At 35.2% G+C, this 144,179-nt stretch overlaps 1 protein-coding gene and 1 non-coding gene across 3 annotated transcripts; both read right to left on the minus strand.

Annotated features, from left to right (window-relative positions):
- Positions 1–4,059: 4,059 nt before the first annotated feature.
- Positions 4,060–58,125, minus strand: TFPI (tissue factor pathway inhibitor). Of its 2 annotated transcripts, none has more exons than XM_066345372.1 (8): positions 58,085–58,125; positions 34,352–34,473; positions 28,457–28,654; positions 19,495–19,539; positions 17,068–17,244; positions 15,596–15,673; positions 5,777–5,956; positions 4,060–4,725 (listed from the first exon to the last, which is right to left on the minus strand). In XM_066345372.1, the coding sequence occupies exons 2-8, from the start codon at positions 34,458–34,460 to the stop codon at positions 4,640–4,642; spliced, it is 873 nt and encodes a 290-aa protein (XP_066201469.1). In that variant the 5' UTR covers positions 34,461–34,473; positions 58,085–58,125; the 3' UTR covers positions 4,060–4,639. The 2 variants fall into 2 exon arrangements, with proteins under 2 accessions (XP_066201469.1, XP_066201471.1); XM_066345374.1 differs by lacking the exon at positions 58,085–58,125 and adding an exon at positions 57,259–57,543 and having other exon boundaries at positions 4,061–4,725.
- Positions 58,126–118,659: 60,534 nt separating this feature from the next.
- LOC136379242 (small nucleolar RNA SNORA62/SNORA6 family) lies at positions 118,660–118,808 on the minus strand. The gene has a single exon (XR_010746726.1). It is a non-coding gene; the product is annotated as a small nucleolar RNA SNORA62/SNORA6 family (small nucleolar RNA).
- Between the last annotated feature and the right edge of the window lie 25,371 nt (positions 118,809–144,179).

Below are 144,179 nucleotides of genomic sequence, written 5' to 3' on the forward strand. Positions count from 1 at the left end.
TTATGTACTTAGCTATTCCAGATTGGCTCCTTTCATTTAGTAATGTGCATTGAGTTTCCTTCATGTGTTTTGATAGCTTGGTAGCCCATTTCTTTTTGAAACTGAATACTATATTTCACTGTGTAGATATATTACAGTTTATTTAGCCATTCACCCACTAAAGGACATTATGTTTGTGCTGCGAACCAGCCAGCACAGCTAGTAATTCCAGGTCCCTGAGGGAGAATGATACAGAATGAAGAAAATAGACTTAAACAGAAATAGGTTGGGCTCAGGAGGACTCTCTGCAACACAGAAGATAGCTTGCAAAAAGCCAAGAGCCCCTGGCCTGCTTTATTATACAGCCATATGCAAATAAGAAAATCTCCAATACAAAGTCACACATCTCCAAGGCAACCCAAGAATTCTCCTAAGTGCAGAAACCCTCCACCCTGCATAACTGAAATCAACCAACATTAGAACAAAGGGTGAGAGGAAGGGCATGTAAATTGCTTCTTGCAACTTAACCAAGCAAGTGAGGTAGGGTTTTAGGATGAGTGCAAATACTCAGCTTCATAGCCAATATGCAGGTGAAGGGGGGAACTTAACCTTTTGCTAAACCTCAAACTTACAAAGGCTTTGCCACTTGCAGTCTCCCACATGGTTGATTCCAAGTTTTGTTTATAGCAACTTTATTTGTAATCAAATAAAGTTGCTATAAACATCTATGTGCTGGTTTTTGTGTAAACATAAACTTTTAACTCCTTTAGATAAATATCAAGGAGTGTGATTGCAAAGTGGTATAGTAAGGTGTTTAGTTTTATAAGAAACTACCCACCTGTCTCCCGAAGTGGCGGTAGCACTTTGCATTCCTTCCGGCAATGTGTAAGAGTTGCTCTTGCTTCACATTTTCACCAGCACTTGGTAGTGTCAGTGTGCCTGATTTTGACCATTCTAATAGGTGTGTAGTAGTGGCTTATGGTTGTTTTAGTGTGAATTTTCATGATAACTTATGATGTGAAGCATCTTTTCAGATGCTATTTGACATCTTTATATCTTCTTTGGTGAGGTGTCCATTAAGGACTTTGAGCCATTTTTGAAATAGAGTTGTTATGTATTTTGGCTAATAGTCCTATATCAGATGTGTCTTTTGCAAATATTTTCTCTCCATCTATTGCTGTCTTTTAATCCCTTGATATTGTCTTTTTCAGAGCAAACATTTTTAATTTAATGAAATCCAGCTGATCAATTTCTTTCATGTATTGTGCCTGAGTCCAGGACTTTAATTATTTCAGGTAACAAAATCCAAAGTTTTCTGGAGAACATTTTTCTGAAAGACTGTGGGCTCAAATGGCTAAAATTCAGAAAGTATCTTGAAATCCTGTAATATTAGAAAATAAGGGCAAAAAAGTTGGGTTGCAGAATCTGGGGTGAAGATAAACTGAGTTTGATGACAATATGAAGCCTTGAGTCCATCCATACTGACATCAAGTACCTCTGCCCTTCTCAATTTTATGATTAAAGCAGTGTTTTGTTTAAGACTGTTTGGGCCAGAATTTTTGCATCTATGAGCAAATTGATGATAAAATCGTATTACTTGCCCTAATCCTGTATTTTATCATATGATTAAATGCCTGCAAATGCCTCTTTTTTTCCTCTCCCTCATAAAATGAATTACTAGGTATCACTGCTCCCTTTAAAAGTGGTCTGAACAATTCTATCCAAGACACCATCTGTGTGTTTAGACTAGGTCAGAGATTGAACCTGAGGGACTGATAAGATCAAGGTTTCCTGTTCTGCATAGCAGAATGCAGGAAAAGAAATTAAAGTGGGGTGTAAGATAAAGTCTTTGAGAAAGAATTGAAAGCCAAAAGTTGAAAAGGCTAAATATAAAATCTTTACGTTTCATAAAAACCAGACAAGAGCAGGAGCAACTGATAAAAAAATTTAAGAAGTTTCCTAAATAGAGCTACTTTAGTGTCATTTTTTTCCCCTTCTTTTGGTATGGAGATGAGCCAGGATCCCTTCAGTAGTCAGGGTTGGAAGTCATTTATATAAGATATAGTAATATGATGTATATATTTAAATATATGCATCATATTTATAAAATTATATAATTGACAGGATTATGTACAAAATAGAGTAAATGTAGAATATATGGATTGTAAAGCATAGTATACTAATTTATTTGACCAATACTAAATCATAATATATAAATGCACATTTATAATTAAACAGAGATTATTAGCAAATTCCAATTAAAGGAGGTAAAAGTATAATGGAGTTTATGGAATATTTTTTCTTTGTCTTTGGACATTAACTTTGTGATAACTAAAGAATAGTAAATTATTTTTGAAGTATGAGAAATTTCCTGAGTACAGCAATCATACTTTATTATTTAGGATAATATATTTTCTTTCTTATAGTGTAAAAATAAAATTATTAGAGCTGTTTTCAGAATGACCTGTTAATTTTGAACACAGAATAAACAAAGTATGTAAATATAGGTACATGCTGTGTAGTTTATATAAAATTTATAGTTAGATGCCCTTGATTGTGCAAAACAAAACAAAGACAATGCCACCAGATGACTTCTTATTTAAAAACAGTAAAAATAATATTCATATGCAATAAATACTGTAAACTATTTTGCTGTATGTCTTGTTTGACTGTTGTTGGAGAAGACAATTAGTCAATTCACCAATGTACTGTTTATATGTCTTTGGTGGCAACTTGCTACTTAACATAAGGAAACTTTACCCTTTATTCAAAGCTATTGTTATCCCTTTATAAATGACATCAGAACATAGTTCCAAAGGATTTTGATTTCTAAAAGCCTCCAAATCCACAGCAAAGACCCAATTTAAGGCAGATAGTTCTGTAAGGGATATTTGAAATCAAGATATAAAATTTTTAAGTGAACAAATGGACACTACTTTGTAATGATATAATTTGTATGCTGTAAGATAAAGATGATTTATAAACGTATGTTAAGATGTTTTATATTCTGTCTTGAAACAGTGATTTTATAGCTTATATCAGCTGGGCCCTGACTTCAGTTGAATGATCTGGAGAAAATCGGATTTTTCAATTGACCTTGAGCACGAATAAGCTGCATAAAGTTGTATTCAGTGAATAGGGAATACCCTTTAACTAAATTGAAGAAATCATAAAAGAGTAGGCAAGTCTTATATATATCTATATATCAAAATTAAATTGTGGGGAAGAGTTGGGGTTAAGTGTCAAATAGTGAGTCCTTTGAGGATTTTCAGTAATGGAGAAATATACTGAATTAATTTCTAGGAATTATTAATACTGAAGTGAAGAATGCCGTAGAGTTAAAAAACCTGGGAGTTGGATGAACTTTATGAAAAAAGAAGCAATAGTGTTTGAAGATTAATTAGATGTAGAATATGAGGGAAAATAAATCAAAATTGGGTTTAGTCTTTAAGCCCGAGGAACAGGCAGAGTTATGATCCTGTTGCTAGAGAGTGGTCATTAAGCTAAACTAAATGAAGTGATCAGTTGTTTTTAGGTGACAAGTTCAACTTTAAATGTGAAATGAACAGAGAAACTGAAATGCTTAGGAGGCTGCTGAGATGCCAGACTACATGTGGCTCAGCAGAGAAGGAAAGATACAGATCTAAATATAATGAATTAACTCCAAAGAAATGTTTGTGAAAACCCCAGTAGAATCTTCCTTTCTAATAATTTTCTTTTCCTCTTCTACAGAAACAGCATGTGTTTCTTTTTTTTCTTTCTTTCTTTTATGCATGAATTACTGGTCTCATTGTATGCAAAGCCTAATGATAAATGAGTAGGTTTCAGGAGGTTTAAATGTTTTTCCTATTTTTGGAAAAAAAAAAAAATTATCAAACAAAAAAATTAAGAAGTACATAAGCAGAATTATCTTTAGACTGCCATTAAAAACTTCCCTTTCCCACCAAGTTTTTTCTTATAATGATCAGTATTGAACACACACTTATTCAACTATCTTTATAGTTATACCAAATAGCAAACAAAAAGGAAAGCTAAATTTTAAAAAAATCAGGCAGACACATACACAGAACTGATTCTCCTTTATTCAAATATGGTTTTGCTCAAGATCCACTGAGGTACTGGTTAGTGCAAAGGGAGAAAAAGTATGTCTAGAGAGGGAAGAACATGGTAGAATTCTAGTATTACCGCTCTTTCCAAATGTACAAGTGAATAATCTTTATCAGAAGGTGCTTGTCACCATTTCAGATGTGAAACCCCCAAAGTGCTTGTTTTTTAATAGCTGTACTGTATTTTTTCAATCTGGGCCTGGCCTATAGAAGAGATCATAATATATTTGTGTGAGCAAAAAAATAATAATAATAATAAGTGACCATATATTATGAAATAGATGATTACCAAATAGAATTTGATGTGGCCAATGGTCTGATAATTTGTCATTAAATAGTAAACAGAAAGGGATCAAGAAAATAACTAAATTCATAGTAGTCAGTTAATAAATTATAGCCCTAGAATACATAATTTGATCAAATTAGAAAAGAAATACTGATATAAATGTATTAAGAGCAGGTAACATATAGATAGGAAAACAATGAAAATATTAATTAAAATTATTTTGAGAAAGATATCATAGTGAAAATTTTCATCTAAAATATGTAGAATTCTAGTTCTCAAAGCCTACTTGTATTGTCTTCTTCCTTCTCTTTTTCATTTTAAGTATCCGTCGTTTTGTTATTTTTCGAAAGGAACCTACAAAAGGAAAAAAAAATTATGAATGATAAATTGATTTATTGTATTATTTTATCTAAAATCTCCTTAAATTAATTTTTAATGTTTAAAACAAAAAAGTATAATTAGTTTAAAAAGCCTTTAATTAGTCTATTGTCTTAGAAGTCACTTTGCATATGAGTTAGCAAAAATGGATATATTGTTGATTTTTATTTCAGTTAGAAATTCATGAGCATTTTATTAAAAGCATGAACATGTGACTATGTATGATTGGTGGACTATAGATAATTTTATTTATATACTTACACTATTCTATAAACATGCATAATTTTTGTATTCAGAAGAATAATTTTTTTGTGTTATAAGAAAGCTTAAATATATTTCGTATAATTCTTCTTTCTTTTTTTTTTGTATTTTTTTCTGAAGCTAGAAACGGGGAGAGACAGACAGACTCCCGCATGCGCCTGACCGGGATCCACCCGGCACGCCCACCAGGGGGCGATGCTCTGCCCCTCTGGGGCGTCGCTCTGTTGTGACCAGAGCCACTGTAGCGCCTGGGTCAGAGGCCAAGGAGCCATCCCCAGCCCCCCGGGCCATCTTTGCTCCAATGGAGCCTCGGCTGCGGGAGGGGAAGAGAGAGACAGAGAGGAAGGAGAGGGGGAGGGGTGGAGAAGCAGATGGGCGCTTCTCCTGTGTGCCCTGGCCGGAAATCGAACCTGGGACCTCTGCACTCCAGGCCAACGCTCTACCACTGAGCCAACCGGCTAGGGCCTATTTCGTATAATTCTTGAATGTGAAGCTTAGTATATAAATATTAAAAGAATAAAATGATTTTTAAAATACTATTTCTATGAAGATACATTGAGAGGAGTTGCAGTTAATATATCCAGCAATATTATCTTAATGTAGTTGAAAGGGGACATTTCTAAGCTCAATCATAACACTTTGTTTCTTAAAATAAATAGAACTAACTTAATTGATATTTTTTCAGTTTAAAAGTCATTCATAACATCAATACAATTGTTTTCTTAAACACTAGTGAATTAATGCAAATAATTAATGTCTTCTCTACCTTTTTTACAAGCCCTATAACATGCTCTTTCAGAAATGAAATTGTTTTCGTTCCCTCCACATCCACTATAATTAAATGAAAGGCATCTCCCAATATTTGACTTGTAGTAGAATCTCCTCTCATTGGCCTTACACAATCCTCTGTCTGCAGGGGTCTTACACCAGGACGGAGTGTAAACACCTAAGAACAGGAAGAAAACATAGTAAGTCATTATATGATAGTTCATCTGAGACTTTCACATTATTGTTTATAGATGAATTTTGTGGCATTTCTGTGTAAAATAGTATTCTGAATGAATAAAATTAGTATTCAGTAAAATTTGTATATTTTAATTCAACAAAAATGTTTAAGCAATCTCCAAATGTCCGCTGTACTGAGACCTTTCTCCAATAGATGAAAAAGTAGATACATTTGCTAAAGGAAAGTGATATGATTCCTTTATATATAATAGTATATAGTTTATAACAAAAGCAACCACTGTTAAACAATTCAACTTCTGAGAGTTTAACAATAATCATTTAAAAAACTATTAATATATACATATACATATCATTTGTTCATAAATGTTCAACTTTTAAATATAAGTCCTAATGAGCCAAATTCATATTTGTTGTCTGACACAAATACTGAAGCTCAGGGTTTCTTCACTTGACTAAAAAGTTTTGAATGATATAACATGATCACAAGTTAAAGTGCAGACATTCAGGTGTAGAAAATTCTAACTTCAAGCTTCAGAGAAGGAGCCTAGTAGAACTGACGTGGTAATAAAGTTTGCTCATAAATTGAATCATAGGTTCCAGATGAGTGATATGCTTTTGCAAAGAAACAACACTGCTAAAGCCAGTAAAATAAAACACTCACATTTTTTTTTATAAATTTTTATTAATGTTGATGGGATGACATTAATAATTCAGGGTACATATATTCAAAGAAAACATGTCTAGGTTATCTTGTCATTAAATTATGTTGCATACCCCTCACCCAGAGTCAGATTGTCCTCCGTCACCCTCTGTCTAGTTTTCTCTGTGCCCCTCCCCCTCCCCCTAAACACTCACATTTTTAAAGCAGACAGACAAGCTGGTCTGTCAGTGGGACTAAGCACTTTCAAAAACAGAGGGTAAAAGTGAGACCATGATATAAAAGGAACATTCATTTCCTTAAGGTGAAGCAGAGGAAATCATTCAGTTCAATGGTAGCTACTTTGGGAAGTCCCGTCAGTGAGAGGAAATTGGTAGTCATTAGTAGTAGAGCTAAATTGCTTGATGTTACTAGTAAACTGTGGAGAAAACAGCTGTGTTGGGCTTGCTCGCTGGTTTACTGGCTGCAAGCACTTTGCTTGATTAGTGCATGAGCACGTGGCCACATGTGGGCAGTCTATATAAGGCTATGGGTGCTTGGGGGGGTCTAGATTATAATAATTCACAGAAATTTAAGATAGAATAAAAAGATACTAACCTGGCTTCTGTTCATTTTCCAAAGAGACTTTAATTAACAAATGCATTCTGTCTCAATCATGCCATTAATAACAAGTTGGGTAGTTTCCCTCTAAAGAGGGGGTCTATGATAGGTTTCAGAATTCAAGATTGTTTATTTTCTTCCAGGAATGGCCATCCCCTCGTATGACTGCTAAATTGCAAGGTGGCATTTCAGAGTCAGTTTTATGTGACGTGGTTTATGTAAATTTTATTTTAAACTTACACAGTAACTTTGAATCTTAAACTCACTTTGAATCTTTACTGTAATGCCTTTCTTATTGTTCCTGTTGTATATGCCTATTTAGGTTTTACTTTTACCAATCTAGTTAGGTTTTATGAACCACCTCATGACATGTAAATTATTTTTTATCTCCTAGATATTTTTATGAAATTTAATAATTAATCTTTCCTTTCAATACAAAATTCTTTTTTTTCCCCATAATTTTGTGGTGGAGAAAAATATAAAGATATTTTATTTTCTAATTACAAATTATCATTTTAAATTGTTCAAATAATACAAAAGTATAACAAATATAAAACATAAGTTCTTTATCTTTTGACCACTGTCCTTTAACTACTGTGAATGGTTTGGTGTCCATCATCCCCAAAATTGTTTGCTTTTGCAAACATATATTACTGTACAATTATGTCTTATTATTATACTTGATACTATTTTGTGGATATGTTTCCACATTTGTTCACATGCATACCTTATTCTTTTTAATGTATGCACAGTATTTTATTTTTTTAATTAATTACAGTATATTCACTGTAGTATTATTCATTACCCATGTATATAAATGACTTCTATTTTTTTTTAATTCCAGACAATGGTTCATGAACATCCTTGTACATGGGTTCAGATATTTGTAAAGTTAGAATTGTGAAAAGTTATATTCAACTTATTTTTTTGTAGATATAGTTGAATTTTCCATGAAAAGTTTATATACATTTATATCTATAATGGTGTTTAAAAGTGCCTAAACATTATTTAACAAAATGTAGACCCTACTGCAATGCATTTATTTTTTTTTCTTTTTTATTTTCTCATTCCCACAAAAGTAGAAAGGTGCTATGCAGAACTTGTCATTGCTCATAGCTCTTCAAGTGTTATTTTTCCTACTTTTCTAATTTTTGCAGCTGTATGCAATTATAATGCTCAAATTATAGAATAGAATATATTATATAATAAATGTGAGAAATAATATTATATTGAATATAATGAAGATACTTAAGAGTGATGCCATAGTCCTGTTATCATAAAGTATCCTGCAATCATAAAAAAAGGCAAGAAATGGAATCTGTTTCTGATTAGGAATGGAGAATACTTATCACATGTAAATTTACTATTTCCATGCAGTAACTCTGTACAGCAGGAAAAGTGTGTGTCTTCATTTATTAACAAGGAAAAAGTAGCAACTGACATTTCATGGCAAAAGATGGGCAGCAACTGACATTTCATGTGGAGGAGAAGAGAGGGCGGGCAGAGGGAAAATGTGGGCTGTGCAACTTATTTTTTTCCTATATATACTGGACCACTTCGCTGAGTGTGAAATGTAGAAGGTAGGCTATTAGGGCATTTTAAACTGAAAGGTCACAGGGGAATGGACTGTAAGGAACCTTATCTGGACAGGGGAGCCTCCACATATTGAAGAAGAAGAAAAAATAGGTATATATTTATTGGGTTGGATTTTTTTGTCTAGATCGTGATTTTTAACCCACATGCCATGGCACACCAATGTGCCACAGAATTTTTTAAACATGCAATACCTGACTATTTCGTCAGGGGCACTAAATGTCTTTTCCCTTAGATTGTCAAATAAAAATAAATAAATAACAATAGCGAACACAACAATAGCCATCTAGTGTGAATGCCCTGTCTTGAACCATGAATATATAGGTCATAAATAAGAGTTGCATCTTATTGGTCATGTTGCATAACAAAGTTGCATCTGATTGGTTAATTTTTGGTCCCAGAAATTCTTATATACAAGTATAGGTACCTGACTTATTAAAAAAATCATTTGGAGCTAAAAGGGTAGATAATTACTACTATTATTTTCTTGGTAAATCAATCAAAATTAAACCTTTTTTTGTCAGATTGACAAAAAAATATATTTTTGGTGGACTAAAGAATTTTAGTAATTAATTTCTGTGTGCCATAAGATGAAAAAGGTTGAAAATCACTGGTCTAGACACAAGTAATTTAATTATTTGTAATTTTATCATGCTATTCCAGTGTGGCTTTACTTTAGAATTCCCTGAATGAAAAGGAAATTGTGAACTATGCCCATGGTCTAGCTGGCATCTATGCAAACAGGTCCAAGATATTCGATAGAATATAAAGCCCATGTTTTGAGAGTACAGAAAATTTTAGTTTTGACCTCAGTGGAAGTACAATATCATTTTTATGTCTTCCATAATATTGATACTTGTGCCGGAGTCTGACTTAGCATATAAAATAGGCACTGAGGTTTCCTATGCATCTACCTCCTTCCCCACTTCCACAAGCCTGCCTGCCTATAAAGACAAAACCACCGTCTTGTTTGTCATCCTCAGACTGCCAGGCCTCATGACAATTCCAGTCATGGAAGAGGCACACAATATTGTGGAGTTGAACTGAAATAAAAAGTATAAGATTTCAACATCAGGTTATAAGACAAAGTTGGAAACGGGTTTGCAAGTTGTCTGATCATAAATAAGATTCAACGACACAAAACATTTACTGGTATTTTCTAATTATGTTTTAGTTTTATAACTACTTTATGTTGTGTTAGACAATCATAATATTAAGAAATTAAAGAGACTTCAGATCAAGGTCACACAGGCTTTAATTATATTAAAAATTATCATTGATAAATGTATATAAACAATAGCTCTGATTATTTTTTTTCCTGCTATGAACCTCCATTGACACTAGATAATCCTCCTCCTCCTCTTTCTTTTCTCCTTCTCTTCCTCCTCCTCTTGCTCCTTCTTATCATCATCATAGAAAACCTCAAATATTAGTACTTCTGAGCTCTTACTGCGTGCTAAACAGTGAGTTAAAATTTTTATATGTCATCATAATTTTCACAAAATTTTTATGAGAAATTACTGCCCACATGTAACAAATGAGGAACCTCCGGCTATTGTGTGATTTTTTTCAAGGCTTCAGGAGCGTTGGCAAAAAGCAGAACTGGACATAAAACCCACATCTTTCTGCCCATAAAGCCAATACTCTTAACCACTGTTATGTCATCTGAAAACTAACTAGAAAATAAAAGCAATTTAGCAAAGATATTTTAATAATTACAAATAAAATTATCAAAACTTCCCCTTTATATTTGATTCCCAAGTTATCTCTTCTTTGAATCTCAGGTTCAGAATGTCTTAGATACTTCTTCCCTCAGTTAAGTGCAGGAAGTTGTAATTTAACAAGTTTGAACAGGAGAAAGATATCTAATCAAAATAGATCATCAAACAAGAAGTCCGGAGACAAGTCTTGGAGTAACAGTGCTGAGCTACATGGTATTTAGAGAGCTCAAACATTAGAAGGCAAGAATTACTGGGTCATGTTCATCATGGACTGATTCTAGAAGTAACAGACCAAACTTCCTGCCTATAGGATCATGTTTGCATTGACCACTCAGATCCATTTAATAGCATTATAATGTGACAGAAAAGTAGAACTTCATTCTTTTGTTTCCCTAGGAAACAGAGTTGGGATTTTCCTAACCAACACTTTTTTTTAAAGTTTTTATTTTACTTTATTTTATTTTATTTTAGTGAGAGATTGAGACAGGAAGTGAGAGAGATGAGAAGCAACAACTCATAGTTGCAGCACCTTAGTTGTTCATTGATTGCTTTCTCTAATGTGCCTTGACCAGGTAGGCTCCAACTGAGCCAGTGACCCCTTGTTCAAGCCAGCGAACTTGGGTTTTAAGCCAGTGAACTTGGGCTTTAAACCAGAGATTTTTGGGCTCAAGCCAGAGACCATGGGATTATGTTTACGATCTCATGGACAAACTGATGGCTTTAGGCTTAAGCTGGTTAGCCTGTGCTCAAGCCGGCAACCTCAGGGTTTAGAACCCAGGACCTCAGTGTCCCAGGTCAGAAGCTGTACCTACTGCACCACCACTGGTCGGGCCTAATCAACATGTTTTATATCAAGACTTCTCCAATTCATTCCTGAGAAGATTATTTAGTATACAAAAAAGGGCAGTCACTGAATTACACAGAGCATAGTGTAGTGCAGGTTATTCTAATTTAGTCCTACTTCATTCCTAATTCATATCATAATAGGGATAGTTTTTAGAAAAAAATATGTGCCATCAAATTGGTGTTATTATTACTTTTTAGTTTGTATTTTATTCATTTGTGGATTATTTTTGATTTACAATTGTATAATAGTCACAGTCATCAGAAGTTTATTCCTACTCTTATTCTTGCTCATATAAAATTAGTGTCAAAGCAACTTGGTTTACAAATTGAAAGTCTGTGATTTTTCTCTTTTAAAGGTGTATGTATATTTTTTGAGTTTTAGAAACACTTCTCTGGGGAAATAATGACCAGAGGGAAAAAAAAAAAAAAAAAAAGAGATTATCCTTCTTAAAACCAAGCATAGCACAGGAAGAAAGGGATTAGAAAAAGAAGCCAGTGGTCACCTGGGGTGACTGTATTTGATGGCAGCAATCTTGGCAGAGATGAAGTGCTATATTTTTGTTTCTCATCAGCTCTCCAGCCAGGAAGTAGAAGGTCTGATGGTTCCTCTCCACAAGTTTTCGTTTATTTTTGGAAAGCTAGCTTGTCAGAATATCAGCGTCTGAAGCACCAGAGTCACTATGCAGGCTTAGTTAGGTTATGAGGGAAGTTTTAATGCTTCTGGGTTCGAGAATGGATTATGAAAAACGGCCTACTTCTTTGTGATGGTGGTGGAAGTGGGTTGTTGATGAAGTGAGGCTTTTCTATAGTGACAGTGCCAGTGGTTAACTGGGGTGTGCAGCTAACTGTACATGCAAGTGTGGGCCAGGTAGGATTACAGTTGTGAGTATGCAAAATACACTTTATTCTGATATTGCTATTTATTAATTATTGCATCATTATTATTACTGACCTACTTTTGCCCAACCCTGTATATTACGTTTATTATATATATTACATTGATAGTATATCTGAGTTGAGGCAGAACTTGATTATCACACTTTAAATGTTAAGCCATCCTTCAAACCAAACTTGTCATTTAGGTCAATTACATGATTTCATGTAAATAAGAATATTCTTAATAAAATTTCCTTTTAAGTTCATGTGAATTTTAACTATTTCCTTAGTTAATCATTTACTCTTATAATTATTATTTTACTTATTAGACTTTTTAGTGTATATCTACATCAAAAGAGGGAGAGAACATTTATCAGAGAATATTTAAAATTCATTTACTACTACAAGCAGATATACTGTATGACCCAGCAATCCCTCTTGTGGATATTTATTTAAAGAAAATAAAAACACTAATTAAAAAAGATATATGCACCCCTATATTCACTGCAGCATTATATGCAATAGCCAAGATATATGGAAGCAATTGAGATGGACCTAGATGTCCTTTGATAGATAAATGGATAAAGATGCAGTATGCATGTGTGGATATAATTATGCAGCAATAAAAAGGAATGAAATCTTGCTATTTGTGAAAACATAGATAGATCTGGAGGGTATTATGCTAAGTGAAATAAGTCAGGCAGAGAAAGACAAACATTGGTTTCACTTGTATGTGGAATATAAAATTACAACAAACAAAGCAAACAAAACAGAAACAGACTGATAGAAACAGAGACCAAAAGAGGAAGGGCTATATAGTCAATAATATTGTGATGATTTTACACTACAGATGATTACTAAAATTAGTGGGTAATCATATTGTAAGGTAAAAAATGTCAAACACTATACTATACAACTGAAACTAATATAACCAATGTAAGATGTATATACCAACTACACTTAAATAAAAAAATAAATGTAGCCTGACCAGGTGGTGGCACAGTAGATAAAGTGTCAGCCTGGGAAGCTGAAGACCTAGGTTCAAAACTCTGAAGTTGCGGACTTGAGCATGGGCTCATCTGGCTTAAGTGCAGGCTTACAAGCTTGAGCATGGGGTCACTAGCTTGAGCATGGGATCATGAACATGACCCTACCGGCTTGAGCCCAAAGGTCACTGGCTTTAAGCCCACAGTCAAGGGCTTGAGCAAGGGGTTACTGCCTTGGCTGGAGCCCCTCAGTCAGCACACACATGAGACAGCAAGCAATGAACAGCTAAGGTGCCGCAACAGAGAACTGATGCTTCTCATCTCTCTCCCTTGCTGTCTGTCTGTCCCTATCTGTCTCTGTCTCTTTCTGTCTCTCTCTCTCTCTCTCACACACACACACAAATAAGTAAATACATACATATATAAGTTTAAAAACTGATGTACTTTCTCACAATTATTTTATTTTCCCCTTTTTATTTTGGTAGTTTACCTGCCAATAATTACAATTTTCATACAGTTCTTGATAACACTTCAGAGCAAAATCATCCCTTAACCTACTCTACCCATTTTTAGCTCCTTTTCAATGCATAATTTTTAACTGATTTTAAAAAATGTCATTGAAAGACACAGGGCTGGAAGGATACAGAGAAACAACTCAATAAAATTATTTGGTGCTAAAAATAAAAGAATAAGAGCTACAAAGTTACTTATCATTATTACAAGTAGTGTTTAAAGATTTAGGCTCAAATTCATCTGCATTTGAATTCACTGCTCTCATTACCGAATATAAGGATCTCAAGGCATACCATATTGTCTAACTCCCAGTGAAATTTTGCATGCCCTCAATGATATCTCAGTGCTTTTAGAACAATGCTAACATGCCTATAAGTTAGAGAATTTAATCCCAGAGGCACCCATTCATTTTTTAAAACACCACATTAAAAATAAAACACTTTATGGGAAGAAGTTTATAAGGTAGAAGTCATTATATTAATCTTGATTTTTAGTCTGGGTTGGGGGAAATAAGGTCCGGTGGAGACGCGAGGTGGGGGTGGAGCTGGAACAGGGAGGACGGCAGGTAAGGCAGGCACAGAACTAAACTCTCCTTTCCCACGACAATTGTTTAAGTACTAAGAGCATTTATGATGCTTGCTCTTGGATGTCAGGCTCCTTACACTTTCCAGTCCTTCTATAAACATGTTTCCAGTTCTCTATGTGACGTCTAAGTTAGGCATTCAAGGCTGAAGCTAGTCCCCCAGACGTGATGAGGTCAGTGCTGGACTGAGCTGCACATTCACATCCTTCGTTCTAGTTAAGTCATAGTCAACAATTTCTAGTGCTTTAAATCCATCTGGGCGGAAGTTATGTTTGCTTTCTGTTTGCTTACTTACTTGCTTATTTTTTGTTGTTGTTGTAAAAAACGATGCTCAAAGACATTTGGATTCTGAACCTCATCTGATTCTAGTACATGGCCAGGGTGGAGAACACCTGGTCCAGACATCATGTCTCTTTTTAGCTTCAGGGTCCATTTAATAGCCACGGAACACTTTCAACTCATGCCAAGTTTACATTTAACACTTTCACATGGACTACTTCTAAACAAACCTCAATTTCTGAATGATCATCTGTGATTTTTAAAAACTTAGGTAAGAGTAGGACCTTACATTTGTGCTGTTAACTTTCAGCTTTTTAGGTTGTTTTTTAACTGCTTAAATGCTTGTGGTTCCATGGTTATATTTTCCAGTATTTTCACCATTTTCCTAAATTCTGAAATTTTGTGGACACATCTCTTGTATGATAGTTTCAACTTGAGTGACATGTTAACAGGGTAGAGCCCAGAAAATAGTTCTGCAGAAGTCCAAACGAAAATTCCCTTCCAAGTGACATATCCTTTGGGGATGGTTATTCAACAAATTCTTCATCTGGCCTGGGACTAACCCCAGAGACCTTGCCCGAATCCACACTCAATTTAAGAGCATTTTTCACTGTCTTTGACCCACTGCTGCCATTATAATGATTTACCGTCGGACACCGAGGCTGCTAGTTTATAGAATTAGTTTATAAAATAAATTTGGCATAGAGTTAAATATTGCATGAAAGTTTCATGTGATACATAATCAAAGCTCTACTTCAAAGCATACTTTAAAATAGATTAGGAAAATTATTATTTTATGACATTAAATGTCTTCAGTATTTTGAATCTTCATTTCAACACACCTATTAGTAAATAACAAAACAGGTATACTTTTTTTAAACATAGTTCTAATATACATTCCACTTTTATTGTTAACATGATAATATTTTTCTGGCAGCAATTTTCTAAAAAATAAAATTCTTACCTAATCTGTTCACTTTGCGGGGCTTGGGTGTCAAGGCGTTATTGTGCACAGGATCAGGCTGGGTTCTAGAGTCATTCACTGGAAAATACACAGCCAACTAAAATATGAGACATTATCATATAGCCCGTAATAATATATAACAGCAAAGCACAGCAGTTGTGTTAAGAAAAGTAAATTTCTGGCCCTGGCCGGTTGGCTCAGCGGTAGAGTGTTGGCCTGGCGTGCGGGGGACCCGGGTTCGATTCCTGGCCAGGGCACATAGGAGAAGCGCCCATTTACTTCTCCACTCACCCCCCTCCTTCCTTTCTGTCTCTCTCTTCCCCTCCCGCAGCGGAGGCTCCATTAGAGCAAAGACGGCCCGGGCGCTGGGGATGGCTGCTTGGCCTCTGCCCCAGGCGCTAGAGTGGCTCTGGTCTTGGCAGAGCGACGCCCCGGAGGGGCAGAGCATCGCCCCCTGGTGGGCAGAGCGTCGTCCCTGGTGGGCCCGCGGGGTGGATCCCGGTCGGGCGGAAGCGGGAGTCTGTCTGACTGTCTCTCCCCGTTTCCAGCTTCAGAAAAATACAAAAATACAAAAAAAAAAAAAAAAAAAAAAAAGAAAAGTAAATTTCTATAAATTTTATCTACATTTCTATGTTAATATCCAGTTAATCTTTTAAAATTTTTATATATACATATATACATATATAAAATAAGATGATATTTCCATGAACGACTAGTTCTTAGTTTAAAAATGTATAACAGTTCATGTTTAAGTCACTCATTTAATAAATTTTATGGTCACATAAAACAGATTGATTTTAAGTGGAAAGTTCTAAAGAACTATTTGTCCTCAAATTGTTAAAATTTAAGGATTTCAGCAATTCTAATCTTGTGCCTTAATAATAATACAGTATTCTCAGGAATGAAAATTAAGTAATGTAACCAGAAAAAACCATAATGTTGGATACATGGAAACAAATTCCCCTGTAGTTACATTTCTTAAATATTTGTGCTTTAAATAGTTTCTTTAACACTGTGACTAATTTCTATCAGATTTAATGTATACAAATGTATCTTCATTAGTATGGCAAAAACAAGTGCTGGGTAAACTTAAACATCCTGTAAGACACTGGTCTCCAACCTTTTTTGGGCCACGGACTGGTTTAATGTCAGAAAATATTTTCAAGGACCGGCCTTTAGGGTGGGACGGGTAAATGTATCACGTGACCAAGACAAGCGTCAAGAGTGAGTCTTAGATGGATGTAACAGGGGGAATCTAGTCATTTTTTAAAAAGAAAACATCATTCAGACTTAAATATAAAATAAAGCAGAAATAATGTAAGTTATTTATTCTTTCTCTGCAGACCGGTACCAAATGGCCCACGGACCGGTACTGGTACGCGGCCCGGGGGTTGGGGATCACTGCTGTAAGATGCCTAATTTTTGTTTAAATGCTTATAAATAAAGTAAAGTGAGATGCGAAATAAACTTACATGCATCCTCACAGGTATTCTTGCATTCTTCCAGTGATTCAAAGTTGTTTAGGTTGCCAAGGCATCCACCATACTTGAAACTTTCACACTGCTTTGACTGGTTGCTATAAAAATACCTAGTAATGTATCCTCGACAGACTCCAACTTCTTCTCCCAAAAAGCAGAAATCTGGCTTTCCTAGAAGGTATGAAAATATCAGAAAGCAATATTCTTTATTATAAATAAATTATCATAATTTAATATATAAACAACTAGTTGTATAAAGTTATTTAAGGAGTAAACATGAAAAACTAAAGAAGTAAAACTTTCACATTACATCTATACAGTATTAAAATTATCTGTTGTATCTACTGTGAGATTTAGAATAAGGGAGATGCAACTATTATCATACTTTGTTGCTATTGGAATTTCAAGTTTAAATTTCTCATAATAAATTCATAGGGCATTACCTATCAACTGTTTCATAATTTGAGAGAATAAAAGATACTGGGTTATGTCACCCTTGGTTTGGAAGTATAAAATGTTATGATAAAAATTTAATTATTTTAATTTATATATATGTACCAATATTTAGGAAAGATTTAGAAGTATTTCATATTTTTTTTAGGCATGAGGTCTCATTAGGGAAAAAGTACAACTTGTTGCTTCAATAATAAATTTCAGTAAAAAATTTTGGAGAAGCTTTGAGGGGTATGGAAGTTCTCATGGCTATTCTTAGAAGTTCCTGAATTCTTAGGCTGAAATTAATATCAGTATTAGGTATGACATCCTCCACCACTGTGTTTCCTATTTCTCCTCTTTCAGACGTTGGAATGACTCCAGCAGTGCAAAGGCAGAAAGGAAATACATGTTCAGGAATTGTAGAGGCTTTCAAAAAAGTCTAACACCCATTCTTTGTTAGTGCTCCAAACCAGGCTAAAAACAGCTGTCACAGAAGTTGTGCCACTGTGATTCACATTACAAGCTTTGTATACATACTTACTCTGTAAATAAGAAAACTGAACCTATTTTTTAAATTATTATAACCTCAAAATATAGTGAGCTTGGAATTTTCAGTGCAAAACTTCAATTTCCCTATTTCTCCTCACAACTCTACCACTAGAGGGGCAAAATGAACTGTGCTATCCTTTTACACCTTAGAACTGGATCTTCTATCTCAGGAAGCAATACTCATGAGTGTTTTACTATAAAAAGAATATGTATTTAATAATGCTAATAATTTCTGCAGCAGTTTTAAATCAGAAAAAAACAATATCCTATGAAAAAAAATTGTGATATTAAATAAAGCATGCTATTTTAATATAGTGTAAAATATTTACTATAATTTCTCAAGGTACCAATTTGAAAATTATTTTATTATTTATTGACTCTTGTTTCTCAAGATGAATGTTACTTTTATTCCCATAGTAACAATTTATAGTTAAATTTAATATAAGGAAAACAACACCTCAATTTTTAAATTATATAATACTTTTTTATGAGACAGAGAAAATTACATTCAATTATTATAATTTTGATTTGTTTTGTTCTTAGTATATAATTCTTACAAATTTTTCTAATTATCATTGATTTGAGAGTGACTGAGAAAGGAAAGGAGAGAGGGAAAGAGAGAGGATGGAGAAAAAAGAAAAAGAGAAACATCAACTTGTTATTCCACCTAGCTCTTCCACTTAGTTGTGCACTCATTGGTTGCTTCTCATACGTGCCCTGACTGGAGATTGAACCTGTGACTTTGGTGTGCTGGGACAAGGCTATCTACATTGATCCACCTAGCCAGGGCCTTATAAATATCTTAAAGAATATAAGAATTCTGAGTTCAACAGAAAACAGTAACAAATTATTAGTGTGTTATTTCTTATTTATTTATTTATTTATTTAATTTTTATTTTTCATTTTTTGTATTTTTCTGAAGTTGGAAACGGGGAGGTAGTCAGACAGACTCCCACATGCGCCCGACCAGGATCCACGTGGCATGCCCACCAAGGGGCAATGCTCTGCCCATCTGGGGCGTTGCTCTGCCGCAATCAGAGCCATTCTAGCACCTGAGGTAGAGGCCACAGAGCCATCCTCAGCACCCGGGCAAACTTTGCTCCAATGGATCCTTGGCTGCAGGAGGGGAAGAGAGAGACAGAGAGGAAGGAGAGGGGGAGGGGTAGAGAAGCAGATGGACGCTTCTCCTGTGTACCCTGGCTGGGAATTGAACCGGGACTCCCACATGCCAGGCCGACGCTCTACCACTGAGCCAACTGGCCAGGGCCAGTGTGTTATTTCTAATTTTTCATTATATCTAATAAAACAAAACATCACTTCAAAGAACATATGTATTTATAATGAACCTCGTATCAGAGAAAATCAGAGAAACCTAAGAATTGAATTTGTAAGTGCCTTAAGTAAATTATACTAATGAGCACACAAATGAATGTTTACCTTTTTGCAATGTTGTCTTTGCCTTTCCAGTACTCTTATGATAATCTGCAAGAAAAACAATGTATGTATATCAGTTATTACAATTTATAATATCACGTTATAAATTTTAATTTAACAAACTAAGGCAATGTATTTATTATTAAAATTATTCTTATGCAGAATATCAATAAAATTTTAAATTCTCTGAATATTAAATTATTTTAATTGTAACCATGAAGCTATCTCCTTTTATGTCTCAAAATCGATGTTATATTTTCCTAGATTTATGCAAAAATAACATTTATTAATGATGTCTCAAGTAACAATGGTATATATTTTACTAATTTTCATTTTAGTAATTTCTTGATTTCTACTTATGAGTTCACAGTTTAAATATATAATTATGAATATTTAAATGTAATTAATATACAACTAGTTAATAATCACCTGATAAATTTCAGTAATTGTAAATCCCCCCCATTCTTCTTTTTTTTTTCTTTTGTTGTGAGTGGGTAAAATCTGAATGCTAACTTTTAGTGTGTTTTTTTTATTGTTGAAATCAGCCTAGAAAATAATCTAAAGAGTGAGAAATTGACTCTGTGGGAAGAGATCCTTGCTACTAAACAGGTCTTTATCATTCCAAACAAACTATAAAATAACAAAGTTATATGTAAGAAAAATGGAAAATGTATTTACATGCTTTTTAATTACTTGTGGAAAAAAAATACCCATGTAAATCCCCACAAAAAGCTACAATTAGCACAACCAATAAAATGGTTATTAATAGAAATTTCATTCTTTCTAGATCCTTTCAGGATGTTTCATAAATTGAAGCTTCATTTATTTAAATGTAACACTTTTAAACTTACTCTGGAGGGAGATTGGCTAGAAAGCAAAGTGGGAATTTGATATTTTTCATCTAATTCTTTAATTTTTAATTTCGCATACTATATTGTACTGATTTTTCATAATAATAAAAGATCATGTTGTTGTTGGTTAGACTACAAGGAGAAAAGCAACTAAACCAAAAAAAAAAGGAAAAGAAAAAGAAAAAAAAAAAGCTTGACCAGGCAGTGGTGCAGTGGATGGAGCGTCAGACTGGGATGCGGAGGACCCAGGTTTGAAACCCTGAGGTCGCCGGCTTAAGTGCAGGCTCATCTGATTTGGGCAAAGATCATCAGCTTGAGCCCAAGGTCACTGGCTTGAACCAGGGGTCACTCAGTCTGCTTTAGCCCCCTGGTCAGGGCATATATGAGAAGGCAATCAATGAACTAAAGTGCTGCACTGAAGAAGTGATGCTTCTCATCTCTCTCCCTTTCTGTCTGTCCCTATCTGTCCCTCTCTGTCTCTGTCACACACATAAAAAAATAAATAAAAACAAGACAAAAACCCAACAAATATCTGAAGCCTTTTTTTGCAAACTATTATTTTTTAACTTAACTTTGTTGCCATGACTTTATTATTACATAGATAAATACACCAAACAAAATTAAAAATATTTGGAAACCATAAAACTGCTTTACATACAAAAGGGCAACTGAGTATCCATACAACTAAACACATTTGTAGTTTCTATTCTCTGAAATATTTGGCTTGCCTTTATTCTCAGTCCTGGTAGTTTACAAGCAATAGTTCTCACTGGTTTTCCCAAATAAAGCATAACTTCAGCTTCCAAACTTTAATATATGATATAAAATCATTTTTATTTTATGTTTCCTATACTCATACCGTCTTCCCTTTACCTAAGAAAACCACTTAGAAGTGATATGAATGTCTATAATGAAACATTTAATTCATTGTCATTATGTCAACAATTTATCATTAAGTAACAAATATGTATATTAAACAAAACCAACCAAAAATTTCTCAAAATAATCACATTGCTCTTAGTGAACGCCAGAATAATTAGATTCTTTACATAGTGAGGGTCACTTTAAAAAAATGTATTTAATTTTTGGGGTGACATTGGTTAATAAAATTATACAGTTTCAGGTGTACAATTATATAATACGTCATTAAGATATGTATTGTGTGTTCACCACCCCAAGTCAAGTCTCCTTCCATCTCCATCTATCCCCCCCTAGAGAGGATCACTTCTGAGAGAATTCTCTGGGCTGCTTCAATAATATTCATGTTGTATAATAACAACTAAGCAGCAGTTTTTAACAAGTGAATATAAAGCTAAACTAATACTAGCATAATGAAAAGTAGATAATTTAATAGAGACATTACGAAACATGACAAGATAAAACCATAACATGTAGATATTATTTTCTAATATTTCCAAGTTCTTTCAAGACTACAGTCATATTATTTACTTGCAAGAATCTTTCTTTTGACCTGGTAATATAAATACTAGTGTAAATAACATGAATGATTTGGGTCTGGGTTATCATTACATCCTCCATATGCACATAAAGAAATTGAACTTCAGAAAGTCACAAGTAATAGTAAAGATTGAAACAAAATAAAGCCATTTTATCAAGTTTATTATTTTTTTCTTTACTAAATTGTTTTTCTAATTATAAAAACAATGTCTATTTTCATAGAAAATCAATTAACTATGGTTGTGTGATCTATTTCTAGACTGTTTATTCTGCTTTAACTCCTAGCTATCCTTATACAACCATGTCATTCTGCTCAATTTCAGGAGATATAATAAAACTCTTGAAATCAAATAGTATAAAATCATCCAGATTTGCTCATTTCTTCAGAATCCTTTTAGCAATTCTAGGTCCTTTTTATTGCATATCAATTTTAGACTTGTCTTACTAATTAATTAAAAAACACAAATGGGCCCTGGCCGGTTGGCTCAGTGATAGAGCGTTGGCCTGGCATGCAGGAGTCCCGGGTTCAATTCCTGGCCAGGGCACACAGGAGAAGCGCCCATCTGCTTCTCCACCCCTCCCCCTCTCCTTCCTCTTTGTCTCTCTCTTCCCCTCCTGCAGCCAGGGCTCCATTGGAGCAAAGTTGACCCAGAGGATGGCTCTGTGGCCTCTGTCTCAGGCGTTAGAATGGCTCTGGTTGCAACAGAGCAAGGCCCCAGACGGGCGGAGCATCGCCCCCTGGCGGGCATGCCGGGTGGATCCCGGTTGGGCGCATGCGGGAATCTGTCTGCCTCCCCGTTTCCAACTTCAGAAAAATACAAAAACAACAACAACAACAACAAAAAAAAAAACCCCCACAAATGTTTGCTGAGAAATTATTGGTATAGGATAGCTTTCATATCCATTTCGGGGGGATTTTAATTCTGAACAATAACTCTTTCAACCTCTTAATGTTTTATATATGTTTATTAAAGTCTTCTTTATTTACAAATATACTTTAGCAGTTTTACAGATTTTATTGTAAATGTTTTGCACTTATTTAAATTCATCCCTAAGAATCTTATGTTCCATTATTTTAAGTGAAATTGCCTTTTAAAAATATTTTATTTTCTACTGTTTATTGCTAGCATATATAATTCAATATACATTATATATAAACATTAGATATAATATATGCAATATTTTCATCACTTTTTATCCAGTGAAATTTCTAAAGTCATCTTCTAGTTCTTAAAATTTTTCATATTTTTATGGGGTTTTCTCCAAGTAAAAACAGTTATGCATTTTGATTTTCAAGCTATGTGTACCTATTTATTTTTCTTTTTTTGCCTTAAAGAACTAGTTTGGATCTCCTATGCAAGGTGTAAAAGAAGTAGTGAGTGAATATCCTTTATCTGATTTCCAATCATAAATGAAAAGTATTCATTCTTTCATTATTTGTATGAAATTGACAGATGATTTTTAATAGATACCCTTTATCAAGTTGAGGATATTTTACTATTAATTGCCATTTAATTATTTTAGTTGCTTTTTCTACATAGTTTGTTTTTTCTCCCTTAATTGGTGAACATAGAGAATAAATTTTTCTTATTTACTCAATCATACATGTCTTGCATAAATCATACTTTTTTATGTTTATACTGTCTTAAGTTTGATTTGCTATTAATTTTAGACATTTTTGTGATTATATTTATGAGAAAAATTGAGTCTTTGGTTTTCTTTCATGAATTGTCTTTAGTGTGAAATTAAGGTGATGTTGACTTTATATCATAATGTGTAAGTGTCACCTCCTTTTTAATTTTCTGAAAAAGTTTGTATTGGATTTGTGTTATTGCGATCTTAAATGTTCTACAGAATTTACCAATAAAATCATGCAGTATTCTTTGTTGGAAGTTTTTTATTCACTAATTTATGTAATATATAGAGAGGTTTCAGCTATTCTATTTTTTAAATTATATTTTGAAGAATAGCTTTCAAGAATTCACTGATTTATTCAAGTTTTTAAAGGTATTGATACTGATTTGTTAATAATCTCTTATCTTTTTTAAGTTTGTAGGATCCATATCTATGCTTTTATTCTGGTATTGGTCACTTCCGTTCTTTTCTCTCCTTATCTCTATCTTTCAGATCTACCTAGCTTAATCGCTATTGTTGATTTTAAAAGTACATCATTCAGCTGACAATATTTTTTATATTCCAAATATTTGGGGTTTATAAGGTACTTTTCTATTGTTCATTTTAATTTAATTCCCTTTTGTTAGAGAAATACTGTGTATGATTATAGTTTTAAATTTCCTTAAGAAAATCTGGTTCTGCATAAGGTCCATCATGTATGCTCAAAAAGAAGGTATATAACCTACTGCTGTTAGAAAATAATGTTCTGTAATTGTCAATTATGTCAAGTTGTTGGATTTTGTTCAAGTTTTCTGTATCCATATCCATACTGATTTTCTGTATACTTGTTCTATTAATCTAAAAAGTATGTGTTGAAATATCTAACCTAAATTGAGGAATTATTTAATTTTCCTTCAAGTTCTGTCCATTTCATCTTTGAAAATTTTGAAGTTCTGTAGTGAGGCATATACATATAGACATTGAGGATTATTATGCCTTTTTGATTAATTGGCCCACATTCTTTTTTTTATCAAGTGAGAGCTGGGGAAGCCGAGAGGCAGACTCCGCATGAGCCACCACTGGGATCCACCTGGCAAGCCCCCTACCAGGTAATGCTCTGCCCATTTGGGGCCGCTGCTCCATTGCTTGGCAACCGAGCTATTTTTAGTTCTCAAGGAGAGGTCATGGAGCCATCCTCAGCACCCGGTGCCAACTTGCCCAAACCAAGCCATGGCTGCAGGAGGGGGAGGGAAGGAGGAGTGAAAAAACAAATGGTTGCTTTTCTTGTGTGCCCTGACCAGAATTGAACCTGGGACTTCCACACTCTGGCACACACTCTACCGCTGAGCCAACCAGCCAGGGCCCTTATCATTCTTATGGTTAGTGCTTGCATAGTATACCTTTCCTCATCCCTTCACTCTTTATGTTTCCATGTCTTTTAAACTAGCTCCTATAGTTAGTTGATTTATTTTTTATATTGTTTACATATAACTTTTAAACAGGAATGATTACACCATTAAATAGAAATGCTATTAGCATTATGGTTCATTATGAATCCCTAGTTGTTTGTTTTTCACTTTACATCTGTTCTTTGTTCCAGTCTTCCTCTTGCCTGTCTTGAGGACTGAGTACCTTAATGACATTATTTTTTTATTTGAGAAAGACAGGGAGAGAGGAAGGAGAGAGATGAGGAGCATCAATTTGCAGTTGCATCACTTTAGTTGTTCAATGATTTCTTCTCATAAGTGCCTTGGTGATGGTGGGGGGAGGAGGGACTCAAGCTGAGCCAATGACCCCTTGCTCACTGTTGATTTATTTATTGTATCTCCTTGTTTTGTTTTTTAACTAGGTGTTCTAGTGCTTGTAATATTCATCCTTAATTCATGACAGCCAACCTTTAAATGATTAATACCACTTTCACCTAGATTATCCAGAACCTTACACAGTAACTTCCTATTTTCCCTCTCTTTTCTTATGTGCTTGAGTTCCAAATGCTTTAATAGTCCTTACAGTGCAGGTCTGCTAGCAATAAATTTTCTCAGATATTGATGATTTCGACTTTTGGTGATGGGTATACAACACAATCAACAGTTCAATGCTATAGAAATATTTATCCAAAACCTATGTACTTTTATTGATCAATGCCACCCCATTAAATTTAATTTTCTAAATAAAATATAAAAAAATAAAAATTAAAAAATAAAATGTTTATTTCATCTCCATTTTAATGGTATTTTAAATAGATCTATATTGGTTATTGGCAGTTTGTTTTCTCCCTCCAGCATTTAAATGTTTCATTTTCTTCCCCTATGAATTGTTTCTTGATGAGAAATTGGTGATTCTTTGATCTTGGCTTCCTTATATCTAATATATCATTTTCTAGACCCTTTTAAGATTTACTTTTTATCCCTGATTTTCAGTGATTTGATCATTTTATGCATTTGTGTGGTTTTCCTTTGTGTGTGTGTTTAATTTGTCAAGGCTTTTGTTTTTAAAATTACAATTTTCATCAACTGTGGATAAGTTTTTGCCACTATTTGGTCACATATTTCTGCTGCCCCCTCCTCCAGGACACCAATTACACACTGTGATGGATCGTGATATTGTGTCATGTGTTACTGGGCTATATTCTTTTTTGTTTGTTTAGCTTTCATGCCTCATTTTTAAATATATTCTATTGCTCTATCTTTAAGTTTACTGATCTTTTCTTGTTTACTCTGCTCTAAATAGATCTGGTTAATTTCTTATTTTATATATTGTATATTTCAAGTTTATTATTTCCATTTACTTTTCTTTTATATATTCCATTTTCTTATTATGTTCATGTTTTCTTTTAATCCTTTAGCATATTTATAATAGCTATTTTAAAGTTTTTGTCTACTTATTTCATCACTCTGTCATATCTATGCCTGTTTGAACTGAGTGATTTTTTTTTCCCAGTTATGGATCAGAATTTGCTTCTTTTGAATGTTTAGTATTTAGGGGAGATTGTGAATATGTTTTAATATCATGCTGTTGGCTACTGGATTTTATTGTCTTCATTAAAGAATGTGGAAGTGCTTTTTGGCCCATAGTTAAATTACTTGTAGATCAGCTGGATCTTTTTAGGTTTGCTTCAAGGTTTCTTACATCAAGTCCAAAGTAGTCTTTTCGAACAAATTGAGTCCTACTCCAAAATTAAATGCTAAATTTCTCTCAGTCATGTGAGCGCTCCGGAAATTGTTTCACATGGAATTCCTTGATAAAAAGAAAAGACCTTCATGGACACGGACAGCAGTGTGGTGATTGTTGCGTGGTAGGTTGGGAGGAGGTCAGAGAGGGTGTAGGGGAAAATAAATGGTGATGGACAGAGACTTGAGTGGGGGTGGTGAACACACAATACAGTGTACAGATGATGTGTTGTAGAATTGTGCACTTGAAACCTATATCATTTGTTAACCAGTATCACCCAATAAATTCAATAAAAAGGAAATAGAAGTTAAAAATTCTAAAAAGCAAATACAACATCCCTGATAATTATTTTCTCAAATTCATAAAATTTCTAGAGGGATGGAGCTTTATTATTTAGTGAGAAACTCGAAAGGCTTGCTAACCATATTTTTGTAATTCTTCCCTACATAAGTCCATTCTCTCCTACATAATGTTCCTAAAAACCCAGCACCTCAGCATACCAATTTCTAGTCCCCATGTCCTCTACCAGGGATGCCACCGTGCTATGCTTAGGCTTCTCACCCTTAACTGGTTGAAACACACCAGCTAGAACTGTTACTGAAATGCACCAGCATGCCGTTTGGAAGAGAATGGCTTCTAGAAATCTGTAATGAATGGAAAATGCCTGGGCAATCATAAAAACTAAAGGTACCACAGAAGAGCACTGAACTGCCTATTCTGTCTTAGTAACATTTCTAGCACATAAATGAGTAAGAAGTAGCAAAGTAAGTGCTCTGAGGTCAAAGTAAGTGCTTCGAGGTCAAAGAAATGTATTCACATCAATTCTTTTCTGTCAGCTCTGGACTATATATCAAAGCATCTCAACAGAGTCAGAGAGGAGAAAAGTTCTCTTTTTACTTTGTTGAGATTTTCCCACAGGTCAATATCATCAAGATGTCAATACTGTTTTGCAAAAACTGTTTCTGAAAGTGTTATGAGTGTGAAAATGCAGAGCTGCCTGCTTGGCAAAAGCAGGACACCTTGTGTTACTAACTAAGCATACCATCTCAGTAGTACCCTATTCTACCTAGTAGTGGAGCTAGCTCTAAGAACATGCCACGGGGGACTTTGGGCTTAGAAACTGGAGAAGTCAAGACAACTAAGATTATTCCATCTTTCAGAGTTTAGAATTCAAAAAAATAAAGCTGAAATAAAAACATTCTAAATTTTGACCAGTAATTATTTAGAATTTATCTCAATGAAAAGAAATACAACTACATACAATATTGCAATGTGTACAATTTGCAAAAATACATATTTTAATGGGATTAAAGCAGAATAAAGATTCAACAAAATTTAATGACAATATGATGTGCTTTCAAACCTTATTACAGAGTAACAATATGAAAAGTTCGGTTCAGTGAAGTCCACATGGATCAGCATGAATGGTATTTCTTTTCTATAGTATTCTAAGGTTTCAAAGAGAACGATTTAACTTTATACATGTATTTCTGCTCTCCAGTGCATCTCAGAATTTTCTAATTAGTAGCTCGTGACAGCCTCAAAGTGGATTCTCAGATTTATTATCTTAAATGGGGACAGCCATGAGATCACTGTATTGGTAAAGTCTAAGTCAATGTGACTAACAAAGTCTTTCCTGCCAGCTCCTAGCTGCTAAATTACACTCACTTCATGGCAGGTATAAAAACCTTTTCTGCCAACTTCAATGTTTTTCTTCCATCTTTGTTATGGTGGAGATGATAGGACAATAAATGGGACTTACTATATTTTATACTGACGGATATGAAAAAAATATAAAAAGTGAACACAAATGCTGAAAATGTGAAAAAATATAAAAGAAACCCTAAAAAGCTCTGTCCCCAGAAACTTACCTATTGTACACTTTTCTTTGCACTCTTCCAGACTTATAAATCGATTCTCATTTCCTTCACACCCCCCATACATAAATTCTTCACACTGTTGAGTGAGAATGTTGAAGTAAAATCTCCTCAGCATTGCTCTGCATGGGCCATTATCCGCTTTATATGCGCAAAATGGATTTACAAGTTTCAGTGGTGGTAACTCAGCATCTAGGAAGTAAAAATAAAAGCTATAACATATAATCCTTCGTCAACATTGTAGTAATGTATTTGTTTCCTTTTTATTTCCTTTTAAATATATCCTAACTTTAAGGAAAACTACAATAAACCAGGCTGATACAGGAAACCATAAAAAGTTATTCATAGCTATCAAAAAGGTAAAGTTTATAAACCCACCAAATGAGACAGGTTTTATTAATGACTAAACTTTAATAGTTGATTAGTAAAATAATTATAGAATAATTTTTCTAGACTCTTGTTATTGCTTACTTCTATACCAGCTGACTAACATACAATTGAGTAGTAATTGTAAGGTAACTGATGTGTTGAACTTACAAATAAGCAGAGACCTCCTTTTTAATTCAGTCATTTTTAAGGGCAGTTATTAATAGACAATTCTTTGAGTGCTCCTCCCAATCCTCAATTGTATCACTTTTTACACACAAAACAACCCTTTAAAAATAAGCGTGTATTCATATTTATATATATGTATATACCATACCATGCTAGAGTAAACCATTCCCTAATTATGAACATTCAGGTGTTTTATCTATCTCTATCTCTCTATCTATCTATCTATCTATCTATCTATCTATCTATCTACCTACCTGTCTGTCTATCTCAGGGTAAATTCTTTTTACTTATCTTGATTATTTTTTTAACAACATTGAAACAACAATGCTTGTTTTAAAATAGAATGAGTCAATTCTTTTGACCTCGAGTTATAATTATTTTCTCTAAATATTCAGTCACTTTGTCACAGAAAATTTCTTATATTGGAGAGGAGGGATTTGTACATACAGAAAACTCATCTAAAATTCTCAGACTTGATTTTTATCAAGTCTAATAATATTAACAAAGAATTAATTTTAAGTAAAAAAACCTATGTATTATAAATTAATTTATTTGAATTTTGTTCTAATTGATAATACCTCTACTTTTTACTCTTAATATATTTGATAGTCCTTATCATCATCTTTTACTTTAAATTTTCTGTTATGGAAATACTCATCCCAAGTTTAAGCTGCTATTTAGTCACTGTGCCACCAGATAGCAGCAGTGCACCACAAAAAAATGAAAATACAGCCTAATGCTAGTAATAATAAGCTAATATTCTGAATAAATACTATGCTGCACATTTTGTAATGATATCATTTAATTATCACAACAAACTTCTGAGTTGGACATTATCTTCATTTTATAAATTATAAAATAGCACTGAAGAAATTAATTGCTCAATTCATGCCCTATAATTGTTCCCCATGTAGTTTTATAGCAGACATTTCACACATTCTTGATAACTGAGTGATATTGTCATAGATCTGTGTGACTGACATTTATAAATTGGCACATAGGTAAAGCATAAAAACTTAAGTATATAATTTCCACTCAATCATTTTTTTTTTCTAAAATTCATTTTATGGAGACTAAAAAAGGCTTTCCAATGATGAAAGTAGATAATGATTTTATGCTATTTTCCTAAGGAAAACACTAAGAATGAACCTTTATTAACTATTTTATTAATCATTACCTAATTATTCATATGTACATTCACATCTTAATGTATTTTTCTTGCTCAAATCCTGAAACTATGTGCAATGAACTTACTATCCACACTTGAATACAGTGTCCTTGACATGGGGAAGTAGACACAGTACCATGCCATTCCACTCAAAAGAGATGGAAATTGGCCCTAGCCGGTTGGCTCAGTGGTAGAGCGTTGGCCTGGCGTGCAGGAGTCTTGGGTTCGATTCCCGGCCAGGACACACAGGAGAAGTGCCCATCTGCTTCTCCACCCCTACCCCTCTCCTCCCTCTCTGTCTCTCTCTTCCCCTCCCGCAGCCAAGGCTCCATTGGAGCAAAGATGTCCTGGGCACTGAGGATGGCTCTGTGGCCTCTGCCTCAGGCGCTAGAATGGCTCTGGATGCAACAGAGCAACGCCCCAGAGGGGCAGAGCATCGCCCCCTGGTGGGTGTGCCATGTGGATCCCGGTCGGGCACATGCGGGAGGCTGTCTGACTGCCTCCCCATTTCCAACTTCAGAAAAATGCAAAAAATAAATAAATAAATAAAGAGAGAGATGGAAATCCATATTGTTTTCCTTTCTAACTTTGGATAAACTTTTTTGAAAGTCAACAATCTTGTATCGATCATCGATCATGTGTCAGACACTGTGCTGTCCCAGCAGCTACAATAGTGGTAAGTATATTATGTGGCTGCAGTCCTCCTTTTCATGGTCATGCGGACACTAAAGATTTACTTAGATAAATATTCAAGAAGTTCAGAGTGCTGTGCAAGTGTATAATGAGATGCTTACACTTGTCTGAAGAAGTCAGGAATACTTGAGTTGCAAAACTGAGATTTGAAGAAAGTGTTGACAGTACCAAGGATTGATCATAGGCAATGAGACTGGGAAACACATCTAGGGCAATGTCATAGGAATTTAATACAATGCAGCCAGATAAATACAAATATGGTTTATATTTAGCGATTTTTTGTCATCGATTTCTTGTATTTTATGTCTCACCATCGGAGGATTATAATCTTACTCTTCCCTCCCGCTGTCCTGGGATGTTGGATGGAAGTTCATGATAACATTTGGAGACATGTAGCATCTTTGTTGGAATCTTCACTCTCCTGGGACTTGTTTGGGAACCTAGAACTTAAGGCAACCTACTAGGAATCAACATGTTGCTCCACTTCCTGACAAAAAGATTTCTGGAAGGGAAGAATATAGAGTGCTTTGACTTCTCCGTGTTAGATAAAGTCAGATGCTTTTTGCAGTTGGTATTAACAACTACACAAACAAGGTATTTATCACTTATTTGTAGGTTAGGACACTGAGAGTGAGAGTTTGCATAACACGTCTAATTTTACAAAGCTATTTTGAGTTTAGGTCGGTCAGATTCTCCATCTACATCTTATAAGAAAGAGATAACCTGTCTTTCTCTAAATGCTGCCTGCTAATTTTCTCTCTACCAGTCCCAAGGAATTAAAAATAAAAAAACAAAACAAAAACAAAAAACTATCGCCATTGTTTTTATTATTATCATTTTTTTATGTTTGAGAAGTTTATTTTATTTCATCCTCACTGCAGGTTAGACTGATTAAAAATAGTAAACTATTGCCGTACTGACCTGTGACGGCACAGTGGGTGGGGTGCCCCGGAGCGCTGAAGTCACGTGGGTGGGGTGCCACCTGGAGTGCTGAGGTCACGTGGGTGGGGTGCCACGTGGAGTGCTGAGGTCACTGGTTCTAAACCCTGGGCTTGCCCAGGGGCATAGAAGAAGCAATTATGAGCTGATGCTTCCTGCTCCTCTGCCCCCCTCTTTCTCTCTCTCTCTCTCTCCACTCTCTAAAATCAATAAATAAAATCTTTTTAAAAATAGTCTACGACTGCCTTGTGGTAGAAGTAAAATCTTGTATGTTTTTCTATAAAATGAGAGTACACTATTTTAATTAAATAATGTAATTCTATAAAATGATGGCATGGCCTTGGCATAATGTGATAAATGGCGTCTCTAAAATTAAATTGATTCAGGTGTGGGATCGTGCTATCACATGATTAATTAAAAACAAAACAGCTCAAACTGGATAAGACTGCACAGCTAGTCAGCTAAGTGGTCTTTAAGTCTAGCTTTAAAATCAAAGTGTCTTCTTATCCGGCTGGGTTTGGTCTGGGTTTATCCAGAAATTTTAAACTTTGGTTTAATTAGTGATAGGCTAATTCTGGTTTCTTGGCTGACTTTAGAAGCAACAAATTCAGGAACCTTCCGGTTAACAGTCATGTATTTTCTCAATATAACTGAATTATTGATAATATTTGCACCCATTCATCTTCCAATTCTCAAGATGAGGTTGCCTGATTTTTCACTGTGAGGAATTATTTTACTATCCATATTCTTCTCTACCCAACCTCCCAAATATTAGAACTTGAGCCACTCCTTTTTATTTTTATTTATATTCGCACAGATATATATTTGGTGGCGATTACAATACTTTTATTTTTTATTTCTGGGTAGGATGTGACTGACCCTGTTGTCTCTAGCTAGGTTTGTCTTTTACCTACTGGTTAGCCAGATTCATCTAATGTGGGCCAGGGGCCTGCATAGGTGGCCCGGCTGCAAGCTGTTGGTCCAGCTGGCGCAGGTCTTTAGATCCATGAAAAGTGCCTCATTTTTTACTGCAGGCTAGAGTGATGTAGCATGTACCACTTGGTCACTTCCTTCTGCCCAGCCCTCAGATTACCAAGGTTAGGTAAGTTCCCTTCCTCTTTGTAGCAACAACAATACCCTGTGCATGCCTCCATCACTTTATTTAAAATTTTATTTATTTTTGTTTATTAATTTTAGAGGGAGAGAAGGGGAGAGGAAGGGAGAGAGAGAGAGAGAGAATAAGACAGGAGCATAGCTCTGTTCCTCTATGTGCCCTGACTAGAGATCGCACTGGCAACCTCTCTGCTTCGGGACGATGCTCCATTTAATATATTATATTGAAATAACCTGTCTACCCTGTAGTCTCCCATGTGAAACTGAGATTCTTGGGAGCTGGGGTCAGTCGGCACTGCTTCCCTGGACCCTACCACAGTTTCAGGCACATGTATAATTCAATCATTATCCAAGGAATGTACATTAAACAAAGGCACTTGAAACAAGTGTGAAGATATGAAATAAGAATGTATGTATGAAAATATTTTGTATTTTGTAAACATACACCCAAATACAAGCTATCACTTTTTTCATAATCTTTCACTATTACGAATGACTTGAGATTTCTATCAATTTACTAATTTACCACAAAATATTACTTTAAAGAAATCTATAATAATAATCACTGTACAATCTTTTATTTGTTCTATTGTTAATATTCTATTTTTGGACACAGAGCTCTATGGGACTAGAACTGACTTCTACTGGCCAGAGCTCTTGGTGCCCTGACTGATTAGATCAGGGGTCCCCAAACTACGGTCCGCGGGGCCACATGTGGCCCCCTGAGGCCATTTATCCGCCCCCCCACCGCACTTCCAGAAGGGGCACCTCTTTCATTGGTGGTCAGTGAGAGGAGCATAGTTCCCATTGAAATACTGGTCAGTTTGTTGATTTAAATTTACTTGTTCTTTATTTTAAATGTTATATTTGTTCCCGTTTTTTTTTTTACTTTAAAATAAGATATGTGCAGTGTGCATAGGGATTTGTTTATAGTTTTTTTTATAGTCCGGCCCTCCAATGGTCTGAGGGACAGTGAACTGGCCCTCTGTGTAAAAAGTTTGGGGACCCCTGGATTACATGGTCACATTGGACTCATCTGGGAATTTCTTATTTGAGGAATAAAGGCAAAGAGAGAATGGCTGAAACCTCAGTTATCTGTGGTTTCCTTTTCCTTCTCACTTTTCACAGCCAAAGTTCAGAGAGTTGTTTGTAGAGCATATTGCTCCTCACAATTTTCTGGAGATAACTCAGTGTTTAATATTATAACTTGAAAAAAATGCCTTTCTTGCTAATGTGACTTCTTTTTGTGGACTAAGGTTTTGTTTGTTTGATGCATCACATTACAGAGAAGATATAACCTAAGAGAAATGTCAGCTTGATGACAATTTTTCCTACTCAATGGAGAAAAGCGATAGCAAAATTTTGGATTAAAATGGAGAGCTTTGACTAGCTTCAAAAGAAGAATGCTTCTAACATTTTACCTGTAGTGTCTGTGTAGTCCTCATCTTCCTCAAGATCAGCATTGAGAGCAACAGAAGCACAACTAAGAAGCAGGAATACAGAAGCCCAAAAAATCTGTTTCTTCTTCATTGTATAATTATCTCTGAAATACAGAACCCAAATATTTCTAATAAATAACATGTTAATGTGGAATTGTCAATAGACTAGTAAGAATCAGATGCATGCCTCCAAATATAAGTTTTTGACATCTCATGGGTATTCTTATATATCTCTGTCCACAAATTCCATGACACACAAATTCAGTTAATATATCTAATAATATTCAAATCAAGTATACAGGTCATATTTCAACCTTGAAAATACAAATTCAAATGGAAATAATTGAGAGACATGGGTAATTGCTGATCAACATGGCTAAGTATGTCTTAATATCTGTATTCATATGCAATTCTATTTGCCACATCTTTCTCAAAGCTGTTCTTTCTCAGTCAGTAATAATTATATTTTAATTTTCCTTGCATTTTTCTATTACTTTATTAATGCCAATTTCAATTCCTTATCTGCCTTTCTCCTTGCTCTGGTCCTTCTTTAAAAAAAAAACCACACATTTTCATCTTTGTCTTCTTTAAATAATATTTCTGCCCTGGCTGGATAGCTCAATTGGTTATAGGACTGTTCCAAATCACATGGTTGCTGGTTCAATCCCTGGTCAGGGCACATATGGGAATAGATCTATGTTCATGTCTCTGTCTCTCTAAAATCAATCAATAAAATATTTTTAAAAGTACAATATATTTCAGTGTTTATAATCAACTTCTAACTGGCTTTCTATGAAATAGCAAACAGAGCTGCTGAAAAGAGAAATAGCTAACATTCTAGCCAGCCCTTTATCCCAGCTCTCCCACCTTCAGTTTGGGGAGTTCTCTGATTCAGAAGCATTTCACAGAGAAGTGACATTAAGTGATAAACTAACACATTTACACTGTAAGGGAAACAGATTTCAGCAGAAGAGTGATGTTTCCTGTTTCAAAATTATTTCAAGATCCCTAGCAAAAATTAATGAAAAAGCATATTTAATTTATTTTAAAAGGGCCATTTCGTCTTTGGTTTCAAAGGTGAAAGGAAATATGAAATGTTCATGTAGCATTATGGGAAGAGAAAAAGGAAGGATTATGTGCACATGTCAGCCACTGATACTGCCTCAGTCAGGAAGGAAGGAGAACTCTTACCAGCAAACATTCACAAATGCAGGAACAGATATTCCATCAAAAACAAGTTAGAGAATTCTCTGTTTAGTGTATCTTGAATATAGCTACAAGATACACCATTACGGTGTGGGTAGCATTTTATAAGTAATAAATGCCACTTTGCTCTAAGCTTTGTTAAAATCACTAATAAATGTACACCCTATTTTCTCACACTTTGGAAAAGTTAAGACACTTGATTTTTAGTGTAGCAGTGATATATACCCTCTAAGTCACACCATAAACTACTAGACTCCACAAATCTATATATGTGTATATGTCCGTGCACATAAATACTTTTTGAAGAGTCTATCAACTAAACTTCTAATCTTTGTATTATTTTTCAAAATATTTTTCAGTGACTCTTCTGGTTCCATTGGGTTCTTTGAGTTAGACAACCCGGTTACACTTGGAGTGTAAAATCGGGCGCGTTTTTCTACCCCACGACTTAGAGAGCAGGCTGAGATTGGGTGCCCACTGGAGAACATGATGAGAACTTGCGATCTAAATCCATCAAGATACTTTCTTTAAACATGGTCGTCTAGAGTATTGTCCAATTGTTAGTATTTTTAGACTTTCCTTGATTGCAAGAATCAGAAGCTAGCTAGGACAGTTTGGGACAAAAGGTCATTAACTCATTCATTCTAGAGAAAGTGGAACAAGAGGACTGGAAAGGCAGGCTTGAAGCTTGATCTCAGGAGTGGCTGGAGTCAGGGAGCTGAATACCGTCGGGAACCGGTGGTTACTCTTGCACTAGACAGTGATGGGGATGATTCACAGCACACCTGGGTATTTTTGTTCTTGTTCTTTTGGTGTTACATCACATCATGATGATCCGCTTGAAAATATGCTGACTTGGGGGCCCTGGCCGGTTGGCTCAGCGGTAGAGCGTCGGCCTGGCGTGCGGGGGACCTGGGTTCGATTCCCGGCCAGGGCACATAGGAGAAGCGCCCATTTGCTTCTCCACCCGCCCCCTCCTTCCTCTCTGTCTCTCTCTTCCCCTCCCGCAGCCAAGGCTCCATTGGAGCAAAGATGGCCCGGGCGCTGGGGATGGCTCCTTGGCCTCCGCCCCAGGCGCTAGAGTGGCTCTGGTCGCGGCAGAGCGATGCCCCGGAGGGGCAGAGCATCGCTCCTGGTGGGCGTGCCGGGTGGATCCCGGTCGGGCGCATGCGGGAGTCTGACTGTCTCTTCCCATTTCCAGCTTCAGAAAAATACAAAAAAATAAAAAATACAAAGAAAATATGCTAGTGTGTAACCAGTAGGTCAATATCTCAGCATCCATCAGTTTAAAAGTATAATTCAAATATTTTCGTCCTTGTTTGACTTACATTTTCCTGCTTTCAAAGTTATTTACCACAGTTTTTTTTAACCAACAGAATCATAATTTTTTACTCAACTTCCATTTGATTGTCCCCCTCCACGAGATAACTATAGCATCATTTGTGAAGGTACTTGCAAAAATATTATTTTGCATTTTTTCTTCTAAATTTATTTACTGTTCAACGATCCAATTGTTATCATTTATTTAAACTTTTCTAACACTGAAGCGAGCCTAATGAAGTTTATGGACAGCATGAGACTGGCAATAAATCAGTGGTCAGGCACATGAATAATGCCAGGGATCTTAATTAGTTAAACTTGCAGTGGGTGCAATTTTGCACCTGGTTTCTTTCAAACATCTCCTTCAAAAGCCATTTATGCCCCGACCAGTTGGCTCAGCTGGAGCATCAGCCCAGCGTATGGAAGACCCAGGTTTGATTCCTGATCAGGGCACACACGAAAGCGACCATTTACTCCTCCCCCTTATATCTCTCTTTCTTCCCCTCCTGCAGCCATGGCTCAAATTGTTCAAGCAAAGTTGGCCCAGGCACTGAGGATGGCTCTATGGCCTTGCCTCAGGTGCTAAAATAGCTCAGTTGCTGAGCAACAGAGCAGTGGCCCCAGATGGGTAGAGCATCACCTTGTATGGGGCTTGCTGGGTAGATCCTGGTTGGAGCACATGTGGGAGTCTGTCTCTGCCTCTCCACCTCTCTCTCTTAGTAGTTTTAAAAAGCCATTTGTTATGTGTGAACTATCAAGCAAGGTATATTGTGACAGTTCAGTCAAAAATGCTCTAGGCATTTATTTAAATTTATCTCCTCCAGAGAACCAGTTAGACTTGTTAATATCTTCTTCAAACATCTAAGTAAAAATAGATTTTCCCATTATTTTCTTTTTAAAACCAAGAGTAATTTTGTGCCATGGTAAGTAGGTGGTCATAGTGGTTCTTGGGTTGCTTCAAAGTTTCTGGCTAAGTCCCCTTTGACTCATAATTTTTCACCAGAAGTTATGTAAGCAAGAGTATATTATATGGATGTATTATGTTAGTAACTTGGTTGTGCATAATAATATGTCAGATACTAAGGGAGATTTAATTATCTGAACAAAGCCTGACCCTTAAGAATTTTACACTCAACCTATTGAGTTAAATAAAAATGCAATTTTAAGTGCCTAGATAAATTATCAAGATAGTTTTATAAATATCTGACATATAGTAGTGAACAACAAATATACATTAAATTATTTAACTTGAATAAAATTCTATTTATATATTGGAAAAATAAGTGGAAAAATCTAAGCTTACACTGTCATCAACCTGTTAAATAACTTTTGGAAATAAATTTGTTTCTGAACCAGTTTTATAAAATGTGTGACTTGGGCTAAATTTTTCTTAAATTCTTTTCTGATTCTAAAAATGTATGCATGTGAACATTTTACACCCTTTGCAGAATAATTTATAGTTCTGTTGTATAATTTACATTTTTTATTTACTTTAATGCTAATTTGCAGATCAATTTTTAACCTTTAGATAAAATATATCCAAAATGAATCATTGTGCTAGTCATACAACTAGATAAATTAATATAAGTACTGATTATTGTGCATACTAGGGATAAATTCAGTTCTGGACCAAGTGCAGTAGCCATTATAAGTGGACCTGTGAAAGAGCAGTGAAAGTGATACGCAGGAGCTGGGAGACATTTTTGGTGTATCACCATCATCACAAGGCAAGATTATTTCACCAAGGAAAGGGGGGTCCATTAAGTTATTCATAGCTCTCCTTTCAACTTGACTACCTGTCAGTCTTTTCCAAAATTACTCAGCTTTCTGAGCACTTCCTCCTGATTTGTAGCTCCATTAAAACTGCTAACTCTTGAAGAAACCATACCCATTCTAGATTTAGTACTTTGAAATTTATATTTCCTGTTGTGGGAACACTCTTCTACAAGCTATTAGAATGGCAGACTCCTCATTTTTGTCAGAACCCTTGTCAGATATCCTCTCTTCTGAAAGATCTTTGAGGACCATGTTTTTTAAAAAATCACCACCAGTTAGTTCCTCTGTCATTCTCCATCCCAGTAACCTGGCATTTCCCCCAAAGGTTTTAAAATCTTTTCATTATTGAGTTATAGGAGGTCTTTATATATTATGAATTAGTTCTTTGACAAACACATATCATAAAGATTTTTATCTAGTTCTTTGGCTTACCTTTTTATTTTTATATAAGTATCTTTTGATGAGCACAAATTTTTAATTTTGAGTTTTCAATAATTCAATAGCTATTAGTATGGCCATCACAGAGCTATACAAACATTGCCACAATCAATTTGTAGAACATTTTATTACTCATAAGGAAATACCCCACCCTTTACACATTCCTGCCTCCCACACAATTTCCCAATGTTGACATCCCTAGGAAACCATTAATTTACTTTCTGTCTCTCTATATTGCCAAATTATAGACATTTCATATAAGTAGAATACTATAATATATGACCTTTTGTGTCAGGCTTCTTTCACTTGGTATACTGTTTTCAAGGTATATCTATGCTGCAGCATATATAGTACCTCATTTCCTTTTATTGCTCAAAAGTTCTATTGTATAGATATACAATTTATCCATTTTTTTAGTTTATGAACCAATGTACTTTTTCTATTTTCTTTTTAATATTATGAGTAATGAATAATGCTGCTATAAACATCTGTGCTAAAAATATGTTTTTGTGTGAACATATGTTTTTATTACTCTTGGGATATATTCCTAGGAATCGAATTGTTAGGTCAGATGATAATTCTGTGTAATCATTTCAGGAGCTGCCAGACTGTTTTCTAAAGCAGCTGCATAATTTTACATTTCTACCAGCAATGCGTTGTTTTGTTTTTTGAATAGCACTTATTATCACTTATATATTTTCTTATATGTTTATTTTCTCTATAACTAAAGCATTTTCCATTTTCAGTGTTGACTTTTTGTATAATATTCAGAATTCTACTGTCAATACTAAAATAATTACTGAGAAGTAATACTTGATAAATAAATTAGGATAAGCTTTGTAAACTAAAATTAGATTGCTGTGTGGACCTCTGGATATAGCCATGCGTTTTATTTATTTCTACAAATCCCACCAAAATTGAGTTGATTAGAAACAAAGGTGATGGAATGGCCATCCCTCCATATATTATTTTCTAATTGTATCCTTTGTTTTGCTTATTCCACTTTTCTTGAGGTATAAAATATTTCAATTAAAAATTTGTCTAGACAAAAATTTGAAAAAAAAATAACATGAATGGAGTATGTTTCATATTTATAAAATTTTGTTTAAGTGACAGGTCTTTTCCAAATCAAAGGAGGAAGACAAGGGTAACTGCTGAAATCCAATCAAAAGAGATATCAAGAGTGTAGGAGAAATGACTAAAGAAAGGTGGGATAAGAAAATAAGTATTGATAATTAGGTAAAATAAATGTATTTCCTTTGTGATTACCATGAAATTTCCATATAGCAATATATACCTATAGCAAAGCAAAAACCTATACTGAAAACACCAAAGATAAAGACAAAGAAATAAAAATATACCACTAAAAATGTCATCAAACCACAAAAAGCAACAGAAAAAAAAAGAAACTACAAAAACAGCTAGTAAACAATTAACAAAATGGTAATAAGCACATACCTATCAATAAATACTTTAAATGGGCTAAATGTTTCAATCAAAAGAAAAGGTGACCGAGTGGATGAAAAAGCCAGTCCCATCTACAAGCTGCCTACAAAAGACTCACTTTAGATGTAAGGACACAAAGAGACTGAAAGTAAAAAACAAAAAACGAGATTTTATGAAAAAAAAAATAGGCTGGAGTAGCCATATTTACCATATTTACCCATGTATAAGACGTACCCCTTTTCGAAAAATTTGAGCTCTAAAAACTGGCTGCATCTTATACAGTGGTTGTAGATTTTTTTACATGCAGTTACTGCATTTTCGCGCTTGTTTTTGCTCTCATTGTTGAAGACAATGATTCGTCATCAGACACAGATGAGGACAAGCTTAATGGATGAGAATTTTGACAGTGATGAGTTGTATGAATTTTATGATGAATAAAGCTTGAGTTCCATAACTTTATGTAATACATTTTTTTTTTCAAATTCGGGCCCCCAAATTAAGGTGTGTCTTATACATGAGGACGTCTCATACATGGGGAAATACAGTATATCATACACAATAAACTTTAAAACAAAACCTGTAATAAGAGACAAAGATAGGTGTTTCATACTGACAAAGATGATATAACATTTACAAATATTTATATACCCAACAAACAAAATACGTAAAGCAAATATTAATAGACCTAAAAGGAGAAATAGGCAGTATATACAAAAATGATATTGGGCTTTAATATCCTGCTTACATCAATGACTATATCATCCAAACAGAAAACCAATAAGGAAACCTCGCAATAAACGACACATTAGAACAGAGACGTTAACAGTTCATCTGCACATTCTTCTCAAGTGTACATGAAACATGGAACATTTACCAGGACAGATCATATGTTAGGCCACAAAATATGTCTCATGTTTTATTTGCTTTTATTTAAATTTAAGAGGACTGAAATCATATCAAGCATCTTTTCCAGCTACAATAGTATGATATGAAATGAGAAATTAATTACATGAAGGAAACTGAAAAATTCACAAATAGGTAGATATTAAACAACATACCACTGGACAAACAATGAGTCAAAGAAGAAATCAAAGATAAAAAATACATTGATTTAAATGAAAATGGAAATGGAACATCCCAAAAGCTGCAGAATATAGCAAAGGCAGTGCTAAAAGGGAAGTTCATAGCAATAAAAGCCTACATCAAGAAACAAGAAAAGTCTCAAATAAACAACTTAACTTTACACCTTAAGGAACTAGAAAAAGCGGTGGCGCAGTGGATAGAGCGTCGGACTGGGATGTGGAGGACCCAGGTTCGAGACCCCAAGGCCACTGGCTTGAGCGCAGGCTCATCTGGCTTGAGCAAAAAGCTCACCAGCTTGGACCCAAGGTCGCTGGCTCCAGAAAGGGGTTACTCGGTCTGCTGTAGGCCCGCAGTCAAGGCATATATGAGAAAGCAATCAATGAACAACTAAGGTGTCGCAACGAAAAACTGATGATTGATGCTTCTCATCTCTCTCCGTTCTTGTTTGTCTGTCCCTATCTATCTCTCTCTCTGTCCCTGTAAAAAAAAAAAAAAAAAAAAAAAAACTAGAAAAAGAAAAACAAAACCTAAAATTAATAGAAGGAAGGAAATAACAAAGATTAGAGCAGAAATTAATGAAATAGAGATAAAAGACAATACCGAAATGAGACAAAGAGCTGGTTCTTTGAAGAGGTAAATAAGATTGACAAGCCTTTAGTGAGATTCACCAAGAAAAAAAAGAGAGAAGACTCAAATAAATACAGAAATGAAAGAGGAGATGTTACAACTGATATCACAGAAATACAAAAGATCTTAAGATTATTATGAACGATTATATGCCAACAAATTGGATAACCTAGAAGAAATGGATAAATTCCTACTAAAACTGAATCATGGTGAAATAGAATACCTGAATAGAACAATTCTAGTAAAGAGGTGGTATTACTGTTTATGGAAAAACCAATAGTAGGCTATAATTATAGCATTAGATTTCTAGTACATCATCTTGGAAAAGGTATGACACAAATAGTAGACAGTTATGATCTATTATCACTTTGGGGTATACTCTCATTATTTTTATCATTTTTAAGTTAATCTGGAAAATCAAATATTGCATTTATGTATAATATATATGATCAGTATGGTGCATATATAATTTAAACTTCTTAATTCAGATTTTCTTTATCACATATTGTTGAACATTTTCTTCCTAAAAGCTTTACTATTAATCTCTAAGCAAAAGGAGTATTTTGCCAGGTCTAAAAGAAAGAAATTACATTTTGGCTGCTTCTTTATTCATGGTGTAACAATGAAAGACAGGAGAGACAAAAACCTGACAACCAGGAAAAGGGAAAATACATAACTTGAAGAATAACTCCGATTTTCTGCTCAGCAGTGGCTAATGTGATTCTCGTGGCGTTTATTACTTTCATCCACTCAATTTGGCTGATCCTTAGGGGGCCTACCTTCTGCCCAAATTCCTGGAACACAGAGTCATTGCTATATTTTGGCATCAGGATTATTTATTTATGACGCTAAATTTTTTAAAAATAATTTAATTAAAAATAGGCAAAGGACCTGAATAGATACTTCTACATAGAGCACATACTGATGGCCAATAGATACATGAAAGGAAGCTGCTCAACATCACTAATCATTAGAAAAATGCAAATTAAAACTAGAATGAGATATCACCTCACACCTGTCAGAATGGCTATCATCAATAAATCCACAAACAACAGGTGTTGATGAAGATGTGGAGAAAAAGGAACCCCTGCGCACTGTTGGTGGGAATGCAGATTTGGTGCAGTCACTGTGGAAAACAGTATGAAGTTACCCCCCCAAAATTAAAACTGGAACTGCCTTATGATCCAACAATTCCAATTCTGGGAATATATCTGAAGAAACCTGACATACTAATTTAAAAGAATATATGCACCCCTAAGTTCATTGCAGAAATATTTATAATAGCCAAGATTTGGAAACAGCCCAAGTGACCATCAGTAGATGGATGGATAAAAAATCTGTGCTGTATTTACAAATGGAAGACTAATTGACTTTAAAAAAAGAAGGAAATCAGGCCCTGGCCGATTGGCTCAGTGGTAGAGCGTCGGCCTGGCGTGCAGAAGTCCCAGGTTCGATTCCCGGCCAGGGCACATAGGAGAAGCACCCATCTGCTTCTCCACCCCTCCCCCTCTCTTTCCTCTCTGTCTCTCTCTTCCCCTCCTGCAGCTGAGGCTCCATTGGAGCAAAGATGGCCCGGGCGCTGGGGATGGCTCCTCGACCTCTGCCCCAGGTGCTACAGTGGCTGTGGTCACAACAGAGCGACGCCCTGGAGGGGCAGAGCATCGCCCCCTGGTGGGCAGAGCGTCGCCCCTGGTGGGCGTGCAGGGTGGATCCTGGTCGGGAGCATGTGGGAGTCTGTCTGACTGTCTCTCCCCGTTTCTAGCTTCAGAAAAATACAAAAAAAAAAAAAAAAAAAGAAGGAAATCTTACCTTTTGTGACAGTCTGAATGGGCCGGGATATAATTATGCTAAGTGAAATAAACCAGTCAGAGAAAGACAAGTACTATACGATTTCTCTCATATGTGGAATCTCTAATAAACACAATAAACTAATGGACTCATAGATTCAGAGAATAGACTGACCACTGTCAGAGGGGAGTGGGGTTATGTAGCTGGGTGAAAAAGGGATTAAGCAAAAAAAAAAACCTCAAACAAACAAACAAACAAACAAAAAACCTTATAGAGAGACAACAGTATGGTCATTACCAGAGGGAAAATGGGGGCAGGAGGAGGTAAAAGAAGGGAAAGGAGGGACAAATGTGATGTGAGGAGACTTGACTTGGGCTGGTGAATACACAGTAAAACATGCAGATGATTTCTTATAGAATTGCGCACCTAAAACTGATATAATTGCATTAACCAATGTCACCCCAATAAATTCAATAAAAAATGGTATCTCATCTATTAGGTTTCCATATCTTGACCATATTGGGCCGCCACTGGAGCAGATATACAGAATTGATGTTGGAAATAACATGATTTATTAAGTGACAGGCAGGACTAGCTCTTGGATTTTTCCAAAGCATCCTTAAATTAAATAAGATTTATGGACTAGAGACCAAATCCAATTCAGGAAGATATAATTAAATATGTTAATTATGTCTTTTTAATTCATTTCTCTTTGAAAGATTACCTTTATTGTTACTTAAAGAAGATGATTAGGCAATATTAAAAGAGGTTCAGGATAAATATTGGATTTTTATGGTAGGCTAATACTGCAGGTACAACCCAATAACTATTATACTTTTTAATATGGTCATTATGATGTTATTTTTTAGAGAGAGAGAAGCACCAGCTTGCTGTTCTACTTAGTTGTTCCATTTAACTGTGCACTCATTGATTGCTTCTTGTGTGCTCCCTGACTGAGAATGGAGGTGTGACCTTGGGGTGCCAGAATGATGTTTTATCCGTTAAGCCACCAGCCAGGGCTCATTATTATCATTTTTTATTCATTGAGTTGCCTAAATACTTTCTATTCCTGGCTTAAACTCTATACTTCATTCGTGATTATATTACTACTGTGTAAATACTTTCACATCATTCTAGCCATATATATATATATGAAGTTAGGTTTTGGCCCAAGCCTAAGATATTAGAGAAGAGCACCTGGGTATAAGACACAGAAGTTCACCCAGTACTCAACTCCTGAATGAATAAATTAAACAAGCCTACACAAGGGAACATCTTTTTTTTTTTTTTTTTCTTTTTCTTTTTCTGAAGCTGGAAACGGGGAGAGACAGACAGACTCCCGCATGCGCCCGACCGGGATCCACCCGGCACGCCCACCAGGGGCAATGCTCTGCCCCTCTGGGGCGTCGCTCTGCCAAGACCAGAGCCACTCTAGCGCCTGGGGCAGAGGCCAAGGAGCCATCCCCAGCACCCGGGCCATCTTTGCTCCAATGGAGCCTTGGCTGTGGGAGGGAAAGAGAGAGACAGAGAGGGGGGGGGGGTGGAGAAGCAAATGGGCGCTTCTCCTATGTGCCCTGGCCGGGAATCGAATCCGGGTCCCACCGCACACCAGGCCGACGCTCTACCGCTGAGCCAACCAGCCAGGGCAAGGGAACATCTTTAAAAGAGGTACTTGAAAATATGTTAAGTATCATATTTTCTTTTCCCCCCAAAGTTTAGAGGAAATAGAAACAACACATACATCTTGGCTAAAAATCGAGATGAAAAGAAGAAATTCTTATTTTATCAAAGCCCGATTTCAAACATGTCATTATAGTCAGCTCTTGAACTATCTGGGATCAATTTTCATGTTGTAGATTAAATCTTTTAGATTTTCTCTCTAGATACCTACTTTGAAACTATTTTTTTTTTACCATAGGGAGGTTAATTACAGTTTGTTATTTTAATAATAATAAATCATAATGCAAATAAGTTTCCCTTAATGAACCTTTATTATTATTATTTTTTCTTTTGTTTCTTGCACTCGCCCTAAGATATGTTGTTAACCTCATTTGATAGAAGAAATAAACAGTGATTTTAAATGACAAAATGACTTTTCCAAGAAAACAGCTTCTAAGTGACAATTTAGGTATAACTGACTCTGAAGCAAATGTCTTTGATAATTGTTTTATACTGTTAGATTAAAAAAGTATTGGTGAAAGAAAATTTAAATATTAGTAAAAATTGTATCTATACATTAATTCATGTATTAATTAGTGTGGTTTATTGTCATAAAAATGGTAAGTAAAGATTTTTAAACGGTATTACAGAATTGATTAAATCAGTTGTCATCTTACAATGGAATTGTGTTCTCGACCATATTGGTAGGGTAAATCTTCTTGAACTCTGAGCATCCAATGCTATAAATGAAGTTTATGTTTATAGGCCAGCTAGTTAAAAAAAGTAAAATAAAATGAACAAAAGAGCCTTAATGCTAAAGATGGGCAACTTTCAATGATCTTCTTCAGGTTTAAGGTTTGGCAAGAAGGCTGAATTAGACCTAGCTAAGGTGGCTTTTCTTCGCTTTCACTTCCAACCAGCCAAAAAGCCTTAAAATGGAGCTACACTAGGGAAGGATAGAAGTTATTGTGTGTATATAGCTCACAGGAGCTGTGTTAGTCTACTGGGGCTACCATAACAAGATACAACAGGCTGACTGGCTTAAACAACAGAAATTTATTTCTCAGTCTTGGAGTTCGGGAACTCCAAGATCAAGGTGTTGGCTGATCAAGTTCCTGGTGAGAGCTCTCTTCTTGGCTTCCCTCTATCTTCATAAGGCTTTTCCTTGGCACGACCCCTATATAGTTTTCTCTCTTCCTCTTAAAAGGCCACCCATCCTATTCGATCACCCTTATGACCTTATTTAACCTTAACTACTTCCTAAAAGCCCTGTCCAAATACAATTATACTGAGGGGTATGGTTTCTACAAAGGAATTTTAGGGAAGAAATGTTTTAGTGCTTAGTGGGACCTATTTTTTTAATAAAGTGGCTCTAAACTTGGTTAGTAAATTTATCTAAGAACAGAGGTCACTTCCCTTTTATCGTTAGGCTGTGGGAAGAGGAGATGTATGAGCTCCAAAGAGTATTTTTTAATATGTAAGCCAATTATTTCCTTCTGCAAAGCTAGACTTCAATGTTCTACTTCTTGCTGCACTATTAAGCCTGAGACAGGACTGGCTATGGCCTACCACATTCTTACAGGAAATGATAAATCACTTATATAAGAAGCACACTTAAGATGCAGTTCTCCCAAGTATTTCTTCTGTTTTTTGTTGTTGCTTCCTGAGAGAACATCTGTTCTGAGAAAATAATTGTTCTCTGTAAATCTCTTCTAAGAAGAAAGGGTCTTTTTAAGCTCACAAGAAGGGAAAGACTTGGCAGTTAAAATAAACCCTCACTGCCTAACACCTTTTCTACTGTCAGCTGTAATCACAAGTCTTACGTTAGAGAGCAGATGGTACTGCAATTCTTATCCACTGAAATTCAGGGATAATTTTCTCTCAGCTAGCATGTTGTGTGGGCTAATTATGAAATAACTCAAAAGTTTTATTTCAAAATTGGAGATTTTTTTTCATAATTTTGAATAATAAATTTTGTAAAAAATGATTCTAAGTGCCTGGATGCTAACTATGTAACATTTGCTACAAGATTTTAGGAAAACAGGCGGTCATTATCACTATTACTGAAAAGCTGTAGAAACATTCTCAACTGAAGCACAGAATCATGCGCTGACTCAATCTTATGAATTCTATGGAAATATTGCTTTTATATCAAACCTCTGCCCAAATGATGTCTTCTCATCATCCTTCCTTTTGCACCTGAGACAAAATGGCTCCATGGTTATGTTCGATCTTCTCATGCCTTTGTTTTTAACTACTGAACGTATTGGTATACGTTTATCTGCTTACTATCTGTCTTTTCTGTCCTTAAATGTGTAAATTATGTCTGTTCTGCCTGGTACCTAACAGGAGCTCAATAAACGTTTGTAGAACAAATCAATGCTCATGTCTTTTCAGGTGAGTGAATGCCTGTGAAGAAAGATAGCTATCACTTATATCTCTCTGGCCTCTGAATAAGAAGATAATAATATGAAGTGCAGGTAAGTGGCAGTGGAGTAACGTTGGCATAATAGTGATATGGTAAACACTGGTAACTCAGAAACTTTTTATTTTTTTACGGACTAAAATTAATAAATACAAACTTAAAATGGCTTAAAGGAGTTTCATCCAGAGCTGACCACATAAAAATCCCTTGCCATGTGAACTGAGACTAATCTAAACTTTCCTGACTAAACATCTTTCCTCAGTTGGTACATTCTTTGGGTATTTCTTAATAGAAAAACATACAAAAAGAGAGAAGCGTAAAGCTAGAATGAAATAATTGGCACTAAAAGGAGAGCCTGGGTGTTTTTAAGATAAATTCCTTTCCTCACAATTTTTTGATAGTCCACCCTAGCACCAGACTGTGGATGCCATAATGATTTCTTTGTTGTATACCTGTTTCCTCAAGGACTATACAACTGACCTTAAAACCACAGAGCTCAAATAAGATACATGGCGTACACACTGTCACATAATTCTAAAACCACATTCTAATGCTAAATATAAATTTTGTTTACTGCCCTGGTCAGATAGCTCAGTTGCTTAAGAGTGTCATCCTGGAGCACAGAGGTTGCCAGTTTGATCCCTGGTCAGGGCACCTACAGGAACTCATTGATAGTCCTCTCTCTCTCTCTCTCTCCCTCTCTCCCTGCTTCTCTCACTAAACTTAATTTAAAAAAAATTGTCTACCATATTTGTCATTTGAGATTATCCGTTTGACTCAATTGTTCTAAATAATTGAGCAGAAAGCACCTGACACTAATCTTCCTTTTATAAAAAGAGAAAACTTGAATTTGTGCTATCAATTAACATTTCCTAGCTTTCAATATGTGGAAATAGCCAGGAAGCAGGAGAGGAAAGATAATTATAAGAAGTGATAAATTATATCAGGGGCCCTGGCTAGATGACTCGGTTGGTTAGAGCTTCTTCCTGAAGTACAGAGGTTGCGGGTTCAATCCCTGGTCAGGACACATACAGGAAAAGATTGATGTTCCTCTGTCTTTCCCTCTCTCTCCAAAGTCAAAAATAAATAAGAAAAATTTTAGAAAAGAATTAGGAAAGCCAATCTTTTACTTCCTTATAACCTCTATGGGCACTAGGGAAATAACACTAAATACTCATATTTTTGAAAATGCCTGTTGAATAAGTGGCAACTTGATTGGTTTTCAGCTTGTAGTTCGTCATCTAACATATAGGACAGTAAGATATTAGTTGCCCAAACAAGTACTGTTATCAGAAATACATAAAGAAACAAACTGTTTATCTGAGATAAAATAATTATCATATTTTGTAGAAATAGTGAATTTATGATTTTCATTGTGTAAACATGTATAAGTAAATGTATTTACTTATCTAACATAGTTCCTAGAATATAGCAGGCAAAAATGTGTTTGTCCAGGCAAACTATGAATTACAGCTTATATCAGGGGTCCCCAAACTTTTTACACAGGGGGCCAGTTCACTGTCCCTCAGACCGTTGGAGGGCCGGACTATAAAAAAAACTATGAACAAATCCCTATGCACACTGCACATATTTTAAAGTAAAAAAACAAAACGGGAACAAATACAATATTTAAAATAAAGAACAAGTAAATTTAAATCAACAAACTGACCAGTATTTCAATGGGAACTACGGGCCTGCTTTTGGCTAATGATATGGTCAATGTGCTCCTCTCACTGACCACCAATGAAAGAGGTGCCCCTTCTGGAAGTGCGGTGGGGGCCGGATAAATGGCCTCAGGGGGCCGCATGTGGCCCGCGGGCCGTAGTTTGGGGACCCCTGGCTTATATGCTCTTAAAATTTCTCTTTCTATATGGTCAGTTTTTACTTTTTATGATATCATTAAAATATTATTTTAAAACATAACCATTTCATTTTCAGTCAAATGGATTAATAGAAAATAGATTTATCCTCCTGAAACAACTTAAAATATAAAAGTCAAAAATATATGAAATGATGGTTTTCAACTAATTAAATAATGGTCAGTGAAAAACAGTGATCCCAAAAGTTGGGAAATAAGAGTTCAGCCCTGCATGCTGACATTTGTTCAATGTACTGACTGAAAACAGTTTTCACACGGAAGTTCAGGAAGGGGAGCTCTGGAATTTCTCAGTGGTCTCCCTAGATTGAGGAGACAAAGCAGGGACTCAAGGCAGCTAGAGTTTGCAGGGCAGAGTACTAAACAGTAAAGAGATCTATGTATAGCAAGAGAGAGGCAGAGGTGGTTAGAAGACCCTTAAGTCTTTTTAACTTAATACTGATCAGTGCATGCATGATAGAAAAACACTCGTTTGCATAATTAACCACCTGAAAGGACTAGAGTGGATAACATGTATAACAGATGGAAAGTTGGAAATAATTTTTGTCTTAAATTGCAAAAATCTCACATAGACTATCAAGTAGAGTAGTCAGAAGGTCGTTTTCCTCGGTACTGGGGGAAAATTAACCACAAAATAAACATTTCTCTGATTTGTTTAGCTCAGCTTACCAGCAAGGTAAAATAATAACAAACTCTTTCCAAGTAATTAAACTGCATCCCAGAATAGAGCTCAGGAATACATACAATATTCCAGTACCCAAGAGAATGAAATTCATAACATCAGGCATTCCAATAAAATTACAAGTAATGTAAATAACAATAAAATATAACAATGAAAAGAGTCAAATTTGACACAGAAATGACAGAAAATAGAAGTAGTAGGCAAAGATATTAAAACTGTAACTTTAACTACATTCCATATGTTCAAGAAGCAGGGGGGAAAAGTGCATTAAGTAAAGAAAGGGTATGGAAACCCCAACCAAATATCTAGAAATGAAAATGGTAATATCTGAGATGAAAAAAATCCCTAGATGGAATTATAAACAGTTGAGACATAACAGGAAAAATAGACATAATGATAGAAACTATGTAAATTGAAACAGGATTAAAAAAAAAAAAGGACTAAACTATCACAGAACATTAAAAGGGAGATCCTACTCAGGACCATAAAATAATCTCAATAAGTTAGAAATTATTTCATCCATATAAAATATTTACTCAGACACTAATGAAATGAAGGTGAAAATAAGTATAATAAAGATATTTTAAAAATCCCCAAATTTTTGGAAAGTAAATAACATTCTTCTAAAAAACTCATGGATCAATGAAGAAATTATAAAAAAAAAAATTACAGAATATTTTGAATTGAATAAAAATGAAAACACAGCCACAGTAATATTTAGAGAGAAATTTATAGCAAGAAAAAGAAAAATATTAGAGTGAATATCAATGATATAAAAATGGAAAAGCAATAAAGAAAATAAAACCAAAGACTGGGTCTTTTACAAAATGCATAAAATTGATTAACTTTGACATAGAGAGATAAGGAAAAGAGAAGAGGCACAAATTACTAATGTTAAGAACTATAGTTTTCACATTACAAATTCTAGTATAGGAAATATTATGAAGAACTTTATACCAACAAATTTGACAACTTAGATGAATGGGCCAGTTTCTTGAAACTACCAAAACTCAGTCAAGAAGAAATAGATAACCTAAATAGTTCTATACATTTTTATATTGAATTTTGTAATTTATAACCTCACAAAGAAAACTTCAATTACAGATAGTTTCACAGGCATGTTACCAAACATTTAAAGAAGAAATAATACCAATTTTACATTAACTTTTCTAGAAAATTTAACAGAAGGAAGTGATTACTTGTAATTTCATTCTGTCAAGTCTGAATTACACTGATACCACCCCCTCCCCCAAAAAGATGTTATGAATAAAAAACATTAACCCCCAGTACATCAAAAAACTAGGTAAAAATTCATTTCAATTTGTATCATGAATGAAAATAGGATTATCCTGTTTTCCTTTTTTTAAAATATAGATATGCCAGTATTATAATATTTGTACTTTTTATTCTATTAATTAAAAAAATATAAAGAGATCACTGTGGTTTTAGAGTTCTTCAAGCTAAATTCTTATTTATTTTTATCTTTTAATTATGGTACAATAGATATAGAACAAAACTTGTTATTTTAACCATTTTTTTTATCTTTTTTTTTTTTTTTTGGTATTTTTCTGAAGCTGGAAATGGGGAGAGACAGTCAGACAGACTCCAGCATGCGCCCGACCGGTATCCACCCGGCATGCCCACCAGGGGGCGATGCTCTGCCCCTCCAGGGCGTCACTCTGTTGCGACCAGAGCCACTCTAGCGCCTGGGGCAGAGGCCAAGGAGCCATCCCCAGCGCCCGGGCCATCTTTGCTCCAATGGAGCCTTGGCTGCGGGAGGGGAAGAGAGAGACAGAGAGGAAGGAGAGGGGGAGGGGTGGAGAAGCAGATGGGCGCTTCTCCTGTGTGCCCTGGCCGGGAATCGAACCCGGGACTTCTGCACGCCAGGCCGACGCTCTACCACTGAGCCAACCGGCCAGGGCTTATTTTTAACCATTTTTAAGTGTACAACTCCATGGTGTTAATTACATTCACAATGTTGTGCAGTCATTACCACTATTCCCCAAATTTTTCATCACCCAAACAGTAACTCTGTATTTGTTAAACAGTAACTCACTGTTCATTCCTTTCTCCAGACTTTGGTAACCTCTCGTCTACTTTCTTTTTAAATTTTATTTATTAATTTGAAAGAGAGAGAGAAAGAAAGGAGGGGAAGAAGCAGTATGCACCAACTTGTAGCAGCTGGTTCTCACATGTGTCTTGACACAACAGGCCTGGATTTTGAACTGGCAACCTCAGCATTCCAGGTCAACACTGCGCCACCATAGGTCAGTCTTATCTCTTTTCTGTCTCTATAAATTTGCTTATTCTAGATATTCTATATAAGTGAAATCACACACTATTTTTTCTTTTGTGTCTGGCTTATTTCACTTAGAATAATATTTTCAAGATTCATTCATATGGCATAAATAAAGAATTCGTTCATCTTGTATTTTTGTATATTTTAAATCAGTTGCACAAAAAAGAGCAAGAATACATATCATAGCTTTATATAATCATTTTGATTCATTTCCTGGGATACCTAGAAGTTTTCTAAATAAATTTTAAACATATTAACAAAATTTAGCACTAAATGCTATTATTCTATATTTACCCCATTGCTGAGATTTGCCCCATTTCTAAACCTTGGAAAATGAGGAATGATGCTTAGAAATGGGTTATTATTAAATTAAGGATGTGATAGATGCTGAAAAAATCACAAATTAGCCTGACCTGTGGTGGCACAGTGGATAAAGTGTCGACCTGGAAATGCTGAGGTCGCTGTTTCGAAACCCTGGGCTTGCCTGGTCAAGGCACATATGGGAGTTGATGCTTCCAGCTCCTCCCCCCCTTCTCTCTCTCTGTCTCTCCTCTCTCTCTCTCTCTCTCTCTCTCTCTCTGTCTCTCCCTCTCCTCTCCAAAATGAATAAATTTAAAAAAAAATTTTAAAAAAAGAATCACAAATTGGAGAGCTAGATTGAGGTTGGTAGCAGAGTGATGGTGTAGACCAAATGAACGTCAGTGGCACATTATCCTTGCTAAAAAGAACACTACATTTTATCTGTGCCATATTAAGTGATACATTCACATTCCTCATGTTGAAATAATCTAATCAGCATCATATGATATTTATTCAGGGTAGAGGGGATGCTATCATCACATTTTGTTTTGGAATTCCTTGCATGGATCCATGTTTCCTCAGGGACCTGTGGTCCACCAGATGGAACAACTGGAACAGAAGTAATCCAGCATTGGGACTTCTATTATAGACCACGGTGTCCTTTTACTTCTGTATTTAAAGTAACTTGTAAAGTGCTTATTCCAACTTAGATAGAACATTGAATCCCAAAGGAAGGCTTGAAGAGAGATTAACATAGTAAATTTAACATGGGTCCAGTGATTTTTGTTATTGTTTCTGGAAAGAAGAAAAGTAGAAATGATTAGGTCACCCTCACTCAGCCTTGTGGTAGTTGAATCATAGGCTCTGGTTCTATCAATACATGGCACCTGACACTTAAGAGAAATAAAGACACAGAAAGAAAAAGTGGGAAGACTGGGCTTCTGGAGATGATGTATCACACCAAGAAAGCAATTATTGAGGATCTCAGAGATCCACGAAAGATGTCTAGCATAAAAAGGACTCTCTGGAGTAACCTGAACCTTTCTAATTTGTGGTGAGATTAATATTCAGAAACAAGAACTTCAATAGTCACTCCATGTCTTAAATTCAGATTTCTCCTAATATATAGACTAACAATCAAAAAATTATAGTATTGGTATATTTGTATAAAAGCTATAATGAATTTAAAAATGGCAACCCTGCAAATTAAATTTTCCAAGTTAAGTATTTTAGATAGTAAACAACAGAAAAAGGAGACAGCCTTTATTGAGATAGATAAATTGGATTGTAGTATAGTTCTTAAATCATGTTTACATAGCAAGAATAAATTAATGATTTAATTTATACTAAAAAAAGATTAAAAAACTGTATTCTGAGTACTTCCGTTCCCCCTTCATATTCTTATCCCTTATTTATTTATTTATTTTTGGCTGTTTACTTTGCTTTCTTTTCTTCTACTACATAGAGATATCAGTTGAAGTCTGTCTTAAGTTTGTGACTATGAATTTAATTAACTATTTCTAAAGAACCTACAGCACATCTACAATTTTGTTAAATTGCTAGAAAATAAATAAAGCCTTTGAGGTTGGCCTTTTTCCTCCAGTAGTTTGTCATCCTGTGTAATTATCTTGTGAATTGGAATAAGGGAGATATAACTCAGATCAGGAAGTTAATTCTTAAGGATGAAATAAATTAGTATTATAAAAACCATGGTTGAATACATAAATAATATTCTATTTCATAGATTATTTTTTTAAAGATTTTATCTATTAATTTTAGAGAGAGAGAGTGCTGGAGGCGAAGGTGAGGAGCAGGAAGCACCAACTTGTCATTTCTTTTTGTGCGCTTTGATTGAGCAAGCCGTAATTTCAAACTATTGACCTCAGCATTCCATGTCGACACATTTCATGACACCACAGGTCAGGTTATTATTATTTTTAAATTGAGCAACAGTAGATAATTTCAATTGAAATTGTTATACTACCAATAAACAAATAAAGGCTAGAGTTTTGAACGATCAATTAGGTCAGCAAGCACCAACTAATGGTATAATTCAGTTGAACAAGAGTCATATTCCCCCAAAGGATTTTGATCTAGTCATTAGACAAAAAAACAAATGTTTAAAGATATCAGACAACACCTTTAAAAAAAATTGTCCAAGTCAGCATATCTAGTAGAGGGTAACCAATTAGTAGTATAAAGGTCATAAAGGGCCTTGTTCAGTTGGCTCAACAGTAGAACGTCAGCCCAGTATGTGAAAGTCCTGGGTTCTATATCATGTCAGGGCACACAAGAGAAGCGACCATCTGCTTCTCCACCCCTCTACTCCCCTCTCTCTCTCTTCCCCTCTTGTATCATGGCTCAAATGGTCAAGCAAGTTGGCCCCGGGTATTGAGGATGGCTCCATGGCCTTGCCTCAAGCACTAAAATAGCTCGTTTGCTGAGCAACAGAGCAGTGGCTCTAGATGGGCAGAGCATTACCCAGTAGGAGGTTTGCCAGATGGATCCAGGTTGGAGCACATGCAGGAGTCTGTCTCTGCCTCCCTACCTACCAGTTAATAAAAAAAAGAAAAGTCATAAAGTTCTCCAACAAGAGTCTATGGTCACCTGAAGACAAATTTGGTTTTTACTTTAGTATTTTAAAGTTTCATTTTTACATCTCTAATGTTAATTATCTGTATTTACATCAATACTTTTTAATCTCTATAGATCACTATGAATATTTTATATCACTTTATTAGCCAATAGATTCCAAATTAAAATTTTCATACTCCAATACATTTTCAAAGAGATTATTCACCCTTTAGTTTAAGAACTAGGTGAAATATGGATAGCATGTCTTGCAATGGTCGGGCACTAGTATGGTGATTTAAAAGAATCTTAAAAATGTTTTATGAAAGAATTTTGTTAGTTTTTACAACTTTGCAATAAATCAAAATTGATGCAACTTGTCCCCTCTGATGTAAATATTATACTTTTACACTTAAAATTATCACTATCTGTACTGTATGTTTTCTGCTTGGGTTTTGCCCTTTGTGTGTACGTTATCATATATTACAAAGTCCTTCTGTGCTTAATTTCCAGAGCTCTGAGTCACAGGATGGTTGTTGCTGACCTTTTCTATTTATCTACATGAAACTGCTGTTGGCCTCATTTTTGGTAATACTCTCGTACGAATGATCTTTTTCCATAATTAATAATTTTTGTCATAGATCTGTGGTCATGTATTTCTATATTATGTGCTTTCCTTTGCTACCATAAGCAAAGTTTCATAACCAATGAGAACATGACAGTACATAATGTAGGTAGGTATATAATCTATTGCTTTAATTTACATAATTGTTTTACATGTTGACTTGATCATATACATTCTTATTTAAGTACCTTAGAATATGAACTTTGGTATTTGGAGACTTGTAAGATATTTCCATAAGATATTTGTTAATGTTGGCATAAAATAATTTAGATTACAAGACTTCTAATGTTTATATCTGATTTTAAATATTAATTAATGGCGATGAAAGAAGTTTCTTTAAACATAAGGCTATCCGGTAGTCTCTATTATATTTGTTTACACATTACTGAATAAGAGTTAAAGGTAAACCATACCTTCAGAAAATTTCAATTAAATAGACATAATTGGTGAAGAATTGCCACTACACACTTAAAATGATAGAAAAGGCTACATCTGACCAAATCCTTACAAAACTGTTTATAATTTTAAAAATATATATTACATATATATTTGCTTAAGAACTTAGTGCTGAGTAATTAGAACTTCATTTTGCATTGCAATATAAAATTACTTTGCTTATAGAAAGGAGTCAATTTTCATTTTAGGGTTACTGATAGTGGCCCTCCTCTACCCCTCTTTACTTCTCAGTAAGTACCTTGCTTTCTCCCACACAAAAGAGAAATAAACATTATTTCTCATGGGCTAGAAAGTATATTTCCAAGTACTCACGTGTAAAATCTCTGAAGAAGGTTCTTGGAAAGATGTTTTTTCAAAGTGGAGTCGAGGTTATCTTGTGTTCCCCTCAAAGCATTGAAGAGATGATTTGCTTTTTGCACTTCTCCTTTTAAACAGACCAAGAAACGGGGTTGGAGGGTGGAGAATAATGAGGGAATGAAATCTGATCCTGCTAACCAGCAGTGAAAGAGCGAGGTAGGAATCCGAAGATTATCCAGCCCCAAGTCCCTCCTGTCTGCTGGAGCAGAGGAAGCCTCAGGCCTTTCGGAGATCACCCGCAGCTAGGGATGGCCAGCTTCCTGTTTAGGTTACTCCAGCTCTGTTTTGGCTAATTTCGCCAAACTCCTCAAAAGCCTTTTCTATCACAGAGGAAACAGCCAAAGGAAACAGTTTATGCTAAGATTTCAAATTATTGTTTTTGAATAACTACTTGTTTTGCTTTCCAGGATTCCTTTTGTAATCAGTTAAAAAGACAAACAAAAAACACTTATTTTGCCTGACCTGTGGTGGCCAGTGGATAAAGCATCAATTTGGAGTGCTGAGTTGCTGGTTTAAAATGCCAGACTTGCCTGGACAAGGCACATATGAGAAGCAGCTACTATAAGTTGATGTTTCCTGTTCCTCTCTCCCACCTTTTTCTCTCTACCCTTTCTCTAAAATTAATAAATACAATCTTAAAATACAAAACAAAACACCTTTTTATCTATTGCAAAATGTCAGGCTGTGAACCCTGCCTCAGTTAGTTGCTACCTTTGCTACTTTAATCAATTATTTAAACTCTGTACCTCATGGGCTAGAAAGTATATTTCCAAGTACTCACGTGTAAAATCTCTGAAGAAAGTTCTTGGAAAGATGTTTTTTCAAAGTAGAGTCGAGGTTATCTTGTGTTCCCCTCAAAGCATTATAATTATAACCTAAATAATGATAATAAAAGCTTCTAGGTTTGAACTAAATAGTAAATGGAATAATATATATAAATATATGTAAAACACTTGAGATAGGCCCACACACATAGAAAATCTTCAATAAATGCTATCATGTTTATTGCTATTGTTTATATTTTATATAATGTGTAAATATTGAAAAATGTCACTCGCCATTGTTCTGAGTAGGTTGCTGTCATTGAGGTTAACCTTTAGTATTTTCATATAGAATTGCAGAGGTTCCTCGGCTTACTACCCAGTTCCTACCACAGTAATTGTTAGAAAAATAAGTTTGTAAATATGATATATATGTTTGCTCACTTATAGTTTGCGTTGGGTGTGGGAAACGGGCTGTAGGTTGGCAAGGTCCTTATAGCCTAAAGCTTGGTTTTAAGATTAAGCCTTTCTCACCCTTTTAATACTAAGATCTGCTCAAAACTGAGCTTTTTCCCACACCCTTGACTGTTGCATGATGTGGGGTGGTGCAGCCTCATGAGGAATCCCATTTCTGCGTCAGATAAGTGGCTTTGTATCAGAGACTTCCTTATTTGTATATTGGCTTAAAGGCTTTAATTTTCTACACTATAAAATGAAACAGACCCGGGCTCTCGCTCGCTCCGTTCCTGCCATCAGCCCTGCAGAGGAGAAGCAGCCAAGTTGGAGGAGTGCTGAAGGAGAAGCCAGTTTATGCAGAGTTTATGCAAAGAGAAGGAGATGGGAAACAGAGGCGAATAAGCTGGTGGGGCTTTTAATTATAGGAATACTCGGATGAGTCAGTGGCTTTGGGAGCCCTGAATGGAAAGGGAAGTATTTTCCCACTGTGTGTATTTTCTCTCCCACGGAGTAGAAGCTAAGATTAAAGGTAATGGCCCGCCAGTTCTTGGCTCTGTTGTTTCATTACCATCTGTCCGAATCAAATGCGAACCTGTATGGGCCAGGCGGCGGTGTTGGTGGCCGAGGTTATTGGCCTTACAGTGACATAACCTGAATTTTGTTGTAAATTGAAACACACCCTAGCCTGTCCTAACAGTGTCGTAAAATCATAATCTAGGACATAAAAACACAACTAAGCCACAGAAAAAGGAAAAGGACATAAAAATACTTGACTGTACTGCGCATTCTTCTGCCATGCGCAACCAAACTAGTTTCCCATGTAGTCTATAAGTACAATGCTAACTATGTAAGCCAAAACACTCACATCTCAATTCTTTAAAGTTTTTATGGAAATGAGCATCTTAAACTCGAAACATTGTATGTTGAAACTGTCATAATCCGAGGACCCTGTGTGTGGTCATATCAGACTAAGATCACTAGAGATTGCTTCAGATGACAGTCTACTTAGCCATGAAGGTTGAAGTCTTTATAAGAAAAAGCCATTTTCTTATTTCTCCTTTCTCGAATTCTCATTGTGACTTCAATTTTTCTTCTTTCCTCTGACTTCTGTGTAAGCGGTGACCTTTTCCTCTTGTTGGTTTTTAATATTTATTGAATAATTATTAGGTATCTGCCACATAAATTATCTAACTTTAGTCTTGTAACTAATTTATGAAGATCCTCTCTATCTACCCATTTGACAGGTTTAAGAAGGATGAGTGAGGTTTGAAGAGCTGTGATTTAAATCTGTAGTCTGACTTCATAGTACAGATGCTCAAATACTCCTCTGTGCTTCTATCTCAGCCATATTCTGGATTTCATTTTAACCAGAAAACTTTGCTATATATTACTCCCACATACCCTGCCATTCAAGCACATTCAGTGTTCCCTTCTTGCTCCAGTTGTTGAAAAATGCTGCCTGTTTATGGACTAAAATGGACATTGATTTCATGTTTGGCCAATCTACAAACTGTCCTCAGATAGAAGTAAGCTCAGCCAGCCTTCCTTTTTTGGAAACTTAAACTAAGAGTTATAAAAACAATTATATATAGTAAATGCCAGGCTTTTAACTAAAAAGCCAAGATAAAGGTCTGGCAGCCATATGGTATGTAAAAGATGATTATGTGAAGAAAGCTGTTGAGAGAGAATGATGAAAAGAATAAACAAAAGAGAATCTATAACCCCTGAGAGAGGAAAGAAGAAAAGTAAGAGCAAGATTGAAGGAAGAGAGATGAAAGAGTGATGTTTGAGCTCTGTAGTGACAGCCCTTCCTCAGGCCTAGTTCAATATTTTTTAACTACTCAAGAAGAGATACTCTTGTAATAAACCCTCTTTTCCCCTAAAGTCATTAAAGAAATATCTTTTTCTTATCATATAAAGAACCCTATGTGAAAGAGCCACAGCTAAACTGAAATTATTTTCCTAAAGATTATTGATTCATATTTAAGCTGCACTTGACATTATTGAAAAATTTTCACCATTGTGTTTCCATGTAACTTATACACACTTGGGTATGCTTATGAAGAAGGGATCATGAGACTTATGGTAAACTATTATTAAGATAAGATAGCCTGACACTCATGTACTGACTCAGCTTTTCTCTCCCTGAGGCTTGCATAAGCTCCTTTTTGAGGTCTTATTACTAGCTTGCCATTTCATTGTGTACAACTCAATCTAAACTATATATAGATAAAAAAAATTCTCACCAACAATTTGCCTACATGCCATTGTATTTTAAACTTCTGGTCCTGGCTGGTTAGCTCAGTGGTAGAGCATCGGCCCAGCATGTAGATGTCCTGGGTTCAATTCCTGGTCAGGGCACACGGGAGAAGTGTCCATCTGCTTTTCTCACTTCTCCCTCTCACTTCTCTCTCTCTCTCTCTCATCCCCTCTTACAGCCATGGCTCAATTAGAGTGAGCTGGCCCTGAGCACTGAGGATGGCTCCATGACCTCCACCTGAGGCACTAAGAAGAGCTCTGTTACTGAGCAATGGAGCAACACTCCAGATGGCCAAGCACCGCCCCCTACTGGGCTTGCAGGGTGGATCCCATTCAGGGTGCATGCGGGATTATGGTTTCCTCCCCTCCTCTCACTTAATAAAAAAAAAAGAAATCTTTGTAGTAATCAATATTTGGATATTTCAAATATTCAGCTATTACTAGATCAGGGGTCCCCAAACTTTTTACACAGGGGGCCAGTTCACTGTCCCTCAGACCGTTGGAGGGCCGGACTATAAAAAAACTATGAACAAATCCCTATGCACACTGCACAAATCTTATTTTAAAGTAAAAAAACAAAACGGGAACAAATACAATATTTAAAATAAAGAACAAATAAATTTAAATCAACAAATTGACCAGTATTTCAATGGGAACTATGCTCCTCTCACTGACCACCAATGAAAGAGGTGCCCCTTCCAGAAGTGCAGCGGGGGCTGGATAAATGGCCTTGGGGGGCCGCATGCGGCCCACGGGCCATAGTTTGGGGACCCCTGTACTAGATAGTGTCCTTTTCATTCAACACCACTCTGTTAATTTTTTCATTTCATTGCTCACACAATTTGAATAATATGCTGAACTCTTACTCCAAGCTTGATTATTTCTTGTCCAAGAATTAAAGTCTTTTTTTCCTTGACTTTTTTTTTTATACGAGGAAATATTTCCTAATTTTATCCTTTAAGAATCTGTCTATTAAAATATATCAAGTATTTCAACAAGTTCAGGTAACTCTATACAAGTAAGACAAGTTGGTTTCTTAATGGAATTATGAGAGGAGTATGCTCTGTTGCAGGATAGAGAACAACAAAATTAGAAAGGATGTTAAAAACCAAATTATACAGAAGTTTTGATAAACATCCAAAACAAAATTGAATTTATTTAAATTTAATTTTTATTTATAAAAATAATTTTATTTAGACAATTAATTTTAACAGGGTGACATTGGTCAACTAGAGCACATAGATTTAAAGAAAACATTTCCAGATCATTTTGACATTTGGTTATGTTGTATACTCATCACTCAAAGTCAAATCGTCCTCCTTCACCTTTCATTTGGTTTTCTTTATGCTCCTCCCATCCCCCACCTCCCTCTCTTTCCTCCCTTCCCCTCACCCTGGTAACCACTGCATTCTTATCTATGTCCATGAGTCTCAATACAAAATTAAATTGTATGCTATCAAACACGCTTCATTCATTTCTGTCTATTCTAAAGTATGTGAGAGATTAAGTATTTCATTATTTCATATTTTGACCAATTACCTTTCTCACAAAGTAAGTCCTTGAGCTTCACTCTTTGTCTCCATCTTCATACTTTTATCCAGAATCTAATCTATCTACTGCTTCTGGTTAACATTTCCATATTTCAGATGTAAAAAAAAAAAAATTGTTTAAAAAAAGGTATTAGGCCTTATCAAATTGTATGCTTAAAATTTGGTGTAATAGGTATGACATATACAAACATGGGTGCAAACTTTCTTCTGTACTTACTTCATCATTAACAATATCAATTTAACTCTCGAGCCCTTATATTTGCTGATGCGACCTTTCCTATTCTAAGTAGTTTACTACTGACTAAATAGCTAATTGAAATTTGATCACCCAGGTAATTTATTTTTATTTTTTTAATTGAACATTTTGCTTATTTTTTAAGTTACCTTTTCTTAAAATTTTATTTAAAAAGTTAAATTTAATGAGGTAACCCAGGTAATTTCTCTATCTTCGGTCCCTACTACTTCCCTTATCCATACATAGGGCTCCTGATCCCTTGAAAGTATTTGTGAAGGCCATCTGGCCCGCTTGCTGTCCTCTGTCTTCACCATTGTCTGCTGAGAGCTCATTCAGCCTGCTTGTGTGTATTACAGTTTAGCCAAGATTTGTGAATTAAAAATAGGTTCTTGCTTTAGATTCTAGTTCTTGCAAAGTTAAAGCCATAGCTTTTGAAAATATCTTCTATCCTGTGGGTTGAGACATCTGTTCAGCTAGTTAAATGAAGCCTCTGCTCTTTGCCTTTAACTCTATCTGCCCAGAGTAAAGAGTAAGGACAAAAATAAATAGAAAAAAATATATATGATGTAGTTGTAAATCAAGATACTGCCAGCTGCAGTCCAGTTGCCTCATTTTAAGCCAGATTTAGTATCATACTCATTTTAACAATGTTGAGATGCTTATATACAGTACTAAGTATGAGTTTGAAGTTAGGATGTGATTGATTTTATACTTGGACAGCTTTTATTAACCATTAAGTAGCTCAATTTTCTTAATGTCTAAATAAATATTTCCAAAAGCAATCTAGTTCATAAGGAAGAAGGGACAATTAGATATATCTTGGAAAGAAAATATTTTGCTTCTTTTCATAATCCTCCTGTAGTAGATTATATTATTTGTTCCAACAGATTTGCTGCTCCTCCCTCTGGGACCCTCTTTGGTAACCAGTGAGAGTATATTTCTCTCTAAATTAACATCAGGTTTTGCTACATTACTAGCTTCAACTAATAGAATGATCAGATTTAAAAAATAAGTAACAGATAAGTAGATTTTTATTAGCTTTATGGAAAATTTATTCATTTTATGGTTGTACAACATTTCTCTATTTTCTCTGCCAGATGACTCTCATGTCCCAGATAGGGTTGTTCTTTCAAACTGGATCACAATAAAGAAGAAATGGAGCATCAACACAGATGACCCACAAAGATAACTGAAAATAAACTCTCTTTTAGTAAAACAAAACCCTTAGTTTGATATTAAGCATAATTTAGAAAGAAATTAATAATATACTCCCTACTCACAGAGGTTCTTACCTTGAAGATATGTTATCTTGACTGCATCATCTTATTGCATTGTCTAACACTGGACACTGGACTAAATTGGACCCTTGGACCCCATGCCGACTGTTGCCCTGTGTACTTCATTGCAAGATATGAAGTAATTTGAAGGAAGGGGTTACTTTGAAGACATTTAGTAACCATAAGCAAAAGTATAAACAAAATTAAATAATAATCAATTTGAAATATGTTGTAAATTAAAGTAAGGTCTTGTTAAGCAATATAGCAAAAAAATAGGGTTTTCAGAAATTTTATTGTAACAAGCAAGCTGATTTCATCTGTAGGAAAACAAGTTCTTTTCAAATTATGTTAACTAAAAACACATTCATGCAGACTTACCTACTGGTATCATTGATATTTTTGTTTATCTGCTTCATCTTTCTTATTAGTAAGATGGTTCTTGGTAATTTTAAAATGAGAATGGTTCTTGAGAAGGAGTGTTAACAGGTGAAACCATGAAGTTCTAGTCATGGTTGAGGATAATTTAGCCCTCTCATGAGACTCTCCACAGACATCTTAGTCATAACTTGCATTCGTGACAAGCAGACACATCTTGAGCAGGTAATTTTCCTTCAGCAAACACAACATATTAACTAAGAAAAGAGAGAAATCTAACCTTTGCATCATCTGTGCTTAAGCAATGCATTTCAAAACACAGTCATGTATCACGTAGCAATGAGGATATGTTCTGAAAAATGTGTCATGACATGATTTTATCATACAAACATCAGATAGTGCACGTACACAAACCTAGATGATATAACTTAATATACACCTAAGCTTTATGATGTAGACTATTGCTTCTAGGCTACAAAACTGTACAGAATATTACTATACTGTATACTCTTTGTAGTGAGTATTAGTGTATCTAAACATAGAAAAGATGCAGTAAAAAATTGATACAAAAGTGAAAAATGGTATACTTGTATAGAATGTTTACCATAAATGGAGCTTGCAGGATTGGAAGTTGCTCTGGGTAAATCAGTGAAGGAAATGTGAGTGAGTGTGAAGATGTATGATATTACCATGTGTTACTGTAGATCTTAGATCTTATACTACTGTACATTAGCATCACCACAAACATGATTAATGCATTGTGCTATGATGTTATGAGGGCTACGATGTCACTAGGTAATAGGAATTTTTCAGCTCTGTTATAATCGTATGGGACCACCATGCTATGTGCAGTCCATCATTGACTGAAATGTTATGAGGCACATGACTATAAATTATTGCTACTTACTGATATATTTTTAAATGTAATGTCCAAGAGGAAAAATGAAGAAAATTGAATCTCTAGCTTTTATTTCTTTCTGGATTTCTAGAATTAGATATTCTATTAGATATTATGGTGAGATTACTTAGAACCTTCACTTTCACTAATGTGTTGTCTCTAATTTTATTTTGTTTATTTGTGTAACACCCGTGAGGATAGCGAAAAATATGTCTGTATCTTTTTTTATCTTATTTTTATTAATTTTAAAAATAAGTGACATTGATAAATCAGGGTACATATGTTCCGAGAAAACATCTCCAGATTATTTTGACATTTGATTATGCTGCATACCCCTCATCCAAAGTCAAATTGTCTTCCGTCACCTTCTAATATGTCTGCATCTTTAAAACATAAATAAAGAAGTAAATCCTTTGCTTTTCATTGATGAATAATAGGGGTTTCTTATATATCTACCTCTGTGAAATAAGTCCTATGCTAGTAACACATCTGTTAAAAAAAAGGATCAGACACTCTTAGATGACAATAATTGATCAGCATTTTCTTAGCATAATGAAAATAATGTTCTTACTGCACTTTGTATTATTTTGCTTTCATATCTGGACCAAATTTTAGAACAAAGTCAAAGCAGAAACTGTAAAGAGTAGTGTGTTAAAACCATATTATCTGAAACATATACATTTAGACATCTTAAAAATACATGTCTCAAAAATGTGTTGAAGCAACCCAGGATATTTAATTTTTGGAAGAAGAATCTGAGAGGGTGGAGAGGCATAGTATATGTTAACTTAAAGTACTTTGTGGACAGTCATGTGCAAAAGAGAGTAAAGATAATCTATTTTGTTTTAGAGAGAATAATTACGAGAATGAAAATATAGGGGACACAGATGTTTATCTTAAAATCAGGATAACTTTCCTATTAATTATAGTTTTAAAATATAGAATGAGCTGTTCTACGATAAAAAAATGTCTATTCCTACAAGTAACGAGGGAAGGAAGACTGATAATGTACTGAAACTGTTCAAAAAAACGTCATGACATTGGATGAGAAAATGAGACTAAAAGGCCTGGAGAATGACCTCCAGTGTTCAAAACCTTTTGATTCCTTCTCACCCCCTGATTAACAGTAAAGATAATGTAGTTACACATAAAGAAACAATAACATGAGTAATGAGTATAACAACAGTAGTTAATGTTTATCCAAGGCTTACTTTGTGCCAGGCATTATTCTAAGTGTGTTATATTTGTAATCATCATGAGATAGGTAGTATTGTTTTCACATTTAGAGATGAACATAAATAGTTCAGTCATTGTGCAAATTTGAACAGCTAATAAATAAGAGTGAGATTTGAATTAGAATAGTTTTAATTTTGAGCATATATCTTAACTATTATGCACACTACCTCTCTGTTTTAGGTATTATGTGTTCCCATTCCCATAATAATAATATTTATTGTCTTTCTTAGTGAAATAAAAATATTTTAAGGTTACCTTTAGTAATTTTGAAATTATGTCTAATATAACCTAGATATTCTGCTTTAATTATTCTTTTTAAAAGTACACATTTTATTTGTGTACCAATAGATGTAGTAATGATAACAACTGCAATATTTTTTAAAAAATATAAACCTGAAAACAATTGAAAAATGAATCAACATGGAATATATAAATACATTATAGTATCATTTGGCAGAATACAATTAGCAAAAGTAGGTATTCATGATATGTATGAACATGGCTAGAACTAAAAAATAAATCAGTTAGTAAAAAAATTAAAAATCAAGAACAATGTCATTTATTTAAGTTTGTAAAAACAAAAAAATTACTGTATATGAAGTAAACTATATGTAGTAAAAGGATACACATTTATGTTAATTTATGTTAGTTGGTTGATCTGAAAGGAAGAGTAATAAAACTGTGAAAGTCTATAAGAATAGTATGACTTTTATATTTATAATATTATATATAAAAATACTATAAAATACTATATTTTATTTAAAATGCTATGAAGCACAATATGAATATTTTTATAAAAATACATAGAGCCTGACCAGGCGGTGGCGCAGTGGTTGGAGCATTGGACTGGAATGCGGAGGACCCAGGTTCGAAACCCTGAGGTCGCCAGCTTGAGCACAGGCTCATCTGGTTTGAGCAAGGCTCACCAGCTTGAGCCCAAGGTTGCTGGCTCGAGCAAAAGGTCCCTCAGTCTGCTGTAGCCTCCAGTCAGGGCACATATGAGAGAGCAATCAATGAACAACTGAGGTGCCACAGTGAAGAGTTGATGCTTCTCATCTCTCTCCCTTTCTATCTGTCTCTCTCTCTGATTCTCTCTCTGTCACAAAATAAGTAAATAAGTAAATTAATTAAATAAAATACATAGAAAATACTGAAATGCTAGCATTTATTAGTCATAGATAATCATTACTTGAATTTTGGTATTGTAGTTCTCATACTTTTTCTTGATTCCAAATATTTAAATGAAAAAAATTAGAAACTAAACAACAACAAAAATTAGAGAAAGAATATATTCACTGTTTATTTTCTCCATAATGTTTAATATTTTTTAAGTGAGAAAGAGAGAGAGACGACAAAAAGGAAGAGAGGTAAGTATGAACTTGTAGTTGTGGCACTTAGTTGTTCATTGATTGCTTTCTCATATGTGCCTTGATTGGGGACTCCAGCTAAGCCAGTGATTCCTTGCTCAAGCCAGTGACCTTGGGCTCAAGCCAGCAACCTTGGGCTTTAAGCTAGTGACCACAGGATACTGTCCATGATCTCATGCTTCAAGCCCGTGACCTTGCTGTTTCAAACCTGGGTCCTAAGCATCCCAGGTTAATGCTGTATCCACTGTATCCCGGCTAAATTCTGTCTGAATAAAAGCAAAATGACAGTTTGGCATCAAGGTGATATCAAGAAAGAGGTAATTTCTGGAACATTATCATTGTGATAAAAATGATCTCCAGCACAACATGAGTAAAGAGAAAGTAGTCTCTTATGAAACGAGGCTGTTCTCTTTTATAACATAGTTTCAAAGTCAATGTGCATGAAGGCAAAAAATGCCTTTTCTGGCTAACTGCACTACCAGCTTTATAGAATCAATAACTAATAAGTGTGAATGTAATAACTGTGTGAAACTAAAGACACTGTTCATCTAAATATGCTGATTTTTCTTTCCTTTAGGCTTTCTCGTTAAAGGAATGACCATTCTTTGCAAGATATGTGAATGTTAACACATAACTCTCTTTAGTTGTTTGTTCCAGGTGTGTATGGCAACATGTTTTCAGAATTCCACTCTCAGAGGGAGCTGCTTTTTGCCTCCATTTTCTTTTTCTCATGAGAAAGACAGACAAATACATTTTATTTGAGGTAGATCTACCTTACTCTTTCTAGACAGAAACATCAACTCTGTTGAATATACACTGTGGGACTAAATAAACTGAAAGCAATGATAGCACTCTTGACACCATTTTAAGCCTTACGGCATCAAATGTAGATCTTTGAACAATATTTTGTAGCACAAGAGAAAGCACGCACAGAAATTTAATTTTTAAAAAACATTTTGTGTGTGCTTTTCCCTCTTTTGTGAGGAATTAATGTACATTTGAGGTTTCTAGGAGTCAAAAATCTCTTGTTTGTTTCTGTCTGTCCCAAACTCTGGTGGAAGATCAACATCTGGACAGGCTCCTCTTGCCCTGCTTGCTTTCCTAGGCTTTCGGCGGACTTTGTTGAGAAAAAGGTTTAGGTAGAAAAAGACAGCTTTCAGTGAGATGAAATTTGATCAGTAGTGAGAAAAGTCTCTAACATTTGCCCCATCTCTCATTCCAGGTTCTGCCATGTGTGGAATGGACCCAAAAATGAGGAACGCATGTGTCTGTTCACCATGTATTCTTTGAAAATTCAAGTATTATTAGAAGTAGCATTTCATTTAACACAGAGTGATAAACCCATGATGAACAACAATTATTCTGTAATTTAAGGATTTTTAACTAAATGAACTTCTTTGATTTTTATAACAACTCTGTGACAACACACATGGAGTTTAAATAACTTACAAGTAGAAAATCCCGCTTCAGAATACTTGCGTTTTACAATTTTGCCATGTATAATTGCAGTCCTATTACATTATTTCAAAGACAAAGATGGATCCCTTTTTCATTACAGTGTGAATGGGGTCATTATAGATATATATCTAAACTTTGGCTGAATAAATGCAGGCAAAGAGAGAAAAGGCCATGGGAAGGAGAAGCAAAAATACTGAGAGTGAATGAATAGTCCTGATCCTGAGAGAGATGAACCAGACCTGAGCTCACCTGAGTTTTAGTCAATACTCTTTCTTCAGATTATCTGCCTACGTACCCTTTCAAAGAATGCCAGTTCTCAGAAAACAATGGAAAGGAATGTTGACATGTAGGGTTTTCATATCATTCATGACTCTGCTTGCTTCTGCATTGGAATGTTAGTTTAAGCTTTGACCGTAACAAACTTATGGTTTTATTCTTTAATCACCTAGGCTTTATTTGTTGTGTTTATATATTTTTTCTTACTTCAAACTGGTTTTAGGCTTTTAATTTTGTAGTCCTATCATGTTCATTATTTTGTAACAATGTTTTTATTAAGATAGTAGTAGTACTATATTAAGGCCTACATAATGTATCATGACCATGTATGTGAAGATGGTGTGGTGTATACCAGGAAACTTGGGTCTTTATTTGCTTCAAGTTGATATAGCAGCAAGCCCTCTAGTCCCCCAGTATAGACTATCATTCTCAGTAACTATAAGATCATCACATTGAATAATTGATAGGCTCACAGCCAATAGTTATTTTCAACTTCAGGCTTCTCTGTACTACTAGAACAGACACTGGCAAATTGTGTGATTCACACCACAATATTTCATTCTGAACCTTCCTGGAATATTGTGTGTATGTCTACCTATTTTTATTCCAGTCTCTACTACCATATTAATTTGTATCTCTTTATTGATTAGGTTTGCAGGGTAATTACTTATATTATAACTCATCTCTTTTACTAACAATGCTAAGGAAGTTTGGCCTCAGAGAGCACAATCCTTGTATCTCCATTCCTGTTGTTTTAGATTATAGGGAGCTAATCCCTTGATAGATCTTGTCCTCAGACAGCCTGATAGAGAATGTGATCCTTCCCAGAATTTTAGAGTATTAGAGACCAGTCACCATTCTCATTATTTTCTTGATTACAATCACAGCAGCCTGGATAATAATTTTTCATTTAAAATATTTATTTTATTCTTACATCTCTTTATTAAATATATGTTAATGTTTTTATTACTCCCTTTTAAGGGAAAACAATATTCAATATCAGTTGAAATCAGAAAGAAAATGGCTCACTAACTGAAGGTTTTATGATTATCTATCCCCCTTTTTCTCATGATACAAGACAAGATACAACAGCAAGAATGGCAGCAAACTTGACTAGATTCATGGTAAGAATTATAAAAATATTACTAATAGATAAACTTTGTTTTAGAATTTAAGAAGTTGGTTCTCATAAATTTATATATTTTTATTAAAATATTTTTACTCATCAATTTCTTGTGAAAAATTTCACAGTGCAATATTGTTCTAAAGTAACATTTTTCTGGCTTTATGTAGAGACACCAAGTCCAAATGAATTTTTAAGGAGTTTTATTAAAATGAAGAGCTTTATTAATATGCCAGCCGCATATGACAAACATGGGGCATAGCTGACCCAAATCGTGCTGAGCAGAATATATCCCTGAGGCAGTAGCAAGCTTATAACATTTGTCTATAGAATTTATAAAAAAAAATATTTCTACATATTAAAACTTATAAGGTAACACAATAGTGAAAAATGTTGTTTTATATATTAAAATATATTCCCAAATCTTTCAGTGTTCATTTGCCATTCCTTTGTCTAGAGGTATATACATTAATTATATGCTTCAGGATGGGAAGGGGAGCCTACATGGCTCCAGGGGATAAGTGTTTGTGAATGGCCCATTAAGGAGAGGAAAAGGGCTCGCTTAATCTTTCTTCTGTCCCCACCCCCCAAATCTGGCTAGGTGTTTATTCTCTTCCTCACAGGTGCAGGGAAAGGGAGGGAATCCAAGTTTCCTCTCCACTTCCACTCAAAACCTAGCACAAAATCTCTCTATTTACAACATAATGCCGTTGTCCATCCTGAGTTGGTGTGAATCACACACAAGTATAAAAATTATATTTAAAAAATCTTTCTGGGCCCTGGCTGGTTGGCTCAGTGGTAGAGCGTTGGCCTGGCATGCAGGAGTCCCAGGTTTGATTCCTGGCCAGGGCACACAGGAGAAGCGCCCATCTGCTTCTCCACCCCTCCCCCTCTCCTTCCTCTCTGTCTCTCTCTTCCCCTCCTGCAGCCAAGGCTCCATTGGAGCAAAGTTGGCCTGGGTGCTGAGGATGGCTCTATGGCCTCTGCCTCAGGCGCTAGAATGGCTCTGGTTGCAACAGAGCAATGCTCCAGATGGGCAGGGCATCACCCCCTGGTGGGCATGGTGGGTGGATCCCGGTCGGGCGCATGCGGGAGTCTGACTACCTCCCCGTTTCCAACTTCAGAAAAATACACACAAAAAAAATCTTTCTGTATGCTTAGCCCAAATTATAAAATGCCCTTTAAACTTCCTAGTAAAAGGGGGTGTCCTACACAGTATGTCTCTGCAAGCCAGGAAACTTTCACTTCCTCTCCCCTTACTCCCTACAGAAAGGAGAGGACAAGAAACCTGACTCTTCCTCCTTAAATATTAATTTTTGAAATTCTTTGGTACCTTAACACCATATAAAATACCATATAAACATATCACATGCAAATATTTATTGGACACCAGCTATATGACAACATGTTCTAGGGCCTATGGAAACAGCACAAACAAGACAGCTCAAACTCCTGTCTTCTTGGAGCTTTCATTTTAATGCCATAAACTAAATGCCACTAATGATGACAATTTTTGCTCAGTGACTGAGGATGATAGCAAAAAAGAAAGAATGTCTCACCCTTCAAAACATTTCATTTTTTAAAAATATTAATATTTTAATTAATATATTAATATTTTTATTAATATTTTCCCACCCACCTTTTAAATTCTAGTAGGCCATAATCGAATTAATGGAGATAGATTATTTATAAGAGCAAGTCAAAGTTTTAATATATGTGCATGGAGAATTCATATAGGTGTAAAAATTCCAAAGAAATTGAGGCAAGACAGTTTGGACAAAGGACAAAAAGGTGAGAAGACAGGGTATTAGATTTCAGAAGTAAAAATGGTCATTTACAGGTTTGAAGAAAAGCAGAACATATAGGGCACAAAAATTCTTGCTAGGCAGCTCAGAAACAATGGGACAAAGGGTTATCTAGTCAACAGGCTGGATGGAGTCTTCTTGTCTGATAATAGGAGGGAGAGGGTATGTAAGGTCATTAAGCCAAGGCTCTTTTCCTCAAGCAACTGCCTCTGTCCCAATCTCCTGGGCAGAAGTGGGTGTGAGGTCAAAGGTTCCTTTTGAGACTAGTTTTTTAATAAACACCTTAAAATCAGTATTCCAAAAAGCAGCTTCAGGGCAGCAAAACTTTGGTTCCCTTCAGCTCTTTGGAATAAAAGTGATTTAGAAGCTTCATGTGAAAGTCTGTTTCTTCTCGCTAAATCATAAAAAAAATGTTTTATCTAATGGAGGTTTTCTCTGATTATTCAGTGTCTGAAATGTGAAGATAAATTTTTATTCATTTCATATCTTGATTATTATTTTCTTAATATTTTTAGAATACATTTTATACTTAAAAGGTATAATTTTACATCAGTTTCTAACTACTTGAACTTCACAGTTTATGATGGTAATCCCTCAATGACTCATTTTAAGTTTTTTCTCAGTTTGTTTTGTATGACAAAATGTTAATTTGCTGTTCATTGAGTAACAGTAAGTTAAATGTTCATTTTCTTATTAAACATTCATTATTTTTCTTTTGTGAATTGCTATATATGTGTTTTATATTATGGTGTGTGTAATTTTTGTTGACTTGAAAAAGTTCTCATTTAGTATTCCAGATTTTTCTTCTTTAAAAAGCTTGAAGTTAGATAAAAGATAAACTAATGTTTATTTTTAATTAATTAAAACATGTATAATATTTCCAAAATTTGGTTCAGGAAAACAAATTGTTAGTCAATTTTTTATTTAAAAAATGTATATATATATATATGTATTATGTGTGTATGTGCATATACACACATATGTGTATATGTTTAAGGATAAAATACAATATGTCTTTTATTACTAAACTCAGATGTATGAAAACAAGGAAATATATATGATAAAAGTAACAGTAATAATGACAATGACAATAATAAAAATGATTAAGTACCTATTTGCATAGCTACTTTGCCATCCTGAAGCAGCCCTTTTGGGATATTGATTTAAACTGTTTAGTAAGAAACAAAACTCAGAAAGAATCTTTTACCCTTCTCCTTTTTCCTAAGAGATTCAGACAGAGAAACCTGCTTTAGAAAAGGAGTCTTTGCTTAATCACTTGAAGAATCTTCACCCTAGTAGGAGGACTACAAGCCTGTTAGGTAAATAATCCTTGTGTCCCATTGTTTCTGAGTCACCAAGCAAAAATCTTTCATTGATGTATGTTCTGCTCTTCTTCAACTACTTGTAAATCACTCATTCTCAGTTATGGAATCTAATACTCCATTTTCTCCTTTTCTCTTTTGTCCCAAAATGTCTCACTGTCTTTGGAATTTTCATGCCCATATGAACTCTCCATGTGCTTGTATTAAAAACTCGATATTCTCTTGTTAATCTGTCTCTGTTAATTGAAGAGTAGCACAGCTAGAAGAACATGGAAGGTGGGAGGAAAAGTATTAATATATATTTTTTAGCACCCAAAATTTGGTGAGTCAGGGAACAGAATTCACTGGCTTTGGACCTTCCTAACTCCCTGGACTGCTGCAGCTCAGAGATCATGGACATTTGACCACAGCTGCAGAGAGGATAAGCATTTTACCCTGTGAAACTCTGTGATCCCTTGTCTGTGGAATTAGGTGGAAGCTGGAAGTGGTAAATTCTTTTCTTTCTCCTAAATTTAGATTGGTAGTATAAAATATTTGCTAAACTGTAACCAGGTAAAAACAACCAGCAGGTTCTGCTGCCTGCTGTGATACAAACCCCCAATATTCATGACATAGGTGCTGGTGAAAAGGAAAGAAGTTTATTAAAGTGACAGCCGCCTGAGCAGACGGGGGGCGGGGGGGGGGGGGGGGACGACGACGACTCCTGCCTTCAAAAACCTATGCTATGAGTTTAGATACCTTGGCCAGATTACCTAAGGGATGTGAGGAATGTAGGAAGTAGAGAATTCCTGGGAAGAAGGTGGACGTGCAGTTTCTCTTGTGGGAGAGAAATTCTTATCTTCATGGCTGGCTGTACTTCTGTGGTCCTCTTGGACTTATCAGAGAATCAGCACTGTAAGCCTCAGCCTGGTGGGAGAGAGAAGAGTGGGCCAAAGGGTTCATTCTTCTCACTCTGATGTTAACTCTAATGTACGTCAGCTGGAGGTCTGTGATTCATGGCCAGAATTGGTGTTCCTTATTCAAGGAGAGCAAGCTGTTGAACTATAACACAAATTTAGCCAGAGCTGAAAGCATAGAATAGATTATATACTTTTGATTTGTTATAGACTATATAACTTTGATTACTAGATTGGTAATTGTTGGTCAAATAAGGTTGTAAAATATGATTTTTATGTTTGCTTGCTTATAGTTTGCATTGGAGGCTGGGCAGCGCCAGGTATATGTGATCTGAGAAATTGCAGATTACCTTCCTGCTTGGGAAGGGCCATTATTTTGCTAATGTTTTCTGGAGGAGAGGTTTTCATGCCAGAAAGTTTTGAAAAAAGAGGAGAAGGAAAAGAGGCAGAAGGAAGCCATGTTTGCAGAGTGAGAGTGTAGAGAGAATTCAGAGTGCTGAAGAAGAAGCCATGTTGGCAGAGAAGGGAGAAGGTGTGCAGATGGGGAGCCAGAGGTGAGGGGCTTTGGGAGCCCTACTGAGACTGGTGACGCTTTTGATTCTAGGAGAAACCGGAGAAGAGTCTCCTGATTGTGGAACCAGAGAATGTGTCAGAGCTTTGGGAGCTCTGAATGAGTGAAAGGGAAGTGCTTTTCCTGTGTGTTTGCTCATTAGCCGGTGCGAGACTTTAATAAAGGAATGGCCCACCATTTCTTGGCTCCCCTGTTTCTTTACCATCTGCCTGAATCCAGTGAGAACCTGCATGTGCATGGCCGCGATGGCCGCAACTACTGACCATACAGTAATATTAAGCCATAGTTAAGTAAGAGTGACAAGCTGGATTGAATATTTACTAAGATTAACAGAGGTGGCTTTATATAAATTCTTTTATAGGCTTACTTCATTAGTATATTTTATTTTATTATTTATTTATTTATTTATTTATTTAGTGTGTGTGTGACAGAGACAGAGAGAGACAGAGAAAGGGACAGACAGGAACAGACAGACTGGAAGGGAGAGAGATGAGAAGCACCAATTCTTCATTGCGGCACCTTAGTTTCCCATTTGATTGTTTTCTCACATGTGCCTTGACCGGGGGGCCACATCAGACCGAGTGACCCCTTGCTCAAGGCAGCAACCTTGGGCTCAAGCTGGCGAGCCTTGCTCAAACCAGATGAGCCCTTGCTCAAACAGCGACCTCGGTGTCTTGAACCTTGGTCCTCTGCGTCCCAGTCCAGCACCCCATCCACTGGGCCACCACCTGGTCAGGCTATTTTATTTTAATTATATTTTATGGTTATTCATACTAATATTGGTAATATAAGATATTCATTCCCTATTACAAAACTAGTGTCATATTTTCTTAGGTACTTGATTACTTATGGAAACAATCTCTCAATCCTAAGAACTAAACTTTTGATAATGTATATATTTGATATATTCTTTGGTTATTTTGGATAAATATATAATTAAATATTGTTTCATAATAATATATGATCATTTTGGTTCAGCATATTTGAAAACCTTCCCATAGTTTGCATTTTAGAAAGAGACTTTTTTTTGACCTAGTAATAGCTTTGGCTCATTCCAATGGACCCCTGGAATAGCTCAAAGATTGTTCTCTCTCTCTTATTGAAAGAGATTTTCTTTTTTATTTAGAAATTAAATTTAATGGAGTGACATTAGTTTATAAGAACACATGGGTTCCAGGTAAACATCTCAATAGCATTTAAACTGTTGATTGCATTGTGTGCTCATCAGCCGAAGTCAAATCATTTTTCATCATTGTATATTTGTCCCACTGTTCTCCTCACTCTCACCCTTTTCCCTGTGGTAATCACTTCGCTTTTGCCTATGACCATGAATCTCAGTTTTATATCCCACCTGTAAGGTCGGTGGATAGAGGGCTGGTCACGTGGGAACTTAGGCTCGGGGAACTTTGGCTAGGACCGCCCACAGTCAAGCGCGCCAAAAAGAAACTTCCTAGGACTCCTTGGAAACAAAGGCGATTGACTGTCAGCCAGTAAGATTTCTCTATGTCATATTAGCCCGACTGCCCTAGAGGGACCCCTTTTTAAATATACGTGCGTGGTCTCTCCACGTGCGATTTTTTCCTAACCTCCATCTTGCACGCCAGTGAGTCTCGTCCGGGAACGCTTTGTACTGAATAAAGCCTTTTGAACTTACCACACTTGGTGGCTCCGAGACCTGTTCCTTCCTTCTCGGTGGGGAAAAATACCTTACACCACCTGTGTGTGAAATCATATAGTTATAAAAGAGAAATTTTAAACTAATTAAACCTATTTGATATGGTTAAATTCTATGGAAAGCTTTTTCAAATAAAGAAATAATAATAATGTTGTATTTGTATGCATATATTAACACTAAAATAAATATTCTAGTGATTACATGAAAATCTTCAAGAGTCTACACAGTTCTGATATAATTTTTTCATTTGTAATTAGAATTGTTATTTTAAAATTTTGTTACAGAAAAGCAAATTTTTTGTCAATTGCATTATAATCATATCTATAATCATGTCATTTAAAATATTTTGTTATTTACAGACAGTCATTGTTTTACTCTGATACAAATATGTTTTATCTTCAGAAAAGTCCATGGGTAGGACTGAGTCTATAATACAAGTTTCTTGGAATCTATTTTTAAATCATACTTTTTGAATATTTATAGAATGCTGTTGAATAACTGGATTCATAAAATACCTGCTTGATCAAGATAAATAGAAATTAATCATATGGGACTGAGTAAACAGAATAATTAAAATTTTAATAACTTTTTGTTTGAAATAATGCTGATTTTCATATCCTTTTCTTGTTTGCCAGATATAAGGAAATTTGTTTTTCTAAGAGCAATTAGGTAAATTATACCTTTGTAACCATATTGAAACATTTAATTTTTTTCTCCCTATCTGATTCTTCCAGAATTTAGAAACTCAATGAGTATTACTATTTTTATGGTGATTGCAAAATTCAAAAAGAAATAAGTAAATCAGAAAAAGCTAAGAGGCAGATTTCCCACTTTGGTGGGATATAATACTAAGACTCGACTCATGGACATAGACAAAAGTGAAGTGGTTGCCAAAAGGAGGCAATGGGGGTGAGGGGAGTAAACGGAGCCAAATATATGGTGATGGAAAATGATTTGACTTCGGGTGATGGGCACACAACATGATAAATAGTTCACATGTTCTGGAGATGTATACTTGAAACCTATGTGTTTCTGTGGACCAGTGTCACCCCATTAAATTCAGTTTCTAAAATAAAACAGGAACTATTCTCTTTATAAGCAGACACAATTGGTAACTGGCTTTTTTTTTTTTTTTTTTTTTTTTTTTTTTTTTTTTTTTTTTTTCATTTTTCTGAAGCTGGAAACAGGGAGAGACAGTCAAGACAGACTCCCGCATGCGCCCGACCGGGATCCACCCGGCACGCCCACCATGGGGCGATGCTCTGCCCACCAGGGGGCGATGCTCTGCCCATCCTGGGCGTCGCCATATTGCGACCAGAGCCACTCTAGCGCCTGAGGCAGAGGCCACAGAGCCATCCCCAGCGCCCGGGCCATCTTTGCTCCAATGGAGCCTCGGCTGCGGGAGGGGAAGAGAGAGACAGAGAGGAAGGCGCGGCGGAGGGGTGGAGAAGCAAATGGGCGCTTCTCCTATGTGCCCTGGCCGGGAATCGAACCCGGGTCCTCCGCACGCTAGGCCGACGCTCTACCGCTGAGCCAACCGGCCAGGGCGGTAACTGGCTTTAAACCAAGTCTTTGACTGAAATGTCATGTTTGAAAGAGACTTGCACAGACCTGCATGTCACCAGAAAGCTCTAGGGAATTAAGACTGATTTTGGAAACCAATAAAGCCCCTTGTAAAAACAGTCTGTACTGTGTTTACATGGTTCACAGCAATCTTTCCAGGTAAGGAACAAAGGTTGCTTTCCTGAGAGATGTCAGAGAAAGAAGCCCAAGACATTTTGGGGCTCATTGTGAACCTGAGGAGTTCACTCATATTTATAGATATTGTAGGAAAAATATGATGGGATCTATGAGGTTTGCCTTCTTAGCCCTGAGAGGCTAAAGTTCAGTCTGGACCCTGAGTGGTGGCTCAGTGGACAGAGTGTTGCCTAGTGTATGGAAGTCCTGGGTTCGATTCCTGGTCAGGGCATGCAGGAAAAGCAACCATCTGCTTCTGCCCACCTCCCTCTCCACTTTTCTCCCTCTTACCCTCCTGAATCCAGTGGCTTGATTGGTTTGAGCATGGCCCCAGGCCCTAAGAATAGCTGGGTTGGTCTGAGCCATTGGCTTCAGGTGGTAAAAATAGCTTGGTACTAGAACATTGGCCCCAGATGGGGTTGCTGGGTGAAACCTGGTCAGGGTGCATGCATGAGTCTACCTCACTATCTTCCCCTCCTTTCACCTAAAAAAAAAAAAAAAAAGAAAGAAAAAAAAAGAAACACTAAAAAAATGTTTAATATGAAGATTCCTTATAAATTCCAGCAAAGCAAATTTTTAACAAAGTCTCTATGATCAATTGTTATTCTTGTTGTGTTTATGCAAATAAGCAGGCCAAATTTATTAAATCTAGACTTTACAGTAAATAATTAGCCTTAAGTTGACTATCTTTGATAATAATGAGGGTGATTTTAGGAAGAGAAATTGTATTTCAATAAAACTATTACATGCAGTTAGGGATATTAGATTCTAGTAGTTGATTGCCTTTAAAGTTTTATTATTCACCTATAAACTGGACTGGATCCTAAATTTTTCTAGTTTTCTTAACTATTTTGCTAAAACCCTTTACCTTAATTTTTTTCCATCCTGTGTCTGGAAATTATTAAGAACTAAAACTGTTCTTTTCTGAGATGATGTGACATAAATTTCAGATAAATGATTACAACAGCTCAGGTTTAAACAAGCACAGTGACTTGATGGTATGTAAGCCACACAGAAAATTTACCTTAGAGCCTGATGCCATCATCAGAGACCTTCAAACTGAAGGCCAAGATTAGTATCAGATTGTCACTGCCTGCCTTCATTCCAGCAAAGGAAACTGAGCCTTTTTCTTATAAATCTTCTCAATTGACAGCCTTACAGATTCCAAAACTTGTTTATAATTTGCTTTGTTCATGAAGCTTTGATTTTCCTTTTGTTTCCATAGACATGTCCCTTATTAAATAGCTGTTTGCTTACACAATAGAGTCCTCACTTTTGGAGCCCGATATCATCACCACCTCCTGAAATGTGACTCAACAATTTATCTGAACTGAATTACTCTCAGGACTGAATAATTGCATTAACAAAATGTGCAGCAATTTTACCACATAGCTTCTGAAATGTGAAACTTATTTAAAGTTTCAAAGACAGGACTGAAGGGAACCCAAGTTTTGCCACCCTGAAGCTGTGTTTTTGGGATTTGATTTTAAGCTGTTTATTAAGATACAAGATTCAGAAGGAGCATTGGACAGTTACCCCTTTCCTGCCCTGGAGACTGAAACAGAGAAATCTATGTTAGGAAGGGAATCTTTGCTTAATCACCTTAAGAATACTCACCCTAGGAGGAAGACGTTGTTGGCTAGATACCTCTGTGTCCCATTGCTTCTGAGTTGCCAACAACAATTTTCCTACCATCAATGTTCTGCTATTCTTCAATACTTGTCAATCACCTGTTCTCATTTCTGAAATCTAATACTGTTTCCCCCTTTTATCCTTTATTCAAATATATACTCGTTGTTGTTACCTCACTGTCTTTGAAATTTTCATACCTATGTGAGTTCTCCTTGAGCATCTAATTAAGAACAGAATATTCTCTGTGAATCTGTCTCTGTCCATTCATGTCTAGCCCAGCTAATAAGAACTTGGAAAGGGGAGAAAAAGTATTCATTTTTTTAGTCCCCACACTACTATTCTGTTATATCTTTTAAGAATAATTATTTTAATCCTTAAACAATAATCTAAATTAACTATTGTTACTATTTTAAATTTGAAGGAATGTGAACACTGGGCAGCTTAATTAAATTAGGTAGAATTTAGCACTTACAGATAGTAAATTGTAGTTCATTGTGTACTGCCCAAATTGGCACTAATCCCTTGTCTGTCATCTTTCTAGTGGACACCCTGCATTAATATTTGCCATGCAAGTGATTAAAAGTAAGAGAGGCAATGGCATTCTGATTCCCATTGACAAGACCTGTCATCATGTATCTCACCTCACATTCTCCACTCTTTCATCATGTTCCATCTTACTTACTCAAAGGACTGAAGTAAGAAGCATTTGGTTTTTTGAAATGCTTCTTTGAATGGGATAAAACTGGAATATAAACAAAATTGTCAGGAATTACAGGAAATGAAAGTACTCTGAATACTGTCTTCCTTCAAATTCTGTAAAAATAATTCCTTTCAGGCTCATAGAGAACATGGAGCTATTCAGCAGCGTGGCTGATTAGTGCCCTCTCTTGGTGACAAGTTATATAAGTCTTAATTTATGTTCCAGGAGTATTTAATGTAAGAGTTACAAGAAATCTCATCTAATCTATAAAGATGAATAATAAAATCAGAGAGAATTGAAGTGCCTTGCTCAAGCCGCCAGAACTGGTTAATAAGAGAACAGAATGATGACCTACCATCACTCCTGTGATAACTAAATTAATAACAGAATATATATATATGTATTTTTGTCTAACAATATTTTCCATTTTATGAGTTGCAATAACAAAGTTTATGATAGTCAAAGGTCAGAGGAATTAAAAATTATTTTATATTTTAAAAGATTAAATTAAATATTTTTCACGTTCAAAATTTAATTAATCATACAGTACAGAAAAGTGAGATAATGAAAAGAAACATCTTTCTCTCACTCTCCTCCTGATTCCACTCCCAGAGGTGGCCACTTCACTTGTTTCTTTGTCATCCTAAAAATTATGAATATACATATATATTGATATATATATACACACACACATACATATTTTTCAAAATTAAATACTGTGTTCTAACATTTAAAAATTTTTAAATATATATTTTAGAGTTTATTCCATATTGTCATACAGAGCTATAACTTATTTTTTAATATAGCTTCCTTTCCTTGACTCGTCAAGATTACAGGCCAGTTTAGAATGTCCTTAGTTTAAGTTTGCCTAGTATTTCCTCTTAATTAATTTAGGTTGTGTATCTTTTCTTGAACTGGTCTAGTGTAAGATTGTTTTGTTCTCATTTTATTTGATTGAAGGAGCATGATTTGGGTTTGCCTCATGACTGCTGAAGGGTATTAATTTTAATCACTTGATCAAGGTGTTGTCTGTTAGCTTCTCTATCATAAGCTACACTATTTTTCTGCTTCTGAACACAGAGAGAATTTGAGTGGCAGAAGTGCTCAACTAAGATTAAAAATTACAATAATTACCTTGTTAAATTCTTTCTCTTAGGAAGCAGTAATGGAATAGATTTTAGAAGCTAATTATTACTTTTCCAATAGTACTACTGATCATTTCCTGGCTTCTCATTTAATTCCAATTTTTTTTGTAGGGGAGCACACAAATTAGTAAGGTATGTTCAATAGCTGCACATGAACAGTTGGTTTTAGTATATTAAACAATTCAGGTAACTCAGAAATTTGTTATAGGTAGGTCTATACATAACATGTTAAATGTAATAATAATTCTTTTCATAGGCAACTAGATGAACAGAAAACACCAGAACTATTGACAGTTTTATTTTTCTTAGAACATTTAATGAGACAGTCAGATTTTCAAAAATTATATTAAAATTTCAGTCATATATTTAAATTTGATATTCATTAAAAATTTGCACTTTATATTTTAATAAATAATTATGAATACTTTAGAAGAAAAGACTTTTTAAAAATATGAGCTTTCTAAATATTAAGATTTATTTTACTTTTGGACAAAATATTATAAATTGCATACACTTAAAGCAGAACAAAATTATGTGACAATTCTGATTATCACATTATAACATTACTTATTATTTTTTATTATTTAGTATCATTAATTTGCTGAAATGAAGGCAAGAAAGATCAATGGTATAAAATAAATATATAAATACCTATGAATTATGTATATATTAAGTTTATTATTCAACCAAGCATCACTGGTCAATTGACCAAATACCCAAATATGCACAATAAAAATTCAATTGAGATGCTTGGCATTTTGTCAACTTTCAGCCATATAAAACTTATGGCTTTAAAACATATTATCCAATTTTATTTTTGTTAAATATATTGGACTAAATAAAATAAAAAGTATTTTATGTAATAATTTGCTAATTTTATAACTTTCAATATTTGACAAAGATCATCATGAAGCTTTGTTGCCTCTTACTTTACTATATATACAGCAGAATTCTGTGAGTCATCCACTTACCACTAATGACCATGTATTTCATGCCACTACTGGTACAATAGCAGATAAGCATTCCTGTTTCCTTTGATTTACATTTTAGTACATGTTTTATGAAAGAGGTCAGGAGACATATTTTGGAATATGACATAGCCATTGGCCAAGTTATGGCACACACAAACCATCCCAATATTCCTCATTGGCATGGCCAATTTTAACTGAATTAATACTTGGTTTTGGTAGTATGTAGTTATAATGGCAGGCAGATTTATCCTAAGACTTGGAGAAAGGTCTGGCCATGGGAAAAATCTTTAGGGAGCAAAAGAAAGCAGAAGAATAATAGGTAAATGTCAGTGCAGCTGATAGTATTCTCAAAATTTAATAAGTAGAATTGAAAGACAAAAGAAACAAGGATATATAAATTTAAACTGAGTTTTGGGTCAGATTAGAGTGGCATTCTATAAAGTAAGCTGGATAAGCTTGATTAATTGATACCATAACATGTAGTAAGCAAATCATAAAACCACATTTTCTATATACCCATAGAAACAGTGATAAACAGCTGCTGTCTGTTTTGCACACACAGAAAGGCAAGGTTAATTAAAAGTACTGTAGTTTCAAATTCAGTTCCAGTAACAGCGAAACCAATTCAGGAAAGGGTATTTTTATGGCATGATTTTTTCTGAGTTCTATTAGGATTGTGTCAGATCCACATATTAGTTGATTCACAAGACAGCTTAGAAAGTGGGGTGCCTGCCAACAACCCATGAGGATGAATATATATTTCTACCTTTTCAACAACAGCTATTTTTCTCTCTTGATGTAGAAGTCATTCAGAATCTAGGTGACATTCATTATAACCAGAGTCAGACTAAACACAGAAAGCAGAAAGACAGTACTAGTTTTCATTCTTTCACAAAAGATTCAGTAATGAGATGCATAAAGGACAAGAACAATGAAAATTTTTTCATGCATATCTTCAAGTCACAGAATGTGCCTTTCTTTTCACAAAAATGGATGGCCACTGAGTGATGTATTTATATTAATATAATATTTCAGGCCCTGTAACCTATATGCCACTAAGCATAGAAGTAATCTTTTGTATTAACATTCCTTTATGACACATGGGTTAAGGCACTGTTTCTACCTTGGAACATTTCTCCTGATATTTGTTCTATTCATGTGTGTGGACAGCATTTACCACTCCTAATCAATAAGGACCCAAATTTATTTTGTTCTGTTTGAAGCAACCTTAACCCCACTCCATTCCACAGTCTCTCTTCCTCATTAGAAGTAATCAATATCCATAGGTTGAGATAAAATTTTTCCATTTAGGATGTTGTACATGATATTTAAACATGTCATTTATACAACTGTTTTTAAATTGTGCATAAATAATATTAGACTCTACTCATTCTTTTGTAACTTTCTTTTTTCACACATCACTATACTTCTGAGATGCATATATTATTATATATGTGTGGATCTATTTCCTTCATTTTAGCTATGGTATATATAGTATTCCATTTATTTAAAAAATACAATTAATATTTTCCACTCCTCAACTGAGGAAGTTAGTTTAGCTAGCTTGCACTTGTTTTTACTTCAGTGGACATTTTTACACATGGCACCTTGTATAAATGTAAGTGTATCTTCAGGAAAGGTATGTAAGAATGGAATTGCCAAGCTGTAGAATAAGCAGTCCCTTAATTATACAAGGTGTTGCTAAACTGCTCTACAAAGTAGTCTCACCACAGCACTATATGAGTATTTATTTCTTCACGTCCTTCCCTCAACAATAGCCTTAGTTCTGATTCAAGTTTCATGAGTGCATTTGATAACAGAGTCTAATATACATTTGGTATTTTAGTTATGAAGTAATCTGGAATTTGTCTTAAGATTTCCTGTCACTACAGTGGAGAAAGCAATACTAAAGGGAACCTAGATTAAATATTGAATGAATAAATCTTCAATATCTTCTCCAGAAGATTTTATTTGGATTTGGTGTCTATTTCCTTTCACATCCCACAAATATAGTTCATTAATTACTTCTATTCCTTCCTCTTAATGTATGCTCTTTCTGTACCTCAATAACATAATCAAGTTTCACTCATCTTAAAGGAAAAAGCAAACTCTTCCTTAGACCTGCATTCTGTTTAGAATTTTACATCTCTCCTGGCATTTAAAGACTCCTGAAAGTTAATAAATGTTTTCTGTACTGCATCTCACAGTCTCTAGTCCAGTCACAGCAAACTTTTTTTATCCACACTGTCCTAGTGAAGCTACTCTTTCTAAGGAGTGCAGTGACCCTCTATTTGTTAAGCCAAATGGACACTTTTCAATGACCATCTTGACCTCCATCTCTTTACCTCTTTACACAGCTTGAGACTCACTGTTTCTTTCTAGAAACTTCCAAATGGCTTTCTAAGTCTCTGCCTCAGTTCTATTCTGTAGCTTCTCTTTCATTAATTGCTGATTTTTTCCAAGTTCATATATACATATTCTAATCTAAGGACTTGATCTCGGTTATCACCCTCATATCCTTGGTATCAAATATACCATATATGTTTTGAATCCCAAATATTTTTCTTTGTATATATTCCACTTCTAGACATAATTGTTATATATATATAATTATCTACTAAATATATCCACTTGGATATACCAGAGAGATTTTTAGAACATTATGTATAAAGCAGAATTATATCATTGTTTCCTAAACCTATACTTCTTGAAACCCTAGAAATTTTTCTTACCTCTTCCTTCTCCCTAAGTCCTGTGAGATATAGCTCCTAAATAATGTTTTGTTTTTTCATCTCTTCCATTCCCACAGCTACCACCTTTGTTCATTACTTCTTATTTAATTATTGCCATATTGGTTTCCCTTATTGCAGTCTAACCTCCTCTAATATAGTTTCCAAATTGATATCAGTGTGTTCCTTTACAAATAAAAACTAATCATGTCATGTAAATATTTGATGCATTAATGCATAATTTACATAATTCTTATGTTAATATTTGAGGCATTAATTTTACAAATTTTCATTAAACACTATGTTTTGAGTATAATGCAAGACAGGTATGATTCTAATTGTTTCATATTTCATAATTTAAAATAATCATTCCCACTACTATATGACTCCAAAATGAAGTATTTAGTATTTCCCTTTCTTCTATGATACAATTATTTCAAAATGATCAAGTTAAATTATACATAACACTGGAGACATTAGCTATCTTAAAATAGATTCCGACATTGCTGCAATTGTTTCCTAGTGTTCTTAATTTTTTTTTTCTTTGTTGAGCTCTACTGGATGAATTAGAAGAGAGAAATTTGGTGGGAGTGACAGTAATCAACTATGAAGAGGAGAGGAAAGTACCAGAAAGAGGTCAGGCTAGACAGAGCTCACCAATTCTCCCATGGATGAGAGGACTGTAAAAGGATGACTAAGTCACTGAAGATTTCATGGAGAATAAAGAAAGGAACTTTCAACTCCCTGACTCTCTAACACTTATTTTGGTATAAAAGGGTTTCCCCACTTATTTCCAGTATGATATAATGGTTAGAAGGGAAACATTTCAAGTAAAATCTCAATTTAACTGTTCTATGTTGGCACAGGTGTCACATTTAATTTCCTTTCTGAAATTTAGAATAATTATAAAAATATAGTTGCTGGTTTAACTGCGAAATACTATTATACAGTTGTTTTTATATTTACTAAACATATTGGTGCACCATCCTTTGGTACAATCATTTTTTTGAGGGGGGGGAGAGATGAGAGGAGGGGAGATAGTGAGGCACACTCCTGCATGTGCCTGGACCAGGATCCACTGGGCAACCCTACCTGGGGCCAATGCTGAGTACTGAGCTATTTTTAATACCTAAGGCTGATGCGCTCGGACCAACTAAGCCACTGGCTGCAGGAGGGGAAGAAGGAGAGAAGGGGGAGGAAGAAGAAGCAGATGGTCATTTACCTGTGTGCCTTGACCAGGAATCAAACCTGGAACATCCATGTGCTGGACTAACATTCTATCCACTAAGCCACAGGCCAGGACCTGGTACAGTCTTATAAAATAAGTTTTTATCCATATATTTGTGTCTAATAATTAATAAATGATTTTAATACAACAGAAATATTTGTAAAACAACTTAAATAACTGGTACCTTATAACTCTGATGTAATTTTTTATTTCTGTGATCTGTTCTTTAGGTTTCCAATATTTAATCAGCAGTCCAAAAGAGGAATGCATTTTAGTTTTATTATTTACATTTAGTAAAAATTTTATGCATGGGATAAAATTTCATTTTCCAACAAATATTATTCTTCTGAATTCATACTCTATTTTAATATTTAAATTCTTAATCACAATCACATAAAAACTCCAAGTGGTCACATAAAATAATAAAACTAAAATAATTAAGTTATATTTCTTCTTTTTTATAATCACTATGTTGTTATCATTTATTTTGAATCTGTTCTTTAAATACAGAAATATGTGGTTCCCTTATGATCAGAGAACCAAATGGCATGGAAAGTGAGTTGAAATTATTCTGGACAGTTGTATACTGGCATTCTGTGTTATTGGGAATAATCAGAATTAAATTCCATCTGAAAAAAAAGTGTTTATATAAGAGTTACTAGCAAAATATTTCTAATTTGAAGCTTACTATTTGATTGTTTATTGATACATAACCAACTTCCCTAATTCTCAGTACCTTAAAACAATGACAATAATGTGTTTAGTTTGTACATCTGTAACATTGGCAGGCTCAGTGAAGACAATTTGTATCTGTTCCAAGTGGCACCAGCTGGGGCAGTAACAGGCAGTTGGGTGCTAGAATCTGAAGATTCATTCACTCAACTGTCGAATAGTTGATGTTTGCTTTAATCTGGAACTTCACCTGAGAGAGTAAATCGAAGAAAAATTGCATCAGATGAAGTTTAACAGGCAAGGAAGATTTTATTCAGAAATATTGCAACTGAGGTGAAGACTGGTGGAATAGGGCAAGAGACTGTTAAACTCCACTGAAGCAAAGAGCAGGAGAGGTTTTAAGTGCTAGGGGAGCCAGTGGAGCAGTATTACAGAACATTAAGGGAGAATTTGGTCCATGGGAACTTAAGAAAATTATGCTCCTCCCTCCCACAGATACTGGGAAATAGGAATGCTATGTGTCTTATGATTGTATTTCAAGGGAATGGCTCCCAGGACCTCGAGAATGATTTTCCTGGGTTATGAAACTGACAAGAGGATGGGAGAAAATATACATCTCAAATGGGCGGAGGAGAATTGACAACTGCAAGTTTTCTGAAGTAAGTGCTCTAAAAAGAGGATTGTCAGGGGTTTATAGTCAGGAAGATGTCTATCTACAATTTAGTCAGCTGAGGGGAACATCGTGGCCATCTTGGTCAGGTGTCACCAGGAATATAAACATGCAACCTCTGCAATTACTGCTTGGCTTCCTCACAGGCTGGGTTCCAAAAGGACGCTTTACCAGAAAGAGTTACTTATGACCTAACCTCAAAAGTCTCAAATAGCATCCCTTGTTCTGCGTTGTTTTGTATTCAACAAAGAAGTTACAAAAGTCCACACAGAGGCAAGCAGGGGGTAAAAGTTTTCCCTACTATGGGTAAGTGACAAAATTTTGAAGAGCATATGGAACTAGAAATATTGTTACAGCTTTTTTTTAAAAATACTGTCTGCCACAGCGGCATATATGTTATTAAAATTCAGCAATGACTGCAGAAATTGTTTCGAATTAGGCCAACAAAATATTTTTTTCTGAAAGGAGCATTTTATCACTGACATAGTTTAAAATTGCTAGTGCATAATAAAAAAAAAAAGACTAAGTTGATTTTATTATTGTTTTTTAAATTCTGCAGAGAAAATGCATTCAATTACTGCTTATGCCCAGTCTCCTTGTCTTGACCTTGTTAAAACTTTAGCCCAAATCTTTTCAGAATTAAATAGATTCCCAATATTTCCTTGAAGTACTTCGTAAACCAACAATTGCTTTTTCTTTAGAGATATTGTCTCATAATCCCCAACTGTGCCCTATATTCTTGGCATGCAATTTTATAGCTCACAGAAGAAAAAAGGAGTAAGACTTATATCCCCCTTTTTTGCATATATTTTCCTTCTGCATAATATAAAGACTGCTTCAGCTATTGTCTATTAACTCAGGTTTTACTCTTCAGGGAGACTTCTTAAACCACTCTCTGAGACCTCGGACCATCCATTCTCAGATATTGATGCCTCTCACCTGTTAGGGAGTTAAGTTATGACTCAGTTCACTCAGTCCAAGGCCTAAGCCCAAGCGCCTATGCAGGCTTCTCACTTTAGAAGGCCTTATTTTACTCTATGATAAAAAATTGAAATTAGATTCATGCCCACTAAGATTCACATTATGACCAAGTAGTTCTTGGCTTGTACATTAGCCAATTTGTGTATTTGCTCTATGGCATCAAATGGAAAATGTAACTGTATAATTCACAGCATTTTGTCTAACACTAACCCAAATATTTATATATTAATTTACTTTAGATATACAGTCACCTATCCTTTATGGAACAACTGTAGATAAAAGGAAATCATCAATGCATTATTATGGTTATCAATTTTGCCAGGAAAATACTCCTCAAGTATAACATAAATCCTTTCAGCTGTGTTTTCTATTCTCTTTAGAAGTAACACAGTCACCATTCTATTTGAAAGAAGCTTTCATGTACTTCAAACCATTATCCAATCTTATTCAGGGTCTTTAACAGAGAGAATAAATCCAGATTACTTTACCTTTCATCACAGGTCTAATTGTCTAGTATTATAGATACTACTTAATCAATTTCCTTCATGTTTAACTGATTATCTTTTTTTTCATTATTTTTCACAGATCAAAATTGTATATAGAATGTGTGCTTTGTATAATAAAATGATTATTTCATGGTTCCTACTTTCAATAGTCCTGGTTATATGCTTATTAAGTAACTTGTTCACTTGTGAAATTCCTGTGATACATCACTGAATGAAGCTTTGCCTTTCATTTCTTCTTGCTTCTATTATTTTTTCCTGTCCTTGCACATAACTAAGAATTTGTTATCTGTGACCTGCACAGTTTCTTTTCAAGTTATTACTAAATTTCCTTTTTTGTTTCTCATTTCTGATTCAGAGAACCAGACTCCTTACAAGGTAAGAGAACTTATCACTCAGCAATCTGAATATACATCTTTTAGTTACTGATTTGACAGAGATCAGGTAATAGTGACAGTACATTCATAAATAGTCTATCCTATATACAAATTTTTACACACCAATATATCATATAAATTAAAGTCATAAATCTAAGTCTCTAAATTATACTTGATACTCATAAATGAGTTTGTTTTCCAAGAATAGACATACAAAAAACTCACTGAAGATCACACCAGTGAAAAATATGTGGAAGGCAGATAGGAAGGCAAGGAGAGCATTCAGACCATAATGCAGGTCTAATGCCTGTGGAAGGAGAGAACGTAGGAAGAACTGGGTAATGCAGAGCTTCAGACTACAGCACAGTTCTGAGAAAATTATCCATTAGTCTGATGCGGAATGCCTGAGCAAAGATGCCTGTTTAAAAACTCCTGATTGGGCTGAAATGTCTGTTCTAGGGTTCTAGACCCCCAGCATGATTACTGTCTAAAAGCAGCCTGGAATGCCCCATGAATCAATTACAGCAGCTGAAGGATTTCAGTCAGTTTTATTGAATACATTCATGCTGTAGATTAGTGGTTCTCAACCTTTCTTTTTTTTTTTTTTCTGTATTTTTCTGAAGCCGGAAACAGGGAGAGACAGTCAGACAGACTCCCGCATGCGCCCGACCGGGATCCACCCGGCACGCCCACCAGGGGGCGACGCTCTGCCCACCAGGGGGCGATGCTCTGGCCCTCTGGGGCCTCGCTCTGTTGCGACCAGAGCCACTCTAGCGCCTGGGGCAGAGGCCACAGAGCCATCCCCAGCGCCCGGGCCATCTTTGCTCCAGTGGAGCCTTGGCTGCGGGAAGGGAAGAGAGAGACAGAGAGGAAGGAGAGGGGGGAGGGGTGGAGAAGCAGATGGGCGCTTCTCCTGTGTGCCCTGGCCGGGAATCAAACCCGGGACTTCTGCATGCCAGGCCGACGCTCTACCACTGAGCCAACCAGCCAGGGCCTCAACCTTTCTAATGCCGGGACCCCGCAATACAGTTCCTCATGTTGCAGTGACCCCAAACCAAAAAATAATTTTGGTGGCTACTTCATAACTATAATTTTGCTACAGTTATGATTCGGAATGTAAATACCTGATATGCATTATGTATTTTCCGATGGCTTTAGGCGACCCTGCCGGGGTCGCGACCCACAGGTTGAGAACCGCTGCTGTAGATAAATATGTGTAAGGTAATTCCTAGTCTGCCAGAACCTACAAACCCATATAAATTTCTTAAGTAAATAAAATAATTTTAAAGTTGATTAAATATTGATCCAAAGAGGAAACCTTAATTTTTTTCAAAACTAGAAGCTCTATTAGCCACATTTTCTGATTTATATTTTTATAAAATTGGAAATAAATAAGAAAAATTGATACATAATAAAAATTTAATAACAGAAACATTAGGGCAATTATTCTAAAACAAAAAATCAAACCATAACAAGACTTTGACTAGACTAGAAAAATAAAAATTATTAGACAATTTTATTACAAGACTGATCTAACTATGCTAATGCATAGTTAAGAAAAAAGTAAGCTTGCTCTCTCTCTCTCTCTCTCTCTCTCTCTCCCCCTCCTCCTCTCTAAAATGAATAAATAAAAAAAATAAATAAAATTTTAAAAAGCCTGACCTGTGGTGGCGCAGTGGATAAAGCGTCAACCTGGGAACACTGAGGTTGCCGATTCAAAACTCTGCACTTGTCTGGTCAAGGCATATATGGAAGCATATTGATGCTTCCTGCTCCTCCCCCCTTTCTCTCTCTCTCTCTCTCTCTCTCTCTCTCTCTCTCTCCCTCCCTCCCTCCCTCCCTCCCTCCCTCCCTCCTCACTAAAATGAAGAAATAAAGAAAAAATAAAATAAAAAAATAGAAAAAAGTAAGACCGATAAATTGACTTAAGAGGTCTTTGTATATTTTGGATACATGTCCTTTATCAGATGTTTGCTTTGCAAATATTATTACTCAGGCTTATCTTTTCACTCTCCAAGTGACTGAGTGGTTTTTATTTCCATCCAATGATGTTCTTATATAAATACATCTTTAGAACATTTAAAACTAACAAAAAAGTATCCAGTTTAATATTTAAAACTTTTTTTTCCTCGTACAACAAATCTAAAAAGTATTTCTTGAATAAATCTGAGCTGTCACTGGATGTCACTGTTGTTTTACCAAATATGGCTGTTTTGTTCATCAAGACAATAACTTAGTATATTTTCTAAATAAGCACTTAATTAAAAGAAGTAAATCCACATCTTATGTACCTTTCAATTAGATTTAAATCCAAACTACATAAGACATCCAGAATTAAGAAAACATTTTGCTTTTTAATTTACAAGATACCAAATTCTTTCCAAACTTGTAGGCATGCTTCAAATAATACCAAAGATTCATTTGAAATGTACGAGCTCATTGCTATACTTCCTTTATCATAAAAGTGCCTTCCTGGAAGAAATAGTTTAGGGATATTACTCATTAATATTTTAACTATGATATAAATATAGTGTATATTTGTGTGAATATGAGAGATAGAGAGAAATAGAATGATTTAAAGGGTTCCTAAGGCCTGATAAAAAATTTCAAGTGTTACAGCTGCTGTTTCATATCAATCTAATTGTTGGATTGATATATTCTAAAATGTCCTGTTTATCTCATGTACAAACCCATTGCACAAGAATATAAAGGAATGTCATGCTCCTATCACACTTTCCTCTAACTATTCAAATTACATAAAATTTTCAAAGAGTACACTCTGTGGAAAATAAGTTTACTGAAACTATTCCATTCCTAATGGTCTCAGTATAAACTACTTTTTTCTTTATGTTCTTCAAGGAGGGGGCATCAATTTTTTCTTAATTTACATATCCAATTATATACAAGGAAATAGGATGTTCTATGGAGAATTATAGTTAAGGAATCAAACAAATGAGCAATTTTTTAAATTCTAAAGTTAGAACAAAAGTTGTCTGTATCTTCAAAGAATAAGTTATATTTATTATGATAGGTTTTTATCTTAAAACTCAGAAAGCCTTAGGTTGAAAAATATTTTTTTAAGATTTTATTTATTTATTTTAGAGAGGGGAGAGAGAGAGAGAGAGAAGGAGAAGGGGAGAGAAGCAAGAAGCATCAACTCCCATATGTGCCTTGACCAGGTAAACCCGGGATTTCAAACTGTTAACCTCAGCGTTTCACATCAACGCTTTATCCACTGTGCCACCACAGGTCAGGCAGGATAAAAATCTATTTGAAACTTTTAGTTTGGAAATATGAAATGCTCTATCACATAATAAATGACTGGAATATATAAAACTGTTGCCCATGGGAGCTATAAAGATTCCTGATTTAAAACATATCAAAATAATCCCTGCTCATGTGCCCTCAGAATATAGCAGTCTCTTTTTTGAAATTAGCATTATTTCCTTCTGGATACCTCATTTTTTTTGATTCTCTAATCAAAATCAATAAAAATGTGGCAAAATATATTCAGTATCTTGTTAAATGCATTACAATTGGCATCAAATCTTAGTGTAGAGAGTATTGTCTTTAGAGTTTGACATATTTGAGTTTTAATCTTCCCTCCACTGTTCAATAATTCTGAGACCTCTGACAATTCATTGAAGTTGAGGTTTCTCATTTATAAAATGAACATACACAATCAGGTTTGATGCCTTGTCCTAACATTCACCTGCTGTATGATTTTGGTCATGTTATCTCAACTCTCTGTGGGTCAGTTTTCTTATCTATGCAATGCTGATATTAATAGTACTTCCTCCTAGAGGCAGACTAACCAAGTGGTTAATGAAGGAGCCTTCCAAGTTCTTACACTTAATTATATATTCATAATTGTATATTATTTTTTGGCATTCCAAATTAAAATCTTCAGGTCCCCAAATATATAGATTCTGTTTGCCTACTTCCTTGGGCAATGTTAGTATTGTCATTGTTTTTCATAATTACTATTATCTTTCATGATTAGATGGCATTATGCATTGTGCTTGGCTCCAACTAGGTGCTCAATTAAAGGTGGCTTGAATATTAATATTAGCAGGTATTTTTGTTACTCTATGAAGAAAAAGTCATATCATCCACCTTGATTGTACAGTTATTGAATGTTCAGCTTAATGGTATTTAAGTTGTTATTTACCAAAAAAACTTCTTAGTCAAGTTAATTCATTTGCAAAACTATCCTTTGGATGTACCAGTATATATTTTGTTGGCTAATAAAAATAATAATTATTATTCACATTGTCATAATAGCTGACACCTATTGAGTGCTTACTTAGTGCCAAGCACTAAACAGTTAATAGTGGTAATAGTAATTAGTCCTTGCTACTTTTAAAATTATAAATATATATATGTAATATATATAAATATATATATAATATATATAAATATATATTCAATATATTTAGTGAGAGAGACGAAAAGAGAGAGAGGAACAGACAAGGATGGACAGATAGAAACAAACAGACAGGAAGGGAGAGAGATGATAAACATCAACTTGTTGTGGCATCTTAGTTGTTCATTGATTGCTTTCTCATATATGCCTTGACCAGGGGCTCTAGCTGAGCCAGTGACCCCTTGCTCAAGCCAGCAACCTTAGGCTGCAAGCCAGCAACCCTTGGGTTCAAGCCAGAGACCATGGGCTTGAACTGTTATCCCAGGATCAAGCCAGCGATCCCTCACTTGAGCCAATGAGCCCATGCTCAAGCTGGCAACCTCAGGGTTTTGAACCTGGCTCCTCAGCATTCCAGGCCAACATTTTATTTATTGCACAACTGCCTGGTTAGGCAAAATTAAATATTTTTAAAGTCTTCATGATGATCTCTTTGAAATTAACATGGAGTAAATATGGAGTAAAAAGGCATAAATTATTAAGTAGTCTCAAAGTTCTACAGTTTTAACAAGTAGAGTGAGGCTATGAATGCAGGTCTGTCTCACTCTAGAGTCTAAATTATTAAAACTCTAATCTATAATGGCTCTTTATATTTATTTATGGGGAACCTAAAAGTATAACCAAATCTGACAGAAGGATCAAATTATTTAGTTACAAAATGATGATTATCTTTTGCTATTTTGCCTATTTAGCATTTATTTTTTTTACCTTCTTTGGCAATCCTGATTTCTTTTCTTGGGTGTTACTATATTTTCAATTTGGATGATCTTAATGGAACTGTCAATCAAGATGCTCTGACTTCCTCTAGAGTCTATATTAAAACCTAGTAAGTCAGTGGAAACTTACTTTCTCATGGGAAAGACTCTGTCCAGTTGAATCTAAACCATGGCCTTTAGCTTCTAATAATCAGTTTTGTCAAGGAGATCAAATTTGCAAACCCAGTACCAACTCAATAATCAGAAAGTCTTTATAATAGCTTGAAATCTGCATGAATAATAATAACTTTAAAAGACACTGTAATCATAAATTATCTGTGGCATAAAAGGTAGTGGAAAGTGAAACTCATAACTATTTCTGGTAAAATAGTTTCTTAGAAAAGTTAATCTGATTTAGATGAATGAAAAACGTCATGGTTTTTCCTTATAGTCAAAAATTGAAAAACCAAGACTCTAGAACGAGGTTCAATCAGAAGGTAAAAGATATCTTATACTGAAGTGAAGGCTGTCTTCTATGATGTTAAGTAGTGCATTTAAATAATCCTAAATTTATGAATACTCAAGTTTGTTTAGATCCCCAAATTGTTAATATAATATATAGCATCAACACTGTACAATAATCTTATGTCTGGCTGATTTAAATGAGTACCAAAAGGATCGTTAATAAAACTGTGTGAGATGTGAGCTTTGTAATTGATGTAGTCAAATTCTTTAAATCATTGTAAGGTTTCTAAAGGAAGATCCAAATGTGTCAGATTAAAGGAGGCATGCTTCAGCAAATCTGCAGGGAACATTCATTTGTGTGGTACTGCATAGCCATTCATGAGTTATCTTACAGCACATTGTGTAAAATATTTAGGTAGAATTTCTGTTAATAATAGAATTTCTGTTAATAAAGGGAATTTCAGTGGTAGCATACAGGATTGACTTGGGAGATATTAGCACTTTTCATTCCTCCCCCTTTTTTTAACCTATAAATATGAATTCATGCAAGAATTATCTGCAGAGTAGTAGAATAGAGCAATTGTTCTATTTTTTAATTTTCATGTTCAACAGTTAGATTTATCCTCCACATCCTGACTTTAATGAAATATAGAATAATACAATCTTATAACATTGTATCAACATTTATCCAAATATAAGTTAAAAAAACTGCTTTTAGTCTTCAAATCAATAATCAGTATGTCTGATGGAATAAACCTAACAGGCCTATTAAGGGGAAGAAAAAAGTCTATTTCATGTTTGGTCTCAAACATTTCCTGGGGTTCTAGAGATTACTCTTTTCTTTTGGTAAATGGCATTTTGGGAGATATAAGTCAATAAATAAAAATCAAGTGCAAAACAAGCATTAATACATAAATTTAAAATTTGTCTGAAAATTAGCTGCAGCTTATATTTGTTCACCTTCTTTGTGCCTTTTATTTATATGATTTATATATGTATTATGCATATATATTTGTAAGACAATATAACATATGAACATATAAGACATATAATTAGTGAGCATAAAATTAATTTTTGGTTTGTATAATAAATTAATGGATCAAAACTGAAAATTATCATGTTAGTATATTTTTGAACATGATAATAAATAATATAAAAATATATCCCCTAAGGAATTATTATATCTTTCTATATCTACATGTGTATTAATATCAATATATTAATATAAACATTTATATAAATATAACAAAAAATAGGTGTTTAGAATTTTAAAGTAGCATTTTGTTTTTAGTAATTTCTGGTATAAGAATTTAATTTGTGAGCCTTAATATTACACAGAAATCATTCAAGATTCATCTTTTTGTTTGTTTACTTATGTTTCTAGTATATCCAGTTGTTCTGGGATTCTGCATGTAACACTACACTTAAGATTTCTGGATAACCTTCATATCTCTGTTTGTCACAGATCTTGAATAGCTATCCTTTTTATTCATTTTGTGTCAGTGTTATGTCTTCTCAGTATACAAATGATTTAAAAAGAAAAACAGAAAATCTTATAATTCATCTGAGAGAATAGATATAGCTTTCGTGAATTATTATGCAAAAGAAAAGATTAAGTTGTTTTCCAGAAGTCGCAGGTATTAGCTATGATTATGTTTGATATTTTTTACTTAGTCAGTAAATTCTTGTCAAATGGTTCCAGTAAGTGACATATTTTAGAGTTAATTTTTTAATTGTATAGATACCTCTAGGATTACAAAAAAGATTAAATAAGTTTATATGCATTTAGATAGATGACCAACCTATTTCTCTAATGTTAAGTGTTTACAAGAAACTTTGGTACATTAACATCTTGCTAGCTAGCAAACTATTGATTAAAAAAAAAGTACTAAAAACTTTCTAAGTTATTGTTATACCAACTGAGAACTAAATTTTCTGAATATTATGTGGGACAGCAGTCAGAAGCTAAAAGGCTTCAGTAGTATTTATCCACACAATATCCAAAATACTTAACCTACAAGTAATAACTTTTATCAGGAAGATCCTTCTAGTTTCCTGAGGCAACTTACCAGAGTAAGTGAAGTGTCTCTTGGCTTTGCATTGCGGTAAACACAAATACATTTTCACATCAATAAGAATAATGACTATTTGGGAATAATGAGATAAACCAATGAAATATTTGTGAGAATTAGTGGAGTAGCCCTCATGTTAATATTGAATGATTATCATGTTTATTTTTCTTTTCCCTTGTCTGATATTCCTAGTTTAGGGTATTTATTCTATTTTTCTAAACACATAAAAGTGTGATTTTTAAAAAATTGTTTTTATATGTATTTGGCAAGTATCTTTAAATTAAAATTGCAAAATTCTTATTTTTCAAAGGCTTGGCAAACATTTTGGAAATAGCCAACAACAAATTTTACTCTAAGAAACAAGTAAACACTTAAAACTAAGTAAGTTGAAGAACACTTTAGTACTGTAAATTTTCATATCTGAGATCCTCTCATGAAAGTACTTAGTGATTTAGAAAGCTATGATGTCATGGAGTTTAGACACTGTGCTCTTTTTCATAATGGATTCTTTAGCATCGTACATAGTACCTGGCAGATACTGTAGTACACAGTCACCACTTAATAAATTTTTGTTGTTGCTGTTATCATCACCGTCATCGTTACTCTCCACAACATATAAGAAAATTTATGTAACTTTAGAGATAGTTTTCTATAGTTATATTTTCTTCCCCCCACTTTCTAATATTATTAGAAACACCATATTGATCAAATAAGTTTGTAAAATATGATTTTTATGTTTGCTCCCTTATAGTTTGCATTGGGGGCTGAGCAGTGCCAGGTATATGTGATCTGTGAAATTGCAGATTACCTTCCTGCTTGGGAAGGGCCATTGTCTCACTAATGTTTGCTGGAGAAGAGGTTTTCTTGCGGGAAAGTTTTGAGAAAGAGCAGAGAAGGGGAAAGAGAGAAAGAAGCCATGTTTGCAGAGAGACAGAGCGGAGAGAATGCAGTGTGCTAAGGAAGAAGCAAGTTGTGCAGAAAGAGAAGGTGTGCAGATGGGGAGCCAGAGGTGAGGGGCTTTTGTGAGCTCTGCTGAGACCGGTGGGGCCTTGACTCTTAGAGGAACTGGAGAAGATTCTCCTGATTGTGGAACCAGAGAATGTGTCAGGGCTTTGTGAGCTCTGAATGAATGAAGAGGGAAGTGTTTTCCCTGTGTGTTTGCTCGTCGGCTGGTGTGAGACTTTAATAAAGGATGGCCCACCATTTTTTGGCTCCACTATTTCTTTATCGTCTGCCTGAATCTAATGATAACCTGCATGTGCATGGCCAGGATGGCGGCAACTGCCGGCCATACACACCACTAGAGAAGAAGATGTTATTTATGTTTCTATATAATTTACTTTTTCCTTGAACTGCTGGGCATACTCAGAGAGAATTTGAGTTGTTACTTGGTGCAGAGAATTTCCAAAATGACCAAAGCAAGCATTAATTTGTAATGCAGGGGCTGATTCTCAGGACATTAGAAAATATGGCCTCAACACTCTGGGTCTGTGCACCAGAATAGAATAAAAATATGTTGTTTGAAGTAATAAGTCTTTCATTTGTCTGAAAAGTTAAATTTATTGTTTTTGAAGTTCAGTTGAAAACATAATAAGTAATGTATTTATATGGTGACAACATCTAGGAATGCTATATTTTACTAAAACTGCTGAGAGAAAATTAAAATTTCTATATTATAATATTTGTGATTTGAGAACCCCTTCTAGAGATTTATGATGTAGTCATGGGAATAAAGCCCTTGAAAATTTAATAAAAGCAAGATTTTAACAAGTTGGAGACGTAATCAACTACACAGTTTTTCTTTGCTTGTTTAGATATGTATTGATTATTGCTGATTCAATCACTAATATTCTGTCATATATTGATGTATTCTCTCATCTAGTGAAGAATGTATTTTGCCATTAAAAGTTCTTAAGGAACCCTAAATTGTTCTCATGTGTTCAAGATCATATTCCTTAACTATTAGGACTAATTTTTGATCTATCAATTCTTTTATTTCTACGTCTCCATATTTCTTCTTGTGGAAATATTAAGTGAAGTGGACTGTATTGACAAGATCAGGAAGGATAGCATCTTGAAGGGGAGGCTCCCCTTGCAAAGTAAACAGATGTTAATCAAGCATAACAAAGATGACTGAATAGTTCAAGTGATGCGAACAGCAAGAATAAAGGCAGTATAGTGTGAAATTAAAAGTTAAGCTGAGTAACTAAGACGGGAGAAATGGACTTCTTTTTAAATGGAAGTGAGACCAATTAAGGCCATCTTTTTGTTAACAATAAACATTTTTTACATACTGCTTGTGATGTTTTTCAGACTCTCCCCCTAAATCCTGAGGATACAACTCTGATGTTTTTGTATCTGTTCCTGGAGCAAACATCCAAAGCAAGAGGGTGTTACAATATAAATTAAATTATAGTTTTCTCTCATTTTAAGGGAAAGTTGACTCTCACAAAGTCATGAAGTCAAGGACAGGATTGGGAAAAGAGTAGACACCCATCCCTCTGGGCTTAGGTGTGTTGGAGTCTCACGCACATGGTGCCAGGAGGGCAGAGTTGGAAAGTAGGTGGCACGACCATAACTTGAACATGTTGGAATAGGTACTTTCTGTGTGACTTCTGCATTCAAGTGTGACAATCTCCTGTGGGAATTCTGTCATTCATACTGCAAGTACTCCAATGGCACTCTGATTTTGATTGTAAAATGACAGTGGTGGAGATCATTAATTGACTTTACATAAACTACTAGTGACTAAAGAGCAGAGTAGTACATAGTGGTTATAAAAGTTCAATAACTAAATAGGTTTATTATTAATAACTTTTCTGAGTCTCATTCTTCCTTTTTTGGAAAGTGAGGTTCATAACATGCTTACCTCTCAGGGTTCTGTGTGGGTAAAATAAAACAAGATAGCAAAAGTAATCTTTTAACTACTGTTTAGCATTTAGGGGCCTTTGTTAAAATACACATACCTTTGGGATCTACAAGATATATTTGCATTTTGGATTGATCACATTCATATGCATTTTGAAAAAGATTTCTGGGCCATTTTGAGTATAAGCATAAGGAAAAGCATAAAGGAGAGGGAGGCACAAATGTAAACTCTTTTCACATGTCCTTTAAAAGGTGTGTTATTGGCCCTGGACGGTTGGCTCAGCGGTAGAGCGTCGGCCTGGCGTGCGGGGGACCGGAGTTCGATTCCCGGCCAGGGCACATAGGAGAAGCGCCCATTTGCTTCTCCACCTGGTGGGCAGAGCGTCGCCCCTGGTGGGCGTGCCGGGTGGATCCCTGTGGGGCGCATGCGGGAGTCTGACTGTCTCTCCCCGTTTCCAGCTTCAGAAAAAAAAAAAAAAAAGAAAAAAAAAGGTGTGTTATTAAGACCTTCATGTACCAAAGGAAAACATTGATTTTGATCACTGAGCCTTTTTATTTGAAGCCATTTTTTCACCTTGCATGTTGTTGCTGGTGCAATCCTGACTTTGTAGCATTACTCTGCACTACTCTTAATTCATTCATCATCATCTATCAATGTGATGGTTATTGGTATGTAACTATTGGTCATTTCTCCACTCTATAATTTTAGTTTTGGCTCTCATTGCTTTTGTATCCTTTAACATTCACAGAGAAGAATGAATTCTTTAATATCTTATGACAAATTAATGGTATGCAGCTCTTAATTAAAGACCAACAGCAATATCCAAATCTGCAAAGAATTCCAAATTTTAACTTTATGCATAATAAGTAAATAATGATTAAATATTAGATCACAATGTTTTTATAGAAATAGAATTACTGACTATATAATACATACTGGGTATATTACAAACAATAAGAATATGCTTAACCAACAGCCTAAGAAAAAGATAGAGAAAATTAAGAGATGAGTTTTTAAGAGATTATGTATTATTTAGTTTTATGGCTCTCTAGGTTTACTGATTAAAATATGAGGAGCTATATATTTCATTAGTAATACTTGATGACTGTGAACATTATAAATTTCTCTCAAAAACATCCTAACAATGAAATATATGAAAGCAGTGAAAGGCATAATGTGTAAAAGCAGTGTGAAGACAAAGTACCTTAGTGCAGGATACATTCTAAAACCAGAAGTTACTGAAAATAAATCTAACAAAAGATGTGCAAGGCTTCTAAACTGAACAATAAAACAATGCTGAGAGAATTAAAAAGTCCTAGGTAAATGGAGAAATACATCAAATTTAGGGCTAAAAGTCTTAATGTTGTTAAGATGTCAATTCTTCTCCAAAATAATGTATAGATTAAATGTGAAAAGCAGAAACCACGGGCCAAACAAAAACATGAGGCTAGTGTGTTCCAAAAGGGAAATTTATTTTAAAAACACCTGGATGCAGGTGGGCTGAGACCAACAAAGGGTATCAGCCCTGAACTGCATGAGGGAGCCTTAGATATAGGAGCTGGGGGTGGCTGCCACGCTGAAATGAGCATATCCTGGTTTATGGCCTTGGTCACTCACTGACTTGAAGATGAGCAGGAGGAGGGGGATTCAGCTGCAGAAACACCTCCTCTGCAAGTTCTTCTGATGTAGCACAGGCCCAGTCAGCATGGTCCTATCTGGTGTCCTTGGTAAATCTTTAAGACAGCCGGGGTCAGGTGCCTCCCAGGACCAGCCAGGTCCTGGTGCCCCTTGGAATTATCTGTGAAATTTCTCACATGGACACCGTGTTTATTTGGAGTAGGAGATGAGAATGTTCTGTGTTGAGCCCTTCTTCCTCCTTAGGGCCTGCTTTGTTCTCAGGATGGTAGCTAAGTAGCCATTTTATCTATCAAAATGCAATTCCAATAAGAATTCCAGCAAGCTTGTGTGTAGAAATTTATAAGCTAACATTTTATTTTATGGAAAAGCTAAAAACCTATAAATAGCCAAAATAACTTTCAAAATGAACAACTCTGGACAACTTGCTCTATCTTATTTAAGACTTAGTAAAAGCTATAGCAATCAAGACAGCTAAATATTGGCAACAGTAAATCAATGGTACAGAATAGAGACTTTAGGTGAGGACACATGCATACATTATCAAGAGATATACAATGCAGGTGCTAATAAAATTTGATGGGAAAAGAAAACTCCTTTCAACAAATGATGTTGAATACATAATAGCACCTATCTTTCAGAGTTGTTGTGGATATACTATTTATTTATTGGGTAACAAATTACTCCAAAATTTAGTAGCTTAAATACAAAAACATAGTATCTGGTCCTCTGGCTCAGGGTTGCTCACAAAGTTATAGTCAAGTTATTATCAAGGCTATGATCATCTCACAGCTCACCCAGGGCTGGAGGACCCACTTTTAATATAACTGACATTGATTGTTGGGAGGGCCCTGCCTTTCTGCTGTTGACTGGAAGCTTTAGTTCTTTTCCTTTTAGGCCTCCCCATAAGGAAGTTCATAACACTGAAGCTTGTTTGCCCAGATTGTCACTGAGAAAGAGAGAAAGAGAGAGAGAGAGAAAGAGAGAGAGAGGGAGAGAGAGGAAAAAGGAGAGGAAAGAAGGGAAGGAGTGAAGAAGGGGGAAAAGAAAGTGAGGGAGAAAGAGAGAGATAGAGGCCAAAATGGTAACCGTTTTTATAATCTAATTGTATAAATCATATACTGTCACTTCTTCTGCATGCTACTGGTCACACAAAACAAACTTAGGACAATATGGGAGGGCATTGAAGAAAAAAAAATGTGAATACCAGGGATGTGAGTACCTTTGACAACCATCTAGGAGGCTGGATACCACATGGAAATATAGGTAATTTAATGCATAAAGCATTAAGAATAGTTCTTGACACAGCAGAAGCACTATAAAAATATTATTTATTCCTAGTATGATTATACCAGTTATTTTTATTATTTGGTGACAATAATCAGATAACACATTCAGGGTCTCTTACATCATTTAAGCTTTAATTAGTAGGTAGATGTTGCTTCAAAGTTTTAATTTCAATAAATTGATGTTATTAATGCAAAGATATCATTTTTCCTTTTACCATAAAATTCTTAGAGTGTGCTTATTGAATTAATACAGAGACTGTCATTTCAGTGTCAGTGTGAATTTGATAGATAATGCCATGTGGCAGTTTCCAATTTCAGTGTCAGCAAGTAGAGCCAAAGTGCCAGGTGCAAGCTGAGGTGATGTTTCAATACATAACAATTTGGATGCCAATGTTAGTGTTTTGCTTCCTCTGGGTTAGCTCATCTTTCTGACATTGAGCTGTTATTGGCTCAGTGCTCTGGTGGTATGAGGTCAAAATAAATAGAAGACACTTGGATGATTTTTGCTGCACACACATATCTTTGTACAAAAATGTTGTTAATTTTATGGCTACTTAATCTTTCTTTACAATGTCAGAATCATAACCTCCTGGATTTTTTTATTATAGGTTAACTGAGTATATTTAAAATATCTCTGAATGGAATAGGTCTCCTAATGAAGGATCATAAAACTTTAGATTTTAAATAGACACTTGATCCAAAGTGAAGTGAAGTGCATTCTTGGCATTTGTAATTTCTTGATTTTGATTTTTTCACAATAATCTCCTAATTCTTTTCAGTCAATAATCTTTCTTTCTCAAGGTGCATTAGCCTAGAAAACAGAACCCTGAGGTGAACTGTCATGTTAATTGGTAAATATCATTCAAATGAAGAAAACCTGGGGGGAAAGGAAATGAAGCAACAGGAGGAAAATTAAATACAAGCATTTCCAACTCCCAAGAAAACTCAGATGTTGTCTCATTTAAAGAATACCTTGAGAGAAGCAGTTTGAAACCACCGTTCACTGAGCATCTAATTTCCTACTTCTCATTAGATGAAGTCCATCCTCAATGGTATGTCCTCCATATTTCTGAGTTGTGTGGACTCTCCTTTTGACAATATCTGAGGGATAACAGAGCCTCCATTGGTTTTGTCTCCTTGGCACTGGATTGTCAATGATGTTTTTAATGGAAACCGTGGGAATTGGTTCCTCATACCCAATATGGGCTGAGACAATGGTATGTGTCATTAAACTGTGGCCTTAAGCATATGGAGACTGTAAGGATTACATTGTGAGGCTACTGGCTGGGAAACAGATCAATAAGAAGCCTAAAGGCAGGTGGCATTTAGCTATTCTGTAGAAGGCATAAATCAGGTCCAGTTGTAATAGGGAATGAATATGCTATATTGTTAACTAGTCATAGAATAGAATTAAAATGAAAATATACTAATGAAGTAAGTTTATAAAAGAATTTCTGTAAAGCTACCCACGTTAATTTTAGTAAATATGAAATCAAGGTTGTTACTCTAACTGTAACTATGATTTAATATTACCAATTTAGTAATCAAAGTTATGCATTCTGTAACAAATCAAAAGTATATACTCAATCTTATGCTTTAACCTCTGGCTGAGTTCTCATTGTAGTTTAACAGCGTGTTCCCCTCCTGGAATAAGGAACCTAACGATCTGGCTGATGCACATCAAGACTGAACATCAGAAAAAACAATGACCCCTGTTTATAAGTTACTTACTAACTTCAGTTCCAGGTACAAGGCCAAGAGGGCCACAGAAGCTCGGCCAGCCATGAAAATAAGAAAAAGCCTCTTTCTCAAGAGAAACTGCACATCTGCCCTCTCCCTAGGAATTCTCCCCATCCTGAATTCCCCCAACCCCCTTTATAATCTGGCCAAGGTGTCTGAACTGTTAAAACAGGTTTTTGAGGACAGGAGTCCCCCCCCAGCTTCTCAGGTAGCCAGCACTTGAATAAACCACTTTCCTTTGCACCAATACCTGTGTCATAGATATTGGCTTTTCGTGTTGCAGCAAGCAGCTGAACCTGCATTCAGTGATACATACACAGTACTTTTATTTTAGGAGAGAAGGAGAAACTTCTGCTGAAGTCAAAGGAACCCTATCATCCTATTCCTAATATTTAGTCAGTCAGAAATACTAAAATATAATATTACTGACTATATCCCCTATGCTGTCCTTTAGATCCCAATTACTGTTCTGTCATCACCAATCTGTATTTCTCAATCCCTTCACCTTTTCATCCAGTCCCCCAACCTCCCTCCCCTCCGGCAATCAAAAATGTGTTCCCTGTATCTATGAATCTGTTTCTGTTTTGTTAGGTTTTTTTTAGATTATTCTTTAGATTCCACATAAAAGTGAAAATGTATGTGAATAATATTGTAATAACTACGTATGGTGCCGGTTGGGTACTAGAAATGTCAGGAGGAATACTTCATAAAGTGTGTGATTGTCTAACCAATATGCTGTATAGCTGAAAGTAATACAAAATAATATTGAATGTCAACTGTACTTGAAAAAAAATTTTAAGAAGTAAATAAAGTATAAGAAAACATAACTCAGAAAAAAAAGGAAATACTAGAATAAATGAGATGCTGTTCACTTATCAGGATTTGCAAGTGTTTTCAAAAAACTGTATTTGCCACCTGTGTCTTCTCTATTACCTGAGGATGTAAAAGCTATCAAGTGAAAATGACTTTAAAGACAGAAGTGTAAATTTGCTGTGAGGGTATCATGCTTCCTGCTTACCTGAGATATAGCAACAAAGGCTTACATAAGACTCCTTAGAGAATTTGATAAGTGTTGCTAAAGTTTGGGAGACAAAATGGACTTTTATTTCTTTGCTTAGGAAAAATAGAAGTTTGTGGTTTCGGGTGATTTGGCAAAAGACTCACACTAATGACTAGTCAAAGGGCTAGGATTATCAAGGACTATCGGGGCCCAATTAAGAGAGTCAGTTTGGTCCCAAAGTTGAAGGAGGAGTCAGAAAAGTCCAGCCAGTTTTTCTATTTCCTTTACATTGATTGGAACTGCTGGTGAAAGAACTTACCTTAAGGAAACCCCTTTTGTTACTTACACCTTCCTTCCATATCTCTCCAACCCTGGAGTTGTTAGATAGGTTGGGAGGAGAAGCTGCTCTAGCTGGAATATGGAATAATTTTAACTTTAATTTATGTGAAAGTGTTGACGAGTATACGTGTTTGGATATATTATAGAGTGAGACTGTGCTAAAGTGAATGGGGAAGTTTTGTTAACTGAAAGTGAACAGCAAAGGGGGCTATCCAGAGAGAGATAAAAATGGTCTCGTACAGTGAGTTTTCAGGAAAGTCTTAAGAAAAAAATAACCTGAAGTTGTTTTTATATTGTTTCATGACTGTTTTCTGTAACTTGCTCTCTTAATGTGCTGGTAATGTATATTAGCTTTCTTCTTTTCTATTTACAAAAATGGGCTAAGGAGCTTTCCCTGTTATTATCCCTTAATAGTAAGCTACCATTCCCATCATGGTTTACATTTTCATGTTTTTTTTCTCCACTATTTTCATTAAAGTCTTTGTTCAAGTACCTATTTTTTATTATAAAGTAATTTATTATTTATTATAAAGGAAGTTTGAAAATCTAAAGTCTATGAAAACTATGTAAAAAATAAACCACAAATGCACTACCCAGGCAGAATCATTATTATCATCCCGTTTTATCTTTCAGTAGATATGTTTTTATACACTATATGTGTTTTTATACATACCATATATTAGCATCACTGTGGTCATTTCCCCAATCATTCACTTAAAATAGTGTATTTCATTGTATGAACATCTCAGTTTACTTTATATTTTCATATTTTAGGGCATTTTAGTTGCTTCCATTTTAAAAAATAACACTGAATATTTTTAGAAAAAAAATTGAATTTATACAGTAATGCTTTTTCAAAATTCTATATATATTTTTACTTCTTGTATTTGATATTCATTTTTTTTTGTTTTTATCTTATGTTCGTCTCTTGTGCATATTCTCTAATTACACCATTCAATCAACATTTCCCTCTTTACTCATTCTTGGATAAGGAGAACTCTATCTGGTGTGAAGGACCATTTCCTTGAGCACTTTAGAATCATCTTAGGGCATCAGCTTTGGGTTCTATTTTTCTTCCAGAGAGCCAGGAAAAGAAGCTGCAAGGAAGAAGCTGGAACTACAGTGTTCCTAAAAAGAAAACTTAAAATATTTTTGTATCTGAACTTTAAAATTATAAGCCAAAGGTCTATACCCAACTTATCTTTGCCTCTCCTCAAAGTACATGTTTATGGCCTTTTTGTTACTCTACTATGAATAACAGAAGCTAAATCAATTCATATTGTAGTAACTTATCCAAATTGACAATGATTATTTTAATTATATTTTAATTGTTTGCTTGTCTGACAAAAAACTTGCAAATATTTAGAGATAATATTTTAAGATTTGTTGCTTAGTTTTTTTATTCCTACCAGTACATATTATTGTCAAATATGCTGTTTTTAGAATAGGCTATCTATTTTTAAAATAATAAATTACCTTAAATAGTTTTAATGAACGCTTCTTAGATTATACATATAGTGATTTAGTTATTTGCATATTCAGGATTTGTTTCTCATTTCTATCTCTCCCAAAGATAGTTCTGTACTAAAACATTGTAAATTATAAATTGTCCTTTAGAATCTTAATGGCTATATTATTCTGAAAGATGCTTGTCCAACAGTGATCTTAATTTCATAGCTAATGTCTGAATTCAGTTCACACAAATTATGATTGAAAATTCCTTTCTGACAGGAGAGATTTTGATCTCCTGACTTCATACACAGATATTATATATGGACCATGTGACATGATAAATAGAATTTTGGCTTTAATTAATCATTTATATTATATTTAAAATACAAATTTGTATTACATTTATAATCTATTTATACTTAAACAATATTTTCCAAAAGATGCTTTATTAAAATAATAATAAAAATATAATTTTTTTTAGAAAAAATTTTGTAGAAAAATTTTTGTAGAAAATAATTTCAGCAGCTTGTTTAAATGAGAATAAATGAAAATGCATCAAGTAAATGCATTAGGATAAAACATTATTGTAAAGACATATTTCTTTAGTTTTACAGATCTACAAACTTAATAATTTGTTTTTCTTATAAGGTGTCATTGATATTGCCATATGAGCAATTCATATAATAGAAAAGGAATTACTATAATTTATGTATAAATCATGTTTTTGTAAGTTTTATTACTTCTTGGTGGAAGACAAATGGAACTCTAACCCAGGAAAACCATATTTAAAAATAAAGGTTTATAATTATATCTTAATATAGAAAGTCTTTGGAGTTTTTCATAGAGTTTCAGAGAGAAAAAATTATCTTTAATGTAAACAATATAGATGGCTTTATTGAAGCAAATGCTAGATGACCTAAAGGAGTATAATAGCTAAGTCTTTTTTTCCATCTTTTTTTAAAAATATTTTATTTATTCATTTGAGAGAAGGGGATAGAGAGAGAGAGAGAGAGAGAAGGGGAGAGGAGCAAGAAGCATCAACTCCCATATGTGCCTTGACCAGGCAAGCCCAGGGTTTTGAACCAGAGACTTCAGCATTCCAGGTCGACACTTTATCCACTGTGCCACCCCAGGTCAGGCAATAGCTAAATCTTTATGACTGTAAAGATAAACATTTTTTAAAAATTTAGATTGCCCAGATTTGGGAAGAAGAACTGTTCTGTTTTTGCAATAAAGATTATATAGATGAGCAACATATAATTTAAACTAAAAAAGAATATTGAAAATATACATAGAGCTAAAATGATTAAAACACATTGATTTATTGAGATGATATTTAACTTTGATTTATAAATAGTTGACAGTAGAGATAAATATTGACATCATAAATTTGGTATATTGCCATTTTTAAGATATTACAACTTTTTTCCATGCTATAAAAAATTATTTCATAAATGAGGTATACTTCTAAACTGCCAAAAGTTCACCATTTATGTTATAAGGTATCAGTGTATAATGGACTGTGATTTGGAAGTCTTCGGTTTTATTGATAATTTTGTAAGTAATTCACTATGTAAAGTAAAAACAACAGGAACAAAATCAAAAAAGAAACCTAAGCAATTTATATATTTTAGTTTTGAGGTCCCACATATATAAAATAATAACTTTTGTCTTTATAAGTCATCTCTAAGATATATTATACTTTTAATAATCTATGAGTTAAAGAGTAGGAAAGGAAAACCAGTTCATTGTACATACATGCTGTACTTGATGATGTGAAGCCAATGTAATTGGGAAGATTTATAGAATGAGTCTTTATTAAAGGAACAGAATGTGAAAAACACCAAACTAAAGCATAATTTCAGCAATTTCTTACTGTTAATGTGGTAGGTGATGGGAAACAAGTTCTACCCAATTATTTAAATTATGTAGTATTTTAGTTTAATTTATTTTACATATACATATATAATATATTAAATATTGAATCTTTAACATGATTTGGAGAATCATGTAAAACTGTACTTTCTGGATGAGAAAATACATTTAATCATATTGGAATTATTTACATAATGAAGGAATCATAAGAAATCTAATGTAAAAGTCTAGTGTTAAAGCAGATTTTTCAAAAAAAGCTTTTATTTCTCTGCAAAGACATTCAGCAAGTGTTCTATGAGTCATATTCTGACTCATTGACTCTGTTGGAGAAATGCTTATCTCCCAACATTATATTTTTCAGGTAATAAAGGGAACTTGCTGCTACAAAGTGTAAAATGTTTGAAAATAAGATGACAAGTTCCCTCTTATTTCTCCACATCTCCACACTCACTTCTCATAAAGTTGTTGTATTTAAATAGTGATCTGGGGTTTAGGATGGGGCATTTATAAATTAACCCTTCTGGATTTTTATCTTTAGAAAATCCCTGTTTTCGGAAGCATATGTTCTCTGCTCATAGATGTAAAAAAAAAATGATCTGGACCAACTCCCACCCTGTAAGGAGAGAACACAATTATAAGGTTGAATTTGGGAAGAAGAGTATTAAGAAAGCCCACTTAGCCTAGGAATAAAAATTCTGTCAGTTCTATTTTTTATTTCTAATAATCTGACCTCTACTTCCATATTTCAGATGGTTCCAAACTGCTTACTTATGACTGGTTACAACAAATAAAATTGTATTTTTTTTGTAGTGTGGTATCCTGAGATTTCTTGTGCTCAGTTAGCACCCATGTACAAAAGTGTTCACACTCCTAGCTCTTAAAAAAAAAAAAAGGCCGCCTGACCAGGCGATGGCACAGTGGATAGAGCATCGGACTGGGATGCGGAGGACCCAGGTTCAAGACCCCGAGGTTGTCAGCTTGAGCACAGGCTCATCTGGCTTGAGCAAAAAAAAAAAAAAAAAAAAAAAAAAAAAAATCTCACCAACTTGGACCCAAGGTCGCTGGTTCTAGCAAGGGGTTACTCGATCTGCCAAAGGCCCACAGTCAAGGCATATGAGAAAGCAATCAATGAACAACTAAGTTGTCGCAACAAAAAACTGATGATTGATGCTTCTCATCTCTGTTCCTATCTGTCTGTCCCTATCTATCCCTCTCTCTGACTCTCTCTCTCTGTCCCTGTAAAACAAAAAAAAAAGGCCAACTAAAGAATAATTCAAGGAACTTTAAATAAATAACTTAATATCAAGATTGTGAGACAGATTTAAATTTGATTCTTTTTTTTCCTACCCCCTATTTGAAGAATTTGTTCTTATTCCCTGCTTAACAGACATACCTAATACCTTGGGGGGAGATTTATGTTTTTGTCCCCATACTCATTTTTTGCAAATTTTTTTTTTTTTTTACTATTTAGCATCTTTGTCTCTGTAAGATGGGTTCTTGACACCTATCATGAGTTCTCTATTTCTGATGTTCTATCTTCTATTTACTAGTTTGCACTATTATAATACTGGTACTTCATGTATGTGTGTGTGTGTATATATATATATATATATATATATATATATATATATATATATATATACTGTAAAGGTGATATGCTGATGCTGATATTGATTATCATGAATATATAAGATAGGTTTAAAGTAGCATGTGGTTTGGAAATACTATATTACGGGCACTCCAAAATGTCTGGTTTTCCAATCTTAACTAAGGTAAGGCCAATTGGGATTTGTGATGATGTATTTATATTTCTAACACTCTCCTCTAAAAATCCGCCTAAGTTAATTTCATTACTGATGGTTTGCAACCAGCCTAATCAGTTAAGCAAGCTTGGCTGATTATGTTGCCAGAGAGGCATCAAAGCCCTGCTTGGATCTTCTACTTGGAGGTTTCTCTCAACTAAGATTCTTCTCACAGATTTTGGTGGTTTAAGCTGTACACAGAGCAATGTCACCATGAGTGAATATAGATTCCTGGGGAGCTTGCTCATGGGATGTTTCTTGGAACCTTAATGCTTGCTTGTATTTTCTTTCTCTTTCATTTGCCTTTAAATCGAATCTTACATGAGTATGATGTGTGGAATATGGTAAATCTCTTCAAATTCTTAATTTGGAAAATCTTTGCAATATGTACTGGGAGACTGAATTAAAGCCCTTTTAGGAAGTCATTGCATGGAGGAGAATTGGCCTAAGAAGACTTAGATTTATTAGTACTAGATTGTTAGTCATTTAGCAGACATGCACCATGAAATACAGACAAGTACATACCATGGAGGTGAACAATTCTAGTTAGTTCAAAAATTAAAAAAAGTTTATGGTGGTATTATTGGAGGTTTAGTTGTCTGTTTTAATACCATAACAGACCCAAAATGTGGGTATTAGAAATGTTGCAATCTGTATGTAATTTTGATTACCTGTCTGACTATATGATGTTATAAGGCAAGTCTTGTTGACAAACTAAGAATGAGTATTTTGTCATAAGAATGACTTGAATATTAGTTTGCAGGTGGACTGTGCTGTGTGAAATAATTTCAGAAGGTCTGGAATTAGACAATTCTCCTACTGTAAGAGGAAATACACATGTGTGACACTGTGCTCTCTTCAAGGTATGAAACATATTAATAGCGCTGCTTTGTGATCATGAGTGTAGGAGATTTGTGGGGGTTTGTACTAGCTTGTCAGCATTTTTTATTGATTACAGTGAGATTGATGATTTGAATTTGGGCTTGGTGAGACCCCTGGAGAACTCTACTGTCAAGGCTGCTTACTTGGCAGGATATGACTACAGGACCAGCATTTGCTGAGTATATATCAGACTTCTTGGTTTTGAGGGATTTTATGCTTATCTTCCCTTTATTGTGTGATGATGGTTTCCTTTTGCTGTTATTCTCTATCTACAGGAACAGTACATTTAGCATCTATTACGATACTTTCTTCCTGCCAAGTTCCTACCCACTTGACCCCTTTGTGTTGCCTTTTCTAAACCTACGCCTCCAACTAATTTTGAGATGTTAACTTTTATTAGATGAACTTTACTAGGATTAATTCTATGGAAAACAAAGTCATGTTTTTCTGAAAACTTTTTAGAAAATAAAAAACTAAACAAAATACTTTGTTCTTTACAGTCCATTACTGTGCAATACATTATTTCTCAAAGGTACCTAGAACGAATCACCTTTGCTATACAGGTATTGATCAACTTACGACCTATGAAACTTATGATCATTCGATTTACGACCACAATCACTAGCCATGACTGCTCCGCATCTGGCAGCGTAAGCGTTGCCCAGCTGGGCGTATGACAGTGCGGACTAGCTTCCGGCAGCACTACCATCTCCGCGTGCACCATTTCAACTGTTATCCCAGACTTGGTACAATAATGAAAGAAAATTATGATAAAATATGACTTAAAGATTTTTATAACATCATTTCACAGTACTGTACATATAGCCTACTCAACTTACAACCAAATCGTGTTACGACAGATCTGTTGGAACCAATCGTGGTCATAAGTCAAGCACTAGCTGTACTAAGGCATTTATATTAATATCAGAAAGGAGAAATATGTTTTTGGTTGAAGAATCTAGAATTTTGAATCATATAATCTTAAAACTAGAAGATTCAGTTGTATTGATGAATTCTAAAATAACTCTTAAGAGTAAATTCATTCAGGATATAGTTAAAAAGTCTGTGTAAAAGTTGATACAGTTGAATTGCCAATATGAGGAAAAAAGAGGGACTTCACAAAACTTCAACAAAAAACTCAAATAAAATTTTGTCCTATTAATGAATTGAATAGAGAACATACTTAGTGCTCTAAAATTGGTTCACATCTCATCTGCTAATTTAATTTTATTCTACCATCTTAAGAATAATAACTGCAGTGAACTAAACACATAAACATTTCAATTCATGAATTTATAATTCTGGTTTGTTTGTTTTGCTCTTTTATTGCCTTCTTATTGCATTTTTATATGAACTGTGCTTTAGGGCAATTTATTAGAGAATAGTTCTTTTTTTATAAATATAATTCAGCTAATAAAAAAAGTAATTATAGCATTATATCTTATATCCTCTCATAGATTTAGAAACAAAACCAAAGTAAGTTATGATAGTCTCCTGGTCCACAAAGTTATTCAAGGCTCTATATTCTCTTTATGATTTATCCCGTATCTGATGTTTCATCAATTGGCTCTGCTTTACTTTTATAAAAGTTATTACATGCAAGTTGTATTAATGCTACATTATTTTCCTTATTTTATTATGCTTTACTCTGTTGCTCTAGAGCTATACCTGATCTATCTTTATATCTCCTACAGTGGTAAAGAACTATTGATAATACTCAGCAGATATTTAATTATTTTAAGTTAAAAATTAAAATTACATTTTATTTCAGGTCTTTTGTCGAGAGAATGATATAATTTTTTTTTAAGATCATATGATTTCTCTTGGCCCTGACTGGTTTGCTCGGTGGTAGAGCATTTGCCCAGTGTGCGGATGGCCTGGGTTTGATTTCTGGTCAGGGCACACAGGAGTGGTACGCATCTGCTTCTCCACCCTTCCCCCTCTCCTTTCTCTATATCTCTCTCTTCCCCTCCCACGGCCAAGGCTCCATTTGAGCAAAGACGGCTTGGGTGCTGAGGATGGCTCCATGACCTTTGCCTCAGGTGCTAGAATGGCTTGGGTTGCAACAGAGCAATGCCCCAGATGGGCAGAGCATTGCCCCAGATGGGCAGAGCATTGCTCCCTAGTGGCTATGCTGGGTGGATCCTGGTGGGGTGCATGCGGGAGTCTATCTCTCTGCCTTCCTGCTTCTCACTTCAGAAAAATACAAAAAAGAAAAAAGAAAAAAGAAAAAAAAAGATCATGTGATTACTTTTATATCATATTTTTATTGATTTAAATTTATTTTGTTTACATAGATTCAAGTGTTCCACTGAATTCATTCCACCCTAACCCCTGTTCCCCACAACATCCCCCTTGCCTCCCTCCCCCCAAAGTCTTCCCCCTTCCCTCTAGGATTTGCTTTTCTGCTCTCTATAATGCTGTTATGTATATATAATTTCGCCAATCTCTTTCCCTTTTCTGATCCCATCCTCTTATCCCCTTTCCCTTTGGCCCTTTCCCTCTGGTCCCTTAGATCCCACCTCTGCCTCTATTCTGTTCCTCAGTTCATATTGTTCATTGGATTTCTCAAACAAGTGAGGTCATATGATAATTTTTTTTCTCTACCTGGCTTATTTCACTTAAAATAATAGTTTCCAGGTCCATCCATGTTGTTGCAAAAGGTAAGATTGCCTTCTTTTTCATGGCCCCATAGTATTCTATTGTGTATATTTACCACTGCTTTTTAATCCACTCATCTACTGACTGACACCTAGGCTGTTTCCAGATCTTGGCTATTGTAAACAATGCTGCCATAAACATGGGGGTGCATTTCTTCTTTTGAATCAGTGATTTGGTATTCTTAGAATATATTCCTAAAAGTGGACAGCTGGGTCAAAAGGCAGATCCATTTTTAATTTTTTGAGAAATCTCCATACTGTTTTCCGCAAAAGCTGCACCAGTCTGCATTCCTACCAGCAGTGCAGGAGGGTTCCCTTTTCTCCACACCCTCTCCAGCACTTATTATGTGTTGTTTTGTTAATAAGCACCATCCTGACAGGTGTGAGGTGATATCTCATTGTCGTTTTAATTTGCATTTCTCTAATGATTAGTGATGTTGAACATTTTTTCATCTGCCTATTGGCCATCTGTATGTCCTCTTTGGAGAAGTGTCTATTCAGTTCCTTTGCCCATTTTTTGATTGGATTGTTTACCTTCCTGGTGTGGAGTTTTACAAGTTCTTTTAAAATTTTGGTTATTTACCCTTAACAGACTATGTTCTCCCATTGTGTGGTTTGTCTTTTAATTTTGTTAATGGTGTCTTCTGCTGTGCAAAAGCTTTTTAGTTTGATACAGTCCCTTTTGTTCATCCTGTCCTTTATTTCACTTGACCCTGGAGATAAATGCACAAATATATTGCTGCGAGTGATGTCGCAGAGCATACTGACTGTGTTTTGTTCTAAGATACTTATGGTTTCCCAACTTATATTTAAGTCTTTCATCCATTTTGAGTTTATTTTTGTGAATGGTGTGAGTTAGTGGTATAGTTTTATTTTTTTGCAGGTAGCTGTCCAATTTTTCCAACACCATTTGTTAAAGAGATTGTCTTTACTCCATTGTATGCTCTTACCTCCTTTGTCAAATACCAATTGTCCATAAGGTTTGGGTTTATTTCTGGGTTCTCTGATCTGTTCCATTAATCTATATGCCTGTTCTTATGCCAGTACCAAGCTGTTTTGAGTACAATGGCCTTGTAGTATAACTTGATATCAGGGGTGTGATACCACCCACTTTATTCTTTTTTTTTAGGATTGCTGAGGCTATTCATGCTCTTTTTTGGTTCCATATAAATTTTTGAAATAATTGTTCTATATTTGAAGTATGTCATTGGTATTTTAATTAGTATTGCATTGAATTTATAAATTGCATTGGGTAATGTAGACATTTTAATGATGTTTATTGTTCCTATCCATGAACATGGTATATGCTTTTATTTGTTTGTATCTTCCTTGATTTTTTATCAATGTTTTATAATTTTCTGAGTGTAAGTCTTTAACCAGCTTGGTTAAATTTACTCCTATGGTACTTTATTTCTTTTGTTGCAATACTGAAGGGGATTGTTTTCTTAATTTCTCTTTTAGACAGTTCATTGTTGGTGAATAAAAATGCCTGTTTTCTGAATATTAATTTTATAATCTGCCACCTGAATTCATATATCAGTTCCTGTAAATTTTTGACTGAGACTTTAGGGTTTTCTATGTACAGTAACAAGTCATCATTAGCAAATAATGATAATTTTACTTCTTCTTTTCCAATCTGAATGCCTTTTATTTCTTCTTGTTGTCTGATTGCTGTGGTTAGGACTACTAGAATTGTGTTGAATAAAAGTGGTAAAAGGAGGCACCCCAGCCTTGTTTCTGATCTTAAGGACATTGCTTTTAATTTTTGTCCATTGAGTATGATGTTGGCTGTGGTTTTGTCAGAGATGGCCTTTATCATGTTGAGGTATGTTCCCTGTATCCCCACTTTGCTGAGAGTTTTGATCATAAATGGATGCTGGATTTTATCAAATGCTTTTTCTGCATCTGTTGATATAATCATATGATTATTCTCTTTCCTTTTGTTTATGTGATGAATCACATTGATTGTGAATTTTGTACCAGCCTTGCCTCCCCAAAATAAATTCCACTTGATCATGATGTATGATTTTTTTCACGTATTGCTGGATCTGGTTTGCTAATATTTTTTTTTTGAGAATTTTAGCATCTAAATTCATCAGAGATATTGGCCTATAGTTTTCTTTCTTTGTATTATCTTTGCCTGGTTTTGGAATCAGAATTATGCTCGCTTCATAAAAAAAGTTTGTAAGTCTTCCCTCCTCTTGAATTTTTTGAAATAGCTTATGAAAGATAAGAGTTAGTTCTTCTTAGAATATTTGGTAGAATTCTCCTGTAAAGCCATCGGGCCCCGGGCTTTTGTTTGTTGGGAGTTTTTTGATAACTCTTTCTATCCAATTTGTTGTAATCAGTCTGTATAGGTTTTCTGATTCTTCCAGATAGATTTTTGAAAGATTATATGTTTCAAGAAATTTGTCCATATCACCTAGGTTGTCTAATTTTTTGGCGTACAGTTCTTCATAGTATTTTCTTACAATATTTTGTATTTCTGCTGTGTCAGTTGTTACTTCTCCACTCTTATTTCCTATTTTATTTATTTGAGTCCTCTCTATCTTTTTCTTGGTGAGTCTGGTTAAAGGTTCATCAATTTTGCTTACCTTTTCAAAGAACCAGCTCTTGGTTTTATTGATCCTCTGTATTGTTTTTTTAGCTTCTATGTCATTTATTTCTGCTCTGATATTTATTATTTCCTTCCTTCTACTTCCTCTGGGCTTTACTTGTGGGTTTTTTTTCTAGTTATTTAAATGCAGGGTCAAGTTGTTTATTTGAGCTTTTTCTAGCTTCTTAAGGTATGCCTCTAATGCTATGAACTTCTCTCTCAGGACTGCTTATGCTGTGTCCTTTAAATTTTGAGTTGTATGTTCATTTTCACTTGTTCCAAGGAAATTTTTTATTTCTTTCATGATCTCATTGTTAACCAATTCGTTATTTAATAACATGCTATTTAGTGTCCAAGTGTTTGAATGTTTTTTAGTTTTTCTATTGTAGTTGATTTCTAGTTTCATGCCATTGTGATCTGAGAAGAAGCTTGATATAATTTCAATTTTAAATTTATTGAGACTCATTTTATGTTCTAACATGTGGTCTATCCTAGAGAATGTCCCATGAGCACTTGAAAAGAATGTATATTCTGCTGCTTTAGGGTGAAAGGTTCTAAAGATATCTATTAAATTCAGTTGATCTAGTGCAGGAGTTGAGAACCTAAGTTGATCTAGTGCAGGAGTTGAGAACCTAAGGCTCGCGAGCCAGATGTAGCTCTTATTTTTTTTAACAGCTGAATGTGGCAGAAAGTACTATCAAACTCCAGTCACAGAGGCAAGCTCTACTGGTGCTAGCAAAAGTCCTGCCATCAATGTAGCACACTTCCGACACTCAGAAGTTCACTGGCCAAGACTGGCCTCCCCTGAGCTTTAATAGGATGGAGCTCTTTTGATGGCTGCATCTGGCTCGCAGACAAATCTTTACTAAAAAAAATAATAATGTTTAAAATATAAAACATTCTCATATATTACAATCCATTCATTTCCTACTGCTCATGTTCATGGTTGTGGGTGGCTGGAGCCAATCATTGGTATCCTCCTGGAAAACACCAAATTTTTATTGGATAATGCGTAAGGTACACCGGTCGTTCTGAGGTCAGGAAATAAACTTATCTCTATTTAATCAAGTTGTCAGCTAGCTACGCAGAAACCCTTTTGACAAAGAAGATATCTAAAGGAAAAAAAGATGAGGAGTATCATATTTTTCAGCAGGAATGGACAGAGGAATTTGCCTTTGTGGAGAGAGCAGGTTCTGCAGTGTATCTAATATACAATGACAAAATTACATCAATGAAATGGTCAAATATAAAGCACACTTCAACACACACCATACTACATTTGCATCAAAATAACCAGTGGGGGTCAGCAGGAAGAAAGCATGTCAAGAGCTACTGTGCAGAGCAAGCTAGTCAGCAGCAATTCCGTGTTTGGAATCAACAAGGTGACTGGAATTCAGTTAGCTTTGCTGGTGCTTTAGCAATTGTGAGAAATGGAAAGCCATTCACAGATGGGGAGCATGCCAAAACATTCATGCTTGATGTTGCCAATGAAATTTTGACGACTTTTCAGATAAAGACAAGATAATCAAACGAATAAAAGACATGCCTCTGTCGGCAAGAACTGTTCACGATTGTACCATTATGATGACAAATCAAATTGAGGCAACACAGTGAAGGACATAAATGCAGCACCATTCTTTTCTCTCGCTTTGGATGAGTCAACAGTCATAAGCCATTTATCCTAGTTCAGCGTGATTGCAAGGTATGCTGTCAGTAACACACAATGTGAGGAAAGTCTTGCTGTTGTGCCTATAAAAGAGACAACAAGAGGGGAGGATTTATTCAAGTCTTTCACTGAATTCGCTAAAAAAAAAATCTACCAATGGATAAACTTATTTCATTGTGTACTGATGGTGCTTCGTGCATGGTGGGGAAAAACAGAGGATTCGTAGTGCTTCTTTGTGAACATGAAAAGAGACCCATCCTAAGTTTTCACTGCATCCTACATGAGGAGGTGCCTTGTGCTCAGATGTGTGGCGTACAGCTTGGTGAGGTGATGTTGCTGGTCATTTGGGTGGTCAACTTTATTGTTGCCCGAGCTTTAAATGATTGCCAGTTTAAAACACTGCTGAATGAAGTTGGGAATAATTATCCTGGTCTGCTTCTGCACAGCAGTGTGCGTTGGTTGTCAAGAGGGAAGGTGCTCAGCCATTTCATGGCTTCTCTGAGCAAAATATGGACTTTGCTTAAAATGAAAAATGCTGAGCATCCTGAGTTAGCTAACACTGAGTGGCTCCTGAAGTTCTACCATCTTGTGGATATGACTGAACATCTGAACCAGCTCAATGTGAAAATGCAAGGTGTTGGAAATACAGTCTTATCCCTTCAACAAGCAGTGTTTGCATTTGAAAACAAGCTGGAACTCTTCATCACCGACATTGAAACAGGTCGTTTACTACACTTTGAAAAACTGGGAGAGTTTAAAGATGTGTGCACAGCAAGTGACCCTCTTCAACATCTTGATCTCCATCAGCTAGCAGGCTTCACATCTAATCTCCTGCAGTCATTCAAAGTGCTCCTTGGATAATTTCGTGAGTGCACTCGTCTTTTTAAGTTCATCACCCATCCACACAAGTGTGCAGTGGACAGCACCGACCTGAGTTACATCTCCAGTGTCTCCGTCAGAGATTTTGAGCTACAAGCTGCTGACCTGAAGGCCTGAGACATGTGGGTGAATAAGTTCAAGTCACTGAATGAAGATTTGGAAAGACTTGCACAGCAGCAAGCAGAGTTAGTAAGTAAACACAAGTGGGGAGAAATGAAAAAACTTCAACCCGCGGACCAACTGATTGTCAAAACTTGGAACACACTTTCTATCACATACCACACACTGCAGCATGTGGGTATTGCTGTACTGATAATGTTTGGCTGTATGTATGCATATGAGCAGTCTTTCTAACATCTAAACAATGTTAAGACCAACCTACAATCACGTTTAATGAATGGAAGTCTCAACACCTGCATGAAGCTTAACCTCACGATGTATCAACCAGACTAAAAAGACATCAGGAAAACCATGCAGCACCAGAAGTTGCATTAATGGTAAGAAGTACTTTATTCATCATTGGTTAGCAACAGCATAACAATGTTATTACAAAGAATTCAGAGACTTATTGTACTTTAAAAGTGTTGGTCATACAGAAAATGCACACATTTACTTGTATTTAGTGTTAAACATATTGTATGGCTCTCACGGAATTACATTTTAAAATATGTGGCATTCATGGCTCTCTCAGCCAAAAAAGTTTCTGACCCCTGATCTAGTGTATTCTTTAAGTCTGCTGTTTTTTTGTTAATGTTCTTTTTTGATGATCTATTCAGTGATGTTAGTGGGGTATCGAAATCCCCTACTATTACAGTATTGCTGTTGATCTCGCCCTTTATGTCCATCAAAATCTGCTTTAAATATTTAAGTGCTCCTATGTTAGGTGAATAAATATTTACAATGGTTTTATCTTCCTGTTGGATTGCTCATTTTATCATTGTGTAGTGACCTTCTTTATTCCTTACTATATTGCCTTTGTTTTAAAGTCTATTTTGTCAGTTATAAGTATTGCTACTGCAGCTTTTTTTCCTTTCCATTGCATGAAATATTTTTTTCCATCTCTTTACTTTCAGTCTATGTGTATTTTTTGTTTTGAGGTGGGTTTCTTGTAGACAGTATATTTACGGGTCCTGTTTTCTTATCAATGCAGCTATGCTATGTCTTTTGATTGGAGCATTTAATCCATTTACATTTAAGATTATTATTGATATGTAGTCATTTATTGCCATTTTATTCTTTAAATATATGTTCCTCTTTTACTAGATTTCCCCTCCCCTTTTGTTTTGTTTACAACAGGCTCCTTAACATTTCTTGTAGCATTGGTTTAGTTGTAATGAATTCCTTGAGGTTTTTTTTTTCTGGGAAGCTTTTTATTTCTTCTTCTGTTTTAAATGATAGTCTTGCTGTATAAAGAAGTTTTGGTTGTAGGCCCTTGTTCTGCATTACTTTGAATATTTCTTGCCATTCCCTTCTGTCCTCAAGTGTTTCTGTTGAGAAGTCAGATGTCATCCTTATGGAGGCTCCTTTGTAGGTGACAGACTGCTTTTCTTTTGCAGCTTTTAGTACTCTCTCTTTATCTCTTAGCTTTGGTATTTTAATTATGATGTGTCTTGATGTAGGTTTCTTTGGGTTCCTTTTTAATGAATTCTCTGTGCTTCTTGAACTTGTGTGACTTTTTTCTGTATCAATTTAGTTTTCAGCTATAATTTCTTCCATCAAGTTCTCTATGCCTTGTTCTTTCTCTTCTCCTTCAGGAACCCCTATTATGCAGATGTTGTTTCTCTTCATGTTGTCACAGAGCTTTCTTAGAGATTCCTCAGACTGTGATTCTCTTTTCTTTTTGTTGTTCTGCTTCTGTGCTTTTGTTTATCTTGTCCTCTAAATTGCTAATTCAATCTCTGCTTTATTCAGCCTGCTTTTAATTTCTTCTAGTGTATAGCCTTCATTTCTGATATTGTGTTTGTCACTTCTGTGTGATTCTTTTTATGATTTCAGTGTCCTTTTTGATGCCAGCTATCTCTTTGTTTAGGTGCTCACTTTGTCCATCTATTGTTGCTCTATGATCCTTGAACATCCTAACAGTCATTATTCTAAACTCTGCATCCAGTATCTTGGTTATTTCCATTTCATTCACTTCTTTTTGGGGGGATTTCTCTTGTTATTCATTTGAGTTACACTTCTCTGTCTTCCCATTTTGTCTCTGTATGGACTGCTCCTTTGAATGTGTTGTTTGTGTAGCTAGCTGAGTATAGGCTTGTTGTTGTCTGCCTCCAACTTTCAGTTGTGTTATTTCTAAATCTTATTGGGATGACTTCAGCTGTTTGTAATGGGCTACTTGTTTGCTGCTACTGCTCTTTTTGCTGTTTGTGACTATGTTTTCTATGCCTTAGCTGAGTAAGGTGTGAGGACCTTTTCCTTAAGATACCACTCTAACTATATGGTTGTTAGGTCCTGAGCTGATGCTCTCCATATCTGGCCACTGTATATGGCAGCCCTGGACCTCCCTGGTCAGAACCTGGCACAGACCAGTGGGAGGTTCTGCTTTTGACTGGCTGTTAGCAACCTTCTTTGAGCTACAGGTGATCCAGATTTTGTGTTTGCCTTTTCTGGGCCCTGATGCTGTTGTAACTATCAGATGCACTTCTAGGTTGGCTTTAATCCACTCCTGGCCAGTGTGTGTGGCCTCTCTATTCCTGAAGTGAGGTTTGACCACCAGCCCTCCTCTGCCTCCGCCTCCTTAGGCACTTGGGGCACCAGCGCAGTCTCGCTCGCAGGCTGCAGTTTGGGTTGCTCCATGGATGTGGGGACTCCTTGCCTCACTGGGCTTTTCCCCCCATGGTTGCATGGGTTGCCTCTCTGGGCTCCACCCCCATGGGCAGGAGGGATGCTTCTTAGGGCTCTAACCCTCTCCTTCACAGCACTGGCTGCTGGGCTCCACCCTTTGTGGGTGCAGGGACTGCCTCTCTGGGCTCCACCCCCTGCAGGCACATGGGATGCCTCACCCCACTAGGGTCCGCCCCCGCTGACATGCGTGAGCCAGGCTCTGCTCCTCACTGCTGCCATGCGGGTTGCCTCACTATGTTTTGCACCCATCTGCGGCACAGGCCAAGCACCATGGCCACCACTGCAGCTGGGCGCTCCCACCCTTTGGAAGGTACTCAGCAAGTGTAAGGGCTATGTAGCTCAGACCTCAGCACTCAAATCCTGTGTCCCTGATGCTTCTATGTGTCTCTCTGCACTGACTGGAGCAGGAGAGCCTCTGTTGGGTGGGGTAATTGCTTGCCTTTGTTGGCTTGGTTCTCCCAGAAAAAATGGGCACTTTAGGTTTGGGGAGTGACCTAGTACAGGGGTCAGGGTGGCTGTCCCCCACAGTCTCTCCTTTGTCCCCAAGACTACTCTCTCCTCTTGTAACTTTAGTCCTCTCAGTGCTCCCCGCTCCCGGAGCCCCAGGTAGTGGCTGTGAAAGAGGTTTTCTGTGTGGTATCTTTAAGAAGGAGACTGAGTCTGAGAGTTCTGTCTCCCTCTTGCAAATAGTAACTCGGCTCTTCTTTCACCTAAATACTATCTGTACACCTCTTCTAGTCTCTGGGACTGCAGGCTGGGGTTCCAGTCCTGTGGCTGAGGGCCCACAACTCTCTGGGAAACCCACACCACCATGAGAGACCCTCTGGACCGCCTCTCGCTCCTGGGAGTAGGGCAGCCCTTTCCGCATCTCCACCTTTCCACCAGCTCAGTGTGGTTCCTTCAGTGTTGCCTGGTTATAGATTCCTCTTAGTTTAGTCCAAAGTTGGTTTTTCACTATGATTGTTTCTTAGTTAGGTTGTAATTCACTTTGGTTGTGGGAGGTGGGAGTTGTAACGTCCGCCTACTTTGTTGCCATTTTCCCTCTTCCAAGAACAAGGCCTTTTAAAAATGAATTTCTGGTAGAGTTATCTAGAGTTGTGCTTAATATTACAGATATCTAAATTTGTAGATAATATTGTAGAACCTAATTGCACTACCTCACAATGTCTTCTTGTCTCCCAGCCTACAGTTAATGAGAGGAGAGGCACAACAAGAAAAGGATTCTTCTATGAGCTAGGTACAGCCCTAGAGTGTTTTTTTTTAACCATATATACTGCAGTTGAAGATAACCTACTTTCATATCTTAACAGCATCTTTACCCCAACCTAAATACCTCCCGTTTTCCATGTGTGAAAAATACTAAGCATTAGCTAGACATACGCTTAATGAAGTAATGGCAATTTATTCTTGTTTAAATGAAAAAATTATTCAGTGATTCTTAAGATGACCAAAACAATTTCATGATAATTATAAGTCATGTCATTTGTACAAAGTGGATATTAAAAGAGGAAATGATTTGTGGAAGCAATTATAACAAAGATAATACTGATCCTACTGATCATTAAAAGTTCAACTAAGTTTCTTGATTTTAATACCATTATGTAAAGTTAGCTTCTATTTTACAGCATATATGCATAATTTTATTAATGAGGCAAAATTCTTTTTTTAAATAAAATACATAGTTAAAATACCATTTGAGGAAATTTCACAGTAGATTGCTTGGTGGAAAATTAACAATCTGTCTGATAAATATCAATACCTTTCTCTTATCAGAAAAACCAAACATTTTAGTATTTTGCAATGCAGTCTACTCAATTTTCCCTCACTTTTAGCAATAAAAAATGTAAAACAAATCTACTCTTGGGAACCATAAATCAAGATATCAAACATAGCCCCTTAAAACCATCAGTTATTGTAATTAAACATACACCTTCAAAAACAGAGTTTATTAAATACAAACAGCATAGTCTTTCATGTTTTTCTCTTATTTATCATTATATTATTATATCAATACAGATTTATGACCATATTTATTAAATGTAATAAATTTTTAGAGCATAAAGCAAAAGAACAAAATGATTTTAAAAAGTTAAACTACATGATAAGAATAACTACAATTAAAAAGTTAACACCTATTCTTTCATTTTTTGCTGAAAAAAGAGCTGATTCTGAACACTGACTTATTTGACCTATTTATAACTCTGGCAAGGTCCATTATGTGTACACTGATTCCTTGTAAAGAAGCCAAATTTGAAATCTAAAAAGATAAAATCACCTTAACAATACAGTTTTTTCTTATACATGTTAGGATTTTAAAAAAATGATTTCAAACAATGAAAAGTTGCACATGCCATAAAAGGATTTTCCCCCTAAACAATTTTAGACTAAATTTCAAAGCCAAAGTTTCATCAGCCAGAAATATTTTCTTGCAAACAAGAGCATTTTCATAACTAACCATATTACAACCATCAGAAGCAGGAAGTTAATATTAACACACTACTATTACTGAAAACTCATCCTATTCAGGTTTCACCAAAACACTGTAATACCTTTTAAAGCAAAAGCTTCAGTTCAGGATCACAAATTGATTTTAGCCATGCCTCTATTCTCTCTCAGTCTCTTGATTCCTCAATCTTTCCTTGAATTCTTTGACCCTGACATATTGGAAGATTAGAAGGCATTTCCGATGTAGAAGGTCCCTCTCTTGGTGTTTGTCTGATGTATTCTCATATTAAATTTAAGTTTTTTATCTCTGCTAGACTGTTATAAAAGTGATGCTGTGTTCTCATTGCATCTTATTAGTTGGCAATAATATTAATTTTTCCTATTGTTAATTATTGTATTTTGATAAAAGCATGAACTCTTGCTTATTGACAGGGAAAATTTTCTATATTTCATTATTATGTAAGATATTTGCTCTAGGATATTTGGACCTATATAATTTGATAACTTTATAGATTATAACATTTTCATTCAATTTGTAGCATGCTAAGCATTTTTATCATGAAAAAATATTGGAGTTTTCAAATACTTTGAATATGTTGAGTTCATGATTTTTTTCATTCTATTAATTTGGTGAATAATATTGATGGAGTTCACAAATGCTTAACTAGTATATAAATATATTACTGCGATACTCCCAGAGGGTTGTGATTCATTTTCCTCTTATATGTATTACTAAATTCAGTTTGCTAACATTTGGTTTAGATTTTTCACATGTATATTGGTAAGAGAGACTGGCCTACTTTTTCTTTTAATCTCTTTGTCAGAATTTGATGTCAGGGTTACATTTGACTTAAAAATGAGTTTGGAATTTTTCCATCTTTTCCTATCCTCTCGGAGAATTTGATTCATAGCATTCACTTACAAAACTATATGGCCTGTGGATTTTGTGAGAAGTTTTAAATTACTGGCCCATAGTACTTGAAAACACATTGGATAGTTTTCCCCTCTGTTGAAATAAATAAAAGCATATAGGTGGGATATAAAACTGAGACTCATGGACATAGATAAAAGTGAAATGGTTACCAGGGGGAGGGGTATATATAGGAAAGGGATGGAGGAAAGGTATAGAGAGGGACAAATATAAGGTGCTGGAAAATTATTTGACTTTGGGTGATGAGTATACAACATAATCAACAGTTCAAATGCTATAGAAATGTTTACCTGAAACCTATGCACTCTTATGGATCAATGTCACCCTGTTAAATTTAATTTTCTAAATAAATAAATAAATAAATAAATAAATAAATAAATAAATAAATAAATAAATGCAGTAACTGAGATAAATGCTTAGATGAAAATTATTTAATGAATAAGATATCTCATAAAACAGGAGTGAGGAAATGAGAGAGGAAGAAAGTCAATGTAGATTTGTATAATCAAGCTGATAACTAATATGAGTACCTGGAGTTTGAGTCTCTGGTATCTAATAAGTAGGTGTGAGGAATGTACCTTGTCTGCCTTAATTCTGAATGTGAAAAATATTCCTTCATTAACCATATGCAGCATTGGCCAAGGGTACCCCATGAAGTGTTAATTTCCTCAAGTTTGCACTTCTAAGTTGTATATATTCATATATGGGAGCCTATAAAATGTCAACCATGGTGGAGGTGAAGCAGAACCAGAATGTTTGAACAAAATATTTTTCAGATTTTCTATTTTATCTCGTGTCAGTTTTGCTATAGCACAAACAAAAAAACAACTTTTGGTATTGTTAATTTTCTCTTTTGTATATTTACTCAGGATTTCAATAATTTTGTACTTTATTTTTGCCTCTCTTCTATTTCATAATGTTTAATTTTTGTTTTTCTCAGTATTTACACAGATAATTATATCTGCTTCTCAGTTGTCTTTGTTATTATATAGTCTCTAAAAGTTACATAATTCCCTTAAGTTCTACATTAGTGCTGACCCTTCAGTTTTAATATTGCATTTTAACTACTATTCTCTTCAAAACACATTCTATTTTCCATCATGATTTCCTTGTTGACCCATGGCTTTTTATTTCAAAGTATATAGCAAGTTAGAGTACTTTGGGTTTATTCTTGTTATATTTTATTTCTGAGTTCAAGCTTAATATCATTTTGATAAGAATACATACTCTGTATGATTTATTGAACATTATCTGAGTCTTATATTCTAACCAGCATTTGGTCAATTTTTGATAAATGTTCCAGTGCTCTTGAAAAGAGTAAGCCTTCTGTAGTTGCTTGGTATGATGCTCTATCTATGTCAATTAGGGCAGTGTGATTAATTTTTCCCTCAAATCTTCTACATCTTAATTAATTTTTGTCTGTTTGTTCCCTCAATTCCAGAAATAAAAAATGTTGTTTTTCAATATGATTGTAGATTTGTCTTCTTCTTGTAAACCTTGTCAATTTGTCTGCATTATACATTTAATATTGTGTTATTAAGGCACATAATATTTTATGACCCTTTGTCATGATCACAAATACCTCTTTATCACTATTAGTTTTGTTTAAAGCCTATTTTTTCCTGATATTAATGTACCTATATAATCTTTCAGTTAATGTTTCCAGGCTTTTTAAAAAAGCTTTTAACTTTCTATATTCTTGTATTTTTGTATTTAAGGTGTGTCTATCATAAGTAGCAAGTGGTTGAATCTTTAAAATCTGATAATATTTGGCTTCTATTTGAAATATTTTGTTTACTAGCAGTTCTTGTAGCTGTTAGTATAGATATTTAAATTGAACATCTTACTATTCTTTTGATGTTTTATCCATCTAATTTTTATTCCACTTGACCTCTTTTATTGCCTTTGTTATATGAACTAAATTAGTGTTTCCATCATCTTATTTTTTAAAATATTTTCACAATTTTTAATAATTATACTAGAGATTATATGTCACATCTTTATTCAGATTTAGTATTTTAATATACAATTTGGTATTTCATCACTTCTCAGACAGAGCATGAATATCATATTTTACTTCAACACATCCTTTCATCTTATTTAAATTACTTTATGTTTTTAAAATTTTTAATAATCAGTAAAGAGCTGAAATAAGCTATTTCAAGTTTTTTTTACTTGAATTTCTGAATCTCAAAATTGTAATAAAAATATTTTTGAGTTCTGTTTTCTTTTGTTTTTAATGCAGTAATACTTAACTGGCACAGATTTTTTTTTTTTTGACAGAGACAGAGAGGGACAGACAAACAGGAACGAAGAGAGATGAAAAGCATCAATTTTTCACTGCCACTTTAATTGTTCATTGATTGCTTTCTCATATATACCTTGACCAGGGGAGGAGGGCTACAGCAGACCAAGTAACCCCTTGCTCAAGTCAGCGACCTTGAGCCCAAGCTGGTGAGCCTTGCTCAAACCAGATGAACTCGCGCCCAATCTGGCAACCTCGGGGTCTCATACCTGGGTCCTTGGCATCCCAGTCTGACACTCTTTCCATAGTGCCACCTCCTGGCCAGGCATGGCACAGATTTTTTGTTACCAAAGTGAGATGTTGCCATAACAGAAATATAAAACATGGGACATGGAATTTGAGACTCAATGCAAAAGAGAAGCTGAAAGGGCCCCAGGAGAATTAGTGAATGCTGGAAGGTTCTCAAAGAATTTCTTGGTAAACTCGAATGCAGTATGGAAATTATTATGAATAATATGATATATGGAATTGTGACAAAAATCTCCATACCTTTGTTCTATTGGTGTCTATAGAATTATCTTATAATTTCATTTAATTAATATATCTACATGAACTGAACTAATTTTCAGTACCAAATCAGATATGGGGATGGGGCAAAAGTAGGTTTTTCAGTTCATATGGAAATAATACAATAATTAATAAAATAATAATATAGGAATAAACTCTGTGTTTCGCGTACACATGACTCTAAACCAAGTTTTGCACCACCCTCTCCATTGGACCTTAATCAGAATGATGAGAACATACCCTGAATCATCCATTTGCCTTCTGGCATAATTTCAAGTTGAACAATAATCTTCTCAAACTTATAATTATTTACATTACATCTTATCTGCATTTCAAGTTTTTAGTTTTCCCTTAAATAACTGAGGGCAACTAATGCCATGCAATCAATGAAAAAAATGAAAGACATTACTTAAATAAATGGCCCTTAAAATCACTTTTATTTATGAATTCATTGGTTGAGTCTCATATGTCCAGGGATCTCATACATTAGATAAAATAATTCTTAGAAAGTGGAACCTGAAACTCCTTTTATATTAGATAAATATTTTAAAATTATTCTCTTGCAGACATAAGGTGAACACTTTTTAATTGTTTGCTAAAATAGTTTTTTTTAGAGAACTGCATAGATTCAGATATATATTAATAAGATAATGAAAATACAGACAACTACTATACTGACTCCTAATTGAATGGTGAAAACGTGGTGCTTGATAAGATCAAACAATTATAAAAGTAATAGCATTATTTTAAAGAATGAAAAAGAAATTAGTGCTTCAAAAATGCAAGCAATATCACAAAATTTTAAGTGGAGAGTCTATTAAAAATTTAGAGGATCAGCCTTGGCCGGCTAGCTCAGCAGTAGAGCGCCGGCCGGCATGTGGAAGTCCCAGGTTCGATTCCCGGCCAGGGCACACAAGAGAAGCGCCCACCTGCTTCTCCACCCCTCCCTCTACTTTCTCTCTGTCTCTCTCTTCCCCTCCTGCAGCCAAGGCTCCATTAGAGCAAAGTTGGCCCGGGCCCTGGGATAGCTCCATGGCCTCCTCCTCAGGCGCTAGAATGGCTCCACTGCAACAGAGCAGTGGCCCAGGTGGGCAGAGCATCGCTCCCTGATGGGCATGCCCGGTGGATCCCAGTCGAGCACATGCGGGAGTCTCTCTGCTTCTCCACATCTCACTTCAGAAAAATACACAAAAAAAATTTTTTTAGAGGAAAGACGTATTCTTTAGGAAAGAAGTAATGCTTTAAAAATTAGTTATCTTCCACTCTCTGAACAAATTTTGTATATTCTATATTGAATAACTGAGTGGTAAGGTAAATCTTTGACCTCTTTCGAATCCTTCAGGGTTTTTTTGTTTGTTTGTTTGTTTTTTATGTTTAGTGACAGTGAAGCAGAAATTTTAATTAAACTAAACAAAAGGCAGTTTAGAATGATGAATTTTGTTTACAGAAAAACTAGTGAGGTTGCACTGGTTAGAAAATGAGTAAGAAAAAGCTAAAAACTATATGATTTCATACATAGGTGGGATATAAAACTGAGACTCGTGGACATAGATAAAAGTGAGGTGGTTACCAGAGGAAGGGGGATGTGTGGGTGAGGTTGGAGGGAAGGGAGTAAAGAGGGACAAATATAAGGTGCTGGAAAATTATTTGACTTTGGGTGATGGGTATACAACATAATCAACAGTTCAAATGCTATAGAAAGGTTTACCTGAAACCTATGCACTCTTAGATCAATGTCACCCTATTAAACTTAATTTTCTAAATAAAATAAAAAAATGAATCATTTTTTAGTAAAAAAAGTCAAGACAAATTTCTCAGTCCATAATATGCAGAACATATTTCAGTAATTAAAGTTTCTTTCTTCCATTTCACAGATTTTACATTTCTGCCATCTGTTTGGAGTAGACATAACTGTTGATGTCTAATCAGCTCATGCACAACATTTTTCACATGCGGATTTTCCTGAGTCATAAAGTGTCCCTAGCTGACAGCTAAATAGTTCACTGATGCAGTTTAGTCACAGGCTTCAGAAGCAAAATAAATAAATAAATAAATAAATAAATAAATAAATAGCTTGTTATAATTGAAATTTCTATTCACCAAATATTCCCATTTTCCCCACTTCCTCTTTTAGACCCATAGTAGGAATGCTCTCCTCTCTCTTTGTGTTTAAAACAGTTTGGTGCCTAGTTTGGACCAATAAGTCATGAGCATTTAATTACTGAAACAAAAACCTTCGTTTACTTGTAAAAGCACCAACTCTTACAGCCTTCCCTTTTTTCCGACATAGAAGCCAATATCATGTGCATCAAGCAGTCACCCCGTCATCCTGAATCCCTGAGTGACTGCGATAGCAAAGGTCCATGCTGGACACTGAGTAGAAACAAGAAGTAAATTTCTGTTGTTTTATGCCTCTCAGACTCTAGGGGTTGTTTGCTACTGCAGTAATCCTCAGTTTAAGCCATATTACTCACAATTTTCAAACTGGGTTTTTACCCCTGAGAGTATAGCACTGTGTTTTACAAAGACACAGTAACATATAGTTTGATGGAGAGATATTTTGTGTCTAGGGCTCTAAATTCAGGTGAATTTATTGAATTTATTGTCCAAATAGCATATTACTTCAACTTCTTGTTTCCTTGCACTATGAAAAATTAAATTTTTGAATACTAACTTTATCAGAGTCTTGTTTTAAGTGCGGTCTACTATCAATAGAATCACAATTATTGTGTTTGTTTATTAAAATGCAGATTACCCCAAACCTGAGCCATAACTTTTGAGTCTGAATTACAGAAGAATTGTGACTGTACAGAAAACCAAAATTTTAAACAAGTCCTCCAGGTATATATCACTGTTTTAGAATCACAGCATCACAGTATATTTTTATATATTAAAAAAGATCATATTTATTTAGAACACTAATGTATCAGCCAACTTGTGTAATCTCTAGTTTTAAGAGGACTGGTAATGGATAAACTTGTAAAACTTGGTCAATAAACAGTACTGTGGACACCAAATGGGGTACTAAATATTTTACAATAGTATTAAAAACTAGGAATAGTTGTTATATCTGATTTAAATTTTTGCTTACAAATTCTTAAATTGTGCTTCAGTGTCTTCTTGTATCCAAAGAATTTGAAATGGTGTCTGTGCAGAATTTACATAAAAATATAATCAGATTTGTAGAGTGATGATTCAAATTTTCTTCACCTGTGAGTTGCCAAAAGATAGCCTATTGTTTTCTTTGTATGGGATACAGCATGGTAAGTTGACCCTCATGCTCCCATTTTCAGAGGTATTTATAGATTGCATTATGATAGCATTATCCATATTATTCATATGATAGACCATATCTGTAAATATTAGTCTGCCATTATAAAGTCTGAAAAATTATTTTGTTTCTTATAGAAATCAGGTTATGTTTTTTTCATAATTGTATTTGCAAACAGAATCTACATTACTGGCATTCCTGACATCTGTTGGCATGAGGTTGACTTGTGAAATTTTTTTGTGGGGAAAACAAATATTTGTGAAAATACATTTTTGGACTTTGATTAGGATGCTGTGATGGACAGACAAAGTTTATGTACATACATCATAAATTGCCATTCTAAGACATTTTAAGGAGAAGTAATCAATAGCTAAAGAAATCTATTTATGCCAATATGAAAAAAAAACAACATAGAAGTATCTTAGATTCCCTAACATATGGTTATATGAATCCAATTCATGTGCTACAAAATAGCACAGCTGTTGGGTAAAGAAGCTTTGGAGCTAGATTCAAGGATTAGAATAGTAGCTCAGTTGTTTACTGTGTGGTTACTGCCAAGTTATTTAACTACTCTGTTATTTAACTACTACTTTTTTTATTAAAAAGAAGATAATAATAGTACTTATATAACAATGTTGTGAGAACTACACTGTGTATATCTATAAGCCCTTTAACATCTTTGGCATATAGTTAGGACGTTACAAGTGCCGACAGTGTTTACAAATCCTAATAACCCTGAAAAATAAAATCTTGTACCCAGAAAATTAGAATTAGATTAATGATCTTCCTGATAATAGTTTCACTAAGACTGAAATATTATTTTATATAATTATCTTTCACTGCTTTAGGAAATATAAAGAGAGAATTATTATTTGCTATAATTATTTTGTAATTTTATGTATTATAATTTGTCTTTAGTACTTTTATTTAAAGTTTTATATCCATGAAGCTACCTTAAATTGATTGTTTCTTGAGGAGACTATTTGGTTGATTTCATCTATGGCCTGAAGGGTATAAATGTTTAATGATGGTAGTATTTGTGGGAATAAAATATTTTATAATTGGAAAATAAATACCTAGCTGAATATATATTATGATATTAAAATCACTACAAAAGTATCTGAGACAAGATATTAAGAATAAGTAAGCCATTGAACTTTTTTTGATAACCTAAATGCTAAAATATTTCTTTTAAATAATTCAACCTAAATTATATAAAGCAATTAAAATAAATCAAAGAGGTTTCTGAGTTTCTTGTTTCTGTAAGTATGTTCCATATTTGTTTTTTAATTTGTTTTTTGTGACAGAGACAGAGAGACAGAGAGAGAGACAGATAGAGACAGACAGATAAGAAGGGAGAGAGATGAGAAGCATCAATTTCTTGTTGCGGCACCTTAGTTGTTCATTGATTGCTTTCTCATAAGTGTCACAACTGGGGGGGGGGGGGTCACAGCAGACTGAGTGACCCCTTGCTCAAGCCAGAGACCTTGGGTTCAAGCTGGTGAACCTTGCTTAAACCAGATGAGCCCGTGGTCAAGCTGGAGACTTCGAGGTTTCGAACCTGGGTCCTCCGTGTCCCAGTCCAACACTCTATCCACTGTGCCACTGCCTGGTCGAGCTATCTTCCATATTTGTGATTCTAAAAAGGCATTAATCACCTGGTCAGTGTTGACAGGCATTCCATGAGAAGCCTTAATATTTAAAATAGGTATTTTTATTTAGATTTTTAAAAAAAATCTGTGACAAGAAAAATAGTATTTGCATTAGAACATGCCTGTTTAATGAACCACTCTGTATTTTATTTAATCATACAACTTATATTTATTTACTTATTTGGGTGGGTGACATCACAGAAATTGAGAAATGACTTAGTTATATTAAAGGAAATTAAGTATTCCTCTTGGGAAATTTGCAGGCTTTATACTAAAATAATACTATAATATACTATAAACTAATACCATACTCTGAGTAAGATTATAATATAATATTTTATATATTTCAAATAAATATAACTTTATTTGTGATCTCAAGTTCAGAAAAGATATTTGAAGCAAAAATGGTTATTTTTAATTATAAGTATTAATATGTATCTTTGACTAATTGTGAAAATATTGTTTTATTTCTTTAACACTTAGGGTAGAAATTTATGAGCTAGAGAATAAAAATAAAAGGCAACTGGTAGCCAAAATCAATAGTGAATGCAAAATGCTTAAAATGCTTCTGATTTTTAAATATTTCCAGGAACTGATGCTGCCAACACGACTTGAGCAATAATGGACAACTGCATTAGTCAGAATGGCTTGCATTATTTCTTAAATTAATCACAGTGCAATATCTCTGACAACTCATAAAGTAGATTAAAAAATAAAAGTCTCATAGTGATGTGTTAGTACTGATGCTGTTGTAGTGATGTGTCTCCTTCCTTATACTGCCCACACAAAGCGCCTTGAATTATTCTCATAAAACAATGCAAGTACTCTTTGTATATCTAATTTATCTCAGTTTATGAAAATGTGATTGGAAAATTACTAACTTGCCATCATCCCGTGGTTTGGGGCAGGCAAGGGGGGAGAAACTGTTCTAGAAAACACAACCCCAATACTAAAATAAGCTGATGCTCAAGTCTTATATAAAGTGTTACAGTATTTGCCTATACCTATGCATGTCCTCTTGTCCAATCATCTTTAGATTACTTATAATGCCTGATACAATAAAAATGTTCCTTAAATAGCTGTCATACTGTATCATTTAGGAAATAATGACAAGAAGCAAATGTCTGTACATGTTTGAATGCAGGCACAACCATCCTCAGACTACCTACATAATACACCTCAGCAATAACATAACTGTTTCTTCTCGAGCATTTTCGTTTTTTTTTTGTTTTTTTTTCATTTTTCTGAAGCTGGAAACGGGGAGAGACAGTCAGACAGACTCCCGCATGCGCCCGACCGGGATCTACCCGGCACGCCCACCAGGGGCGAGGCTCTGCCCACCAGGGGGCGATGCTCTGCCCATCCTGGGCGTCGCCATGTTGCGACCAGAACCACTCTAGCGCCTGAGGCAGAGGCCACAGAGCCATCCCCAGTGCCCAGGCCATCTTTGCTCCAATGGAGCCTTGGCTGCAGGAGGGGAAGAGAGAGACAGAGAGGAAAGCGCGGGGGAGGGGTGGAGAAGCAAATGGGCGCTTCTCCTGTGTGCCCTGGCCGGGAATCAAACCCGGGTCCTCCGCACGCTAGGCCGACGCTCTACCGCTGAGCCAACCGGCCAGGGCCGAGCATTTTCAATCTGTAGTTGGTTGAATTAGTGGATGTGGATGAGGATGTGGATGTCCAACTATAAACTTAATTTTTGAAAGGATCCATCACATATTTTCCATAAGTAGACAAATTTCTATTTCAGCATTTAAATTAGATTTTAAAATTCACTTCCACCCCCCTAGTCAATTTCATGTAACTGTTCAGGGGTTAACTGGATTTTATCAACCAATACAGATTCCAGCAGCTAATGCATGCAGATATAAAACTTAGGAGTTGATTGAGATAAATTAGAGTTGAGCTGTTTTGTGTGGTACACCTCACTTATAACAACAAAATGAACATTGACCGAGGATTTGGGATGTGCAGATCTAGAATATATGTCCAATGCACTGATCTGACAGACATCTTGGACATGAAGATCTAACTGGTACATGGGGATGTGACAGTGTCGTACATGCTGTAGATCAAAGCATAGTCTTGCCATAAAGTTGTCTATGGGTTCAAAAAACTGAATGATAGACCACCTTGATGAATCAGGCACTTAGGGCAGAGACACAAGGTCAAGATGAGGAATAAAAAATTAAAACATCACAAAAAGTGAGGGCATAATGCCTGACCAGGCAGTGGCGCAGTGGATAGAGCATCAGACTGGGATGCAGAAGGACCCAGGTTCGAGACGCTGAGGTTGCCAACTTGAGTGTGGGCTCATCTGGCTTGGAAAAAAAAAAAAAAAAGCTCACCAGCTTGGACCCAAGGTCGCTGGCTCGAGCAAGGGGTTACTCAGTCTGTTGAAGGCCTGTGGTCAGGGCACATGTGAGAAAGCAGTCAATGAACAACTAAGGTGGTGCAATGAAAAACTGATGATTGATGCTTCTCATCTCTCTCTGTTCCTGTCTGTCCCTATCTATTTCTCTCTCTGACTCTCTCTCTGTCCCTGTAAAAATTAATTAATTAATTAATTAATTAAAGTGAGGTTATATTAATTACATAAAGAAAGGAAAATGATAGATATGAAAACAGAGCAGCAACAGAGGAAAATGTATTGGAAAAATAGACTAAACAACATGAACTTTAAGAAGAATTAAAGGGAAAATAATTTATATGGAAACAACAGAAGGTAAAAGGTGTCCATAGTTTGTATCCCTGAAGAAGAGAAAAAAGAAACAAAGTCAAATATCCAAAGATGCAATTTAGGTGAGCATTTTTCTGAAATCAAAAGAAGGGCTGATTCCACAGATCAAAAGAGCGTACTTTATTCCAGGTTAAATCAATGTGGGTTTATCAACCCTATCATATATTCTAATTTCATAAGACTTCAAAGAAGAAAATAAAACCTCTAAGTTTCAGACAACAATAATAAATGCAAATATTAAGGGAAAATATTAAGGGAAAAATTCAGACTTCTTCAGACCTTTGAAATGCAGGCATTTTGTCTGAAGAATGGTAAGTTTAAGAAAGAAGGAGGAGCCTGACCAGGTGTAGGTGCAGTGGATACAATGGACTGGGACACAGAGGACCCAGGTTCAAAACCCCAAGTTTGCCAGCTTGAGTGTGGGCTCTTCTGGTTTGAGCAAGACTCACCAGCTTGAGCCTAAGGTTGTTGCCTTGAGCAAGGGGTCATTCACTCTGCTGTAGCCCCCTGGTCAAGGCACATATGAGAAAGCAATCAATGAACAACTAAAGTGCTGCAATGAGGAATTGATGCTTCTCATCTCTCTCTCTTTCTGTCTGTCTGTCCTTGTCTGTCTCTCTCTGTCTCTGTCACAAAAAAAAAAGAAAAAAGAAAAGAAAGAGGGAGATTTGTACAATAAATTCAAAGAGGAGCAGGTCATAAATCATATTGAGATTTTAAGTTGCAATAAGAAATTTATATTTTAATTCTAAATGCAATGACTAGTATTTGGGACATGCTGTTGCTGTGGTTCAGGTGCAGAATGGTAGTGATGGGGATGCAGTTGATAGCAAGGGATGTGGGTAAAAGTGGGTGAATCCAGGACTGGTTTTGGAAGTAAAGGCCACAGAACTTGGTGACATACTATGCATGGGTGATAACAGGAAGAGCAGGTTAAGAGAAAGTATGGGAGTGAGCAGGTTTTTGAACTGAGCAACTGGTTTGTGCTAGTGTCATTTAACTGAGATACAGAGATGAGAGCAGGAACAGTTTTGAGGGTATAAACTTTGGTTTCAGACATGTTACAATTGAGAAGTTAGGGGTGATATTAAAATAATTAGCTGACATTCTCATAGGAACCTGTCATATTGAGTAGGCACTATATTGTAGGAGTGGGAAACTCAAGAAACAGATGAGGATTGAAACAAAACAAATGTAAGGTATGGGTCATTAGAGGAAAACTGTTGGTTTGGTAACATGGAGGTACCTGGTGGCTTTGACAAGAGTAGTTTCAATAGTGAAGTAAGGTTTAGGGATTTGCCTGAAGAAGGTATCAGTGACTATAGGAGATAAGGATGTGGAGACAGTCACTATAGACAATTTAATCAAGAAGTTTTAAGAAGTGTGGTGGGAGATGGAGACAAATGAGAGATTGCACTGGGGGAATTTTTTTTCATTTTCTGTTGCATGAGGTTTTAGAACTGTTTCTATATATTTCTGCATTGCTGATTCCAAATCTGAAGTCCGTTTTTTTGGCACATGCTCTAGTTTTTATGCGATTTTAATTTCTTTTTGTTACAGTTAATGGCATGCTTTGGTTTTTAAATTGGTGTTAAAGGGCAATGACTCTTGGATGGAACATAACCACAAGGCAATTAATGTTTTACAAACATCCCTTTTACATAATTGTGTGGACAACTTCTGCCGGGGGTGAGGATGACGCAGACACAAAGACCCAACTCTGGGGACCAGGTTCAGTGATGCAGATCCACTTTATTCAAGAAGTAAGCAAGCTTATATAGATAGGTTCAGCCTATCAGGTGTTACAGCGTGTTCCTTAAAGCCAATGGCTGAAAAGATCAGGGAGCTGCATGGTTGGAGCTGAGTTACTTCGTTATTGCAGGTGAGCTTCCTTCCTGGGTATGCCCAGGAGGGTTCTGGGAGCTGGAGTATTCTCACAGCATTGCATCAGCCACAGCTGCTAGGAATGCGCTCTGTGCTCCACCCACATAATTGTAGTTGTTTTTAAATGTAAAAAATTATTATCTGATAAAAGCACTCTATTATTTTGTTTTAAGATTGAATCATGGCTTCTTTGAGTAGGCTTAAATGTAAGAATAGTCCTGACACCTTCTGTTATATATGTGGCTGTTACACACTTCAACGTCAAAGGCGCAATATTTCATCATTTGTGACACGTGCATATATTGCCTATTTTTAAGTTCCCCTTGGCGATCAAGACAAGAATTGGGCTCCTCATATCGTGTGTCATAATTGTGAGGAAATGCTTTGTGACTGGACAAAAGGAAAACGCAAAGGAATGTCTTTAGCTATTCCCATGGTTTGGCATGAGTCTAAGGACCACAGCAGTGACTGTTATTTCTGTCTGATCCATACAGGCATAGGCAAGAAAAACAGCATATGATTGCATATCCTAATATTCCTTCAGCAATACGACCTCTCCCACACTCTGAGACACTCCCAGTTCCAGTTTTCAATGGTTTCATTTCTTCTAAGGACGAAGGAAGCGAATATGGTGATCAAGTGTATTTTGATAAGATGAATGAGGAAATGGTTGTAGAATCTGAAGGGTCTTCTTCTAATGCCAAGCAGTCATTAACCACTCAGGAGTTTAGCCAACCCAAATTGAATGACTTAGTAAGAGATTTGGGGCTATCAAAGAAAGCAGCTGAGTTATTAGCCTCCAGGCTTTAAGAAAAGAATGTACTTCACTGGTCAGCTAAAGTATCCCATTTCAGGAAGTGTGAACCAATTTTTGTGGACTTTTTTTCTGAAGACAAACACTTTGTTTAATGTCATGATATCAGTAGTCTTTTCAGCCAGCTAGGTGTTACCACTTACAGTCCAATAGAATGGCGGCTATTTCTTGACAGCTCTAAATAGAGTCTGAAATGTGTTCTCTTACACAACAGTAATGTTTATGCAGCGGTTCCAATTGGTTATTCAACTCATCTCTGAGAAGATTATAATGACATAAAAATTGTCCTTGACTTTCTGAAGTATGAGGAGCATAACCGAATTATTTGTGTGGATCTTAAAATGATATATTTCCTGCTAGGACAACAGAGAGGTTTCACGAAGTATCCTTGCTTTCTGTGTTTGTGGGACAGCCGAGCTCAGGAGAAACACTGGACACAGAAAGACTGACCAAAATGTGAAGCTCTGGAAGTAGGGATGCAAAATATTGTGAACAAACCTGTAGTTGAGACAGGATCATTTTCCCCCCACTTCACATCAAACTTTGCTTAATGAAGCAGTTTGTTCAGGCTTTGAATAGAGAAAGTGAATTCTTTCAACATATTATTTCTGCTTCTCCTGCCTTGTCTTCCTAGAAGATAAAAGCAGGTGTATTCAATGGACCTCAAATTTGAACCCTCATACGTGATGAAGAATTTGCCAGGAAGGTGAATAAGGAGGAGAAAGCAGCATGGCAGTCTTTTGTGGCAGTTACAAGAACTTCCTTGGCAACAAAAACGAAGAAAAGTATGAACTTCTGGTTCAAAGGATGCTGTTGGCTTTCCGCGACATTGGATGTAACATAAGTGTTAAGATTCACATCCTGAACAGTCATCTTGATAAGTTTCCCCAAAACATAGGAGATGTTAGTGATGAGCAGACTACTGCTGGAGCATCAACAAGATTGTCCTCAACAAGTACACAAATGCAAGAGCTACAAACGCAAATTTTTTCTTGATTAGAATTTAAATAAGTTTTGCATAAATTTTATGATTAAAATAAGTGTTTTAATATGTTCTATTTCAAAATTGTAGACAAATTCTAATGCAATCATATATTTTAGTGTATTAGTGTATTTACTACATTATATAAATTATATTTTCACAAAGATGATGCCCAAGAAGACATTCTACTTCATTATGTTAAACTAAATGTTGAACATTTTACAATAAGATGAAAACCTAAAATCTTGAATTGCAAAAAAACTGTAGCTTACAGAGAAAAACTAATGTCAGATTTGAGATCAGCACATTTGAATTAGGTAAGAACAAGTGTTTTTGTGGATGCAACAAAAATTTTGTTCCCCAGTGTTATCAAATGAGTGTTATCACTTTTTTTTTTTGTATTTTTCTGAAGCTGGAAACGGGGATAGACAGTCGGACTCCCGCATGTGCCCGACCGGGATCTACCCGGCACGCCCACCAGGGGGCGATGCTTGCGTCGCTATGTCGCGAACAGAGCCACTCTAGCGCCTGGGGCAGAGGCCAAGGAGCCATCCTCAGCGCCCGGCCCATCTTTGCTCCAATGGAGCCTCGCTGCGGGAGGGGAAGAGAGAGACAGAGAGGAAGGAGAGGGGGAGGGGTGGAGGGGCAGATGGGCACTTCTCCTGTGTGCCCTGGCCGGGAATCGAACACGGGACTTCTGCACGCCAGGCCGACGCTCTACCACTGAGCCAACCAGCCAGGGCAGTGTTATCACTTTTTATAATGTCAAATATTGAGGTCTGTTTTTACATTGGATTGATCCAGTATAGAGGGAAAAGCTGATGGTGTAATAAATAGAGGAGAGAGTTACTACAGAACGGCTTTTGAGTAAGCAGGAGGAGGTGAGATACAGGGCACAAGTGAGCAGTCTGATTCTGATAAGGGGAAGCAACATACTACACTTTGCACCATAGAGAAGGCTGAAAACATAGGTGCAGAGGTAGGTAGGTTGAAGATTTGGTGGTTATACAACAATAAAAAAAATATTTTTTCCTTTTCCTTTTTGTGACGGGAACTCAGAATCTACTCTTAACACTCTTCTGTATACTATACAGACATATTACTCTTAGTCATCATGCTGTAAGTTTCCTTTATTTAATGTATGAACATTTAATGGCATCAATTTGGTACCAGACACCATTCAATGAACAAGTGTTTCGCAGTGGACAAGCCCTTACATGTCAAGATAGAGAGATAGAAAATAAACAAGGAAGAGCTAGATGAAATAATTTTACATCGTGATGACTGTTGTTATGTATGTCTCTCTTTGATAAGATTATGGGGTATAGGGCTATTGAGGAGCTATATTAGATAAGATTGTGCCATTCTGGGTGGCTAATATTTGGTTTAAAACATGAATATTGGAAAGGGAACAGGTAAGTAAAGAACAGGAGAGTGGGAACATTCCAGAAGGAGAGACAAAGGCTAGAAGTAGAGAAAATCACCTTCCCTATATTGTAGGGATGGTGATTTTCTACTTACTCACATCATTTCCTGAAATTATAGTGAGTTGCTGGGACAATAATGGACAAGCAATTATTAAAATAGAATCTACTGACATCTTTCTTCTTTTCAGTTTTTTATTCACATGTGTGCAGGTTCTCTCTACTTCTGTTCCTCTCTGTTGCTATCATCTCCATCCTCTCAATGGAACATATACAAAGGTGCAGCAGAAGGTCAAGGAGACCAGTCAGTTTAGCTGTCATACAGGGCAGTTTGTGAGAGATAGTGAGTACTGACTAAAACACATAAATCAAATTATGTCAAGTTACAAAATTCACCTGTGAAAGGCACCACTTATTTATATTTTCTTTTTATATCCCCATGTGGAATTAGAGGAAACATAAAGACCTTTTTTAGCTGGCCATTTGACTGCCCATGATCATTGAACTGATTTTAGGCTTCCACCAAAAGGTTGACGGGCAGAAGGATGAGGTGCATTTCAACTTATTATAAGTAAAAAAGGTAACAATTTTTAGAGTATACATTCAAAGGTTAGATTGGGAAAAAGAGTTATTTGCATAATTAAACATTAATAATTTATTTTTAGATTCAAATGAATTATGCTATTTTTGACCCCGATTAGCATGACTAATCAAGAATGGATGGCATTCCTTGTACATGTCACACTTTTCTGACAGTCTTAGTAAGTGACCAGTGAGTATCAGTTACTGCCAATACTATTTCTTTGGCCCTTTTTATTTTCTTTGGGTAAGTACTGTGAATTGGAATTTACCACTAAACATTGATAAATCTGCAGTTGCGGTGAGATTAGAAGTGAGCTCAGGAATGACCAGGCAATTGGCAGCTTTGTGAGTTCTGTTTCTTAAATTTTTTGGTCAATTTATTAAGAGATAATTAAATGCTTCACATAATCTACAATTAAAGAGAATGATTTATAAACTAAAATTCAATGCATTCAGTGCTGATGACAAAAATACAAGTTTGAGGATGAAAGCATTTATTTCCTCTATTTAGGACTGTTTTTTTACTGTGACAAGGACAGAAAATCAAATAGTTTTGAAATTGTTTAAATTACCGATATTTCATCTGATGTGAGAGCACTCAGAGAATTATTTCTTTTCTTCCATGGTGTCCAGTTTTATATTAATAAGGGCACCTGTATTTAATCAGTGCCCATCATACTTAGGCTATTCTGGACTAAACTTGAGAAAACTATAAATATATATGCAAAAATAAGAGTCAAATTGCATCTTCCATCATCTAATTTTCTTCTCCTTAATACAATTAAGTTGTATATTTAACATATGAAGAGACTCTGTGTAATTTGTCTTATCATTAATATTTGTTACCAAGGATTAAAGTGTATAAACTACTTAAAATCTTCATACTTATATTTTATTATGAAAACATAGATATTACAAGCAATCCTATATATTAAGAATATGTAGATATTTATATCTTTTCCTGAATCTAATTCTAATAATAGAAAAATTAATGGAGAAATATAGAGAGAATAAATTTTATAATTTAAAAGCTTTTTAAATGTATTCATAAGGGTATATACAAACATAAATACATTTAACATATAGAATTATGAATCTAAGAAATATAATACAAAATATTTATATTATTTCAAATACATTTGAAATATTTCTAATATTTAACAAGTAGAAGTCAGCAAAACAAATCTCAATAAAAATATTAACATATTTTCTAGCCAAAGGCAATTAAAAGAAATGAACTAAATATATATAGCTTATTTTCCACTGGAAATGAA

This window comes from Saccopteryx leptura, chromosome 7, assembly GCF_036850995.1.
Source record: "Saccopteryx leptura isolate mSacLep1 chromosome 7, mSacLep1_pri_phased_curated, whole genome shotgun sequence".
In the NCBI taxonomy this organism is placed as follows: domain Eukaryota; kingdom Metazoa; phylum Chordata; class Mammalia; order Chiroptera; family Emballonuridae; genus Saccopteryx; species Saccopteryx leptura.

Excerpts from the sequence above, each read along its gene's own strand:
- TFPI (XM_066345372.1), bottom strand. The coding sequence starts at position 34,460 with ATGAAGAAGAAACAGATTTTTTGGGCTTCTGTATTCCTGCTTCTTAGT. Across the intron at positions 28,655-34,351 it reads GGACTACACAGACACTACAG|ATGCTGAGTTACCACCACTG; the intron begins GTAAAATGTTAG and ends TTTACTTCCTAG. Across the intron at positions 5,957-15,595 it reads CCGCAAAGTGAACAGATTAG|GTGTTTACACTCCGTCCTGG; the intron begins GTAAGAATTTTA and ends TCCTGTTCTTAG.